Genomic DNA, 110,607 nt, shown 5'->3' with positions numbered 1-110,607 from the left:
CGACACAGGATCCCTATCACAGGCAAAAAAGACATCCATACCCTCAACCAAATTCACCAATGACCCCGCTCCGTCCTACTGTGCAAAACCTGGGGCGGTTCAAGCAGGCTGGTTGTTTTTGAGCCGCTTTTAGCCAAAAGCAAAGCTATCTTCAGAAATGTTCTTTGCCCCCGCGGCCTTTTCAGGCGCTAATGACCGAGAGGCTACGGAACGCGCAGCCGGGGACCCCGGCCGCCGCCGGGAATAAACTGGCACCCCTAGAAATAAAGCCCCGCAGCCAGTGCGTCGCCGCGGCACGTGGGATTGGCGGCCGCGGCCGTGACGTGACCTGGGCGGGCCGAGTCGGTTTGCGACAGCGGCCGCGGTCCCGGCGGAGGATCCCAGGGAGCCCCTAGCGCAGCGCCTGGGCCGGCGCCCGCCCTCCGCCAGCCCCGAGGGTCTCTCTCTGGCCCCCGCCCCCGAGCCTCGACTCCCAGCGCCGTGCGGACCCGAGACCCGCGGGCCGCCGCGCCGCCAGGACCCCTCAGCGTGCGGCCGGCCGGGGCGCCGAGGTTTGGCCTGCGGGCGGCGCGGGACCGGGCGCGGGACCGGGCGCGGGACCGGGCGCGGGACCGGGCGCGGGACCGGGGTTTCCCGGAAGGGCCGCCAATCTGTGCAGGGCCGAGGCGGGATTCTCCGGTCCGCCCGCTCCGCTCCGGCCGCCGCGCCCGCAGGGCGCTGGAGGAGAGCAGGGGAAGGCCGGCCGGGCGCCGGTAATGCAACAAATGCGGGGGTCCAAGTTGCTGGGCCCGCCCCCGCAGCCCTGCGGGAGGGGTCCGCGGAGCTCTGGGCTCTGCTCGGGCAACTAACTTCACTTCTCCCGCCGCTGGGGAGCTGCGGGAGGCGGTGGCGGTGAGGAGGTGCCGAGGGCTTGGCGAGGGGCTTGTACTGAATTCTCCCGTGAAAACTTTCCCCCTGAGCCCGAAGGTCGGCGCGCCCGCCGGGCGGGGGCCGGGCGGGGGGTCACGTGCGGCCGGGCGGCGGGGCAGCCGATGGGCTCCGCGAGCCGCGGCGCGGGCGGCCGCGCGCTGAGATTTGGGGAAGTGGGGCTGCCCGGGCGGGGGCGTCCCGCGCGGAGTCGGCCAAAGGTGTTTCCTTTCACTTCCTTCGGCAGCTGCTCGAGATGAGGAGGAGAGCGGGGCTGGGGCGGAGCGGCCTGGCCCCCCGCGTCTGAGGCCCACCCCCGGGACTTCCCGGACGCCCGCGCTCGGCGATGTGTGCCCGGTGACCAGGCGGCGCGGGGAGCCCGGACCTGAGCCTTCGGGAGGGAATGCTGGCTTGGTTTTGAGTGACTTTGGGGAGCGTGAAGAGACCCCAACATGGAGGACTTTTCTGCCAGGACCTACGGCACCAGTGGTCTGGACAACAGACCTCTGTTCGGGGAGACGTCGGCCAAGGTGAGCGCCGACCGGGACTCCGGGCCTTGGGGGTGGGGGTGGGGGGTGTCTGTGTGTCTGCCTGCCTGCCTGTTTGTCTGCCCTCCCGCCCACAGTCCTGGCGGGTACCTTGCGCTGCCCCTGAAGGTACTTGTAGGAAGAAAGAGCTGGTTCTTCCACCCCGCTTCCCTCTCAAGATGTTTGCCGACCACTCGGCGGCTCCTTTGGGACGGGGCTGGCCCGGAGCCTTGAGGGCCGGCAGGGGGAGGAAAGTTCAGAAAGTTCTGGGCTGTTGGGCGCCCTTCGGCGGAGGGCGGACGCCCCTCACCCGGGCCGGGGGCGGGTGTTTGCCGCCCGCTCGAGGGCTCGCCTTCGAGAGGCTTCTGAGGCTTCCGTCGGAACGAGCCGCGAGGTGCTTCTGATTACTGTTGATGGAGACACGAGAGGCTGGAGCCATTAACGGTTTACTGCCGGGGCAGCCAAGCAAAGAAAAGCAGAGGCGAGAAGTGAGAGTTTCTTGTTGGCGGCCGTTCCAGGAAATGAGCAAGGGTCTAGACCCAAACAAGCTACGGTACGTTATTTTAGGCTTTTAAAAAGTATGTTTTCTTAAAAGCCTAGTCATGTGATGTCCTGGGCCAGTAATTGAAGAGAGCTCCTTTTCCTGCCAGCAGCGTTATTCTTCTGAGCCATTTGGGCAAGATTAGCCTGTTTTTGTTGTTTTTTCACCCAGAAAGTGGCATGGGTGGTCTTTGACCCCTGACAAATTGTTTTTAGTCTCTCCGAAAGTAGGGCGCATGTAAGTCCAGAGCTGCTCGGCTTTCCCAGCTTTGGCAGGGACCTGTAGAAAGGATAGGGAACTTGTACACCCCACAGTCTGGGGCAGAGCCCTGAACTTGGAAGCTACCGGCCTGCTACAAGACTACTACTTTATTTTTTAAAAACTTCATGTGGATTTTGCTTTCTCTTAAAGTGTCTTGATAAGAAAATGTTTTAAGCTTGAACTCTAGGAAGATGAATCCTGTTTACCTTGTGGCTTTGCATTATCCCAGCCTACAGTGCACCAGGTTTGAGAAGTATGGCCCTAGTCCAGTAGATGTTTCTATTTCTGCTCACATTATTGAACATTATGTGATAGACCCTGGGGGTCCAAGGAACCCAGCTAGGTGGAGGAAATATGTAAACAAATGTGGTACCGTTCAATCTGTGCTATGAAGGGGCATTGGCTGGGCATGTTGGAGTCAGGAGAAACTGGTCACTTTTATTTGGGAAGCTTGGGGAAGACCCTAGGATAGCTTCTCCATTCAGTCTCTGGTTGTCTTAGGCGTTTGGATATGAATGCCTCTAAACTGGGGTTTGACTAGAAGAGGGTTGGGGCCTGGAGAGTGGAGGCAGCTTGTTGCTTGAAGGGATCCGACCCAGGGCATCTGGCTGCCCAGCTGTTTTGAGAACTAGGAGGTTCAATTGGCACACAGATTGGGGTTTTGAGGGGTGCAGATACTGACCTCACTTAGCTCCATAGCCCCTGAGTACTGAGGTAGAGGACCTTGTAATGGACTTGATTTATATAGACACTTAGAAATATTGATGTTTTCTGACTTGCTTGGGCCTAGATAGTCAATGACTATAAGTTTCCTATTGCCTTTGATCCATTTGAAACCCATCCAGAAACTTTGCTATTCCAAATATGTCTCTGTTTATTGCATACTTTTTTAGTCCAAGAGTATATAGCCCTGACACTACTTAGGCAGCTTTAGGCATTTTAACAGTAGATTCAGCTACTCAGAGCTCCCTTGATCTCCCTCTGTGGGGCTGACAGAATGATTGGATATAAGAGAAATTGTACAGAACAGAGAAAGGAGAGAGACCTCTAGTCTGAGGGTGGAGAAGACATCATGTTTCTTATAAGCTGAGGTGACAGACCTGAAGAAGGATAGGAATCCATCTTTAAAGACAGCAAATGATTTTATTTGAGGACCTGAAGTGAGTGAGGCACAGGAATGGGGCCTCAATAATGAAAGGACAGGACACATTACAGTGGCCATTCCCATGGAGGACATTCAGTGCTAGAACAGGGTGAATTCCTGGGGACCCTGAGAATCCCTTCACTGGCATTTGCATTCAGATGTTCCCAGCTTGCTCTCTCTTAGATGCCAGGAAACCAAGACACGACAACCACTTTACAGTGGACACCTTATATTAGTGAACTTTTACTGAGGAGAAAAATCCAGAAAGGGGAAAATCCACTTCTTGTCATAGTGTGACCAATCTTCTGAGCTCTTACATTTACCTTATAACAACTGACCATAAGTATAGCTTCTCAATTATTTAAAAATTTATTTTCAATTACAGTTTACAGTCGATATTATTGTGTATTAGTTCCAGATGTACCGCAAAAGTGGTTAAAAAATAACATACTTTTCAGAGTTGGTCCCCTGCTGCTTCAAGTACCCACCTGGTCCCCCACCTGTTTTTCTTGATATTATTGACTGTATAATCCCTATGTTGTAATCTACATCTCTGTGGCTATTCTGCAACTACCAGTTTGTACTGCTTAATTCCTCAATTCTATACTTTTTAAAAAATTTCTCTTTATTGTTGAAAGTATTACAACATGTAATACTTTTTAAAAAATTTCTCTTTATTGTTGAAAGTATTACAAGATGTCCCCCTTTTTCCCCCCATTGATCCCCTCTACCCTGCATCCATACTCGCCCCCCCCCCCCCCGACCTTCTCCACACTGTTGTCTGGGTTTATACTTTAAAAAAAAGTTTTTATTGATTTTAGAAAGAGGGAGGGATAAAGAGAGAGAAACATTGTGAGAGAGAAACATCTTTGGGGTGCTTCCTACACGCACCCTACGGGGGACCCAGCCTGCAACCCTGGCATGTGGCCTGACCAGGAATCCACGTGGTGACCTCTTGGTTCATGGGCTGACACTCAACTGCTTGAGCCACACTGGCTGACTGATTCCTCAGTTTTAAATCTAGAAAAGACTAGACCTTTAGGTCCAGTCCCTAACTTTAAGGCAAAGATGATTGAAGCCCACAGAGTCAAGTCTGGAGGGAAACTGTTTGCCTAGTGCCAGCAACATGGTACACATTCAGCTTTCATTTGATCTCTATTTCCTTTGTAAAACGGGCACTGTTATTCCTTTTAGAACTAAGGAAGCTGAACCACAAAACAGGTTGTTTGTTCAGCCCCATACCAAGTTTTCTAGTAAGGCTTACTAACTCCCTTTCATGAGTTGACTAGGATAGTAAATTATGTAACTTTTGCTACATACCTCTGAAAGCACTGTAGATATGCACATACCTATTGCCCTTTCACAGAAAGTAGGTGAAGTGGTAACCCAAAGTCATGGAGTGAGTGAAAGAGAGTAGAATCTACTATAAAATTATAAATATATGACCCAGTGGGCCTTGAGCAGCACCCTCCTGGCCAGTCCCTGCGGGAACTTCTGTCTTCCTCTGTACTCACTGTGCAGAATGATTCTAGTCACTGAACTCTAACCTGATTCACTCTTTAGCATGATATTTAGGAATAACTTTACAGATAGAGCCATGGAACCAGTGGCAAAAGGAGACTGTTCTCGCCCGACCGGGTGTGGCTCAGCGGTTGAGTGTCAACCTGGGATCCAGGTGATCGGGGTTCGATCCCCAGTCAGGGCACATGCCCAGGTTGCGGGCTCGATCAGTGACTCTCTCATCATTGATGTTTCTCCCTCTCTCTCTCTCTCCCCCTCTTTTCCTCTCTCTGAAATCAATAAAGATATATTTAAAAAAAAAAAAAAAAAGACAGTTCTCTATCATTACATAAATATCTAAGGCATAATAGGCAAAAAAGGAAAGATGTTCAGTTTTTCAAAGAAATATCTCCCTCATTCCTGGATACCTTTAGGATTACATGCTAGATGGACTATCTTATACATCCTGGTCAGAATGTCCAGATGCTTTTTTCATCTGTTTTTATCCCAAGTTCTGGGATATACTGCCTCTCTTTCAGTAGACAAAGAAATGTGGCACAAATGCCACGATAATACAGGATACCTGAGGTTTTTAAGCCTGTGCTGTAGCCTAGCATTTTCTAAAGAAGCACTATCCAGTAGAAATATGTGAGCCACATACCTGATTTTAAATGTCCTAGTAGCCATATTAAAATGTATAAACAGACAAAATTAATTTTGACTCCATACATCCAAAATATCGTCATTTTAATATATAATCAAGATACAGTCTTTTCATTATATAAATCTAAAAAGTGGAGATATTTTTACAGTTTTTTCATCATAAACCTTTGAACTCCACTGTGTATTTTTCACTTACAGCCTGTCTCAGTTTAGACTGGCCACATTTCAGGTGCTCAGTAACCACATGTAGCTACAGTATATTACATTGGTCGGTGCAGTTGTAAAGCAAGTGAATTATTAGTTACGGTGGTTCCATAGTCATGTTCTTTTTCTTTACTGTGGGACTTCTCAGAGCCTTTAACATGCTACTTTTCATTGGGACTCTAATTGGAGAGGGTAGGAAAATAGTGCTTTTTGTACTGTTTTGTTGGCAAAGTTTTTTAGCACTGGCACGATACCCAGCCCAGTTCTTACCTCCCCCCTCTCCCCCAGGAGCATTCATGAGACAAGTTTCTACAGAACATTCTTTGGGAAATGTTACTCAAGGAATCTCCATCCCCTGCTCCTCTCTTCCCTCCCCTAGTGTGAACTAAAACTTGGAGATAGTTCCCCATCTTGCCCAGGGCTACCTTTACAAGTTGGCTTTAGGATAACACACAAAGATGGAGTCATCTTTCTGTCTATGTAATGGATGGATATTAAGTTATCCTGGGGGCTTGTGAGGCTGGCTTGATTTCTTGAATTGCTAGGTGACTACCCAGTCATCAGAAATCAGTTTCAGCCAGTCTAGACTGGTGAACCTAGGAGTGGAGGGAGAGGATGGTTCTCTCTGGGGGAGAAAGCAAACCTGTATCTCATAGCTAGTGCAGTTGGGAGAAGGAGGAATGCCAGCCACACTTGGTGGGAGGTAGTGTAAACCTATTTCCAGACCAGCCTATTGATTTTCACTCATCACCAAGTAAGTGATTCATCCTTTAAGAAGGGTGGTGACAGTTTTCATCCCTTTATTCCTACTTGGATGTGAAATAAGAATAGTGAGTGACTTTGGAGGAAGACACATCACTGAACTCAGGTAATATTGGTGGAGGGACCTCTGTGTAGGAGACAAGGCAGTGGGCCCCAAGTCTCAGATCTTTGGTCTCAAGGCAAAAGTTCCATGTACTAAAGTATTTTTCCTGCACCCTCCCCTCCTCTTCCTGTTAAAAAGAAAAGGTATAAAACAAGGTCTCTTCCTGACCTGTAGTCCAATTCAAGCAATTCAAAGTTGGGGCATTTGGCTCCTGAAAATAATGGTGTAAGATTAGAGTGCTGCTTCTTGCTTTTTGGGTGGGGTGGGGGTTATGGAGGTTGCTGCTTTATTAAGAACAAAGCTGTGGTTCAGATTGTTGTCTGCCTGCTGCCTATCCCTTTCCTTGCCCAGGGCCCCAAAGGCCATCCTCCCACGTGTGTGAGTTTCTAGCTTCTTTCCATTGACAGGGTTTCTGGGTAATCCTCAAAGGAGAGCTAGTCACCCAAGGGACCAGATCAGCTGTCTCTCTGCCTCTCACCCAGCCTGCCAAACCACTTTAGCTGCGGTTTCTTGTGCTGGGGAAGCAGTTCAGGCAGATATGTGCCATGACTTTTTTCTTTTCTGCTCTAATAAATGTTCTCTCCCCACTCCCAGACCAGAGGAGTGGGAATCTCTGGGGATTGGGCTCAGGCATCTTATTTTTAGAAAGCTCCTGACAGGATGCTGGTGCACAAGGAGGGCTGACATCCTCTGATCTCACCCAGGCTCCCTGGAAGCCTAATCCAGGTGGGCACCTTTTCACAGACCATTTCCTTAGCTGCCTCCCTGCTCTCAGTAAATGTTCTCCTTTCTGTAGCACCCTGCCTTCTCCAAACATCTGGATTCTGCTTAGTCTACTTTCCCACCTTAGAACATTCCTTACAACCCAGCCTGTAGCCATATTTCCTCCTACGAGCCTGGTGGCCAAAGGCCCAGCACTTGCTCCTTGTGCTGTGAGGGGTTTATATAGGTTGTCTCTGGACCAGAGTATAAGCTCCTTGAGGGCAGGAGGCTGTTGCCTCATTTCTCTATAGTACTAGGCACAATATCTTGCCTAGTTCTTGATTTTATGTACACTTAAGTTTACCAGAAAGTTATCTGCATTCTTGGGAGATCCTGAACCAACAGTAATAGGTGGGGGCTGGTGTTCAGAAACCTGGTATGCTGATAACAAAACCAGAAGTGATGCTTCAGGCTCTCCTGCAATTAAAGTCCTCACTCTCCCCTCTCCCTGCTGAGCTTCAGCAAAAAAGCCAGTAGTAAACGCAATAAAGTATTGTATAAAAACACTTAAACTGAGGCCTGGCCTTTCATAAGTGGATCGTCAGCTGAGTTTTCTTTTCCGTAGATGGGGTTTTTCAGGTCTGTGGTAATAGGCTGGGTCTACTGAATTGAGTCATTTTTTCCCTAGGGTCACTCCATGGGCCATGCATAGGTATAGTGACCATCTTTTCTGAACTGGCATAGGGACATGTTCCTGTGGGAATGATCGAATGTATTTGAAATTGGTGCTGCCTTAGAAATTGGGGCCAGGGTATAGGGCCCACTCAGTTTCCATTCATCTCTGAGGAGCCTCATCTCTCATTGGTAACATGCCCATTAAACATGGTAGAAATAACAGTACCATATTAGCAACTATTTACCAGTCCTATTACCATCAGTTACTCTATTCTAGGCACTTTATATGTAGTATCTCCGAATCCTTACAGCAACCCTGCATATTCAACCATTGTACAAATATGGGAATTTAGGCCTAATTCTGCAAGTCTACAGGCAGGCATATGGTAGGAGAGTAACTCTAAGTCAGGTCTGCCATGCTCCTAACCTCACAGTCCTTTAAAATATACCTCTCACCTGGCCAGGGTGGCTCAGCGGTTGAGCAACCTATGATACAGGAGATCACAGTTCAGTTCCCCATCAGGGCGCATGCCTGGGTTGTGGACTCGATCCCCAGTGGGGGGCATGCAGCAGGCAGCCGATCAATGACTCTTTCATCATTGATGTTTCTGTCTCTCTCCCTCTCCCTTCCTCTCTCTGAAATCAATAAAGACATATTTAAAAAATATATATATATATGTGTGTGTGTATATCTATATATCTCTAATTCTGAAGGTTGGCACATAAAAATTATGCACTTCCTATGGGTAGCAACTCTAGGGATCATTTGCCTCTTAAACATGTAGAATAGTTTTGTTTTCTATTTTTACTGTGATCTGATTTCCGTAAGTGGTGCTTCAGTGAAAAGAATATTATTTCAAGTGCATGTATCTGAGAAAGAGAATCTGGCAGAATGAGTATACAAAAGCATTCACAATGGAAAGATACTTCGCATTATGAATCTGTGATATAAGGGAAACATTTAAAAATGTCTGTGCCGCCCTGGCTGATGTGTTCAGTGATTAGAGCATTGGCCTGCACACCGAGGGGTCATGGGTTCGATTCCCAATCAGGTGCATGTACCTGGGTTGCAGATTTGATCCCTGGTCCCTGGTCAGGGCATGTGCGGGAGGCAAACAATGTGTCTCAATTACCCATGTTTCTCTTTCCCCTCCTCCCCCTTCCACTCTCTGAAAATCAATGGAAAAAAATATCCTCAGGTGAGGATTAAAAAAAATCAATTAATAAATTGATATTTTAAAAAAAATGTCTATGCACTGATTTTGTCCAGAGAGAAATGCGGGAAAAGTTGGTGTTCAGGGCTACCCGTAGCAGTGGAGGACGTCGTGAATTGAGAGAGTTTAGAGCAGGAGATTGTCAGGTGTGGGTGTGCCTGCATTCTCATAAATCCTTTCTCACGCATCCTCTGGCACCGCTCAGTCTGGTATTTCCCTGGCAAGTCTCAGAACAGTAAAACCTTTGACCAGAGAAAAGATGTCTCCTCACTCCCCACTCAGTAGATAATGTCCCCAGGGTTGTCCCTGGTGCCAGCGTGAGGGGAATCTCCTGCTGAGTCAGAGCCAGGTACCTCTGGGGCACCCAGGTTAAACCCACTGACAAGGCCTGAGGTTTCTTGCTTCAGCTGGGCCCAAACCTTCTCCCGAAGTTCACATCCTCTCAGTAGGCTTGTTCCCAGAGGGCTGCTCCTTAGGCGTTTGACCCAGCCATTTCCAGTGCTTCCCTGACAAGTTTTCCACTGTGATTTGGATGAAGAAAAGGAAAATCATTTCTGAGAATTGGCCTTTTATTTATGGTGTCAGAACCCTTAAGTTTGATCGGGAAATGCAGAAGTTTGGATGCAGAATTGTTGGATGTGGCTCAAGGGTCTGAATCACTCCCTCCAGGTTAACAATGGTAGGAAGGTCGTGCCCTTTATGCTGAATAGGTTGCTTTTCTTCTCTCACCCTCATAGGAGAAGACAGCCACTGTCTTCAATGACCGGAAGAATGTGTGGGCTAGGGATAATAGGTACAGAATTTAAAAGGGATGAGACTGCTGGGCGTGGCTCAGCGGTTGAGCGTCAACCTAGGATCCAGACGATCGGGGTTTGATTCCCGGTCAGGGCACATGCCCGGGTTGCGGGCTCGATTAATGACTCATCATTGATGTTTCTATCTCTCTCTCTCTCCTTCTCCTTTCCTCTCTCTGAAATCAATAAAGATATATTAAAAAAAAAAAGTTTTATAAAAAAATAAATAAAAGGGATGAGCCCTTTAATAAAAGGATGACCAAAGTGCCAGGGAGCATGAGGAAGGGAATAATTTTCCTGGGGACATCAGATTAGAGGGCTTTTGAATCTTAGACCTAGAAGTAGGGAGGTGAGACTTTTAACAAAAGGAGGTGACGGGGAATCCCAAGCAGGAGGTCCAGCTTGTGTCAAGGGGTAGGAGCAGGAAAGCACAGGAAGTGTCAAGGGAATGTAATTGTTCCACCGTGACTGGACTCTTGAACTTGGGAGGCACTGTCAGAGGAAAGGTGGGGCTGGGTGGAGAGCCTTGAATGCTGTGCTAAGGAGTATGATTTTCTTCTGGAGGCTGTAGGTTGTTGATAGTGCATGTATATATTTTTTATTCAATTATTAATCATGTGCATACTGCATCCCAGGAAATGTACTATGTGCTGGATAGTATATCTTCCCTCATGGAGCATATATGTACTGCAGGGAAGATAGGAAGTCATTAAACAAATCTTTGTTCTCTTTCCCCTTATTAAGCTGCAGTCATCCTGACCTTCTTTTCCTCCTAATTCCCAAGCTCACTTCTCCCTCAGGGCCTTTGCACTTGCTGTACTGGCTTGTTTGCAATACCCTTCTCCCAGATCCTTGCATGTCTCATTTCTTTTTCTTATAAAGTCCCCTGCTCAAATGTCACATCCTCGAAGGGATTCCTTTGACTAAAACTAAGCCCCCCCCCCCCCCCCGGTCTCCATCCTGGTTACTCTTCTTTTACACTGTTTTATTTTCTTCCTAACTTCCTAACACTTAGCGTTTGAAAAAGAGTAGAGAATGAATGCTTAACATCAAAGTTGGAAGCAGATGGATGGAAGGCACTTCAAATGTTGGAGGGAGATGAGATTTTTGGGGGGCCATAAAAACTCTACGAGGGAGAAATTCGACATAGAGATGAGGATGGATATGATTAACTGAGCCAGGGAAGGGGAGCAGGATTGGCAGAGAAGCTGTCGCCTCTGGGCCTCTTCAAGCCAGGAGGAGTGAGAATGGGAGAGAAGTTTTCCCCTTTTTGGTGGCATTTTTGTGTGTGTAGGAATTTCTGCTGGCGTACAGTCTTCAAGAGTGGGATCAGGAACCTGAGTTGAGGTGGAGCTTTTAACCTTTTTCTGGAGACAGAAACAGTCAATCCAAAATAAAAGGCCATGGAAATACAGTGAAAGCCTAGCTGAAAACATGAATTTAAGGTAACCCAGTTAGTTTGTTCTTTCAGCTAATTAATATTTGAGCATCTAATCTATGCTGGGCACTATGAGGGAGATGACCAGTGCCTCTCCCCACCAATACGGTGACACCTTCGTACAATCAAAAGGACCTTATCTCCACTCTGGGTGGTGGCAGCTCTCAGTCACATGGCCTGGCTTTGGATTAGAAAAAGGTGCTTCTGCCTCTGGGTGGATGCAGGCCCATGCCAGGGTGCAGAGTGTGGGGAGTGCAGCATTGGGCTGGACTTTAGCCATACAACCATGTGCAGTGGCCCAGACCCAACAGTGAACAAGGCAGATATGGCCCTTAGCCTCAAAGACCTTATAGTGCAGAAGAGGAGAACGATGAGTAAACTGGCAGTTAAGTTTGGACAGTTTAAAGGCTCATAGCAAGGCTTAGCGCCTGAGCACAGAAGCAGTTGGGAATTGAGCGTGAGTCAGCTGGGTTTTCAAAGTATCACGAGCAGATGAACATATATCCACCAGGAAGTGTTCCGTGTGCTGCTGAAACTACTGATTTCATGGTCAGAAATTGTAGGGATTCCCTCAGGTCAGAGTTCGGGGGTGGATGTGAAGACCGGATTCACGGCAGTAGAGGAGAGGGTTGGAGGAAGAGGGATTTGGCAAAGCAGGTGCTGAAATAATGGTGATAACTGAGAAGAAGGGAAGAAGTTGGCATGATAGTGCCTGGGGACATACTTTTCCGAAACAGGATGTCTTATTCCATTCCAGCTGCTCCAACAAAATACCACAGACTGGCTGATTTATAAACAACAAATATTTCTCTCTCATGGTTCTGGATGCTGGAAGTGTGAGAGTTGGTGCCAGCATGGTTGGGTGAGGGCCCTCTCCCTGGTTGGAGACTTCTGTTTGTATCCTCATATGGCAGAAGGGGTAGGAAGCTCTCTGGAGCCTTTTTTAAAAAAAAAAAACAATAAGGGCACTAGTCCCACTTATGAGGCCTCCACCCTCATGACCTAAGCATCTCCCTCCTAATACTGTCACATTGAGCTTTAGGATTTTAACATATGAATTGGGAGTGTCAGGGGACATAAACATTAAGACCATAGCAGAGTCTGTTAATGAAATTGCCCTGTCAATCTGGCCTGGGGTGCAGGGAATGCCTTGCCCCCCACTCCTGGCCCAGTGAGTGTGGGATGAGACGTGGGTTGCGGGGGAGAATGTTCACAGACAGCAGCAAGGGACATTCAGGGTGTGGGAGAACTCTGTGTAGTCCAAGCAGTGTCCTCACATGGGACAGGCTTCCAGGCTGGGGGTGGGGGTGGCTGACAAGACTTGCAGGTGTGAGGTGTAAAGATTGACCCTGTAGAACTGAGAACACCTAGGGAGGAATGTGGGTCTAGGGCTACCTGTGATGTTGTCTGAATAGATTTTTATGGAGTCACAGAGAAAGTTAGAAGTAACACCAGAAATGGAATTCTCATTGTTTTGTGTTTTTTTCCCCTAATCCTCACCCGAGGACATGCTTAGAGAGAGGGAGGGAGAGAGAGAAACATTGATCTGTTGGTTGACTTCCAAAAGCAACCCAGGTATGTGCTCTGACCAGGAATCAAACCAGCAACCTTTTAGTGCACGTATAACACTCAACCAACTGAACCACTCCGGCTGGGCGAGGAATTCTCATTGTTAACCCCTGCCCCCACCTTCTCTCCAGAGTGTTGAAGGGAATGTCTTCATGGTAGTGTCCAGACAAGGTTTTTCTTTTCTCCAAAGAGCTTTCTCTGTTTTGCTCTGCTTCTCCCTGGGAGTGAAGGACAGCTCCTCGGCAGGAGTTGCTGCATGCCTCTGAAACCCATGCTTGGTCCTGCTCTCGCAGAACATGTATAACTGGGCTTGGACTCAGGCTGCTTTACTGTGGATATTTCCATGAAGTCAGTGCTGGAGCCTCTGTTAGGGTGTTGCGCCTTCATGGCTGGCAACGACATGACCCTTTGGGTGGTAGGCCAGGCTCTAGTCTCTGTGCTGTTGGGTGTCCCTCATGGAGCAGCAAGGCCACACGCTATTCTGACCTGCCCGGAAGGTGATAATTCTTACAAGCCAGATCCCAGGTGAGTGATGAGAGTAGTCTGTATTGGTGAGAGGCGCTGTAAGGGAAATGCTGTTGGCCACTTCTGTTTATGATTCTCTCATTTCAGCAGCCTTCACAGAGCGAGCGCCAATAGTGTGCCAGTCTCTAGGAAGGAAACAGCTGGCTGTCTTCTCCACCTTTAATGAGCTGCCAGTCCTTAATGAAGAGACAGGGAATACATTTTATTTTGGCGCAACAAGTGTAAAGTGTGTGATGTGATTCTGGAGCCCTGAGACAGGAACATCTCTCATCCTGAAGGGAGGGGTCCAAGGATGGTGTTCAGAAAGGATTTATCATAGAGGTGATGTTTGAATTGAACTCTGAAGGATGAGCAGTCAAACTGGGAGTGTGGCACAGCAGCCACCCCACCTCCCACCCCACATCTCACTCTTTTGGGAACATGCTTTCAGCTTTTCTGTGGGTCAGTATAAGAAATGATTGTGTATGAAGGAGCTGCATATTCTGTCCCTGTACTTGCATAGACCCAGGCAACAAACTGCTTAGATCCAGGGGAAGTTTGCCTCTTGTGACCCAGCCCACTTACTTTTGTTAGTGAGAACTTGTAAACTCCCTCTACTTCCCACTTAACTGCCAGGAGTCTTGGTACTAACATTTGAACTTAAAGCAGAAAAGTTTTCTTTAGTGAAAATTTTCCCTGTAAACCCTTCTTTCCATTCCAAAATCCCCTTTAGAAATTATTTCTTGTTCTTTTTATTATTGCTTAAATGGGTTAGGGTTTTACTGTAGTAGCACAAGTCCTTAAATCCATTTGGAAGTAGGCAAAACATAAATTGCTGTGGAAATAGGTCAAACATATTCTTCGTAGCATTTCAAACAGTCTAGAACCAGGATGTTTCCAGGTTGCTGAGCACAAGTGCCAGCTTTTGGTTATTTGGGATGTTATTGCCAATTTCCTCCCAGAGCCATTGCTAAACACCTGAGCATTTGAAATCAGTTCGGGGTTGTCTTGTGGCAAGATGATGGCTAATGGCTGATCAAGCAAGATTGGGGGCTCCTCTGCTTTTTGATTGCTGGGGGGAGTTGGCCTTCTATTCTGACCCAAGTGGTGGTGATCCAGAGCCATAAATCAGAGCAGGAAGGGACCAATTATCATTTGATTTGACAGACCCAAATGGGTTAAGGGATCCTTTTAAAGTTACAAAGCTAGCCAGTGGCAGAACTCAGATGAAAACCTTGGTCTCTGAACTCTAATTTCAGGGACTGTTTGAATTGGTGTAAGGATTCTTAGACCTTTGAACTGCTCATTAGGCTTGCATTTTGCATAAAGCATTGGATGGGGGACTACCATCACCCATCTCATTGAACCTGGTTACCCATTAGTAAATGGGGATAGGGTGTTCTTACTTCACAGGGTTACCATTGGATGGCAGACTTTACCATCACCCATCTCATTGAACCTGGTTACCCACTGGTAAATGGGGATAGGATGTTCTTACTTTACAGGGTTACCTTCTCCCATCCCAGGAACAAGCCATTTGCATGTATGTCCATTTTTCCCTCCATTTCAAAGGAAGATAAAGATGTGACTCCTGCTCCTCCTTCAGGTTTGACTTTCTCTTCTATTTTCTCCCTGACAGCACAAGGAACCTCGCTTCCTTTCTCCTAAGTGCCTTCTTGCGCTCTGGATAGTGTAAACTTCTGGAAGGTAGAGATGGTTTTATTCCTTGTACTTATTTGCATCTGGAATATATAGTAGGTGATGTTTTCTTTTATTGAGATATAATTGAGATGTTTAAATGAATAACTTATGAGGTAATATATCAGAATCCTTCTCAAAACTCTACATGTATATTTTTATGTTCATGCGCTCATATATGCATGTATATGGGTTAAGACTGTCTCCCAACCTGTTGTCAAGTATTTGTCTTTGGGAGGGACATCCTGATTCCTTGTCCCGTCCTCTGTGCAAGTAAGGATCAAGGCTGATTTTGATCCTGTCAAGCAGGCTCCCTTGGGAAGTGAAAATAAGCAGCAGTGTAAAGTTTAAGGCCCTGGAAGGGGGAAATAGTTTTGGTAGATGGAAATGGGTAATAATAAGACTGGGGAGGAGACAGCGCTAGTTTCTGTGAGAATTTAAGATAAGTGAGTTAACAGGGACTAACTATGCAAGTGGAAATAACCTGAATTTCAGTTCACTCCATAAACACTAAAGATTAAATTCGGTAGCCTGTCTCCCAAGTACCCTATTTCTGATTTGGAGCCTATTAGTTCTAAAACTCTCCTGAAATGCTAATTAACTGGCTATTTAATTGTTCTCTATTCTTTTATCTTTGGAGACTGGCAGCTGGGGGCTTCTAAAGCCCTGAAAAAAAATCTCTGGGTCAGGGAAGGTTCTCTAACCTATGATTTGAATTTAATCAGTATTCATGATGATTTAGTTTAGAATCCAAACTTTAGAGCAGGTGTTTCTCCCTCTCCCTCCTTTCTCTCTAAAAAAAAAAAAAAATCAATAAAAACATTTAAAAAACATTTAAAATGTGCATACAAGTCACCTGAGGATCTTGTTAAAATGTAGATTCTGATTCAGTAGATCTGGAATGAGGCCCAGTATTCGGCATTTCTCATAGGCTCTCAGCTGAGGCCAGTGTCGCCGGCTCACAGATTGCACTTTGCTTAGCAAGCATTTAGAAGGAAGAGCCAAAGAGTGGGAGGTCTTCCAAAGTTAACTGCTGTTCCTTTGGCCTGGATTCATAGTTACTTTGATAGCAGAAGGTCTAAGTCCATGCCTTGGCTTGGAGAAAGAAAACCCTGTGAGAAACCCTCTTGCCATTTCCCAAATAGTTCATCCCATCTTGGGAGTCCCAGAGAAAGCGCATTATAAAATAGTAACCGGTATTCATGCAGATGTCTTGGAGTTCCATTTGGTGGACTGTCTAGAAGGCAAGCAGGGTAGTAGTCATTAAAGTTTCATGAGTGATTAAAACCAGTTAGGCTTACATGGATTAAGTCCAACAGTCTGAAAAAAAGTCACTTATGAGGAAGTCTTCGTTCCTGGAAGCTAGCACTTCACTGTAGTACATTGCTAATAGGCTTTTTGAAGTGTCACCTGCTGCTTGGTATCTTGGTCCAGACCAGCAATAGTATTCTACGGTGCTCTCCATTGAGTATAAATTTCGGAATCGGCATTGAATCCTGTCTCCATTGCTTATTGGTATTGAGAACTTGGGCAAGTTTTCAATATCCCCGAGCCTATTTTACCATCATAATACCGTTTCATCCCAGGATTTTTAGAAGACATGCCAAAACTTTTGGCATAGTTACTATCCCTTCACCATTATTATCCACCCCACCTCTGGTTTGATCCTGGTTGGCAGCTTGCAGTTTGGAGAGCAGTGATTCTTCTTGGCTACCTCTTACTCGAACATCTTCAATGGCTTCTTTTTATCGGTAAGAGGGCTGTTGGGAAGTATGCAGACTTTTGTAAACTTGAAAATTCCTGGAACTTATAAAGAGATGGGAGCAGATATTGACTTCCCAGAATAGACCATAAGAGTTTAGTTGAACCTTTTTCACAGGGCAAAATCAGTGGTAATATATTGTCTATATACACATTTATGTTAAACACACACACATTTAAAATTTGTGTTGTGTGGGAATAGTGATCAGCGATTTGCCCCTGGGTCTCTTCTTCTCTAAAAATGGTCATAATTTCAGACTACTGTGTGCTCTGTAGGCTCCTCTAGCTGAGGCAGTGATAAGATTTGGTCTGATTCCTCCTAGTTTAGTAAGGGTGTGGCTGGTGTTCGGTTTCCTTTGCCCCTGTAACATTTTAATTGCAGTAGCCTTGGTCTGGAGAGAGTGGCTTGTCCTTGGTTAGATCAGGCACACCCTATATAATACTTGGCAGGCAGAAATTTCCCAGCTCTGCCTGCCTCTTAACTTTGGATTCTTATCTTTAAAAAATGCAGTTTGGAAATGAGTGTTGTTGCTGCTCTATGCTTGTTCCTGTACCCTTCCCATCTCTGAGCTTTTGTTTATTCCATAGCCTGCCGTTCTCTGCTAAAACTTTACCAAAACAATCTGTAAGACTACTGATGCAGCCCATGTGGCTCTAGTGGTTGAGCATTGACCCCATGAACCAGGAGATCAGGGTTGGATTCCTGGTCAGGGCACATGCCTGGGTTGCGGGCTCATCCCCAGATCCTCAGTAGGGGGCGTGCAGGATGCAGCGGATCAATTACTGTCTCATCATTGATGTTTTTATCTCTCTCTCTTTCCTTTCCTCTCTGAAATCAATAAAAAAAATATATAAAGTAAAAAGGATCATAAAGCAATTGTCTATGAAAAATTAAAAAAAAATACTGATTCATTCCTCAGCTCTGACTTTTCAGAAATAAGACTGTGTGGTATTTATTGGCCTTACAGTAGTGTTTGCAAATCAGGTCTGAAACTCTTATGACCTTATTCTGTAAGCTCTGCAGATAATTTCTATCAACCTAATACATACATGATATATACAATGAATATTAGTAACATATGTATATAAAGTTTTACTTTAACTTTTTAGTCCCCATAACTGAAGCTAAATCTAACCATTGACCCTGACTTAGGAATCCCGTTTCGAAATTGCTTCTAATTTGCTGTGTGACTTTAGGCAATATTTAACCACACTCACGGGGCCTAGTTTTCCTTAACCTGTAAAATTAGGATTGGATTAGGTCAGTCTTTTCAAACCATTGTGGTTTGTTGCGGGGGCACAGGAATGACAAAGAAGCTCCTCAATCAATCAAATGATTCTACTTTTATTTATGTATTGAACATTTTTCACTATTTAGTAAATTGGAAAATCACAACAAGATGGTCTGAGATTCGTCCCAGCCTTGGCATTCTGTGATCTCTGTAGCAATAGCATCTACTTTTCAATTACATTAGATAAGGACACCTACGCTGTATCACAAATAGGTCCAAACTCAGTGCTCCTGTCTCTTTGCTTCTGCTCCTAGTGTTCATGGATTTTTTTGTATGTCTCCCTTCCCCACTCAATCCCTCTTAATCTTCAAAAGACTCGTGTAAAAAATGCCCTGTCCAGTCAAGAAACCTCATTAATTGTCCCTTTGGATGAAAAGGGGTCACGTATTAAACCTGACAAGCTCAGGGGAGGTCTGGGTGGTGGCCTTTCAAACTCAAGTCCTAAAATAACCGCAAAGGATGGTCTAAAATTAAAACTTTTAAACTAAGAGCAGTTGATGGTGGGTAGTCATGTCCTAGGCTAAAAAAATCTTCCCTGACAAAGGTCAATTTTCACCTTAACTAAAGCCTGTCTGTTGTCTCTTTGCATCTATGATAACGGTAACATAGCTTTGGAATGTCAAAGTAATTTCCTTTTTCTGGACAGGCACCACTGAAAGCACAGGCACTGCTTTGTGGAGACCACAAATCCCCTTTGTTGTGAACTGTTAACTATCCTGTTCCCACCTATGTAAAAGAAGTGTCTATCATTTTACTTTTTATCCAATCCCTGAGGTTTCCCTGCTTCGCTTTCTCCCGCCTCCCTAATGTGTCACCAATGGATTTCATGTAACCCATGTCTCCTCTTTTGATTGTACTGTATAAAATAAGGTGCAAAACTGCCATTTCCTGGAGCATTTTCTCAGTCTGTTGAGATTTTGCTTCCCGGCCATTATCATCAATTTGGCTCAAACAAACAACAGTTCTCTACTGGATTGAATATTTCTTACATTGACATCCCTGTCTTCCCAAAGTACCCTTCCTTTTCCACTTTGGTGGCTGAGTACGTTTTGCCTTTCTGGCAATTGTGTGTGTAAAGGGAGGGGCAGGATCTTTGTTTCTTCATTCTAATCATGCAGTGCCTACTAGCATTATACTTTTCTGAAACCCTATGGATCTACCATATGGCTCAAAAACTCTCTTCTCTTTCAGGATCGAATCATCAATTTAGTTGTTGGCATCTTAACATCCTTATTGATTCTAGTAAGTATCTTTATTTTGTGTCTCACCCAGGCTCCTAGCCAAAGTTTTGAAAATTTTGTGGTTCAATTAACTCTTCAAAAAAAATACTTACAAGGGGCCAGTATATCAGTATGTGAAGTATTCCGGTCATAGTTACATTAAGCCTTTCAATTTTATTACCACTTAGAATTGCGATTGATAACTGGAGTAGCTAAATTGATTTCTACCTTCATCCCCAGTTGAATATATGAAATAGTACAAGTCACATAAGTTTTCTGAGTTTGCCACGTTTGTTTGCCTAGTAACATGTCAGTGGCTATCAGCAACTCCTTTCTGTACATAACCTACAACTCCCCATTTTTTCTGCTAATACTGTAAGTTTATTTTGTTCCTTAAAGCATATTTATCATAGTGGAACCTCAGTTCTCAAACTTAGTTTGTTCCGAAAGGCTGTTAGAAAACCGAATTTTCCCCCCCATTAGAAATAATGTAAATTGAATTAATCCATTCCAGATCCCCAAATGATTCCATTTTAACCTTCCTTATATATAGGACATGTCTAATGTTCTGTTTAATCTGTAAACACTTTAAAAACAAAATGGATATGAAATGTGTATGAAAATTTAACAAAAAGAAAATGTATAGTAAAAAATGAAAACTTAGTAAGCAGCAACAAAAGTAAAAAACCACAACAATATTTGCAGCACAATTTCCTGAGATGTTAACAGTGTGAGTTTTAGCAGTAAACTGACTCATACTTACCCATTCTCTCCTTTGTCGCCTGAGAGACTCGTGACTGATCATACAGGTATCAGCATGAAAGGGTTGTTGTGTTGAGGAGCAAATTGTTTAAGATGGAAGATTTTTAAGAACCAAGGTTTGACTGTACTTTGGTTTAAAAAGATTTGGTCAGCATATAGTAATTTTTCATCCTGTGTAATATAGGTTGGTGCTATCACAATAAAAAACAAAGCTCTATTTCTCATAGTCTGAGAATGACATTTCTGTGGCACATTTTCATTAAATATAAGAAAATTTTATGGAAGTTTGTTTCCATGACTTAGTAAAAAAGAATGGGTATATTGCTGTATCTGTGGTAGAAACAGAACTCCGTAGGACCTTAGAAATTTTTTTCAGTATTTTTCATGATGTTAAAAACAGTTCTGGTTATATTTTTTTGTTGGAGTACTCAAAATAACGAAAAGGTTAGAACTTTTCCCAGTGTGATTATTAATCCTGGGAATGAGGCTGAAATGCTTTTTAATCTTTATTAATGAAGATTATTTTGAAGTTAGCTAGTTTTATTGCTCTATATTTTGTCTCTTTTCATAAAGGACGGAAGGGTTAGAAAGAGGAAGTACTAAAGGAAGTAACAAGCATTTTTACAAATATTTTATTAAATATTACATTAACATTCCATAAGGCAAATCTGGTAGTAAATATTTTACAGTGTGAAGCATTTTGTAGTATTACTTTGCCTTAGCAGTAATTCCAGTGTAACCAAGTCTTGGAATTACTCCTAAGGCCTGACATAATTTCTCTTCATGCAGGTAACGCTGATCAGTGCTTTTGTTTTCCCTCAACCACCTCCAAAACCATTGAATATATTTTTTGCTGTCTGCATCTCTATGAGTAGTATTACTGCCTGCATACTTGTGAGTACTGTTTAGAACTGAAACTGAATATCCTCGAGGGTTGAAGGTTGCGGTGCCTACCTAGGACAGATATCCGGCCCTGGGTCTATATGAAAGGGTATCTCTAATTACAAGCCCCCTACCCCAACCCCCTGAGGCTGTCAGAATTCTCAATATTAATTACAGGGTTTTCTTTTTAATCTGAGTTTTTTTTCCTCTTAAATCCCAAAGTTGTGGCTAAAAAATGGAAGGAAAGGAATAGTTTAAAAGACTTAGGAAGCCAAAGATTTGTTGTAATTTACTTTAATTCATCTTCTTTCAAGAACTACATAGAGGGCCCAACACGCTTTGGGAAATGTCATTACTGCTCCTACAGAAAGAGATACAGCACCACTAGCACTCTGGATTTCTAATAATTACAAAATTAGTCTGTTTTAATTTCTGCGCTTATCTTCCCAAATGAAAGTAATTCTCCAGGGTAACCTAAAGCTGCAGTTGTATCCTTATCACAACAATGTTCAGTTTCACTACAAAGCAGCTTTTCTTTTAGGTGAAGAAACAAAGATGGTGGTAGATCTTAGTTGGGTATTTGCCAAGTGTTCAGTCATTCATTAGTTGGCTCTTGTTTAATTTCCTTTGATGAGAGACAGAATCAAAACAGTAAACCCCTTAAAAGCAGTTGTTTTGATTTACATAGGGCTTGAATCGTAATAGCAGTGTACTTATTTAAGATTAAACAGGATGGGATTCTAACTGATTTTGCTATACTCCATGACATGAGGGAAGAACTGAGCATCCCACTTTAGGAATTTTTAGACAAAGCTACCAGAGATGCTCTCCTCCTACCCCCAGCCTAGAGCCAGAAGTGACTGACAGTGATTTAGTTTAAACCAAATGCATGCATATGTAAACCCACACCGTTTTATTGGCAATCTGAATGTTAGATGAATTAAAAAGTCATCCCTTCCAGTAACTAAAGGAATTTTATCATTTACTCAAATATACAGGGGTGAGCAAAAGTAGGTTTAGAGTAGTTTGTATGGAAAATATATATACAAGAATAAATATAATAAACTGTGTTTCACATGCTCACAACTGTAAGCTTACTTTTGCCCACCCTGTACTTAAAATATGTCCAGAAGGTACATATTTTTGGATGGCTTGCCAAATGATTGGTGGATGTTACTGGTTTGAACATAGAACAAAGTTAACTGAGCAAGCAGGAATAGTATGATCTTGGATGTGGAAACTCAGTGGTACTACTTGAATTATAAATAAGAATTAAATTCAGGCTGCATTAATTCTCAGGAATGCAGATTAATATAAAGACTGTCTCATACAGGGGGAAAGAATTGTATTTTAAATACTTGAACCAATGGCTATTAATTAAATTTTTATTTAATTCTTCTTTTAGATCTACTGGTATCGACAAGGAGACTTAGAACCGAAATTTAGAAATCTAATTTACTATATCTTATTTTCTATCATCATGTTATGTATATGTGCGAACCTGTACTTCCATGATGTGGGAAAGTGAGGCTGCCAAGCAGAAAATACCAGGTCTCTTCAAAGCTATACTTAGGACTGTGAATAAAAGCTGGATAAGGTATGCTGAAGAATCTCCTGCACAAGTCCAATACATGATTTTCATGTTAATTGTAAAGCTAAATTCCCTCTTGCAGGGGAGACATATCATCAATCACTTTGCTTTTTTCTTTAAGGAGCTGATGTTGCACTTAAACATTCCAACCCTTGAAGCTCAAACAGCACAAGTAATTTTCACTTTTGAAATTAAAAATTTTTATAATGTAATTGCATGGTGAAAGGCTATGTAACAAACAATCTTGCATTTTAAGACAAATATTCTTTTATTTCTGTTAAACTGAATATACAATTATTGTTCCCTAAGCAACCAACTCTTGCTTATAACTACAATTAAATTTCACATTAACAAAACAGACGGTGAAAAGACAATTTGATTGTGAAGATCTAATTACAATAATAAATAAAATAATTTATACAAGGTTTTTTTTTTTCTTTTTTTGACTTTTCTATAGGAGTCATATGCATTAAAGCTTTAAGAGGCTAATTTTGGTTTAACCTTTTCTAGTACAGGAATGACTCTTGATTTGTTTCCTTTCATTGCAGAAGCAAATTTTGTTTTTTAAAATTGCCCGAGAGGGAGAAATTTTATTACACCCTCACCAGCTAATGCACTAAGTGAACAGCAAACTGATACCCTCAATTTCTGGGTAATTTATATCACAAAACATGTAAGAAACGGTCATGGTATAGGACAGGGAACTTTACTTCCTTCCCATTTAATTTTACTTCAAAGTGCTAATTTTGTAAACTGACGACAGTGGGTTCTGAAGGAGTGAAAACTTTTGAGTTTTGATACTACTTTCACCCAAAGTCCCTTTAAAAGTAATAAAAAAAAACTGTAGTGAATTTTTTTTTTAAACTCTTAATGCTTTCCTCTCTACCCAGTTGAATCAGCTCCCACTGCCAGCAGTCCGTAAACCAAAGATAACTGCCACACCTCCTAAGTCTGTGTCCTTGTATGCTGGTCAAGTCTCAATCTAATGATAATCTTTTTGAAGAAAGTCACTGGTAAACTCCAGACCATGTTGATGTGATTTCTCTGAAATATAAACAGGCCTACTTGAGACTGAATAGAGACTCATATCTGATCTTCAGAGATGAGTATTACCTCTTCTAAAACAGAGTAGTTAAGCTTTGGTGACTTTAAACTTTTCTCAGAGGCTGAAGTGAATGAAATTCCCGGCTAACAGATGGCACTTATCACAGGGATCTATGTAGTTAAGATCCCCCCATAATCCACTCAACTACACTTCCCTAAGACTAGACGTCAGGTGATATATTTAAAGGAGGTAAAAAGTCATAGCAGCAACACTGTAGTGGCTTAAGCACTGTAGCTATTTAAAAGCTGTAGGAATGGTAAGTTAAGCCTCTTGGGAGTTCTTCCTATTTCTTTGGGGATGTTGTAATTAACAGTGTGGCTTCTTTGCCTGAATTACCTAATGACAGTTTACCAAATCTTCAACATCCTTTGAATCTTCTGAAACAGGACTGCCCAAAGATGATCCAATGATGTTTGATTCTTCTTGATGATGTTGGAGTATGGGATCTGTAATAAGTTTCAAGTTAGTCTTAAATGTACGTAATGTATATATTCTCTAATCCATGTCAAGAATTTAAAGTATTCTACCAAAGTGAAAAATTTAACAAGAACACTTATCTTTATTGTTGGATCAAGAAAGACTAAAACAACCGAATTAAATATCTGACTGCCTGATTTTTCTCCTTCGGACTTGTCAGGCACATGATGGAGTTGTATTACAGTACCTGTTAGTGTTGTCAAAGGCAAGACAGATTCCGTATCTATAACATCAGATGCCTGGATAAAGCCATGTGGTGAAGGAACAATAAGTATCGTTTCATCATCAATTGTTGTTTGATCAACTTGTTCTTCTATAGTAGGAGACTCTAAATCCTAAATAATAATTTAAAAAAATAAGATTCTGACTCTTCTCTTATTAGTTTTCCTTAAGATCCCAAACATTTTTAGGTTTGAAAAGATTTAACTTTCAGATATCCCATTTTAAAATTAAAATATAAAGAAATGAAAGTTAAGGTCTTAAAGTGGACAAAAGCAGTTAACTTCATACTCTTAATGAACCAAATATTGAGAGCAAAGAATTAAAAAAAACAACGCAATTTAGTAACAGGTTCCTGAAAGTAGAATAATCCTGTTCTGTGGCCTGATGTTCCTAAGCTAAAACCAGAGATCTATTATTAACCGCCTTCAGGAAAATGCTTCCATGGTTTCCAACAAACCTTTCCAAGGTAAAGCTTTTAGTGAGGAACAGTGGTAAGACAGAGCAACACTGCTGGTTGACTGATACTTGTGAGGTTGGAGGTGGGGGTCTGCACTTTGTGTCTAAAGAAAAAAGGTATCACAGGATATCATCCCATAAATTATTTCTAGGCTCTTTCCAAACTATAGGTTTGAAGCTCAAAGCAAGAACCCACAGGCTGTTCACTGAAGTGCAACTTACCTCAGTAACATAAGCACAGGCTAAATGAGAGGGTGCTTCCTCCTCTTGTTTAAGGTCGTCTTCTGTTCTGACCATAACACTATTCATCAGTTCTGTGCTATTTTGGTCACTGAATTTGGATACACGAGCATCATTAAATGATGGCTCTACAGTCACCTTAGGTTGATGAATTTCATCTGGGAAAGTGTCTGCTTCCAGGGCATCTGGAGGCTCAGGAAAATCAGATGAATGAATATCACTATCTACTGTCAGTTCTGCTTGGGATACGGAAGAAGTGATGTCCTCTGTGGCAACTGTCTGAATGATGACTCTTGGTGTGTGACACTGGACTGTAACATTGTCACTTGTGTTCAACAAATGCTCTGGCTATAAAATGTTAAAGAAAATAATCAATGGCAAAATGAAACAGTACCCATCACATTCAAGTTATAGGCAGCAAGCGACATTTATAGGTGCTAATATGGGCTACTGTTCCCCCCACCTCTCACCTCTGAAACTGCAGTGTTATGATTTTTCTAGAAACCCTGTTTGCCTACGTGGGCCTTTTTTCTCCTAATGTCCCTATTTCTCTAAGTTCATCACATGTAAGGGTACACAAGGAATGAGGGATTTACTCCAGTGAAGGCAGAAGGAAGATGTAAAATGTTGCTCCTGGGACAATAGTGGTAGGAAGAATTGTTTAAATAAATGGACTGTATTAGTTTGGGACCTTATATTTTATATCAACTAATTTTGGTTCCTAACAGGTATTCAAATACTTGAACTGAGCTCAAAATAGACCCCCTCCCCCCAGAGATTTTGTTATTGAAGGCACATGAGTTCTATCATAGTATTAAAAACTGGAAAAACATGGTGACACTTGTTAGCCAATCTTCTCTGCAAAAACTAGAAAAATCAAAGATTTATGTAAGATAACATACGGATAAAGCATGAACAATGATCTGTTCAGGAGAAGCAGGAGCAGCAGCCGTGAGGGTTACTGTGGGACTAGCAGTCAGAGTGAGGGGAAGGCCTTGGCTTGAGCTTGTCTGAAGCAGGTAGGTACCTGGCGTCCCAGTCGGCTGTAAATGGAAAGACTAAAAGAAAAAGAAAAACAAGATCAATACAGGTGCAACAGACTATTGAGTTAAGTAAGTAAACTCACTAGTACTCATTAAGTCCAATTTTATATCCAAAATGGGGGCTAATTTACTAGCCGCAAATGCACTTACCAATTGTGTAGGTGGGAACAAGTAATGACGGATAGCCTTTACTATTTATCTGTCTTAAGTCATTACTTGGCCTAGAGTTAAAAATAAGAGAGGCAAGGCCTTCTATGGTCTGGTTTTATATGTTTCATAGCATGAAGACACGGTCATATGAGCCAGTGTTTCCTATGCAGTAACCAGCATGCCCAATCTTCCATAGTTATCCTTCTCTGTAGCATATAAAAACTGGCATTCTCCCAGTTTAAAAAGCTTCACATTTTTTAAAAGGCACTGCAGCAGTGTTACTTGAAAAGATTTTTTTCATAGTATGATTTCAACAAATATTTTTTATATTAAGAGGAAATGTACAGAAATAGCAATTAGCAGTGTTCTGCTAAAGGAAAAAAAATTCCTGTTTGAAAAGCTGGTAAACAGATAATAGATTGTTTTGTGTTTTTTTGAGATTACAGAAGTATTAACAAGACTATTCAACACCCATACACCTTTCACAGCCATAAGCTTCTATATAATAATTTGAGTTTGGTTTTTCCGAACACTCTAAAGCGAATGTATTTGCACTTAAAATAGAGCTGGAGTCATAGAGCCTGTTCTTTAGTCTGATGTGATCCTGTGCACCTAAGCTGCAACTGCTCTCCTGGGCACAGACTCACTGAATCTAGGTGTCCTTAGTGCTAACCTGAGGATATTAACTACTGCTCATGGGAGGGTTGTGAGGCTTAGAAATGATTACAATGGTGCCTGACTCACAGTGGGAACTCAATTTCTTTCTTCTGTCTCCATAAAAGTGACACCTGTTTTCCTAATGGTTGTATTTATTAATCACATGATCAGGCACTAAATATATGTACATTTTAATATACGCACTTTATTTAATATACTTACACATTCAATGCTCACAATTTTTTGAAGCCAAGGCACTATTATTACTCTCTATTAATAAATCTGAACAGACATCTCTAAATATTTGATTCCAACCCAATAAGTGAAAACCTGAATACATACCCCAAATATAAGTGTATACATTGTTTATTTAGTCAGGAGGAGAGGAAGGTAGCAAAAAAGAAAAAAGGTTATCTTATATGGCCCTATTTTGTAGACCACTGGATTAGGAAACAGAGGCTTAAGTAAAGTAGAAGTTCCAAGGTTGTTCTCAAAGAGAACTTTTGGCCGTGTTGGCTATCCTTATGAGATTTGGCTACGGAGAGGGTAAACTCTTACTCTAATACCCCTTACGTTCTTCACAGCAAATAATTGACATAATTTAAATTTATATTTTCTTCATGAAAATCGAGCTAATTCTGGCTTTACCCTGTTTTAAGAAAGCAGGGCAAGAAGTGCAACTTTAGAAAAATTTTCCAACACCCCCAAAAGAAACTATCAAGTTAGCAGTCATGCCCTATTTCTCCCCAAAACCTCTTAGTATTGACAGCTACTAATCTACATTCTGTCTAAATAGGTTTGTCTATTTTGGATGGTTCAGAGAAATACACTATATGGTTTTTTGTGTCTAGTTTCTTTCATTTCAGTATAATGTTTTCGAGGTTCATCCTGACTGTAGCATGTATATAAATACTTTGTTCTCTTTTACTACCAAATAGCCTTTTGTTATGGCTATAGGACATCTTATTTACCCATTTATTGGTGGATGCACGTTTGGGTTGTTTCCGCTTTTTTATTATGAATGTGAACATTCATGTACAGTTTTTTTATGTGGACATATTTCTCTTAGGCATTACCTGGGATTAGAATTGGGTCATATGGTAACTGTAGTTTTAACCTTTTCAGAGACTGCAAGATTCTTTTCCAAAGTGGCTATGCCATTGAGGACCGGGACTCGTAAATTCTGTATCCCCAGTGGCTAGTACAATAGTTACTGAATGAATGTTATTAAATAGTTTATTCCACAAGCTTTTTCTCAAATGACTAATACTTGGTTATATATCTCTTATGACTCAATACAAAACTAATAGCATGCGTGTGCCCTACTCATTAGCACTGTCATTTTCGTGTATAAAAACATTATTTTATATACAGATGAAGATGACGACTGAATTAAATTGAGACTTCCACTTTTATATGTTGTCTTCTAACTATCTGGCCTCAAGACCATGGATATAGTTGCACTTAATGCCAGTCATGTTTTTACGTTTCATTTGCTTATATGTAGCATTTCTAAAACTGATACCAGCTGATCTTTCTTATGTGTAAAAATGGCTAATATCTACGTTGTGAAGTATTACTCACTGGAAGAATCTCAAACGTTTGTAGTGTTCCACTGTTTAGTGTTATTGTTTCCGAGTCAACAGTAGCAGCAGGGGAGTCTGTTGAAGCTGTGGTAAGAACAAGGACAGCAATAAAATACTTTGTAAATTTACATTTTCCTAGTGTACTTAATTATTAGGAAGGCAATCTCATACTGAATAATTTGCCTAGAAACCTGAATTCATTTACATTTCTTATGAGATACTAAGAAATCTAATGGATTTGTCTGGGATGGCATAGGTTAGGGATTGGCAAACTATGGTCCACAGCCAGATCCAGCCCACTACCAGTTTTTGTAAATCAAGTATTATAAGAAAACAGCTATGTACTTTCGTTTATATGTCCATTGTTAGGAAGTAAGAGGAATACACTAAGGCTAAACATGTAAAGAGAGATAGGAACTTGGTGAAAAAGAACATTTCCTGGACATTCTGGTAAGCGGTACAGATGTCTCGAATGGTAGTCCCAAACACTAGGTTTTAGTTCTAGTGGCATCACTTCCTAGCAATGTAAACCTGGGCAAATAACTTTAATTCAAATGAAAGTCCAGAGACTTTATCTGTCCTGCCTACCTCACATAGTTGTGAGGACAAAACATGAAATAAATATATTTCAGAACAACCACATTTGGGAAACTGAAAAGCACTTTAGAGATCAGATAGTATAATCTCTTTATAGATGTGTCGATTGAGACTCAGACTTAGCGTTCTGCTGAAGGTTACATAGAACTAAGACTTACTAGAAAAAATGTGATCTCTTCTGGTACTTTTAGTTGCACCTATAGGTAAATCCATCTGGAAAATGATTTGGAATCGACTCCTCACATGTAGCGCCTACTGTTTATTATATTCTGAATAACACTTCTCAGTTTGAAAGAAATGTGACACCTTTACCAAAAGAAATGTACTTCATTTGGGTTATTTCTCTTACTGTTAGAATGGATTCTTAAGATCATACCTGGAATAATTTGAAGTGATTCCAGATAAATAACCTTAATCAAAGGTAAACAAACTATGGCCATAGACATGTGGTTCGAGCTAAAAAGCTATGCTGTGAATGAATATTACGGTATCATTTATAAAATGCTTGCTGTTTTCCTCCAAATTATTGCCAACCTAATAGTCAACAAAAATGAACAATCTCCAATGCAAAATCAATTTAGAACCAACAGTAGCTCTTATGTTAATGGTGGACTAGTAATATCAGCTGCTTTGCAATTTTCAAGTTTATAAAAACAAGCAGTGCGAAAGAAAAATTCTTCATGCTTTATTTCACTGGTAAAGCTAAAGCAAATAACCAAATTTAAGTTAGAACTTTAAGAATAAGACAGGCATGATTAACTTACATGTTTGTAAGGTAACTTTGACAGTCACTGCATATGCAGATTTGTAGTGTTAATTACATAAGTGGCCCAGTGATTTTCAAACGGGATCATAGGGTACATTTGAAAATCCGTAGGGTGGTGTTTTTCCCCCCATAATGATTGGAAAGCATGACTTGCATTTTGTAGGAGAGTTCTGCCAACAAAGGAACTGTCCCACTCAAAATCCCAATTATCCCCTGGTTGAAAACAACACACAGTGATTTGTGTACTCTTGGCAGTGACCTCTCCACAGGCAGGTAGCATTATGTAGAAGGAAAAAAAGTGACATAAAAGTAAGTGAAGAATAATATGGTTCTGAGATTATTATGTTTCATTGCTTTTCTGTCACTAATGGGAAGAAAGTAGAAAGATCAACTTGGCTTAGAGCTCAGGAAATACATTTCCCCTTCCTACAATTGCTAGGGATTCTCATCTCCTTAAACACACAAAAAAAGGGGCTAAGGAAAAGGAGTAAAGAAACAGTTTCCATAGGAAACTGGCTTTTATTCCCTGAAGAAAATCTTTTTCGATCTCATCAAAACCCCCTTTTCAAACTACCTCAAATCCTTTTCTAATTTGTGACTTCTGGAGAATTACTACAAAAGATGAGCCACCTTATGAACTCTTATTTTCTTGCTCAATTGACTGTATGAGGTAGTTTTCTATTAATCATTAATTTCTTTATAGCATCTAGAAAGAAAGATGATTTAATACTGTCTATACACATCTTTTTAGCAAATATTGAGCTAATAAACAAAATGCCTTCGATCTCCTTTAATTCATCAACTTGGATAAATTTCAACATTCTAGAAGACTGAAATGTGTCAGAGCCATTAACCAAATTATATAAGTCACATAGCAAGGAATCTTGAGGTCCAAACACTTACAGACATGGGTGATCTGGACTGGAATCTGCAAGGCTGCCATGGGGCTTGGAGAGATGGCTGTATTGTCTTCCAAGCGGGCGACTCTGATCTGAACGTGCTGTACACTGGAATTGGAATTACTGTTTGGAACTCCAGATCCTGATTTATTCTCCAAAAGCGTTGGGTTGTTTTTTTGATTCTCATGTAACTGTTTAAGACCTTTTATTAAGACTGAAGGGAGATGGGTAGACAAAAAGAACATTGACTCTCCGACAGACCACCATCTAAGCAGCAAGGGAGGTGGGGGGTAAGGAGGGAAAGTATTTGGAATAAATAATTGTATGCTGGATGTGAAATCTTACCAAAATAAAAATATTTTAAAACTACAACCTGTCTGGAAATTTTTGGAAATGTTCTCCATCACAACAGATTAAAAAAAAATCCTAACATAGTATTATTCTTGCCATTTAAGGTGCATTTAAAAATAGCCATTGTGAGGATGATGGAAATAGGACATTTTCTGTGTCCTAGGGCTTCATAAAATTATTTAGGAAAAACATTGGTAATGCTAAATAGCTTATTTTCATTTTTAAATGAAAATGTACTTTCCCCTCAAGGACACCTGTTTTAGCAATTGCAAGAACATAATTAGTTAGCTCTGAGTCTGATTCACAACTCTAGAACAGCAGCTCATCTTTTCCATACAGTAATATGCAACAATGTTGAGTTCTTGTACAGGAAAGCCAACTGTAGACTAGCCGCTAGGCATGATAAACTACATCAGTTCTCCCAGGTGATCCTGCAATCTGGTTGGGTTCATGTTACATTAGTATTCATTCACTGCTCTGGTTTTATCAGATTTATAAATTTATAACAGAGTATTTAATTTAAAAAAAAAACAAAAAAACATTTTATCAAGCCAGTCTCTCAGCATTTAATTTTCCTCTGGAAAAATGGACATTGGAGAACTATATTAAGGGGAATAAATTTGATTACCTAAATTAAGCAGGCTGTACAACTTAGGTTAGTGCCTAAGTGCACAGCAGGCAAAAAAATGAAAAGTATGCTATGCTTCACTTTTAAGCAATCCCAACTTAACATTTCTAGATTTACATAACAAATGATATTAGAAATGTACAGAGCCCTTGTACAAAATAAATTACCACAGAGTTTCTCTACTTAACAAGATATTTGAAATTATTCAACTCATAAAAGTTGATTAAACTTCAATTTTCAGAAATTCATCTTTGTACACAATGAAAATATGTACGTAAAATTTAGTTCCTCTTCATAGTTTATGTGAGAACAAGTATGTGTGTGAATGTGTGTATTTTTATCTTAGATCCTTGCAAAGTACAAATCACATCAACTCTTGTTTTCCAAAGAAATAAGGGAGAGGTTTAAGTGAAAGTCTACGATTCCTATCTCTAGCTGAGGCAAAGAACTTCTAACCTCTAATTCCTGAGGGGTAAATATGGTTAAAACAAGGTGCTTAAGCAAATAATACATTACCAGGGAATGAAACATCTTTATGGTTTGCAATTTGCCTTTTGATGGTCCACCATTTACTTCGAAGCCATTGTGGTGAACGGACACTGGTCCATCCCTCTGCTAAGAGATCCCAGTTTATGTCATTTTCATCAGCTACATCAAGCTCTGCTATCCTATAGGTTACAAAATAAGCATTTGTCAGATGTTAGTTTACTTCTCCATAAGATCCCTCCTCTGACTGCACATGATGGCAATGGTGATAACAGGAGTGGTAGGTTATGTCACTGAGATGCTATTGTTGCATGGGAAAGGATTCCAGGAGTGCAGACCTGCTTCCAGAGCTAAAAGCTATGAAATATCACCAGCAACAGCCTTTTGTAAATGGTACAACCAATGGGCTGAACTGTTAATGAACCAGATGAAGCACTGTGAAGGAAAGAGTGAAGGTGAGAATAGGCTAAGAACAGGTTTAGTTGTATAGTGCTCTGCAATGTTTTATAGTGTGTTATAGTAAGTTATTTCTGGGATCTGAGCTTTCCATTTGTAAAATTTTAAAAAAATGTTTAGAATTAAGCTATTTATAAAAACTGGTTTTAAAAAAACTATTAAGAATAAAAACCAAAGCAAAATGACAAGACGAAAACAATACTACAGCAGCAACCCAAAACCAAAAAAAACCCAATTAAATTTGGGGTTTTAATGGTTTGTTTTCTAGCTTAACTGTCATGTTGGTTTTGATTTTCAGTAGGAAGCAGCCACAATGATAGTTCCTATTAACTCAGTGTCTCAAATATTTTCTTGCTGGTCTTTTTGCCCACATGAGTCACTGAATCTTAATGGTTAAACCAACTAATTTAAAAAATGAGCTTGGGATTATCCTAAAGTTAGTTTTTTGTATGTATGAAATGGAAGTGCCTGATCTGGTCCAGTTTGAAGGTGTGGGGTAACTGTAGACTGGGCCCCCTTCTTGGTACTCCTAGCATAGTAGCCACAGACTGAGGGCATGGAGACTGAATATCCCTCTCATCTGCAATACGGCCCTTGGGCTAGGAACGAGACACACTAGTGGGACAGTGGGAAAGCTGCATTCACGGCCGCTGCCTGCGCCATACCTGTTCTGTGGACACAGAGAACTTCAGTCTCCACACCTTCAATCTGGCACTTTGAACAAGCACTGAAACCACTAAAAAGGGACAAACATATGCACACAAAAAGAGCTCAATATGAAATAAGATCTTAAACAGTGGCTCTCTATGGAAAAGATGCTTTTCGGACATTAGGCATCTAGGGAAACCAAGAGAGAACAAGACATCCACAACTATTAAGCAGCTTCTGTCATTAAAAGATTTAGGACACAAACCTGAGGATGAGATTAATTTCATCTTCCTTGGTCCACTCAGTACCCCCACTTTGTTTCCAGTTCAGGTAGTTGAGCCATTTAGAACGACACTGCTTTTCTGAGCGGGTACCCACTCGTTCTGCCACAGCTGCCCAAGACACACCCTGTGTGACGATGTCCCCTGGCTCAGTGCTTGTCAATTCATGAACCACTTCTGCAAGTCTCTTTTCTTCTTCTTCTGTCCATTTCCCTGAAAGAAGAAAATCAGGTGGGAAACATATAATACCTAAGACAGTTGCATTTTACTAACCCAGTCAGGTTGTTAGTACAAAAGAAAGTACTATAGAATACTAATAGAAAGCATAAAGTGACTCTTCAAGAAAAACTATCCAAAACATAACTAGAAAAAATTGCCCAGCAGTGTGGTTCAGTGGTTGAGAGTGAACCTATGAACCAGAAGGTCACGGTTCGATTCCCCGTCAGAGCACATGCCCAGGTTGCAGGCTCGATCCCTGGTAGGCGGCGTGCAGGAGGCAGTTGATCAATGACACTCTCATCATTGATGTTGCCATCTATCCTTTTCCCTTCCTCTCTGAAATCAATAAAAACATTAAAAAAAACGAAAAAAGAATTATGTACTCTCAAGTTACACTAAGTCCTAAAGTGGCAAGAGCTTCACCGATGGCTTGATGAACACAGAAACTCATAGTCTATCTTAGGCTTAGGCTCACCTAAGCTTCCCTGCTCTGCAGAAGTGGCATAGGCTCAACAGAGACCTTTACTTATAGGAATGAATGGTGAGGGCAAGTGAAATAACATGTATGGCTTCCCACCCATTTTAGTAAAAATAAAAATAGGTTTATACCATCTCCTTTTCCCACTATCCTAACTCCAAGCTACTGTGATGAAATTTAAGTCTGAGACTGGTATTCATGCATATTTTATTCCAAGTCTTTCTGAACTCAGAAACCTACTAACAACATGTAATGTTCCTCTTAGTCTCTTCTTAAGGAGCTTGAGTTGAAAAACAGAAAGGAAAAAACTTACTTCCTTTTTGTTACTAGTAGCTAAAACCTTAAGGAAAAATTCAAAAATGCTATGTGCTTGCTTCCAGGATTAGTTTAATTAACAAATATTTACTGCTTATTAGGTGCTAGGCACAGTCTGGATACCACGGATTCAAGACAACGTCCTGCTCTCCTATTTTAGCATGGTAGGAAAGTAAGGGAAAGCCTAGACTGTTGTCTCATGGTGTACAAAGGAGAGAACTCCTGATCAGAAACAGTACATAGCAACATGGAAAGATAACAGGCAGATCAATCCCTCAGGCTGGCAATCAAGGAATGGCACAGTGTTTGTCCCAGTTATGCTAACAAAGGGGGTTCTGTACTCAGCATCTTTGGGGTCCATCCTAATCTAAAGCTCCCATTCTCGCTTCATTAAGTTGTCATTCACCAGAGAATGAGCTGGTGGCATTATGTCTTCATTGCCTGCTGGTAATAGTGCTGGTGGAGTGGTTAAGCAGGAAACATTACTGAATCCACTTTAGCTGGGTACGGGGGTAAGGAAAGAAAATATATTTCCTGGAAGCTCAAGCTTAACTTGAGAACCATTTTTCTTATAAAGACTGATCAGCCTCGCCAGAGTGGCTCAGTTGGTTGGGCACTGTCCCATGCACTGAAAGGTTGCCAGTGCAATCCCTGGCCAGGGTACATACAGAAGGCAACCAACCGACCAATGTTTCTCTCTCACACTGATGTGTCCCTCTCCCTTCCTCTCTCTAAGCAAGTCCTCGGGTGAGGATTAAATAAATAAATAAATAAATACCTATCGGAGACTGGATCCTTCAGAACATTAGGGCTAAAAGGAAACTAGGACACCTCCTAGTCTAACCTCTTCATTTTACAGAGGAACCTGAAGCTCAAACAGGTTAAATGAGAGCTTAGTGGCAGAGCCTAAATACTGTTGTTGGGCACAAAATTTAGGTTTAACAGTACCATCTCTACATGTGTATACTTTAAGAATTAAATAGGCATTTGTGATCTGGCCTAGGGAGTGAAACACTAATCACAAGTCTTTTCTATGGAAAAATTTACTTTGAGTTTAAAACAAGCGAAATACATACAAACTGTTGGAATATAGCTTCATCCTAAGTTGGGACCTGCCTGGAACTGAAGTTTTTCACAAACATGAGTTGAGATAAGCTGCTGTTAACAAAAGTTGAACAGTTAGATGAACTTAAAATGCCTTCCTGTATATAAGCCTTAAACCTGTATATAATCCTTAAAAATAAATACTTCCCCAACTGGAACAGTTTTGAATTGCTACAAAATGGAAACATGCTAGACCTAAAATCTATGAAACAGATGTTGTATCTCTGTGAACAATGTCACTTTTACACAAAAGCACAAAAATAGTTGGCTCTGTTAAGCTTGAAGAAAAAGGAAGACTAGAAAATAAAATTTGAACTAAAGTGAATAACAAATTTCTTTCCAGAACAGAAGGGAAAGTGGTATCTGAAGGGGCAGGAAGTTCAAATGTCACCAAAACCCACCCACCAGTAGCACTCACAGTACCTGTGTTGCAAGTATCCTTCATCAGTCGGCACCGATCTTTGACGGAAGATGCACTTCTTCCTAGCGCCGCCCCTATTGTTGCCCAGTCATTGCCATGCTTTATCCGGAGCCTAAAACAAGAGTCTGCCAATCAGCATTTGGTTCAACTGTTTTCTCCCTTTTAATTTCATCATTTATTCTTCATTCTTCTTCTTCCCATTTGACTGGTTTGGAAGTTGTGGGCAGCAATACTTTGAGAGCCAAAGTTTGAAAGTGTGGCCTTTTTTTGGGGTCCACAGTTGTCTGTGGGTGAAAAAAAAACAGGCAGCAATTGCCTTTTTCCTGGGTCAGAGAAGAAATAAATAACTTGGATATGTGTTCAAAAAAGACCAAATTTCCCCTCAGGTTATTGACATAATCTCCCAGGCAATCCCCAGATTTTTCCCTTCTGAATACTCCTAACAAGCTCTTCTCAGATATCTGAAAGTTTCTTAAGTTCTTATCATCATAAACAAGACCACCCTTCAATTTTTTTTCATGATTCATCGTATTCATTAACCCATACTTTATGGCCCTAACTCAATGAAGCAAAATTATGTTTCCTGTGAAATAGCCTTTATAAGATAGAGACTAAGTGAAACAACCCAGACATTAAGTGAAACACTGCCAAGTCACATTCTAAATGAAGCCATGTAGCACAATCTTGGTTTTGATCCTGGTACATAAGTTCCCCAGATTTAGATTTCAGGCCACCAAGAATGGCCATCTGATCTCTTCTGTAACCCCTAACAGTGGTCTAAGGATGCATTTCATTTGTTAACTGACAACAGGAGGAGACTAAATTTATGGGCATGGCTACTCTGTGCAGGTATGAAATCTGTTAAGTTTTTATGGTTGATCACACTTCACAGTAGGATTAATTAGACCAGTCTACCAAAAACCTCTTGACATTTGAAAGTAAAACTTTTAAAACACAAGACACAAAATAATAAAACCCAACTACAAGAATTAATGAATAAAATTTTTAAAACTTACTCCTTGAGCTTTTCAATTTCTTCAGGCGTATATCTAAAAATTTAAAGAAATTTTAAAAAAAGATCAATTAAAACAAAGAATGCTAAAAACCTTAATAAATATCAGAATTTCATGTAAGGAGCCAAATGTTAAGTCACTTAATATATTGATAATATTTTCAAAGTAACCAGTTTCAAAGTAGATTAATAAAAATTAATGCTTCTACTTTCTTTAAAAAAAAACACACCACCAACAAATACTGTTAGCCATAATTAAAGGGAGCAATTTACAATTTTCTCTAGAGAATTCAACATTTAAAACATACTTGCTCCTATGCTGCCTAACTCTTTCTTTAAAAGTTCAGTTCAGGCACTGTAGTGTCATAGCTATTCTGAAAAAATTATGGGTGACATTGTAAACCAGAGCTAGAAAGGAAATCTATCGTAAATTCTCACAAGGCACTAAAAAATTTAAAATTCTCATTTCCTCTACTCATGCATGGACATCTGACATACTGTAGCTCCAATGAAAAGGTTCTTTTTTTTAAAGTGGGCAAACACGCAATACAGTCAATGCAATGCTCTTTTAAAAAACAGTATCTAGCCCCGGCTGGGTGGCTCAGTTGGATGGAACATGGTCCCATATGCCAGAAAGGTTGTGGGTTTGATTCCTGGTCATGGCACATGCCTAGGTTGCAGGTTCAATTCCTGGTCAGGGTGTATACGGGTGGCAACCAATGGTTGTTTCTCTCTCACATTGATGTTTCTCTCTCTCACTCTCCCTTTCTCTCTCTCTAAAATCAATAAACGTCTCCTTGGGTGAGAATTAAAACACACACACACACAAAACCCAGTATCTAGTAAGCCATATTACTACCACCTAAAATTCCCAAAGAGAAATAAAAAATGTTAAAACACCATATAATCATTGCATTGAAAATACGATGCCTTCCCATGTTACCTATAACAGATATCCATGCATTGTATCTAAAAATTCAATTATTTAAAAACACGAGTCACTGAACTAGGAAATGCTATACTATAAAAGTGAATATGAAAAAATGTTACCAATGAATTTATAGAGTTTCTTCACACTTCCTAAATCTTTAATCACTATTATAGTTTTTATAATATTATTACAAAGCAGACTTTGATGTATTAAGTCAGCTAAGTCTTAAACTGAACCTACATAAAGTGATTTAGATTCTAATTTCTACAAGAGGCCTTACTTATGAGGTTTCACCATATTCACGACATGGACCTGGAGAAACATAACCCCATGGTAATTCATAGTACAGCTGCCACCAATTAAGGCTATGATCAAAATTCTATTTAAAAAAAAGAAAAAAAAGGCAGTTCCTTAAATATTTTCACTAATTACATGAAATCATGCAGCATTACAAGTTTTCATACTTTCCCACATGGTTTCTGTCATCATACATGCGAAGTACTCTTCTATAAACTGCAAACAAAGGCCGGTTCAGACCCCACGCTATAGTCCTGTAGAAATCTTTTCTTTCGTCTTTTGACATCTCAAAGATGATTTCTGTAGCATCTTTTATTCCGCGTGCCTAAATGGGTTACATTTCTTTGATTTAGGGATTTCTGATGAAATGCATATGGATATACTTTTTAATAGTTTTAAAAAAGATCAATGGCATTTTGAAAAATAATGTATTGCTAATTCATTAATAAGTATAAACTTCAAAATGTTGCAAGATAATAGTAATATTTAAATGTTCCAAAAATAAATTGTATAAAATCCAGTAAAGTCAAATTCTGTCAACCTCTTTTAAAATTATAAAAAATTAAGATCTAAAGAAGTCCAAGGAAGAAAATCATAAGAACAAAATTCATAGAATCAAATAAAAATACAAAGGGTAAATGATGCTAAAAATTGGTTCTTTGAAAAAGATCCACTGAGACTAATAACATACAGAAAGATAAACTTATGGCAAAAGTAGGAAAAAAAGACAAAACAATATTAGAAAAAAAAAAAAAAAATGGAGCCTATAGAGATCAGACAATTGAACATTATGAAAATTTTATGGCAATGAATTTGAAAACTTAGATAAAATGTATTCCTAAAAAACTTACCAAAACTGACTCAGGAAGAGATAAAATATGTAATAAGCACAGACCATCAAGAAAATTTAATCAGTTATTAATAATGAAAACCATAATGAAATAATGAAAATCCGAGGCCCAGATGAGTTTATAGGTAAATCCTATCAAACAATCAAGAGAAACTAATTCGGGGAACACCTCCCCCTTCATTTTATTAGGCCAGCATAGCCTTAATAGCAAAAACAGAAAAGGACAGTTTCAGAAAATAAATTTCAGGCCAAGCTCATTCGTTAACACAGATCCTGTAAATCCTTAAAATAGTTTATTTTAGCATGCTGAATCCAGCAATGTACAAAAAGGTTAAAAATCAATGCAAAAAGTGAGCTCATTCCAGGAATACAAGTTTGTGTTAATTTCAGAAAAATTATTAGTGTAATTAAGCACAAGTAGATTTATAGAAAAGAATGTAAAGTCTCAGTAAGTGTGGACAGAGTATTCATGGAATTCAATATTCATATATGATAACACTCCTAGTAAATTAGAATGTGCTGATAGTCTGGTAAAAGAAAAAATACATAAAAAGAATGAAGATTGGAAGAGTCATTTGCAAATATTTTATATATAAACCCAAAAATCTATGAAAAAATTACTTCATTTAAAACAGTATTTAGTTCAACACATCAACAAATGATATGTCCTGGTGAGGGTGTGGAGAAAGGGGAGCCCTGGTGCACTGCTGGTGGGAATGCAGACTGGTGCAGCCACTATGGGAAACATATGGAGGTTCCTCAAAAAATTAAAAATGGAGCTGCCTTTTGACCCAGTGATCCCACTTCTAGGAATGTATCCTAAGAATCCTGAAACACTTATCAGAAGAATATATGCACCCTAATGTTCCCAGTAGTGCAATTTACAATAGCTAAGATCTGGAAACAGCCCAAGTGCCCATCAGTAGTAGATGAGTGGACAGAAAAGCTGTGGGACATTTACACCATGGAATACTATGCAGCTGTAAAGAAGGAGGATCGGGGACAGTATGGATGGACATGGAGAAAACTGAAATGGTCATCTAAAAATAGTCTCAAATTTTAGTCATGTTCCTTCCCTTTAATCATAAAGTTGGAAGGGTCCTTGGAGATCATCTTTTCCAGTCCCCTAGAAAAGAAGCCAGCTGCTTAAATTCCCAAAGTTCAGTGTTCTTACCACTTATTACTGTCTTTTTTTTTGAACTTCAAGACAATTTTAACTGACACAGTTCAAAATTATAACCATTTTATTTGTAAGTTGAGAGTCATAGTTGCTCCTGGACCACTCATTACTGCCTTATCTGAACCCATGTATTTTTTCCCAGTCTTAACTAAAGTGTATGTGACCAGTAGTCAACTTAATACACTTCTGGAATACATTTTTAACGGTCACTGCATTTCTGTTTCTCTTGAAAAAATTACCTCGATAGAAAAGATCTTTATTCATTAATAAAGAATTAAAGTTTTTAACTCTTTATAGTTTAGAAAGCTTAGCTTGGGAAAGGTGCAGCTTAAAATTAAGCTAAGAATGTGGACATTCCAGGCAGCAACCTATTTATAACCAACTAAGTATCAAACAGAGGGGGAATGATTAAATAAGCACTGTACACCTCCCATTCCCAAACAATGCTAATGGTATACATTTCAAACACGCACTACTTGAATATAACTTAATTTTGGGGATAGTCAGTGAGAAAAGCACAGATTTACCCTGATCATCTCTAACTTAACTAAGGTACCTGTTTTTCTCATTTCCTATATGGCAGAGTTCTAATTCTTCAGTCTGGACTTTAAAGCCCCGTTTCCAGAAGCTAATTATTTTGGTTCAAGTTAAAGGAGTTACAGTAATTTAATGTGGTCTGGGTTTAATCTCTGATTTCTTGGTGTTCGGCATTTACTCATGCTGTTCCCTCCAGCCCTACTTTAGCCTAAGCACTACCCCCTACCCCCCCTTTTAAGGACTCAGCTTAAATCCTTGCTCTTCTATATTTTTTTCATAGCTGTCCTAACCCTCAAAATATTCTTCCTCCTCTGATCTCATGCAGAATTTACAACATATGTCACTCACATACAAAGCCTTGTATCATTCTTTACCTATTTGCAACATTCCTAAATGGACTGCTTTTCAAAATCAAACTCTATGTGTTAAGGCAATTGCTATCTCCAGTGCCTCAAAATTCTGTGTTCAATAGACACGTAACAAATAGGATGACTAAACAAACAGAAGTCTAAATAGGAAAATGAATTAAATTTTTGATTTTTTTAAAAAGGGAAGGACTAGTATGATGTAATAAATTCATTCAAAGAAGGTGTATATCTTAGGTTTTAGATAATATAAACTTAAACTTTAATTTATAAGCTGCTTTAAAACACAGGGCTTTAAGATTCCAAGAGGCTATTAAGATTTTGTCTAAACTTCAGGGTGTTAACTGAAGCAATAAAGCTATTTTAAACTGAGAATTCAAAATTTGTTAAAAAATATATTATAATCATATACCTTAGAATTAAGTTACAACATTAGCCAGTCACCTATTACACAAATTACTGAAAAGCTCTTAAGTTTACATAATATGCTACTTTGATATTTTTGCAACTGGCAGTGAACAAATTAGTGAAACAAAAAAAAGCCATAAGATACCTTCAGATAGCGTTCAATATTGTTCATCAAAATATCAATTTCTTCCTTGGACCACATCCCTTGCTTCCATTTATGTCCTTTAAAATAAATAGGTAATATTATAGAAAATGTTATTCTTTCAGAAGAATAAAATACCAACGATTTGCCTTCTCATTAAATATATTACCTATGAGAATAACATGCAGCTAATTTAATTTCTCATTCATCTGAAACCTGAAAGATCCCTAGGTAAAGCTGCTTTTGAAACCTCTGCTTTTTAACAAAGAATATCTTTGACCCTACTAAATAAAGACAAACGTAAGTAAAAGATTAAAAAAATGTTACTTCCTCTCAGTTACTCTTCTTACCCTTTCAAGTAGTACAGAACAGCTAAAAAGACTTGTAAGTATTAGAGAAGCCCAACTAGCTAAAAACTTTCTCCAATGAAAAATAAAATTTTATGGGCAAACTAACATATATGAAAGATTCTAGGGCAAGATAAACATAATACACTGGACACCAAGTGAATAATATATTCTAAATGAGTATTTACAGTGGTTAAAAACAATTTACTTACTTTTGTTTCCTTTCCTTACTTCGGAGCGGCATGCTCAACCCCCCCCTTGTAGCAGCTTCCTAGCAATCGTTATGAGCACAGCAGCAATATAAACACCATGTAACAGTAAGCCTCTAAGCTACTTAGATTTTTGAAAATGCTTGATTCCCTATTCCCATAAGCAGTAACTATATTGTCTTCTTTTTAAAAAAAATATGTCTTTACTGATTTCAGAAAGAGGGAGGGAGAGGGAGAGAGATAGAAACAAGATGAGAGAGTCATTGATTGGCTGCCTCCTTCATGTTCCCTACTGGAGATCAAGCCCACAACCCAGGCATGTGCCCTGATCGGGAACTGAACTGTGGTCACCTGGATCATAGGTCGATGCTCAACCACTGAGCCACACTGGAAAGGCTGTACTGTCTTTTAAATGCCACCGCTATCCATTTGTTCAAAAATTAACAAGACAAAATCTACTTCATATCAGAAAAATGATCAATTATTGAAAAACAAACGTTGGTTTCATTGTCTTAGTCATTTAGAGCCAAATTTAATTCAATTAGAAATAAGTCAGTTAGAAAAGGCTAAGGCCCTTATGATTTCACTCATATGTGGGATGGAAAACTGAAACTCACAGACACAGACAACAGTATGGCAGTTACCAGAGGGGTGGGGTGGGGCAGTAAAGAGAAAAGGGGGCCAAATATACGGTGATAGAAGACAATCTGACTGTGGGTGACGGGCACAAAATGCAATATACAGAACACGTTATCATAGAAATGCATATTTGAAAGCTCGATGATATTATTAACCAATGTCACCCCAATAAATGTAATATAAATAAATAAAAAGAAAAGCTCAATTACTGTAACTACTGAATCACAATTATGAAGGTTCAACTCAGAATCCTAATGACTATAAGCTCTTTTTATCTCCATTTTTTTCCAGCAGATACTAAAATTCACAGTATATCTTACCTTTGTTAGTCAGAGAATCCTTATCTTCTTTAGTTGTAAACCATGCTTGGCTAACTGCTGAAACTTCCTCATTACCCAAGGGAGATATTTCATCTAGTTGCTCATTCTGTAAAATCTTGAAAAGGTAAAAGCATACATATATTATTTAAATATATGATGTTTATATATTTAAATTAGCTCATACATACAATAAAATGGAAATGCTGGGGTTGAGTTATGACAATGTTCTCACAGGTAGTTTGCTGTCTAAATACATAGCCATCTGTAATGTAATCTCTTGTTAAATTTAAAGGATTAACAGGCTAACTCAAAAGACATTATTGCAAAATTATGGTCTGTTTACTGTTCACTGACAACTTTATTTTAGCCAGCCTCTAGTGTCATGGCTCCTACCCTCATTAATGTACCTTCTTCTCAAAGAATTATATGGTACTACTTTTTATTATTAATGTAGCTAAAGCAGTCTTTATCTTACCCTCAATTCTGTGGTTGCTATGTTGTCAGACAAAATATGTTCTCACCATTTTATCACCTAAGGTCTGTGTAAAAGATGATCCTCTTGCAGCCAGTTAAAAGACTTGGCCCTGGCCGGGTAGCTCAGTTGGTTAGAGTGTCATCCCGATATAGCAAGGTTGTGGGTATTTCAATCCCCAGTCAGGACATACAAGTATCAACCAATAAATGCATAAATAAGTGGAACAACAAATCAATGTTTCTTTTCTCTCTCTCTGTCTTCTCTCTCTAAAATCAATTTTAAAGAAAGACTTAACTATACCTGGATCTGTGTCACAGTTCCCTCAGTAATCTCATCATCTGCCACCTCTGTGGTTGCAGTCATGGTCACCTCAAAGCTCTGATCATTTTCTGAAACTTCAAGAAAAAGAACAGTTCAACTCTAGAATAATAATGGCAGGTTCTAATTATTTTTAAAAATCCATGGGGAAAAAAGTGACCATCTAACTTCCTAACACATTCCTTGCTCATATACGTATGTCTATACGTATGTGTACACACACACACACACACACACACACACACACACATATTTATGCACTTAACCAATATTTATTGTGCATCTAATACACACTAGGTATTGCTGAGTTATGTGGAGACAGTAGTGAGCAAAAGAAACAAAAATCCTGCCTTTATGGCACTTATATTCTAGTAGGTTAAACACAAAATGAACATGACATTATCTTAGATGGTGATTAGTAAGAAAAAAATAAATCAGGAAAGGGTATGTATTGGAAGTGATGAAGGGTATTTGAAATTTTAGAGAGGAGGCCAGGAAAAGTAACCAAGACTTGAAACAAAGTGAGGAAAGGAGCTAGTCATGCAGATGTCTTGAAAAAAAGCACTTCGGGCAAAAGGAAAGCAGAATATAAAGGCTCTGAGATGGTGGTATGCCTGAATTTTCCCAGGAAGAGCAAGGAGGACAGTATGGCCAAAGCAAACTGAACAAGAAACAGTAAGATATTGTGTGAAGCCACTATAAAGACTTTGGCTTTAACTCTCAGACAGGAAACCAATGGAAGATTTAGAGAAGTGATATAATCTTTTATTTTAACAGGATCACTCTAGCTGCTATAGGGAAAATAGCCTAAAATGCAGCAAGGGTTGTAGTGAAATCAGCTAGGAAGCTAATTCAATAATCATAAGAGGCTAGTGGCTTGGACTAAAGTGAAAGCAAGTGAAGGTGATGTGAAGTAGTTCAAATTGTAGATATTTTGATGGTAGAGCCAACAGAATTTGCAAATAAATCAAATATGAGAAACCAAAAAGTCAAAGATGATATTACAGGTTTTTAAAATCTCAGAAAATAAAAAAAATGTACCTGCCATGAACGAGATGGGCAAAATTGCAGAAGCAACAAATTTAGAATATAGGACATTTCAGGAATTCAGTATAAACATATTAGTTTGAGATACCTACTAAACATCTAGAGTTAAAAGGAGAAGTCTGGACTGGAATAAATATGGAAGACATCACCAGAGACAAAATTTAAAATCAGGAATTCTAGGGAGTAAAAACAGAAAACAGAGCAGTCTAAGAACTGAGTCCAGGGACATGCCACATTTAGAGGTTGGGGAGATGTGGACAAGTCAGCATAAGAGATTGAGAAGGAAATGGACAGAAAGGTAGAAAACTAGAGAAATGGGTTCCCTGAAACCTATGTGACAAAATGTTAAGGGTTTGGAAAGGAGGGAGTGATATTGTCAAAAACTGGATAGATCAAGTAAGACAAAGACTGAAAAAAAAAAAAAAAAAATCGCCATTGGATTTAGTAAAAGAAGGTGTGTGGAGACCAGGGAAGAATAGTTTGGTGAAGTGATAAAGGTGAAAGCCTGACTGGAGTGGGTTTAAGGAAGAGCAGAGGAAGAAATGGAGGCAAGTCTTTCAAGGTACTTTGCTCTTAAGGGAAGGAGAGAAACTGGATGGGACCCAAAAGTGGGCAAATGGGACTTTTTATTTTAAAGAAGAAATCACAGTGTGTTTATAATGCTAATGGGAACAATCCAGAAGAGAAGGAAAAACTGATGATTCAGAAGAGAAAAGAAAGGATTGCTGCAACAATGTCTATGAGTAGGCAAAGGGATAGGATCTAATAAATCGAAGAGCTGGTTGGCCTTAGCCAGGAGAAAAGACAGAATATATGGACATAGATGTCGGTGTGTATTTGTGGTAGTGAAAACTTGTAGAAATTACTGTATGGCTACTTCAATGTTCTCAGTAAAGTAGGAAGCAAGACAATCAGTTGAGAGTAAAAAGGATGGAGGCAGTATTAAGAGGTTCCAGGATGTACAGAACAGTATCTCAGAGTGGGAGGAAGAAAAGCAAGGTGAAGTATGTATGGTGTAACTGTCAGGCAACATCAGAGCCACTTCAAGCTGATGACCATCAATTTAACATGAGACCAGTCAGTTTGCTTGTGCTGTTTTTCTCCCATAAACAGGCAGGTAGATTTAACAAAGGTTGTGGTTTCGCCAAAGACCAAAGTGAGGGAAGGAAAAAAGAACTTGATGATAATTCAAGACAGTGATTACAATGATTAACCATGAAACTGAAACTGGGTAAGGAGGAGACAGGATACAAAGTGGATAACAGGATACAAGAGCAAAGAAAAAGTGGTAAGATCAATGGGTGCCAGTGGCGCAAAAGATCACAGGAGTTTAAGAGTCTTAGTGGAAGTAAGCTGAAAATATAGGAAGCAGTGGTAGGAAAACAAAATCTGAAATAGAAAACAAATGGATCCCAGTTAATAGGTAATTACAAAAGTGGTAATGGCAGTGAAGCAGTGTGAAAACCAAAAGGAATAGGAGGTTAAAGTACTGCAACAATCAGAGTTCTAACTATGAATAGGGAACGGAGTGAATGTGGTGGTAGATGACTGCAAAAACAAGTGGTCAGTAAGTGACCTAGATGGATTACCACAAAGTAAGGAGGACTCAGACAGATACATTTTATCAGTTTTATAAAGCATGTAAAGCTTAAATTAATATTCGCCTCTACTAAATCCAACAAATGACTTGCCCATTCAATCAGTCCTAGATGACAATGATGAATATAGGACTGCATGCTTTAAAGTGACTTTTTTTTAATGTAGAAACTTTCCCAAGTTAATTTTATCACCATACTTTTTACAAATACAGGGAATATGTAAATACTTCAGGTTTGCTTTTCATGAATTCAGTCTTATTGTAAATATTAGCCTCTAAAATGCCTTCCATATATGATATGCGATGATCCAATATCAAACAGCTCACGTATTTTTGTAACACATCCATATTATCTTAGCCAGTTATGTGAATAAGGGTGTGATGAATTCAGACTAACATCATGAAATAGAACAAAATATCAAGTATAGTTTGAACCTACAATCATGATCAAGCCACTCTACTTTAACCAAATGAATTGACCAGTCAAAATAATCACTCAAAAATTCTGGCTTAATAAAACAAATAAGTCCTGGGGATGTAATGTACAGTATGGTGACTATAGTTAATAATATTGTACTGCATATTTAAAAATTGTTAACAGTGCTCATAATAAAAAAATTTCATAACTACGTGTGGTGGTGGATGTTAACTAGACTTATTGTGGTGATCTTTTCACAATATATAAATTTATTGAATCATTATGTTGTACACTTGTAACTAATATAAATTTACATAGCAATTATAGCTGAATAAAAATAATTTTAGCTTACAAAATGCCTATATAGGATTGCATCTGTACAGACAGGCCAATCAAATTTTAAAACTGAATCACACATAATGATAGTCAAATTAGAAAGAGTTTAAAAAATCATATGAATCATCATTAGGGGGAAAGATAAAATTTAATTAGATCACATAATTTAATTATAAATAGATTGTATAGTCACAACTGGAAGCAATATTAGCAATATAGACATTAACACTGCCTTTCAATAAAGTCTTATAGTAAATTGATATTAAAGGGTTTTTTTTCCTGTTAATAAGCAATTAAACTCTAAATACAGAGACATATCTATTTGTGAAAACATGATTTTCCAAAATGAAAACCTAGTCTCAGTTTTTTCCACTGGATGATGTGATTTTGCTTGACACTGAGGGCAAAATGAAAGTTCTCAGATATGGCAAGACTCTCCTTTATGCAGAGTGTGCCATCTAGAGCCTTGTATCCCAACACCATTGCCCTGGATAAAACAGGGGTGGGGACGTGCGGCCCGTGACTTTTGAAATCATTTGGTCTGACCCTGCCAAGGCCTTACCAAAGAGAAGTAGTTTCAGCCATCACATTAGGGATGAGTTAATGAAGTGTTTGACCAAATATAGCAGGCTAATTTTTAAGTTGATAATTTTCTACGGCCCTCGAATGATGTTATATTCAAATGCTCCGTGGCAGAAAAAAGGTTCCCTACCCCTGGACTAACACATCTACTCCAGCTTTGTGGGGACACCACAGTTCAAGATTTCATATCTGTTGCTAAACAAATCAGAAATATAATCTAATGTTACAGTTGTTGCGTTGTAGTCTTTTGCCAACAGTACCTGAAATACTACACCTTCTTAGAATCCAGTCTACTCTAAATGATCTTGAAATATAAACATGTTAAAAACTTTCTTAGTGAGAAAAACTAATTAAGACTCTTACATAACTTCCATTTAGCTATTTACCATATGAAGTACAGTACTGAGATTAAGAGAATGAATTACAAGAACCAGCATGGCTGGGTATGACCTTTGACAAGTTGTTATACCTCTCTGTGCCTCAGTTTTATCATTTATAGAGAAAATAATAATCTTTACTCTAGAGCATGCTTTCTCAATGAGGGTGAATGTGCTTCTTATGGGGTGTGTGTGAAAAAATCTTATTCTCTTTATTAACAAAGCAAGAACATACAGATGGTACATTAGAAAAAGCATACCCATGGTATTGGGTATACTTGGGGGAGAGCTTGATCAGGAAAAAAAAAAAGTTTGAAAAGGCTCCCGGGTAGGGGTGGGGGTAAAGGGACAATAAAAAAAGGTTGCGAAGATTAAATTAGACAATATATGTAAAAGCATTTAATACCACTCCTGGCACATATATAAGTCACTTACTATGTGTTAATTAAAAAGAGGTTTTTTGATGAAATGAAGAGAAAAATAATGGGTTTAAGTCTACCTTCAAATGTCAACTAAATCTCTTGCAAGCTAAAATTTGATTTTAAAAGGAAACTGTTCTTAATACACAGTGACTTACGTGGAAGTGCAACAACTGATATGCAAGGAGTAGAATCATCAATACTCTGATCATCCTCAGAAGACAGACAAAGCCTTTTATGTGGAGGTTCAGTACTATCTTCTGAGTCTATTTCATCAGCTTCTGATGAAAAAAACAAAAACAAAAAAATCTCAAAATGTTCAAAACAATGAGGAAAACATAAAATCTTCAAGTAATGACTATAAAACAATTGTCTTAGTGATTTGCTCAGTTAACTAAACCCAGCTTTACATGTGGGATTCCAAACAATATTGTCTCCTCTATGTCTAGTGCAGTACCTCAGCTCCTATTCTTATGACAAGAAACAATGATAAAGATTTTTTGAACATCACACTTTTATGCTGTCAACTATCTGGCTTTCCATGTAAAGACAAGGGCTTGTTATTTAATTCACTCACAAATATTTACTGAGTGCCTACTATGTGCTAAGTGCTGGCAAAAGAACAATAAGACACTCTGTCAAGGAGTTCACAGTGTCGTGGAGGAGGAGATTAAACTAACAGTTTCAAAATAGTGTAATAAGAACTATGAAGGTGGAATGAAGAGGCTGTTATATGAACAGGGAGGAGAGGCATTTAATTTAGAATGGAGGCAAAGGGAGCTTTCCTGGAGATGTGTTTGACTTGAACATAGCCAGGGAAAAAGGATTTTACTGGCAGCAGGAGTAATACGTGCACTGACACTGATGTATGAAAAGTTTAAGTTATGTTAGGAATATAAAAACAGTCATGAACTGCTGGAACATCGATATGTGAAATGTGGCATAAGTGAGGCTGGAAGGAAAGCTGTGATGATGGGAGGCTATGTGCCAAATTAAACAACCTGATTTATGTTCTAAAAACTATGGAAAGCTTTAAAAACCTTCTTACACTGTTGAGTATAATGACCAACATCTTCACAGTTTGAAAGATGAATGAGAGGTGGGAGACTGATTAAAAGGCTATTAGAGCTACCCAGGTGAGAAACTGAACTAAGAAAGGGGAACCTGAGGAAGAGAGGAAGAAACTGATTCAAGAAACATAATTCTATCAACAAATCTTCATGATGGAATGAATGTGGGAAATGAGAGAAGGATTATGCCTACCTGTATTTATGATCTAAGATACTAAAAGTAATGAAATTGAGTGAGAAAGGAAAGGAGAACTAGGTTTGGGAATTTTGTGAAATAATTCAATTTGGAACATGTGACATTAAAGGTGCTCTGAGAAACAGAGAATTCAGAATAAAGACAGAAGTATGAATCATTTTAATATGTAGGTGGTAGTTAAAACCACAAATTTGAATGAAATAACCTAGGGATTAAGTATGGATGACAAGAAGACAAAACCTAGATTGAGCAAAGACAGACTTCAAGCAAAATAAATAAATTATAAATAACTAATAGGTAGAGAAATAAAATCACAAGCCCCAAGCCTGCTGAATCTCAATTCATTACGTATGATCATATTGAATCTTATTCAGATAGTCACATAAAATTCTCTAACACAGGTTCCAGCAAAAATGTTCATATATTCATATTGGCACGGCTACATCTACATTTTCTAATATGTAGTAGAAATACTCTGGAGAGGAAGTGTACTATGTATAGTTAATCCATTATCATTTTAGGAGGCTCAACAGATTTTACTAATAAAACAGCTACTCATAAAAGTTAAAATTTATGGTAAGTTAAAAAATATACCAAAGTATAGTTTAAAAATATACATACAAATTAAGATTAATTCATGATCCAAAGGAATAACCTCCTTTTCTACTGTCATAGCCTAAACTGTCCAGATGGATAAGAGATCAAAGGTGACATAAAATTGAAAAATCAAAAAAGATTCACAATTATGCCTGCAAGTTCTCCTACCATTCTGAGGGCAATGAAGAATAAGGTTCCCGTCTGTGTCCCGAGTCAGAGTTACAGAGTTCACAGTTTCTACTGTTACTGTGTCAGAATCCTCTTCAACTGTGCTCATACTCAAATCTATACAAGGATAGATTTCAGATTAGGATTTAAAAAATTATTTCCAAATACGGACGTAAAGTAGCCCTCTAATTTCCCCCACCTCCCCCGGCAAAACCTCACAATTTCTAAGTGTTCTTTATGTGAAATTGCAATGACAGTTCAGATTTCAAAGACTGTTTTTCAAAAGTTTATATCCATTATTTAGAATCAGATATAGCCCTGGCCAGTGTGGCTCAGTTGGTTGGGCGTTGTCCCCGTGCACTGAAAGGTTGCTGGTTCAATTCCCAATCAGGACACATGCCCAGGATGCAGGCTCGATTCCCAGTAGGGGGCATGCAGGAAGTAGCCAATGTTTCACTTTCATACAGATTTTTTTTTTCTCTCTCCCTTCCCCCCTCTTTAAAAAAAATTAATTAAAATAAATAAAAGTAGATATAATCTATTAAGAATTGACTGCTATGAGTAACTAAAAACCTACAGCATTTACTTTTTAAAGAGATGTTACCACATGCAATGAAAGTTGTCATGTCAGCAAAAGTCTCACCACTTTTTAGTTATTTTTATTTTATTTATTTATTTTTTAAATCCTCATCAGAAGGTATTTTTTTCATTGCTTTTCAGAAAGAGTGTAAGGGAGACAGAGAGAAATACCTATGTGAGAGAGACACATTGATTGATTGTCTCCCACATGGGCCCTGATCAGGGCCAGGAAATCAAGCCTGCAACCGAGATACGTCACGTGACCTTGGTCACAATTGAACTCAGGACCTTTCGGTCTGAGGGCTGATGCTCTACACTGAGCAAAACTGGCTAGGGATTTAGTTACTTTTTAATGGCAGCTTAGCCTGAGCCTTTCCTGGAGAGCTGAGCAAGGCCTGGCAGCCTACTTAAATGTGTCTAACTTCTGATTTAGTAGAAGAGTCATCAAAGCTTTATCTTAATCGAAGCATTATTTCTTTAAAACAACTTTTACAAGTATTTAAGCTCTGTTATTATCCGACAAGTACTTCAGCTCTGTTATTATCTGACACTAAATAGCTCTTATAGTTTTTTAATATTAAACAAGTGCACACATCCATCATTAATCAAATTGCTTTTCTAATAGAAATGGAGCTAGGCCTTCTTCTGAAATAGAGAACTGTTATTGTTTAAACTGCTATTTTACACATATAATATTTTCCTTTTGTTCAGACAGATTGCATGATGAATCTTATAACATACTATTTATTCATGGTTGATGGGGGAAATTTATTGAATTATAATCAATGGCCTGGTTGATATTTTCAGGCTTATCTTACAATGTTCAATGAAATTCTTCCCTCAATACTCAATTTTGGTCTCGTTCACATACCTTTTATCAGTTACCATGACAAAGAGGACATAAGCCTTGATGTGTATTAAATTATTCATTCATTATTTATTTAGCTCTTATACACAAGTATTAGTGTGTTCACATACAGTATTTACCATTTACACAAATGCATTCTCCCCAAGCAGAAAAACTTAGAATCTACTAACATTTACCTGGTGAAGATCCAGTGATTAACTAAAATTTTATTATACAAATTACTGTTTTAAAAGGACATCATTCATTTACAATGGTAAAGATGCCATTCCCAAATTAAAGATAAGTGGGAATCATGATCTAGTTATGGATTAAAATCTGCAAATCATGAGATGAGGTCCTTGGAACAAAGGTAGACTTACCTAGAAAACAGATGGATCAGCTATATCCCTTCCCACAGAATCAAGTCGCCTTCCCTTAGCCACCAGCATCACTTTCATGTTATCCAGATTGTTTCTCTTCCATGTTCCTACTGCTGCAACACTGAAAAAGTAACAGCATTACACAATAAGGCTTGTAAAAACACTTGTGTGCTAGCAGTATGCTGATGACACTCTAGTCTCTGTGCTGTGTCAACTAGAAAAATGACAAAACCAGAATTCTTAGGTAGACCTTCAGGCAATCAGCCTCTAAAAGTATTCCCAGTGAAGGGCAGAAATGGTAAGATCCTAATGCCATGGAGTTAATTCAAAGGCAGTTTCTCAAAGTTGTCCCTCATCAGGCAGGCAAACATTCTTGGAAAAAGGTTGAACTATGCTAGTGGTTCTATGAACTATAGACCTAGGTACATATAACATGACCAAGGGTGTACCTCAACCAATACAGTGCCATAAATATTACCAGTATCTTTTCTTTATAATAATTAATACCAGGGAGCATTTGAGATCTTGTTCCCAGTGTATGTCATAAGTTTGCTCAAATAAACTTATAAAAAATAATAATTATCACCATTCTTTACATAATACCACATTTCAACTTAAAGCATTAAAAACATGTATCTGGGAACAACCTGGCCTAGAAATATGTGGGGTGGAAAAATCCTAAATAATCAGGCTAGAAAAGGTAAATTACAAGCAAGCTTTTGAATGTGATATGAAACTTAAAAACATGAAATGATTGTTTTGTGGTTTTTTTCAGAGTCTACAAAGAAATTTGTTTATGAAAGCTATGATTTGGAACATTAAAGTTCTTCTGGGAATGATTTGGAAAAAATGTGGTAAGAGGGTGAGACTCAGCAATCTCTGGGTATGTAAAAAGATGTGCACAGATTCTCTGGGGTGAACTCTGCTCTGACATCAGGCCAAAGTGTTAGGCAGCACCCTAACACCTGAGTGGTTGGAAGGCCCTGGCTCGAGAGTATTTGGAACCTTTCCTCTTTTTCACTGGTGTTTTATCTAGTGTGGCATCCACTGCTGCCTCAACCTGCTTTTTGTAGATTTTTCTTCTTTGGGCTTTGTTGGTAAGTACAGGTCATCAAGTAGCAACACTCAATACTCTCGATCCTCAGCAGAAGCATCAGAATTCTCATCCCAATGAGGGTCTCTGAGCTGCTGCTCAACTTAGTCTCTCATTTTCTTGGGTCTTGTGTTCGGTATAATTCTCTACATTTTTATCTTTTGCCCCTTTCCTTTCCGTTCGGGTCTCTGGAAGATCAGGCCCTGCCTGTTCTTTAGTTCTGCCATCTGCTTGGCAGAGTACTCATGGATTGTGGAGGCACTTGTCATAGTGGAGGTTTCATTCCCATCTGGAGTAGCGGGACTGGAATCATCCTCAGGAATCTCATTACTGTGTCTTTTCCCAAAAATGCAGTCAAGATCTGTTTTGCTCCAAGATGATAGATCTTTCCCTTTTGTGAATTTCTTATAATAAACAGTTTTTGGATATATTTTTTTTAATATATCTTTATTGATTTCATAGAGAGGCAAGGAGAGGGAGAGATAGAAACATCAATGATGAGAGAGTCATGGATCGGCTGCCTCCCGCACACCCCTGACTGGGGATCGAGCCCGCAACCCAGGCATGTGCCCTGCCCAGGAATCGAACCCCGACCACCTGGATCCTGGATCAACGCTCAACCACTGAGCCACGCCCGGCCGGTTTTTGGATATTTTTTACTTTTCTTCAAGGCTGAAAGATTTTTCTTCCTTGTTGTCTGAGAAATTGTCTGCTGTTTCCAGTACATGGCAAGTGTTCACTTCAGACAGAAGCTGGTTAAAACCATCCTGATGAGCAATCTAGTTGTCTTCATTATTGATCGTAGCTCCAAGTCCCAGGTGGTTATTTTTAACTTGAACTTTAATATGATCTGTGGCTCCTTGCTTGAGCCCCTAAACCTTTTCTTCAGACCACACCATCTTCTCCGCATTCTCTGGCCAAACAGAATCATTACTCCACATGGTCTTTCCTGGATCCACAGCCCACTTCTGCTTCTGCTGACACTCAGCCAGCATCGCCATGTCACAGAGCCTGTAATATACAGTTCTTTGGACCTGAGCAACAGGAGCTACGGGGCAGATGGCTAGCAGAGAAGTTAGTGAAGTAGCTGGTCTCTAAAGATTTCTTTCAATAGGTTTCTCATCTTCATCCCAAAGGGCCAACCAAAAGTTAAAAAACAGTAGGATTTGAGGTTCAAGGGGGATATTTCAGCAAAAACTAAGGATTAAAATTCCAATTTTTGCAGTATTCTAATAAGAACTCCTCTCAAGGATGGTTGTATTTGAGAACTGCTATACATAAGTCAGTCAGCAGTGAAAAAGGTACAGATCCTGCCAGAGAAACCTTCAGACAACTATTATATTTCACACTGTTCTTACTTCTGAATCCATTCAATTTTTTAAAAAGTTGGTTTCTAATACTTACTGCAGATGATGGAAAAATAAAATGTTAAAAAAGCTAAAATCATCTATAAACTTATCAATAATGTACAAATGTTGGTGAGGATATTGAGAAAAGGGAACCCTCATGCACTGTTGGTGGGAATGCAGATTGTTTGTGGAAAACAGTATGGAGGTTCCTCAAAAAATGGAACTTCCTTATGACCTAGGGATTCCATTTCTGGGTATATATCTGAAGAAACCCAAAACAGTAGTTTGAAAGAATATATGTACCAGAACACTAATTCGAAAGAATATATGTATCCCTATGTTAATTGTAGGATTATTTACAATAGCCAAGCTATGGAAGCAACCCGAGTTGCTTTCAATAGACAAGTGGATAAAGAAGATGCGGTACACACACACACACACACACAGACACACACACACACACACAGACACACAGACACACAGACACACACACACACTGGAATATTACTCAGCAATTAAAAAGAATGAAATATTACTTATGCGAAAGCATGGACAGACCTAGAGGGTATTATGCTAAATTAAGCCAAACACAAAGACAAATAGAGTATGATTTTACTTATATGTGGAATCTGAAGAACAATAATATAAATCAACAAACAAAAAGAAACAGAGAACAGAGGGGAGGGGGGTTGGGTGAAAAAGGTGAAGGGATTTAGTACAGATTAGTTGTTACAAAATAGTCAGGAGGACATAAAATACAGCATAGAGAGAATATGGTAACAATATTGTAATAATTATATATGGTGCCAGGTGGGTACTTGAAATATCGGGGGGATCACTTTGTAAAGTATATGGTTGTCTAACCACTATGCTGTACACCACAAATTAATACAAAATAATATTGAATGTAAACTAGAACTTCTTCAGTGGAGGAAATAACAGTCAATGTGGGAGAAATGGCACTAGATCTAGGATTAGAAGTAGAGCCTAAAGATGTGAATGAATTGCTGCAATCTCATGATAAAACTTGAATGGATGAGAAGTTGCTTCTTATGTATGAACTAAGTAAGTGGTTTTCTGAGATGGAATCTACCGGTGAAGATGCTGTAAAGAGTATTGAAATGACAACAAAGGATTCAGAATATCACATAAACTTAGTTAATAAAGCAGTAGTGGCAGAGTAGGAGAGGACTGACTCCAATTATGAAAGTTCTACTGAGGGTAAACTGTTATCAAATAGCATCACATGTTACAGAGAAATTGTTCAAGAAAGGAAGTTAATCGATGTGGCAAATTCCACTGCTGTCTTAAGAAATTGCCACAGCCAGCCCAACCTTCAGCAACCACCATCCTGATCAGTTAGCAGCCATCAACATAAGACCCTTCACCAGCCAAAAGATTATGACTTGAAGGCTCAGATGATAGTTAGCACCTTTTAGGAATAAAGTATTTTATGGTGTGCACATTTTCTTAGACATAATGCTATTGCACACTTTATGTAAACATAACTTTTATATGCACTGGGAAAATAAAATGTGTGACTTGTTTTACTGCAGTGCCCTGGAACTGAACCTGTAATACTTGCAAGGTATGCTTGTATGCTTAATTACGTCCAGTTTTACGCTAAGCATTAACAGCCTAACCAGCTATTGGGCTTTTCTAACACCTTAGGACACATCTTGCTAACGGATGCACAAAATAAATTGAGATAATGCACAGATGCTACATTGCCTCAACAGCAAGATGAAGAGACAACACTGCAAGTATGTGACACTGATAATAGCAAAGTCCCTAAGGTGGGACATGATTTGGCAGAAATAAGAAAGAAGGCTGGATAGAAGATATAATTTGGAGGCGGTGTTGACAGAATTAGCTGAATGAAGATAAAGGGAAGAGAAGCTATCTCATGGTGATTCTTAGGCTTTTGGCTTAAACAGCTGAGTGAGTTTTGGGGCACTGAGAATATATTTCATTAAATATTTTTATTACTAACTAGTATTAATTAAAGATACAAGGCATCCAAATGAAGATGTCAAGTTGATAGCTGGGAGCTGGAATTCAACAGGCATGAATTAGATCTATAAATGTTAGTGACATCCAAATTGTTTTTAAAGATAAGATGACCTAGAGAGGTTAGGGAGGACAGCCTAGATTCCAGTTCTGGAGCGCTTTCTAACAGTTGTAAGTCAAATGATAAACAAGCAAAGGAGACTGAAAAGGACCAATGAGTAGTACAGGCTGAAAACTAATAGGTGTGATGCCCTGGCTGATGTGGCTCAGGTGGACATCTTCCCATGCATCAAAAGGCTGCCGGTTCCATTCCCAGTCAGGGCACATGCCCGAGTCGCAGCTCAATCTCTGCTGGGGGGTGTGCAGGAGGCAGCCGCTCTCACACATTGTTTCTTTCTCTCCCTCTCCTCTCCTCTCTCTAAAAATCAATACAATTCTTTAAAAACAAAACAAAACAAAACAAAACAAACCTAGCAGGTGATGCGCAAGAGTGTTTTTCAAGGAGCATCAAGTAGTGAACTATGCTAAATAGGACTGCTGAGAGGATGAGAGAGGTGACTATCTGATCTGGCAATATGGAAAACATTGTTGACCTTAGCGTAGGTAGTTTCAGGGTAGTGGGGGCAGCCCTATTGTAATACAAAGAAATTGGAAATAGGGAAGACAATACAAACAGGTCTTCTATAAGGTTTAGCTTTCAAGTACAAAGAGAGAATACTAGCTACTGGAGGGTCTAGACAGATGTTATTTCTAAGAGCATATCTGTATTCTGATATGACTGGAGTGACTGAGATGTTGGTGAATAAACTGACTTAGACAATAAGGTACAAAGTTGAGTACTTTAATAGCTTGTATACATAAAACTATGCTTAACTTCTGGACCGGTTCCCCATTTGATTTATCAGGGAAGTATGTCAGGAAGATCTCCGATTCTATGATCGATTTTTTGGTCCTCTTTGGGGCAAATAAGTACATAGCATCAACTCATTTATATCTTCCTTTCTCTGTAATGAGTTACAATTATACCAGATGTACTATTTTTACACTAACTAGAAATAAAAGAGAAAAAAATTTAACAGCCATTTTAACCAGTGAAATGGTACTTTGGCCATGTTTCCATCAGTTGGTGGCTATATTAAACAAACCAAAAAAATACCCTAATACGGTACAAAACATTTACAGTGGAGTACATATTGAGAAATATAATTTTTATTTATAGTGCCCAATGAGCAAGACATTATTTAATGTAGAACAAAAAGAACTCTTGGATATGTTATTTAACACAGAATTTAGGTAAAGAAATGAATACTTCATCCTATTCCATTCCAGTATTCATGTAAAGCTTTTATTCAATGTATTATTTTAGACTGTATCTCCACCTACATTAATTGTTTTGATTTTCTAGGCAGTTGACAAATACGTATCTTCTAAAAACTAAAACCAAAAGTGACATTTCTTCCTAGTTTTGGAACTAATTCTGCAGATAAATTTGTATCAGTTCCCAAGAAAAGTACTAGAGTAAGGGTAAATTCTATTAGAGAAGATCATGAAGCACAGGAACTTCTGCTAACACTAGGTGCTTGGAATTGATTCAACACTGAAAGATGGGATGAGACTACATGGTGTGAAAAACATTCCTTATTATAAGGTAGTTTTATAAGCAGAAATCAAGCAAGCTACAGAACATATAGCACCAGAATTTTATTGGATGATTTAAGAATTGAGAACCACTAAGAGGCAAAGTTTCTGTCATAGTTCAACTAATAAGACAGTAAGGACACATTTAGTTTTCAGATGTCATTTTTCCTGACCCAATATATTATCAGAAAATTACTTATTCCTCTCCTCTGTTAACTTTTTTGTGATTGCCCAAGTCTCTTACTCATGTATTAACATGTCTACTTAAAAATGTTTTTTACAATAATGATTTCCAATATTACTTACTCTTCCACAGCATTTTTAATGGATACATAGTATCTAAATTTACTTAACCATTAACCTATTACTTAACATTTTTGTTTTATACAGACTCCGTATTGACCATCACCATACCTATCAATGCATATAACTAATTCCTTAGGAAATGTTTATATGAGGATTTCCTTAGTAATGTATAATAAATAAAAGATGTGTTTTAAGACATTTTTATTCTGAAAGAATACAACTCTTCACTAAACAGAAAGTCTTAGTGAAAGAGAACAGACGACAAATTCCTACATCCTGAACATGGGTTACAGAGAAGGATGTCAAAAAAACAGACAAAGGCACAAAATAAATCTTGACTACTAATTTTATTCAAGATAGGAATGGAGAAATGTCATACTTGAAGTTGGATGCTTTGGACTATGGTCCCAGGCCCCAGGGGTTTTGCTCTTCTGTATACTTTGTGGAAGTTTGAGAAGCAGAGCTATAAATGAACATAAAGCATATTCAATTAAGGTACCTAATTAATGCTCATTATGGATTGGTTTTAAGATGGTAAAATATGACTCTACACCACAGAAAGTCAATAAAGATGTTAATGGAGTTTAATATAATAAACTTTAATTGCTTAAGATGTCAATTTCAATTATTGAAAACAACATTTTAAGGAGAATTACCTGGTAGTATTACAAGGTGCAGCATTTTGCATCTGGTTTGGCAATAAAATCATACTGCTCATTAAAAACCAAAAATATTGTCCTGGCAGATGATGCTCAGTGGTTAGAGCATTGCCTTGCGCAGGGAAGGGTCATAGGTTTGATTCCTGGCCCCAGCTGGGGTGGGTGCAGGAGGTAACCAATCCACCTCATGTCGATGTTTCTCCTTCTTTCTCTCTCTCCCCGCCCCCATTTCCCTCCCTTCCACTATCTCTAAAAGTCAATGTAAAAAATATCCTCAGGTGAGGATTAACAACAACCCCCCCCCCAAATATTATTTTTTACCCGTGCATAATTTAAGAGCTTATAATGTGTACTTGGCTACATTTTAAGCTTTCATCCATTTAAACTGAGCACTTTATGCAAAGCATCATCAGAAGATCTTTAAAGGAAATACATCAAATTATCACTATAGTCCTGATTTACATGCAATGTGCATTTCGTCAACAGACATTTCAAATACTCATATAGGCAGTACATAAGTAACGAGCATTTTGTTGTTGTTATATAACACCTGATGATAAATAAAGATTACCACTGACAACCTGGTGCTTGGAAGAATGGCCAGACAACACAATGTACATAACCAAAATAACAGGAAAAAAAAGGGGGGGGATAACATTTTAAACAAACAAACAACAAAACCTTCATAAAGGGCACTTCAGTGTATTTTTTCCTGACAACTTATTCTTTCATGTATCCAGTCACAGAATGGGATATCTACCCACAAACTTTAAAAAAAGCAGACTTGATAAACAAGTTCTTTTTAATTTAAGCTTATTTTTTACCTTTATGGAATCAAAGCAAAAACAAAACCTATTTGTGATTTCTATTACAAGAATTCTCTTCACAAAAGGAAAAAACATGAAAAAAGGGTTCTATGCCACAAACAAATGCCACATACATTTAATAACTATCTGTATTTTATATTTAACATACTTAGCAATAGATTCATCACTTTCTCAGGTCATTTCATATCATTTGGGGATAGAAAAAGTTTTGGAGCTAAAATTGAAAAGCATTCAGAATAACTAGGGAATCTTTTATGGGAAAATAAAGTGCCAAAAGTGATAATGATGAGAAAACTGAATATTAAAAGAAAACTCAATTTTGAGAAGGCAGGCTAACATCCCTCAATGTTAAATAGGCAGCCTCTCTATACAGTATTTTAAAAGTAGAACTCTTCCTAAGCTTTATTGCTGTTCTAAAGGTCTGATGTCTTTGCAACATATACTTTCAAAACACTTCCCCAATCCCTCAATATTTTAACATTTATGTGCCAGGCTGTGAATCACTAAGGACACTTGTTTCACACTGTCTTATTCATCCTCACAAGTGTTAACTTAAGCCAATGTTAAAGGAGGATGACAAAAGCCACTGTTCAAAATAACAAGATGTTACTTTCAGGACAAATTTATTACAACATTAATAAAAATTAGGGTCTGTAGACCTTGAAGAGATAATTGAAGTGAGCAGAAAGATAGGCATTATGTGGGGAAGGTAAGGACTAGTTTTGCTGTTCCTATTTCAATACTAACTAGTAACATTTAACTAACCTTACAAATATAAGTTCTCTTGCCTGCTGCCTTGAAGCGAAATGAGGTAACCTTTCTCCATCTCAAAAAAAACCCACACAACTTAAAAAAACCCCAACTAAAGTGGACACCTATCTTATTTTGATAATTCTCTACCAGTAACCATTTCCTAGCCATGCTCTCCTTCCAAAGCTTAAATCCTAACTTTGATTGCTTCCCCTCAAAATACTTCTGAAACCTGAACACCTAGAGAAAAAAGGTTTATATAGAATATATTTATTCATATAATTGCTCAAAGTATGGACTTTAAAGTTCTAAATATGCAATGCCCAGTACTTACTGATTAACTGTTGATGAAGACAGGGCAATAGCATTTTGGCTCCACCATCTAGCTCAACTGCAATCAATTTAAAGAGATTCATACTGAATATGCAGGTCTAGATCGGTCCCCAAAAAATCACATTTTGGGGTGAGCCTATCAACTAAAATAGTAAAAAAATAATTAGTTTTGTTTGGTGGTAAATAAAAGAATTTAGTATATGGGAATTAAAATGAGATAAAATCATCACAAAACATGAAATGTACTTTCCTCCAAAACTGTAACAATGTCTTTTTCACAAAGATCAAGCTGTTTTTTTGTCCCTTGTGAATAAACGAAAATGTTTAATCCCACATCAGACAGCCTAACTTTTAAAAAAATTCAATCTGACCATTTTTGTAATGTTAAGAAATGTAACTTTAATTTTTTCCTAAATCTTAACTAAATTTCCAAATCTTAACCTAATATAATAAAATCTCATCACTACTACACCATCACAGTAAAAAGCTAAGATTTTGGGGTATTATCACCAGAGTCTTTAACTATTACAGTGGTGGTAAATTACTCAAATTACTAAAAAATAACAGTATACAAAGTTGTTTGAAACACATACTTAAAACCAGCTCAAAGAAAGAATCTCAAGTAATGAAAAAATATGAAAATCCTTAACTGAAAAATTAACTGAAAATCCTTAACTGAAAAATAGATTTTGTTTGTAAAACTTTCAAAGCAATAGAAGAATATTTTCTTACTTGGACTGGAGCTTAAAAGCTGTAAGAGGTTAACTGTCTCTCAAGAATTAAAGGTATAATTATTAGCAAAATATTTTTAAAAATTACAAATAGTATTATTTTACGCTTAAAACACTGATTAGAAAGTAATCCTACAGAACTGACACTCGGTCGGACGGCCCGACGTGAAGCCTCGCCCACTGTCAGAAAGGAGGAAAACAAACACACATTGAATTTGCATGTCCAAATTCAATCACGGAAAGGGAAAGCGAGTCCTGACTTAAGTGTCATAGAATTACCACCCTCTCCTTATCTACCGAATATGTTTATCATAAAAACACAAGGCGTATCATCATTCAACAGCACAGAAAGGCACTTGGACGCCTCTCTCAAACCTACCGGAGACCGGGCTAAAAACATTCTACGTCCCTGAAGAGATACTCAAAGTCTATTTTAAAGGACACATGAGATTAAAAAATGTAAAAACTTCCTCAGAACTTGGCAAAAATTGACAATTACTATTTGCCGACGCATTTTGCTGTTCTCTGGTCGGTTAGGACTGTCTTCCCGTCACCCAGCCCATGTCCCTCCTCTTAAAAAAGACACTCAGTTCGGCCAGCAATCCCGATTCCCTCTGCCTGGGCCATGAACAGCTGAGTGAGAGTGAATCCAAAAAGATGGGAGAAGAATTTAAGACGCAAACAAGGTTAAAAAAATAAAATAAAAATCAAGGGGTTTGGGGTCAGCGACACCCACCTCTTTTTCATTGAACACCACAATTAAAAACGAAAAGGTAACATAAAATAAAAAGGACAACGCCACAGAAACAAGCAAGGCTTCCTTACTCTCCGCATTCCCGGGCCCAATTCTCTATCGAAGCTCCCTCCCCACCCCCAGGGGTCCCGGCGCCATTTAGCTCCTCCGAAGCCGCCGCCATTTTCCGCCCCCGCCGGATCGCTGCTCTGCCTCGGCGGCCGCTCGTTACCCTACTCTGCAGCCCGAGCCACCGCCACAGGCCCGGCCCCGAGAGGGAGGCCCTGGCCTGAGCGTGCGGGGACGGCAGCTTCAGCGTCACGAAGGCCCAGCTCCTACCCCGCCCGCGGTGCCCGGGGGCCGGCAGCTTGCGCCGGCCGGCGGGAGCAGGCGGGCAGCTAGGGGGCCGGACAGGCTCCACTGGGCGGAGCGGCCCTGGCGGCTGTTGGGACCTGAAGGTTCCATCGCACTTACTTCCTGTTTTGGGTCCGGGCACTTTGGAAGAACCAGGATGAAGGCTCCAAAAAATACCAGGATGGAGGAAGCAGCCACGGGCAAGAGTGGCTGCAGCTGGAGTAAGCGAGCGCGACGAGCCACCGGAAACGGAGCTACGGCCGCCCCCCGCCCCCAAGCCCCTGCACGCTCCCCCTCCCGCTCTCCTCTCCCTCGGGGTGGCCCTGCGCGCCAGGTGCTACGTCACTTCCGGCCAAGTTGGAGCGCGAAAAAAGATCTCGGGTTTGCTGGAGCTTTAGACCATTCGTATGTGGCGGCGTTTGTGGTAGGCTGTTCTCTTGCTCTCCTTACTCTAGGAAGTCTCCGTAGGGATTATCCCGCTGCTGAAGATATAATGGAAGCTTTTGGGTTTTTGTTTTTGCGCAACTGTGGTCCTTCTGGCTTAGGAGAAAGTTGGGCTCGGCGCGCGGGCGGAGTTTCATAGTTATGCGGGACTCGGAGCGGAACCGCTTGAAAGCGGGTCTGGTTGCAGGAGAAAGCGGGAATTGTGTGTCTGGCATTATTAAGCGTAAGAAGTGAATCTGAAAAAGTTACATACTATATAATCCCAACTATATGACATCCTGGGAAGGGCAAGACGACGGAGATGTAAAACGATAATAGCTGCCAGGGTTGGGGCTGAATGGAAAACAGGGAGAGAGCACAGGATTTTTAAGGCAGTGAAGTGATTCTGTATGATCTTAATGGTAGATACGTGTTGTTATACATTTATCAAAGCCCGTAGAATGTACCACACCAATAATGAACTCGAATGCAAACTGTGGACTTGGGTGTTCATGATGTGTCATGTTGGTTCATTTGTAACAAATGTGCCTCTCTGGTGGGGAATGTCGGTAATGGGGGAGGCTATGCATATGTCCTGTGGCAGGGGTGAGGGGTAAGTATATAGAAAATATCTGTACCTTCCCCTCAATTTTGTAGTGAATCTTACACTACTCTAATATATATATAATTTTTTTAAAAAAAGAATGTATGAAAGGGCTTAAAAAAGACTTTGAATTTGGACAATGTGGGCCAACATTTTTTGAGAGCTTATGTGCCAGCTAAACGCTTTTCATGTATTAAACTCATTTAGTGTTTGCAAGTGCCAAATGCATAAGTATAGTATTACTAAAGAATCCTATTTTAGACAGGAACCAAAAAGAAGTGAAGGAGTATGTCCCAGGGCACACAGCAAATAAGTGGTAGAGTCAGAATGGAAGCCTCAGCTCTAGTGCCTATGATCTGAACTACCCTTCTGAAGCTCACTTTGGCAACAGTCTTTTTATAATGAAAATAAAGTACTGCAACCAGTTCCCAGAGTCTAAACTGAAATGGAAGATGGACATGTCAGACCAATTTTCAAAAATAAATGTCAGAAACAGCATTTTATTGCATCCAACTTTATTACCAGTTTGTGGTATTTTCTGCATCCTATTGTAGTTATGACATATATCATTCAATTTTTAAATGAGTATGTAAGTAATATGTAAGCAAAACTGTGAGGCAGGATAGTGTTGTGGTATAGATGTTGGAGTCAGACCTGAGTGTGAATCTTGGCTTCATTGCTTAGTGGTGGGTATGGTACTTCACTTCTCTAAAGCTTTATTTGCTTTTGAAAAATGGGATAATAAAATTTATCTCTAGAATAATGAATTCAACATGCTTTGCACAGAGCCTGACATGTTTTAAGCACTTAAAAATGGTAACTAATAAATTTCTGACCCAGAAAAGCAACTAAGCTACTCAAAGAGCAGTTGTAATGAAATAATCACATATATAAAATTATTAACATTTATGAGGAAGTGGTTCCTAATTAGCCATATTTTTCGTAATGCATAACCATATAGGATTTTCACTACGGCATAAGAGAATGATACTTAAGTTATAGTCTGGCCTCCCATTCTCTTCTGCAAAATCTTAGGTCAGCCTGTACTCTGCTGTTAATTCCCTAAAAATGTCAAGTGCATCCTCATAATTCTCCCTTTCTGGTGACTTTCATAACTGCCATTTCCCAAGGTAAGTTGATATTTCCTTGGGGAGAACAAGTGTATTTATTATCTTAATATTGGTTTAATACATAATTTAAAAAGTAAATTGGACATCCCTTTATGATAAAAATAAGTGGGTATAGAGGAAATGTACCTCAACTTAATAAAGGCCATATATGACAAGCCCATAGCTAACATTATACTCAGTGATGAAACGCTAAAAGCTTTTCCTCTGAGATCGAGACAAGGATGACCACTTTCACCACTTTTATTCACCATAGTACTGAAAGTCCTAGCCAGAGAGCAAACGCAAGAAAAAGAAATAAAAGGCATCCAAATAGAAAGGAAGAAGTAAAACTGTCACTATTTGCAGGTGACATGAATATATATGTATATGTATATGTATATGTATATGTATATGTATATGTATATGTATATACTCACCCTAAAGACTCCATCAAAAAACTTAAAACGAACAAAGTCAGTAATGTTGCAGACTACAAAATCAATACACAAAAATTGGTTGCATTTCTATACACTAATAAAAACTATGAGGAAAAAAATGCCATTTACAATTGCATTAAAAGGCATAAAAATACCTAGGAATAAATTTAACTGAGGTGAAAGACCTGTATAGTGAAAACTGTAAGACAGTAATGGAAGAAATTGAAGAAAATACAAGAAATGGGAAGATATTCTGTGCTCATGAATTGGAAGAATAGTGTTTAAATATCCTTATTACCCAAACAATATACAGATTTAATGTAATCCCTATAAAAGTTCTAATGGCACTTTTCACAGAAATAGAAAAAAAATCTAAAATTTGTATGGAACCACAAAGATCCCAAATAACCAAAGCAATCTTTAGAAAAATGAACAAAGCTTAGGCATCATGCTCCCTGATTTAAAGCTATATTACAAAGCTATAGCAATTCAAGCAGTATGGTATTTGCATAAAAACACACATAGATCTATGGAACCCAACAGAGAGCACAGAAATAAACCTATGCATATATAGTCAACTAATTTATTACAAAGAAGCCAAGAATATACAATCAGGAAAGGACAGTCTCTTCAATAAGTGGTGTTGGGCAAATTGGATAGTCACATGCAAAAGAATGAAACTGGGCCACTGCCTTAAACCATACACAAAAATTAATTCAAAATCGATTAAAAACTTGAACATAAGACTTGAAACCATGGAACTCGGGGAAGAAAACATAGGCAGTAAGCTCCTTGACATAGGTCTTGGTGATAATTTTTTGACACCTAAACCCAAAGTAACAAAAGCAAAATTAACAAGTGGGACTACCTCAAACTAAAAAAACTTCTGCACAGCAAAGGAAAACCATTAACAAAATGAAAAGGCAGTCTACTGAATGGAAGAAAATATTTGCAAATCATATCTGATAAGGGGCTAATACCCAAAATATACAAAGAACTCATTCAACTCAATAGCATGAAACCCCCAAACAATCTGATTTAAATATGGGAGGAAGGTCTGAATAGACATTTTCCATATAAGATATACAGGTGGCCAACAGGTTCAGGAAAAAATGTTGACATCATTAATCATCAGGGAAATGCAAATCAAAGCCACAATGAGATATCAGCTCACACCTATTAGAATGGCTGTAATAAAAAAGATAGGAATTAACAAGTGTTGGGAAAGATGTGGAGAAAGGGGAACATTTGTGCTCTGTTGGTGGGAATGTAAATTGGTGCAACCACTATGAAAAACAGTATGGCCCTGGCTGGTGTGGCCCAGTTTGTTAGGCATCATCCCATTGTACCAAAGGGTAACTGATTCGATTCCCAGTCAGGGCACATGCCCAGGTTGTGGGCTCTGTCCCCAGTGAGGGGCATGCAGGAGGCAGCAGATTGATGGTTTACTCTCACATCGATGTTTCTCTCTTTCCCTCTCCCTCTCAAAATCAATAAAAATATTTTGTTTAAACTGGTATGGAAGTTCCTCAGAAAATTCAAAGTAGAAGTACCGTAGGATGCAGCAATTCCATTTCTGAGTATTCATGCGAGGAATACAAAATCACTGATTCCAAAAGATATGTGCACTACATGTTCATTGCAACGTTAATTGCAATAGCCAAGATACCGAAATAACCTGAGTATTTATCAATGGATGAAAATAAAGAGGATGTGTATATAGATTGAAATATTAATTAGCCATAAAAAAGAATGACATTTTGCTATTTGCTGCAACATGGGTAGACTTAGAGGGTACTATGAAGTAAGTCAGACAGAGAAAGTTCTATACAGTATATGTATGATCTCTCTTACCTGTGAAATCAAGAACAAAAAAACAATCTCGTAGATAGGACAGATTGGTGTTTGCCAGGGTGAACTGTTTTTGTTGTTTCCCCCGTTTAATAAGAAAAAAGGAAAGTATATCTATTTTAATAACACCTGCGTATCTTTAACTTGCACATCAATGTAAGATTATCCTCAACATAATTTGAATCCTAGAGCAACTTTCTGCAGTTAGACTTCTAGGTTATTCCTACCTCACTACTTAGTCAATGTGTACCTAAGGAATGCATGAGATTGTTTATATTATCCTAGGATTTACTTAATTGGGAATAAAATATTTTGTAGAAATATCATAAGAACTTGTTCTATCCCAAATAGAATTTAATATATTATCAAAGTATTTACAGCACAATCATGGTATTTTCTGCATTTGCTAGGTATAATTAACTGTTGGATTCCAGATTTTTATAACACTTAATGAACTTCATCAGTGATAGAATATTGATGCAATTACTCATCTTTTATGAAAGGATGCTATATTAACATAAAAATCTTTCAGATACTGAGAGGTAGGTTCTGTTGTTTCATGATTGTCTCATGTCCTAGAGAGTGTGATTCAGAAAAAAAGAAATGCTTGTAAGGGCTTTTGTTCAAAATAAATGAAAAATACAATTGCTGAGTAGTCTGTTTTCTTTCTACACAGTCTCTGTGTCCTGTGAATACAGCTGATAGGCATACACTGGGAGGCCTTCCAGAACTTCCAGAGAGCTCATGAGGATTCCCATGCTAATAGAGGAATGAACAAACTGTCTCTAGTTAGGGCCACACATCAGGCTGTTCCAGGTCTTCTCTCAGATTCCCCCTTAGGCTTTTCTCTGGGGCTGTGGCACTCAGTCTTATAATCGTTTTCCTGCCCTCTGCTTTGTGTCCTGTCTCATCTCCACACTTTCTTAAATTTATCAACCTGGTTACTACCTCTCCATACCCTCTTCACTTTTTTTTTTTTTTTCCAAATGATCTTTACTGAGACCTACTGATGGAACATTATCAAAAATTGGTTCCACTTCCAGTTAGAGGAGTGGCGAGCTAAGACCAGATAATCCCAGCAAAGGAGGGTAAAACTTTTCATTCTGTCCTTGAAATTTTTCTGTTGCAAAACAAAACAGTAAGGTTAATTTATTAAAATTTGGAGAATGTCTGAACCTAAATTCAAAGGCCTATTCCTTTAAGTCTGGCATAGAAGGAAGAGAGACAGTATATTCATGAATCAATAAATAATTGTCAATTTTTATAAATTCCAAGAAGGATACAAATTGGGTGCTATGGAAGTGAGCTTTACATAGGGAATTCAGAACAGGGCTTTCTGAGAAGACATTTGAGCACAGAGTGAAAAAGTGAGAAGAAATCTGAAATCTCAGTAATGGGGTGAGGAATGGTAGGGCATTTGTTCAGCTAATGTGGGAGTGTATTTGTAGAAAACAACTGGCCTCTATAATATTTGTAAAATGGTAAGGGCACAGTGTTGTAAGTGGTAGGCTCAGTCTCTCACAGACATTGAGTTTAAGCCTACACCTCTAAGGCTGGAGATTAGCCCATGCCAGAGATGGCTGGACCATCTGCCACCCCTGCCTTGTCTTATAGCTTCAGTTTGCCAGCATATGGCACAGTACCTTAACTTAGACACTTAAATGTCTATTGAGATCAAAGATAATTAAGTGTCTCAAATCAGAAGATTAGGAAGCTAGCCATTTCTATTCTTTGGCAATAGTTATACTAACTCTAGGGGAGCTTAATTATTTTTTCAGATAGTGTCACTACTTGGGCAGCTCTGGAATAAAACAAACAAATGTTACCCTAGTGGAAAGAGGTTATTTTAACACAGTCACATGCTCCCAGTGTTACTGTATATTTATTACCCAAATCTCTTTGTTCATCTAGATGTAGTAATTTAAGGATAGAAACATTACATTTTAACCAGCAGATGTCCCTATTCAGCAAGGTTTTTTGGTTTGTTTGTTTGTTGTTGTTGGTTTGTTTTCTTTCCAGAGTAGTAGCTTCAACGGCACAGGGGAATTCTGTGGCTTGAATTTGTTAGTGATACATGGTGGTAAACCAATGACAAGTTTCAACAGTAATAAAACCAAAGAGATTATGCTTTGAAATCTGAATTTGAAAGGTCTGCTGGCATTTAGAGAGTTGTCATTGATTAATCTTCTCTTTTTGTGCAATGTACATCTAATTCCCTAGAGAAGGATATGCAGTGATGAAGAAGCAGGGAACCTGTGTAACATTTATTGCTTTCAGAAGTTTGCACATATGACATTCATCCCTTTCACTCGGCAGACCTTCCTGAGCACATAACTGTGTGCTGAGCACTGTTCTAGACATAGGGCATACGGTAGAGATCAAGAGAAACTAGGTCACTGCCCTAAAGGCACATGTATTCTTGTGGAGGCGCTAGAGGAGCTTACATTAGTGTTTTTCAATGTGTCTTTGTACAACACTCTGGGTTAAAGTACCAATTTACTAAATTATTGCAATTGTCCATAAAAATTGCTCATGATTAACAATTTAATGAAGTATTAAGACAAAATATGAATCAGATTAGTATCAGATTAATCAAAATTGCAAATATTAGGAATGATGGACCAATGTTCATTAGTTTTGCTTAATCAAAGCACTTTGAACAATATCTGACAGATAGTAAGTGCCCAAAATGTCAGATATTATTATTTGCCTCGATTTCGATTCCAGTCAAAGGCATGTACCTCAGTTGTAGGCTCGATCCTGGCCCCGATGTGTGCATGAGGGAGGCAACCAACTGATGTCTCTCACATCAATGTTTCTCTCTCTCTCCCTCTCTCTCCCTCTCTCCCCCCCTCCCCCACTCTCCCTGAAAAGCAATGGAAAAAGTATTCTCAGGTGAGGATTAAAATATATATATATATATCCAAACTGAACAGAAAGCACTGTTGATCAAGCAAGCTATTCCTCCCCAAAAATTACCTGAAATAGCAACCTAGTCTTTCAACAACAATCTAATTTAAATATTTCTATGAGATATTAAATATAACCATATTAAATTTTAGAGCTTAATAACTTTGTTATAATGACTGTATCTTAAGTAGGCAGACTGAGTGAAGACATGTAGTATATGATTAACTTAATGAAATTGAGAAAAACAGCATTAGGAAAGCACAGTTCCTATGGGCCATCTGTTCAGACTTGAGAATAATATTATATATAACCACATTTTATAAATGTTGCTATTGAAGCAGTATTATATTGATATTAGCAAACTTGGGGTTAGGAAAATATGTAGCTCCAGTGGTCACAGTATCACTAAGTCTTTTTTCTGTGTTTATGTTTCCTACTAGGAGTAGGAACTGAACTTTGGTCTGTGCTGGTTCAACCTGATGTATTAAGACATAAGGCTTATTACAGCCATTGTCTGAAGGTGAAACTCCTTTCTCCGTTTCCATTATAACTGGATAAGCTCTATTTCTGTTGAACAGAAGCCCATTTTCACATGATGCTGCAGTCTTTTCTTTCTTTTCCTTTGCCAAAGAGCCATCTGCTATGGCATCATACTATACTGAGAACACTCTTGATCTTGAGTCTGTAATAAATTTTCACAGTAATCTCCTCTGAGAAGGAACCCATGCTGTTTTACCATTGTTGACCAATTGCAGGAAAAATATATGATACAATGTCTCATGCATGATGTTGTAAATAACGATGTTATTTGAAAAGTTCATAGTAAATATAATACTCTAAGCAATCTGTCTCTTGCAATGGGTAAAAACAAAAAGAAATCTGAAGGTTTTTACTTTTAAGCCTTTCCTCCCTTTCTCTTCACTGAAACTGCATTCTGATAAAGTAATAAATTGAATGAAGGATTTGAAAATTATATTTCCCTACTACAGATGGCTTATAACCGAAAGTAGGATGCAATAAGTGACCAGGGTATTCTTACCATCTCCACATTGACCCGGCAGTGCAATTCAATATCATTAGATGTTTTATTTTTATAAAATTTTAAATAGAGAAATGGTAGGAATGATAGACCAATGGTCATTAGTCTTGCTTAATCAAAGCACTTCGAACAACATCTGATAAGTATAAAGTGCTCAGAATGTCAGCTATGATTGTCTTTACCTACAAAGAATGAAAAGCAGGAAAAGAGAATTTTTATTTTCACTTGTTTTTAATGTTTATATATGTAAAAGGTAAAATTCAATCCCAATGACATTTTTTAAAGTCATAGGTCATACACATCCAAGTTTGCAAAGAATAAATCTGTCATTTCTTTGGTAACAAGCCTTCAGAGTGCTCCTTAGTCCCTGATAGGTATTTATTCTACCTCTCTCCCAACAAATGACCTTTAGGGAGACTTTTAAGCATTACCTCCCTCAATAGGCTCCCCACCCCACCCCCACTCCCACTTATACATTCATCAGGGCTCATCCTAAACTCCTTCCCTCCAATCCTAGAGATGTTTCTTCTCTTATTCAAGGCTAATTCATCTTCCTTCAAGGACTATTCTTATTACTTCTTCTACGGTTTCTCCAACATGCCACTGAAGATCATTAACAACCTCCACATTGCTAAATCCTGTGAATAATAGCCTATTATCACTAGCTTAATCTTTCCACAGCATTTGTTCCTGCAATGACCATACCTTCTTTCTTTGAATACTCTTTTTTTCTCTGTCTCTCTCTTGATTTTGAGATTGAATACTCTGGAATTTCTCCTACTTATCTAAACACTTCTTCTTAGCTGACCCGCCTTTTAAATTTCAGAGTTCTTCACAGTGATCTCCTAGGCCTACATCTCATTCTCATTCTATCTTCTCTTCCTAAGTGATATCACCCACTGTAATGGATTCAGCTGCTCTCGATACACTGATGACCCCTAAGTTTATAACTCTGCTAATCTGCTGCTCAAATCCCCTGTTGGTTGTGGCACGTGGTTTAAATGTGGAACCCTTGCAACGTAGAAGATTGTATTTCCCAAAGATGGTTGCACCAGTATTTCCCATCCAATACACTCTTCATACAATACAACTTTGACATTCCTCCCATCAGGACGTAGAGGTATATGACTCCTTCTCTTGAAACTGGGCAACTTTGGTGACTATGTTAACCAATAGAGCATGCAGGTAGTGGTGTTATATGACTTTGGAAAATAGGTCATAAAAGCCCTATCAGCCACCAAGTAAGCAACCATTGTATAAACAGTCCAGCCTTGTTACTGTGAGGAAGCCCGAACTAGGCCATTCAGAAAACCACGTGGAAAGGCCCCGGGACCGTATGAAAAGAGAAGGGTGGCTGGAGAGTCCCTAGCTGCTTCAGCTTCCCCTCCAGACTAGTTATCTATTGCTATATAACAAATTACTCCAAAATTCAGTGACTTAAAACAGCAAGTATTTATTACCTCCCAGTTTCTGTGGCTTAGGAATTCAAGAGCGGCTTAGCTGAGTGACTGGCTTAGGGACTCTCATGAAGTTACAGTCAAAGTTACAATCAAGATGTCAGCTGCGCTTCATCATCTGAAGGCTTGACTGAGGGTGGAAGATCTAGTTCCAAGATGTAGAACTCACTCACATGGCTGTTGGCAAGAGACTGTATCCCTCTACTCTTTAAGTGTGGGCTGAGCATTGTGACTTCCTCCCAGAGAGTATGTTGGGGGGGATGTGGGGTGGTGGTGGCAGGAGGGTAACTTTAGAGTTGTGCGGGGGAGGCTAATAAAATGGAATGTTATCTTGGCACTCAAATATTGTACTATTGCTGCAGAAGAAGGGAAGAACACAAAAAGAAAAAAGAGACTACAGTAATAGCCTCTACCACAAGTAACACTAAGTATATTAGCAAAATCACGATTTATAAGGCAAGAAGAGGAGCTGGCTTTGTTTCTGAGAGGTGGACATGACTCTTTTTGGGGGAGTAGGAGAGGAGAGAAGTCAGGAAAATGGTGGAAGGCTAGGACTCCTCTCTGATGCCTTTAATGCTCTTATAAAGCCCCTAAATTCTTGGAATGTGAAGCTCTGTGGTAACTAGTGAAAAAACTTGATTCTTTAAGACAAAATAGAGTATATGCCTGGATTCCAGAATGAGAGGAAGAGCCCAGCTGGCGTGGCTCAGTGGTTGAGTGTTGACCTATGAGCCAGGAGCTCCCGTTTGATTCCCAGTCAGGGCACATGCCAGGGTTGTGGGCTTGATCCCCAGTAGGGGGCGTGCAGGAGTCAGCAGATCAATGACTCTCATCATTGATGTTTCTATTTCTTCCTCTCCCTTCCTATCTCTGAAATCAATAATAAAAAAAAGGACTTAGAGGAAGAGTCATGACAGTGTAAAACCCCAAGAACCTGAGGAAGACTATGAAAGCTTTGAATGTAACTGGACTTTGGAATTGGGCCTTTGAGGCAATCTTACATTGATTTCATGAGACAGGAGATAGGAGGCCCTAGGTGATATGTGAGTACCACCACAGTTCCTTTTGAAATCCACAATTTTTACAAAAAATAAGGGTGCTAGAAGCAGTATTATGCATAGTTATAAAAAAAGGTTTCTTTTTAAAAATTCAGTGTAGAGTTCCTAATTATGCTACTTATAGCAACTATAAAATTAGCAATTTGAGAGAGCTTTTACTTAGGCTTAACATAGCGTTAGTTTTAGCAACTGAAAATAGATATGAAGCATGAATCACTTTCTTAACTGAAATGTAGGCTAAATGTAACCATCACAGATTTTAAGAATTTCACCTAAATTTCTTCTCAATCACATTTTGTGTGCTGACACTGAGACATCAGTAAAGGAAACAGGATGAATTGGCCAATTTATGTCTTTTCAAGACTCCAAATGGACTATAGTTTATAATGTTAGTGGAAATGGCAGAGCAGATGGACAACTGTGCACTTTTGATAGATTGCCACGTGCCTGATTACAAAATAATTCATTGCTGAATAGGCCTCATCACTAGTAGAAGCTCTCCTAGAGGAATTTTATTTAGAACCAAATATACCTAAACCAAGAATCATTGAGAGAACCCTGTGTAAGCTTCCAGATGTCACTTTTCACAGAAAGTGATTTTTCAGATGTTAACCAGGTATAACACTGGAAGACCCCCTTAGAAGAAATTCCTTGTTGAACAAGTTAGGTCTGCCTGCCTGTGTAAGCTATGGGAGCACAAAAGTTGAAAATGTCTGGTCAACTAAAAAATGCAGAACATGACTCTGTCCTTTTTGGTGGGTACTTCAATTTTCTGCCCAGATGTTCAGGTAATCTCTATGTTACTAATCATGGACATGTAGAATTCAGGTAATTTCTATGAATATTTCACATTATTAGTAATACAATAAATATGGAAATATCTATTATGCTCAGACAACATTCCTTTTCTATACACACCATGACTTGAAAGTGCTTGTGACAATTATATTTTAAATATGTTCAAAAGAATCATGGACATGTAGAATTCAGGTAATTTCTATGAATGTTTCACAGTATTAGTAATACAATAAATATGGAAATATCTATTATGCTCAGACAACATTCCTTTTCTATACACACCATGACTTGAAAGTGCTTGTGACAATTATATTTTAAATATGTTCAAAAGTAATATGTAACAATTTTTTTTCAGCTTCTGACAAAAAATTTTCCCAAATCATAAACTTTTTACTCCCTTGATCTCCTGTGAGAGGACTCAACATCTCTGGATTGTGCCAATTATCACTTCAGTGCCCTCACACTCTAATCTCTCCATTGCTGGAAAGGGCTCAGATGGATACTCCCCTTCCAGCCTTTGGAGACCCAGAGGCATCTCTGTAGTCTTGGAAGGCATTCTGCTGAGTGCTTGTTTTCTAGAAATACTGGTAATTTCCAGATACATGTTTCCTCCAATTTCCATTACCTATGGTACAATGTTGTAAATTGGAATTCCAGTTCTGGGTATCCATTCCATACCTCCAAAATTCCAAAATCTATGCTAAAAAAAAAAAAAAAAGACAGAGAAAGATAATGAACCATAACACGTGTACATACTTTGTGCAAACTTTTACTAATTACAGAAAGTCAAATACCACCTAATATAAATGTGATATGTTGATGATTCCTTTAACATAGTAATATTTTTGAGCTATCAGTGGGTTGCTGTTCCTTTCAGCACTTTCTCAATGATTTATTTGTGTTAGTATGGACTCATGGGCATTTATCATATACATAGGGTTATAATCTAATACTACTTTTTATTTTGTTGCTCAAATTGTCCCAGCTTTTGTGACTAGTAGTTATTTCAGTTGGCTCTTGGACCACTTTGATATACCCCCATAAATCATAGGCCGATGCAGCCTAGAAAGCCAGGCTACACAAGTAAGCCGCAGATGGCATAAGGCACAGAATGCAAAAAAGGGGAAGCTGCATGAAGACAACTAAAAGGCAGTGGGAAATAAAAAAAGGCTTAACCCCCTTTTCTTATATGAATTGTAGAAAATAAGAATTATCTCTTTATAGCAGATTTCAGGGTTGAAGATATCATCAGGGGAAAGCCAGATTTTAACTACATTATTATAACCAAAAGAATACTTTTAGGAAAGTTCGAGGGTTCAGAGAGTTTTTACAATTGAACAGAGATGCAATAGAATGCAGTGGAAGGAGCTAGTGAAATGTTCAGCAGGGATTGAGCACCGCGGAAGAGGCGGGGAAAAAGGTGGAGCCTTGTGAATCACAAGTGTACTTATGTTACAATATCTCAGTATGAGCCCCAGGCTAGAGATTTGATAGTTAAATAAATAAATAAAAATATCTTCTGACAAATAGCAAATTAGTAATTAATAATTGCTTGCTCAAATAATTATTTGGCACAAGAATGAAAGAAGAGCATATGCTGCTTGTTTGAGCTGTCAGTACTTAGATGAGCTGTTGACAAAAATGGAAGAATTTTAAATTAGAACCACAATCTTGCAGAATGTATTCAGGGAATACTGGAAACACGAGCACTTTAAATATCCACATGGAAAGGTCATAATGCAAATGACTTTTTACAATATGTGAAAAAATTATATAATGATATATGGGTTATGCTGTTATACTCTCTTAGGTTGGGGAGAAGGAAATACAATGATCTCTCTTTCTCCCAAAATACTCTTTACATTCCCAAAACATTCTGGTACCCATTCCTCACTTGGAGTTTTCATTTGGGGATAAATGGAAGGTGGGAAAAATGTTCTGAAAAACAGACATTTAAATTGAGGGAAAAGAATACCCTCCCACCCTGCCGGGCATGCCTCAGCGGTTGAGCATTGACCGGGGATCCAGGAGATTGTAGTTTGATCCCCGGTCAGGGCACATGCCTGGATTATGGGCTCGATCCCCAGTGGGAGGCGTGCAAAGAGGCAGCCGATCAATGACTCTCTCATCATTGATGTTTCTCTCTCTCCCTCTCCTCCCTCTCTCTGAAATCTAAAGATATATTTAAAAACAACAACAACAACAAAAGAATATCCTCCCTTCTCTCACCTCCCCACCCCGCCACCTCCAGCCTCTCTCCTACCATCACTGAGAACTGGATTTGGACAACCTAAACCCAAAGAGATCAAAGATCTCCATGAGCCTGCTCTGAGTAACACAATGAGAATAGAATCAGAAACTAGATTTAAACTCAACTTTGAAGACAGAAACATCTGAAATTTTTGAGATGAAGAACTGGACAATTTAAAATGACCCAAAATAATGTAACAGAATTATCTCCTGCAGGGAAAAATCTTTATAAATCTGGGCCAGAAGTTTGCATCTGTTATTTAATGTTACCTTCTGTTACTTACTAGTTACCTGTCCTTGGGCAGATATAATTCACGCTATAAAATTTCTTTAATCATAGGATTCTGGAGACTTAAATATACTATGTATATAGGTTTTTTCTTTCTAGTTTTTTTGTTTTTTTAAATCTTCATCTGAAGATATATTTTTATTGATTTTAGAGAGGGAGGGAGGGAGAGAGAGAGAGAGGGAGAGAGACATCAGTGTGAAAGAGAAACATCTATCTGTTGCCTCCCCTACATGCTCAGACCAGGGTTGGGAACTGAACCTGCAACCCTTTTGGTGCACAGGACAACACTCAACCAACCAATCCACCCAGCCAGGGCTAGTTTTGTTTTATTTTTATTCAAAATAGAATCAACTTTAAATTTAGAGAAATATTGCAAGTACAGCATAATTAACTTTTCTCGTAAACCATTTGAGAATAAGTTGCTGGCATGGTATTCCTTTACCTATGAATACTTTAATGTGTATTTCCTATAATGACATTTCCTACATAATCATAATCAATATATTACCACTACCTAATCTTCAGATCTCATTTAAATTTCACCAGTTGTCTCAGTATGTCCTTGACAGAAAAAGAATCCAGCCCAGAATCAAATGTTGCATTTGATTTTCATCTCTCTTTAGTCTTCTTCAATATGGAAGGGTTCCTTGGTCTTTACTTGACTTTCATGACCTTGACATAAATGAAGATTACAGATTATTTTAAAAACTCTCACCATTTGTGTGTATTTTTTTAAAAATACATCTTTATTGACTTCAGGGAGAGGAAGGGAGAGGGAGAGAGAGAGAGAGAAACATCAGTGATGAGAGAGTCATTGACCGACTGACTCCTACAGGCCCCACACGGGATCGAGCCCACAACCCATGCATGTGCCCTGACCCGGAATCAAACCGCGATCTCCTGGATCTTAGGTGGATGCCCAACCGCTGAGCCACGCCTCGCCAGACCCACCATTTGTGTTTGTCTAATGTGCCGTTGAGACTCAATTTAGGTTCTGTGCTTTGTCAGCAATACCACAGAAATAATGCCAGTTTCCCCTCATTGCATCCTATCAGGTAGCACAATTTTGATTAATTTCATTGTATTACCACAAATTTAGTGTGTTATAACCACACAGATTTATCCTACACTTCTGGAGATCGAAAGCCTGAAATGGGTTCACTAGGTTAAAATGAAGGCAGAGCTGCATTCCTTCTGCAGGCTGTAGGGGAGAACCTGTCAGCTTCTCTTTTCAGGCAGCCTCCTTTCATCTTCAGAACCAGTAACCACATTGCTCTGAACTCTGCTTTCATCGTATCTCCTTCCCTGACTCCTCCTCCTGCCTCCCTTTTCCACTTGTAAAGATCCTGTAATTACATTAGGTCCACCTGGATAATCCAGACTACTCTCCTCCTCTCAAGATCCTTAACCACATCGGCAAAGTCCCTTTTCCTATCTAAGGTAACATATTCATAGGTTTTGGGAATTAGGATGTGGGCATTTTGTGTGAGGGGCATTATCTACCTACCATATGAATTTTTGGTAATGTTCACTTTAGTCACTTGATGAAGGTGGTTCCTTCCAGTTTCTCTGTTGTAAAGTTTCTTTTTCTCTCCCTATAACTAATAATTTTTATAGGGAAAATTCTTTGGGACTATGTAAATACCCAATTTTCATCAATTTCTTTCTCTCTCTCTTTCCCTCCCTTCTTTCCTCCCTTCCTTCATTCCCTCCCTCCCTCTCTTCTCCCCTTTTCTTTTTTCCTTCCTTTCTTGGCTTATAGGTATTTATGGATTACAAAATAAATTTTAAAATTGTTATTTATAAAGTAAGTAAACAAGCAAGCAAACAAACCTCTTATTCTAGGCTAAAACCTTATACTTTCTCTGACCTCATCCCTTGAATCAGTCATTTCCCCAAGAAGCTCTGGCTCCCTTTCAGTAGAGAGCAGTATTTAGAAATCAAGAATTGAGTACTAGGTGTGGTCATTACTATTGGAATGTTGCTGTTCCCAGGCCTCTCAGTGGACAGAAGTTTATACATGTCTTCACAAAGAATAGTTAGTTGTGCAACTTTATTCACAAAAACTTAAAGCTGGAGTCCTGGTTGGTGTGGCTCCAGTAGTTAGAAAGTCAGGCTGCACATCAAAGGATCATGGGTTTGATTCCTGGTCAAGGTCCTGCACCTGGGTTGCAGGTTCCATCCCAGCAGGAGGCAACCAGTCGATGCGTCTCTCTCACGTCAATGTTTCTCTCTCTCTCCCCTCCCCCTTCCACTCTCTAAAATCCAATGGAAAAATATCCTCTCGTGAGGATTAGCAAAAACTAAAAACCAAACAAACAAAAAGCTCAAAGCTGGAAATAGCACAGGAGAGTGCATGAACATTGTGGTATATTCATATGTTGAAATACTGCTTAGCAAAAATTTTAAAAATAGAAGAAAGAACAAATAATATGTGCTGTCATGTGGGTAAATCTTAAAATCACTGAGATAAAAGGATCCAGACACAAATAAACACTCTGCACGAATCCATTTATATGAATTTTAAGAACAGGTAAAACTAAACTATGGCAATTGATCAGAGCAGTGGTGGCCTGTGAGGACTGAAACTGTGTGGAAGGAGACAAAGTAATTTGCTACCATTACGGAAATATTTTATCTCTTAATTAAGGTTCGTTTGGCAGTACACCCATTGAATTGTACACGGAGGACTTGTACATTTCACTGTATGTTCGTTTCTACTCAATTAAAAAAATAAGATTGGCAGAGAGGTTTTTAAACCTCAATTGCCCTTTCTTCTTCATCTTTTTGTTTAACTCTCACCCAAGGATATATTTTTCATTGCTTTTCAGAGAGAGTGGAAAGGAGAGAGAGAAAAAAAAACATCGATTGGCTGCCTCCAGCACACACCTGGACTGGGGCAGAGCCTGCAACCGAGGTAGGCGCCCTTGGCTGGAATCGAACCCATGACCCTTCAGTCAGAGGGCAAACGCTCTAACCCCTGAGCCAAACTGGCCAGGGAACGCCCTTTCTTCTTTGAGTATGGATGACATGAGATAAGGGTGGCAGAGTAAAGAGATAGGGTGTAAGTTCTTCATGACACTGCAGGACCCCATATCACTCCTGAAACTGCATACCGCTGGAATTGTGTGTGTGTGTGTGTGTGTGTGTGTGTGTGTGTGAGAGAGAGAGAGAGAGAGAGAGAGAGAGAGAGGGAGAGAGAGAGAGAGGGAGAGAGAGAGATTGGAGATACAGGAGAAAGTTTGAAATGCAAATGGATTTAAGCCATTATAGTTGAGCCTCATTTCCAGCAGCCCAAACCATTCCCCAACTGACAGACTTACCCTGATCTCTTTTTCTTTCATCTTGTCTGGTTAGGAGTACAGTATTTCTAAACTTAAATATTTAGAAAAATTCTCAGTCCTGAAGGAGAATTAAGCAGTTATTTCACATGACAGTAATTGCCTGTTCCTAAAGCATATTCCACAGAATATTAATGTTATAAAATAATTTTATCCTTAAATAAACTAGATTAGCCTTTTATGTATGATGAATTATAAATTATTGAGAATGATAAATTCCCACTAGGGGAATACATTCTATTAATTTCTCAACTATTTCTTGGTGCATCAGGCTGAATCTGAATATAATTTTGGAGACACCACCCGAGGTTAAGTGTGAAACTTGGAATGAAATCTTAACTGTAAAGAACACTTCCTACTGGGATTTCCTATCTTCCCCACCCACCTCTCCTCCCCTCAGCAAGGTATGTAACTTGCTTCAATTCGCTGTCATAAACCAGTCATGTGTTTCCTTTTTTGGCAGAACTGCAGAGAAGCTCCCTAAGACAGAGTATTTGGATTTTTAGAGTCCTTTTAGTGCAGTGGACTCACCTTCTGTCCTGCCAGCTTTGCCCTTCCCTTTTCAGACACCTATTCTTGACAATCTGGGCCTCTGAGATTCCTCTCACGACCAGGACCTCTGTAAATACTGTGCATGTGCATGTCAGACCCCAGCAGGCATCATTCATTTATACAGTGATATGAAAAGTGCCTCCTGGAATGTCCAGTGGGTCAGCCCTAGTCCCACTCTGACTCTTTTGGTTCCTGCCTACACCCACTTTATGACAGACTCTGTGTTCCAGGTTTCACTGTTCATGAATTGTGACTTCTTTCAAGTTTCTGGTTTCTGACTCCTTGATTTTTGTATCCTTACTTTCATCTTATGTATAATTTTGAGCTCCTGATATATTGTTCTGGGAACTGACTTTGACTAAAATAAACTGGTATCCATATCCAAGTAGTAACATTTCTCAGTGATCTCCCTTGCCTTACAAATGCTCTTCTGCTTAACAGTCTTTTGCCCAGATAATACTTTGGAGACAGATGAGGCGGGAAGGCTAAAGAAGGAGGAATGTTTGAAATTCAAGATAACTGTGTGTTGCGAATATTTGGGGGTGAAGGTGAGCTCCCTTCTCAGTATTTTAGATTGCATGTTGAGGATTAACATTTTAAAAGGATTATGGGACAAAATAGAAAAATCTTCTCTGAAGAGAAAGAATGGTTGCTCAGCAGGTAATACTGAACTATAACCTGACTGACTATATTTGGTAGCTGAAGAAAGAACACGTCAGTCAGATGGTGTGGAAGCTTGGCTGGTCCTGAAATTTCTGAAAAAGAAAGACCACAAAGATACACTGTGTCTAGGAACAGGAGACATTGGGCCAGAGAGAGCATATAACTGACATCTATCATTCTAAGGTTATAATCCCCAATAAATCTTTTGATTTTAAGTTAACTTCCCACGCAGTGTTCTTATGGGTAAAGAATGTGCGGGCCATAGCAACAAGTGGCAGTAAACAGTTTCTTTTGCAAATGAATATACTTGAATTTGACTTTATCTATCAATCTGTGTGAGCTGGATTAGTGGGATGCTACCTAGTGAACTGGCAAATCGGGTTTGTGAACTTTCATAGCTGACAGCCAACCCTGTGAGGATCTACCCTGGTAATGCCACTCTGCTGGCAGCCAGATGAGTAAGCCAGTCACTCCCTAGTCCTTTTTCTTCCAACCACTGCCATGCACTGAGAGCACATTTTCTTCAGATTTCTAGTCTATGTAACTCAGATTAATCAAATGTGTCAGTATTAATGGCCTACCAGTGTCCCTGTACTTTCACAGTCTCCTTCCTGCTTCCATTTTGGGTTGAATGTATCAGCAGGAAACAGGGATATTACGACCACACATGGGAAATTAGATAAAAGAAAGGATTTCCTCACAGGTGTGTTTTGAAAGTTATGTTTCTTTTTAATTTTTTATTTTAATGTAATGTGATTAATTTTAAGAAAAGAGTTTAGACATCAGTTTGCCTGAAATGGCTTTTTTTTCCTCCTGGAAAAAGGGAGCAGGGTCTGATGACCTCACTCTATTTCATCTAGCCACAGATCCTAAATTCTTGATGTTATTCTGAGCAAGGATCTCTGCCAGTTGCTATGTAGGTTTGAGGCTTAGGTTTCCCTCACAAAGTTGAGAAAGCAGGAAATTGATGTGTTTATTTATTTGATTTAGGTAACCCCCCCATGAGCTTTGCTGAATTCCTGATTCCATATTGATAGGAAAAACCTAGATAATTTCCTTTTATTCCAGCTTTTTTTCATGGAAACATCTGAATCAACATGTACAACTATTTGAATCACTGTGATGTAGATTACCACCCAATCTCTTCAGCGCCATAATCTGTACTGTTTGTAGATGGGCAAAATAATTAGCTTGGCTGTGTTGCCATGCTATTCAGTGACATTTTATGATCATAATTAAATTGTTTAGGCTTCAGTTTTCCATAATATAAGTGCAAAATAGAGTATTTGATGGCTTAACATGTTGATGATTACAGCATTATTTGAATTTTTGAAAGGCTCACATTCTCCACCCCCTGGGAGAATACACTGAGGTTTACTGACAAAATTGAGTTAAATGAAACTCTTAAACATTAACATGAGAAATTGAAGTGCATGTGGATGGCTGCAAGAACAGATCTACTTCTAGTTTTGTTTATGTCGAGAAAATTAAACTTTCCATGCTGAGTAACAATCATTCAGTGGTAAAAATTCTCACAAATTATATTTTTTTAATACCAGGATTGAGAAAGTTTACTAGGGCAGAAATTGGACTAGGGCCTGCCCACTACACCTTTTTGCCTGCCCCCAGAGGCATGTAATTTTTCCTGGAAAATTGTGTTAGCTCAGGTTCCAAGTTGACTGTATCCTGATTCTGAGAAAATTTAAGGAGAACAGATTATCACTCAAGTATTAATGTTATGTAGTGTTTCTCAAACCCTAGTAATTTACAAATAAATCTCTTTCAAACAAACAAATTCCCATGGACCCCCTAATGATGAAAAATGTTACTGTATAAATACAACCATAAAACTAGATTTAACATCCTTATGCACATAGATCTTGTACATTTATAATCCCCGGTAAATTTACAAATTAAATAAAAAAATAAAAAAAATAAGTTCACATTAACAAGAAAATGAGAATGGTGCCGTTCCTTAACTGAAAGTAAATTATTTGCAACATAAATACGGTACTGACCCATATAGTAGGTGTCCTTTTGAATTTAGTATGCCTATCATTTGATCACTCAGTTTTTCTACTTTTCTCAATTAGAATCACCTTGAAGCCTCAGATAACATTTCCGCTCGTCTTGGTGATCTACCTGGTGGTATGACACCCCGCCCCTCCACTCTCATTCCTGAGGAGTCAGAGTTCCTGGTAATGGTACCCTTCCCAGGTTAGGGTTGCTACACTTTCCCATTCATTACAACTGGGAAAGAGAGAAACCAAGAGGCACCCCACTGGATACCCTGAAATATCCTCAAAGATCCCAAGTGTATCTTTGGGAGTGATGGAAAGTAAGGCCATTCCTGCTTCCACAGTTGGTTCCTGAACCCATGTATTCTTCTTACTGAGGACACAGAACCGTGTATCAAAACTATATATTGCCTCCTAGAAAAGTGGTGCCTCTTTTTTATACAATACTGCCTCTAACTTGGTGCTTCAGCTGCGTCTTTAGAAGACCATTCTATTACTCTATCAGATGACAACTTCTGAGTGGTGGTGAAGCTGGTGTTATGACCAGTGTATCCCATGCTCATGGGCCCTCTCTGCTTATGGACCAGGCATAATGGTGCTGGCTGAGTCCTCAAGGGCAGAAAAAATCCATATTCATAATAAGTGTCTATTCCCATGAGAAAGAATTGTTAGCCCTTTCAGGATGCAAGAGGTCCAATATAGACAATTTGCTACCAAGTGGAAAGTTGGCCTCCTCAAAGACTAGTGCTATACTATGGGTACAACTTTGGTCCCTGTGCTGGTTGGTAAGGCATTCAGAGGCAGCAGTGGGAGTAGATACTCATGCATGGCCTCCATATCTGTGGCCTTGACCACTTCATTATTATATCTATTGGCTGGAGTGGCTGCTGACATAGACTGGCTAACATCACCAATCAATTAATTTTATCTAAGTTGCTTAGTCCCTCTTTCATAGTGGGTGCTTTCTGGTGGGTGTTAATATGTGCTACAAATATATTCACTCTTTGTATTCATTCGCATTTATCTACTTATGTATGCTTTCTTGCACAACTTCTGGTACAAAATATTGGCTTCTCCAGGAAGCAGATATTGAGATGGAGTTAGGAGTTTAAAAGGTTTCTTGAAGAGTAACATCTATGAATGAAAACTGAAAGAAGCAAGATTGGGCAGGGAGAGCCGTTAGACCATGATGCAGAGTTGGCAAAGTCTCTGTCAGCCCAGTAGGTAGTTATGGAGCAAAGATTGTCTGTTAGAGACTTCCATTGTGTAGACATGGTTAAGCCTTTGTGCCACCACCTTTCTCCATCTTCATTGCCTTGGGGCCATCCTAAGAAGAGTATGACTTTATCTTAAAACCCAAGATGGACCTTTATGGAACCAACAGTCAAAGGCTGTCAGCTCACCACATCTTTGCAGCTGGATGGCTAATTATTTTTGAAGGAGGTGGAGTGTAAGCTTTGTTTCTCAGTATCTGCCACAAGTAGGCAGTTGGATAACTGGGTCTGGGGCTTAGATTATTTTCTGGGCCAAAGATATAAATTTGTGATCTATCTGCATAGTCAAGGCTTATATAATAGGGTGTAATCTAACCACTGTGTGTATGTGAAATTTTCTAGGAAGGAAGTGAGTGTCTAGGATTAATATTGAGGGGACTCCAACATTTAATGGCCAGGTAGAAGAGGAAAAGCCTGCAATGATGACACAAGGTGGAGTAGTTAGAGTGCAGAGTCAAAAAATCCAAGGGGAAAAGAGTATAATTGGTCCAACTGTTGAAGGCCTTGAGAGATCAAGCAATGTAATCTAAGCACTGAAAGATATCAGCTGATGATAATGATAGAGCAGAAGCTAAATTCTAAGGGGTTGAGAAATGTGTGAGGGGATGAAGAAGTAGAGATAGAAAGTATAGATAAATATTTTGAGAAGTATAGGTTTTAAAGATATGTTTTAGTAATGTATTAAGAAAATAATGTCCAAATATATTTGTAACTAGATAACCAGCCAAAAGTGTGAACAGGAATAGCAATTACTCCTGTTAGAACTATTACTCCTAAGAGAACTGTATTTCTTTCACATTCTATTCTATCTTATCTTAGTTATTTTGAAAATTACCTATCCCAGAACCTTAAATTTTAACTCAAATATTTAACTAATGGATATGAATCAATGGAAAGATAAACACATAAAATAGATGATAAAAACAAAGAAAAGGTATTATACTCGGATCCTTTAGAGTATAACATAAGGGATGATTCATCATTACCATGATTTAGCAATGTCCAGCTGCTGAAATAGCAGTCCTCAATCAAAATAGCATACTTCCAGGAAAAACATTTAACAAGAATTTTTTGATCACCTGTTATGAAAGAGACATTATTCCAATTCTTAAACATATAAAATAAAGACAGTATGACTCTATAAGCCATCATCATTTCCAGTATAAGCTTGGATTTATTTATGATAATCCACTCTTTCTTGCCACATCTCATTCTGAGCCCACAGTACTTATTGGGGTCACAGCTACCCTGTGCAGCTTTACTTGTTTTTGAACAATTCTTGCCTGACACAACTGGGACTGGTAGTTGGTTAGCTAATCAGCAATGTGGCAAAAACTGAGAATCTTTTCTTAAAATTTTTTTCTTTTTCTTCAGAGACTCTTTAAAAATTAATATTTTAAATATGTAATTCAAATTTAAAACATAACAATGTATGTTTATTCATCAAACTTTTGGAATAGAGTCATGGACTTTATTTATTATTTATTTATTTTGCATATGGGTCTCACAGTTGGAATTTTGTAACCTCTTTCAGGTGTACACACAATAGTCATCACTTATGTCGTTCAGTTTTGTTTTCTTAAAATAAGATGGAAAGTTTAAAACACTTGTGAAGTGAATTTAGAGAAAGCTGTTATGTTACTGAAATTTTTTCACCTATTTTTTGGAGTGCCTGGCTAACACCTAATTCGATGAAAATAGTTCTTAGAGATTCACCTTTATTGAGTCACTGAAGTGAATAGACAGTATGATTTGATTCTATTACCTAGCATTTCTAAGACATTTAACTTAGTTTTTATTGAAATGACTTTGCTTTTCACTTGTATTTCACTGATTTTTGTCATATTTATTTGGATTACATATTTACAATGATAATCCCAACTGGGGCAAATAGGTTTGAGCAAACCCAACTGACATGATGACAATATACTTCAACTAATGGGAATAGAAGTGTGTGGGCACAAAGGAGAAGAGTATTAGCCATGACTGTGAAGTGTGACGAGAACTTTAGTATGTTTTACAGAAGAAATAGAGAGCATTCGTTTTCTAGCAGGGCAGTTAAGTGGATGATGGTTGAAAGATATTACTGCAAGTGTCTGTTGGGTAGGTTCATTACATAGCTATGCTATTGTGATCTTGAGACTTTGTTATGGAGTGTTTTCAGTGGAAAAGCTGAAAAGGTATTCCAGGCATAGGACTCCAAGGCTCTTTACTCATCAGTGATTCTCTTGGTTTTTCCTTCCTCCATACCTTGGCTTAATCCTCAGGCTGACTTCCTTTATGGTAGCCGTTCTAGGCCTAACATCCACGTACCCCACCGATTGGAATAATCAAGAGTATCTTTTCAAGCAGCTTCAGCAGGAGAGCAAGAATGTTCTCTTCCCCAAAGCCTCCAACAAACATCTCTTTTTAAAAAAAAATAAAAATCTTCATTGATTTCAGAGAGAGAAGGGAGAGGGAGAGAGAGAGATAGAAACATCAATGATGAGAGAGTCATTGATTGTCTGTCTCCTGCACTCCCCTGACTGGGGATTGAGCCCGCAACCCAGGCATGTGTCCTGACCAGGAATCGAACCTCGATCTCCCAGATCCTAAGTTGATGCTCAACCACTGAGCCACACCCGGCCGGGCAGCAAACATCTCTTGTTTCATTAACCTGAATTGGATCATGTGCCCTTCCTGAATTAATTACTGTGACCAGGTGATGGGGTGTGCTGCTTGGCTTAAACCCATCCATGTGTATCCATAAAACACATGGAATGAATGGAAGAGGAAGAATGTTGGAGTGAACATTGTGGTCCTATAAGAGGACAGAAGAGGAAATGTCCACTATAGGATGCAAACCAAGTCTACAAGTCCTTTAACGTGTTGATGAATTTAATCAAATGTTATCCTTGAAACTACAGGCATTATTTTTAAAGTAGTGGAAATTCATCTAAGATATTTTTCATCTAAGATATATTCATCTAAGATACATAATGTTAAAATAATTCTTGTAAAACACTTAGTACAGTTTCTAAATGCACTTAATAAGTGTTAGCTATTACTATCAGGATCTGATCAGAGTGAGTTGCACTTACTACCATCTCACAACCTGGAAGGCTCCTGGAGCTCTGGAATCAAACTTTGTACTACAGCTTTGAAAGAACCTTATATAACTTGAAAGCCCATCCTGTATATTTCTCTAAGTGAAGTGATAAATTCATCAGTTATTTTTCTTTCTCACAATGTAAACGTAAGAATGAAAGGAACTATAACTACATAAAATAACATAATGTTAAACTAAATAAAACTGGGCAGAGGAGAGTAGATACTATGTGGTTCCATTTAGATGAAGCCAGTACAGGCAAAAACAATGTATGGTGCTAGAAGACAAGATACTAATTAGTGTCAGTGGGTAAGGGTGAAGTGACTGAAGGGACATGAGAAGAGACTTCAGGGCTAGTGGCCATGTTCTGTACCTTGATTTGGATGCTGGTTGCAATGTTTACCTAATGAAATTTATTTAGCTGTACCCTTATGATTTGTCCATTTTTCTTTCTTTCTTTGTTATACTTATTAGAAAGTTGAAAGTGAACATGCCTGACTTTCTTTGGATCAAGAGATACAGATCCTCAGCTTGTTCAGAGTACAAATTATACAAAGATAAACCAGTAGAAACCTATTTCTTTGGAGGAAATACGGCCTTACAAGGACAGTCTTTCCCATGATTCTTTGGTATGAAGAGCTGACTGCTGAACTGGGTAATTCACATAGGAGAACAGATGTATCTGGACAGAGTAGCAATTGAAATAGCAAACCCTTCTCTTTTGACGTCCAAAGTTATTAGAACTTCTTTAGTGAGTTGGTTGGTCCTAATGGAAGACAGTTGTCAGGATGTCTTCAAAGTCCCCCAAAGGGTTACTAAACATCACAGAAGGAGGAAGTGGTCTGATAATCGAGGCCTGGAGGTTTATGAATGTAGAGCTGGGTACATCACACATCTGTTGCAGAACATGTGGGCCATGCTGACTTAAGCCAATCTGTGTATCCCATCTATCTGACCACAGTGATTGTTTCAGACATTGGTGCATCACTGGATCAGAACAATAATATTTAAAGTGACACTTGCTGAGTTATCTTGTTAAAAGAAAGGTAAAGAAAAAAAAGCAATTGTGGAAAATGGTAAAGAAGATATCTCTTTGGTCCTAGATTTTGAGCCATAAGGCGTAAAATGAGTTTTATTATAGCCATATTACTCCCACCAGCAGAGAAACCCTGAAGCTTCCCAGAAAGCGCAGTGCATAGATCCTGAGGATAAAACCTATGTTATGCAAGGCAGAGTGGAGAGATAGAGAGAAACCAAGTCTTTGATGACAGATTTTTTTGTTGTTAAAGCCAGTTTGAATCAGGTTTTCTCTCACATATAATGATTGATAATGGATTCAACAATTTGTGTTTTACAATGTATATAATGTAATTTTAACTGATTTTATTTGTACATAAATGTTGGCATGGGAAGGAGCCACACAAAATGATTATTCTGAGTTCCTTGACCCTCATGAATAGTTCTGCTCTCATCGCTCCATAACTTCTACCTCTTTGTCCCACTTACAAATTTTGAAGGACTTTCCGAGGTTATTGAATCCTTACATCTAATTTATTCTTGTATGAGTTCTACTATACTTCCTTCATAGGGAACCAATGCAAAAATTTGGTCAATAAAATGTTTGTTGAATAATAATTATTTATTTTAAAGTAGACCTTAGATTTTCTTTTTAGTTATAGGAAGAGATGACTTCTTGTGATCATGTCTTAAGTATCCATGGTTGGAAATCTGTCATCCCCAGATTCTAACTATATCAACAGAGACCATGAGAAATGATTTCTGCTGAGAAGCATGGAAGTCATTAACAGTTTGGCTCGTCTCCATTTTTTGGTCCACACTCTCATACCCTCCCGCATTCTATTTCCAGTATGTTCATGTTTTCCCAGAATAGCTATGAAATCATGTAATTAGCCTCGAATCAGCAATGCTGACACAGCCATTGGCATTAAGTACAGAAAAATTGATCAACTTATTTTAAAGAAAACATTCCAAAGGATTCAGTTCTGCTTCCTAATGCCAGGAAGAGCCTGAGATATCTATTAATACTATGCTTCTGTCATTACAATATGAAATGGCTACTGAAAACTGTCCCCACACTGCCTCCAAGAATGCATACCCCCAGATGAAGTAAATACCCAGTTGGACCAGATTTCCGCACATGAAGCATGGTTTGCCTATCAGGACACTAAAGGAGCTGGATCCAGAGGGGTCAAAAAGCCTATAAAATAACATAAAGGGGAAAGGGAATCAATGGTCAGGTAGGTGGTATATGGGGTAACAAGTGGGTTGCCACTCAAGAAATTTTAAAATAAGCAAACTTAGGGTTTCCTTTGAGATTTAATCTATAAAATCAACATAGAATGGATGGGTTAGACATATAAAATACTACCCAGGAAGACAGGAAGACTCACAACTAAAGGCAAAACATGTTGGTGGCCTAATTGGTGATGTGTGTGTATACATTTGTGAATATGTGCATATGAAAAGTAAGTCAATCCAATTTTCTCATTATTTGAACAATGCAAATAATAATAGTACCTATTATTTAATCCTCACAGATGTGAGGATTAAAATGGAATGAAGTATAAACATTTAGTACATAATAAGAGCTTAGGAGAGGCTGAGAAGGAAGGAGCAAGCCCAAGAGCACACAGACAATCCAATGGACTCCTTTTCTGCACTGAGGTCTTTCCAAGAACCACTCTAAGTGCTCTATATGTTTTAACTTCCTTAATCTTCACAACAGGTTCTTTTAAGTACCTTCATGTAAGGTACTGTTATCTCCATTTCACACATTAAGAAACTGGCACCAAGAAGTTACTTAAGCACAGCTTCACCATGGTTACAGAGCTGGCAAGTGGACAAACTCTGGAGCTAGGCTGGACCTCAGCGTGTGCTGTTGGCTCTGTGGGGTGTGAGTGTACCTGAGCCCACTTCACAGTTATGGTGATTTATAGGGCTTCTTATTTTTTGCCCAGAGGCTTATCCATTATTAGTCAACTCAGGGTTCTTAGTTTGTGAAACTGCTGATGTAATAAAATACATCTGCATAATTATAGATTTACAGGAGACCTCTATATTCTTTAATCTTTCCACTTGCTTCCAGGCATCTGTTGATTGCAGTTTTCTCTTAAGAGCTATTTAGATTTTCTTGTTTTTTTGTATGCCTAGAATTTTAGATTTTATCATGAACCTTTTGAATGTTTCATTGAGCCTCTGGGTCCTATAAAAATCCTCTAGAAATAGTTGATTTTGTTGCTGTTTTAACAGGCAGTCAGCCTGGTTAGGTTCAGACTGTGAATCCTGACTGTCTTCTGTGGGCAGTGGTTCCATTTGTAAGTCTTTATGGATATTTTTATCCCACTGGGTGCCAGTCTGGGACCTGGGTGGGGGTCTATACTGTAGTTCAGTTCTAAAGCCTTCACTGTGCTGTTTTAGGTCTCTTTTTCTGCATGTGTATCTCCGGGGTGCCTAAGATTGTGTGGGTTCCTACAGGACATACGGATTGAAAGATTCTCCTTTAGCTTTCTCCCCTGTGATTTCCCCAGTTCCAAGAACTCCTTATTCCAGTCCCCGACTAGAAAGCTGTAGTTTCTCTTAGAGTTTTAGCCTCCCACACCGTTGTGCACTTCCCATAACTGGGGCACGGGGGCAAGAGAAAACAGAGAGAGAGAAATATCCTGGATTTCCCCCATGGTTTTTGGGGTGGAAAGCAGACCCTTTCTTGCATCTTCTGGCTGGAGATAAGGGCTTTTTCTCTCAGGGTTTTAGGAGCCTGTTCAACCATAATTGTCACTGCCCTCACACTGGTGTTTGCTCTGGGGAAGGCTGGGATAGAGAAAATGGAAAAAACACAATACAAAGAGATTTCTCCCATTCCATCAAGCATGCTGCTACTTCGTCCTCTGATCAGAGAGTTTTCTCTTGGAGATTTTCATGTCCACACCTGCTGCACGGTTACAGGATTTGGCCTACCTTCAAGTCTAAGCTGGGAAGCTCTGCTGTACAGATTGTTCTTTGAGTTTTGAGTTTTCCCCCTAATATGCCAGCTCTTATTTATTTTCAGAGTCCTCAGATACTGCTTTTTGTATTTGTTTCAGGAGTTTAGTTGTAATCACCATGAGATATTAGGGTGTAGTGAGCTTATACCACCTTAAATTGAACCAGAAACTCCTTAGTTATCTCTGAAACTGAGATATCCCATCCCTGTGTAGTCTGATAAGTTCAATATGCATTGTCATATAAGGAACTTTATTCCACTAGAGTTATTTATTCATTGATTTATTTATTCACTAAATACTTGAATGCCTACTACGTTCTATACCTTGAAAAATGTGTTAGAATACATATATAAATTGTCCCAATTTCTACCTAAATTTCTCATAGTCTGGTACAGAAGGCAGATAAACTAGAAATTGTGGTACAGAATAGGTGCTATAGTGGATCTTGGGTTTTATTTTATTTTTTACAAGCCCCAAGTAGGGAACTTTCTCAAAAGCTAAGCTCTTTGAAACAGATCTCTTTCTGGTTTATTTTTTTCTCTGATAGCTCTCCATTTTCTTCTCTGATTTTTTTTTTTAAACACAGTCTAGAATAGTTGGTTCCAGGTACAACTAAATGCTTCTATTTACAAAGAAATTTCAATGCATGTATTGAGCAAAACTAAAACTTTACTGGGTTACTTGAAAGGGATTTAGAACCTGGATCCATCTGTTCCAGCCTTCTCTGCCATCATTACCCCTTGATCTTTAGATCTTATCTCTTGTCTAAGAATCAATTCTCTGAGTTGCACACTTCACAAATATGTTTCTCCAACCTTTGAACCAGTGCAAAGTTATAACTCTGAGTCCTATTTTGGCTTCTTGGCAGGACTGCGAAACACTCCTTGTTTTAGTTATCTATCACTGCTTAACAAATTATCCCTAAAATTTAGTGGCTTAAAAAACATTTATTATCTCGCACTTTCTGTGAGTCAGAGATGCTAGATGCCTCTGGTTTTGAGTCTCCTGTGATGTTGCAATTAAGCTGTCAGATGGGGCTGCAGTCTCATCTGAGACTTGACCGGGGAAGGATACACTTCTGAGTTCATTCACATGGTTCTTGGCAAGATTCAGTTTCTTTTGGGATGTTGGACTGAGGGCTTCCATTCTTTGCTGGCTGTTGGTCAGTTCCTTTCTCCATATCTCAAGTTTCTTGCTATGTATGTCCAAAGGGCTTCTCTTAACATGACAGCTGACTTCCCTCAGAGTGAATATCTGTGAGAGTGAGAGAGAACATCCAAGACAGAAACTACCATCTTCAAGTAACCTATTCTCAGATGATAAGCTACCACTTTTGTCATAATCTATTTGTTAGAAGCAAATGTCTGATCCAGTCCACACTCAAGGGGAGGGATTACAAACCTTGACTAGCTACATTTCTTACTTACTGTAAACAGGACTTCTCTGTCCTAAGTCATGGGCTATTATAGCCTCTGCATGCTGGCTCAAAGCATCTAAAATTCCACAGATATTTATCCCTATCTTTTTTATTTTGTTTTTTTCATCTTGGCTTTGAACTACTTCTTTTCCAATAGGTTGGATTCAATAAAATTAGACCTCACTTTTAAAATATCCTGCAGAAAGTCATAATATATATTTACATATTAATAAAATAACCATCTTCTTTAAAAAGTCTGTGGTGTCTTTCAAAAAGTATGTGAGCCCAGCCAGGTGTGGCTCAGCAGTTGAACATCGACCTTTGATCCAGGAGATCACGGTTTGATTCCCCGTCAGAGCACATGCCCGGGTTGGGGGCTCGATCCCCAGTGTGGGGCGTGCAGGAGGCAACCCACCAATGACGATTCTCTCATCATTGATGTTTCTCTCTCTCTCTCCCTCTCCCTTCCTCTCTCTGAAATCAATAAAGATATCTTTAAAACAAAACAAAACAAAATGTGAAATATTTGACTCCATATTTACATCTGACTAAAATATGCCTTGATTAAGTTATGTTTGGGTTTTGTTTCTCATTTTCCAGTTACTTTTGGGAGAGAGAGGACATTTTGTCACAGTGGAAAATCTTTTATCACTCAAGGTCACTTGGGTAAAAATGTTCAGGTCATGTGATTCTTTCTGGGAGAAATATAAATTAAACGTATATTATTTATGTATTGATATATACCTAAAGATATGCTTATCAAAATTATAGCAAAGGCATCGCTGCCATGAAAAATATACATATTTCATTTCTACTATGTGATCTGCATCAATAGGACTATCTCTAATAGAAGATAATTAACAATTTTAACATTTTAGCATTGTATAAATTAGAATAGGAGTTCCACTTATAATCTTCACTTATTAAATTTGTGTTCACATCAGATTTTAATAAGTTAAGTATATCACATATCCTACAAAATATATTATTTTCTTTTTCATATGATATAATTTTCATTTCATCTGTTCAGGCAATTATCTACTTGTTACTAAAGCTAATTGAGCACTATTGGCCATATTATTATCACAGTGCTACAGAAGCACATGGCACTTATGTTGAGAGCCATGTGAAATAATAGTGTGAATGTTTTGTGCTGAGGGGTTTAAAAGTCCAGGGATAGAATCTAAAGACAAGAAATTCAAATGTAATTACTGTACATAGATAATGCAGAAGTGAAAAAATCAATGTCACTTAAATCCAAGAACAAGATGTATATTTCGTTATCCAACAAAATGTATATTTCATTATCCTTTGTCAAAATTTTTAGTCATTGAACAAAGTATATTGAGTACCTATGTGTGCCAGTTCTGAGCTGAGAATTGTCACTTTCTTCAGAGATCACAGTACGATAAAGAAAACAGGAGTAAATGCTAGAAACAGTGCCATCCTGTTTTTAAAAAAATAAACTTTTTAAGAAAAAGATTTTGTTATCAAGTATATCACACATATATAAACTTTGACAAAGAAAATATTGAGCATAAATGGTTTAACTATATGACAACCCTTTAAAATTCTCTCACCAAAGATATTAACCAGTCATTTTAATCCCAGTCACTTTAATCCTCTCCAAACAACATTATTCACAATCTTAGTGCTCTGAACCTGTTGTTCCCAGATCAAAGGCTTTCAGTACTTCCTCTTTGTTCACAGAATATACCCCAAAGTTTAAAACCAAAAGTATAAACCTTGTGGTCAGAGAGGCCTTTTCTAATGCCACCATTCCTATTCATTACTTTATTACTCTCCAGCTTTGACGTTCATAATGAATAGTTGTTACATTACCATTTCAAACAAATGATTCCCATGCCCTGTGCTATTTGTCTGCATGCTGTTCCACATGCTATTCCCTTCACCTGGTTCTTTGAGTGGTTCTTAAGCAGGGTTGATTTTGCCCTTTCCCTCCTCCCCTTACCAAGAACATTTGGCAATGTCTGAAGACTTTTTGGATGTCACAACTGGAGAGTGCTACCAGCATCTAGTGGGTGAAGTCCAGGGATGCTGCTCAATATCCTACATTGTAGGACAGCCTTCACCCATGACAATGAATGATCTCTTCCAAAACATCCCTAGGCCAAGCTTGAGAAACCTACCTAGACGATCCTTTCCTTTGCTCTTTGTTCAAATTTTAACCATTCTTTATGGCCTCTTTTAATGGCTTCCTCATCCATGAAAGCTGGTCTTGATCTTTCCACCCAAATAATCACTTTTGATTTTGAACTTTCCTAGGCAAAGTACTTTTGGCATTTAGTACTTCCATTTATTTATTCAGTTAAGATGATTTTTAGCTTGGCTGGGCGTGGCTCAGCGGTTGAGCGTCAACCTAGGACCCAGGCAATCGGGGTTCAAGTCCCGGTCAGGGCACATGCCCAGGTTATGGGCTCAATCCCCAGTCGGGGGCATGCAGGAGGCAACCGATCAGTGACTCTCTCATCATTGATGTTTCTATCTCTCTCTCCCTCTCCTTTTCTCTCTCTGAAATCAATAAAGATATATTTAAAAAAAGATGAGTTTTAGGTTCACAGAAAAATTAAGAGGAAGGTATAGAGATTTCCCATATATGCGCTGCCCTGTACATGCATAATTTCTCCCATTATCAATATTCCCCACCAGAGCAGTATATTTGTTACAATTAATGAACCTCCACTGACACATCATAACCATCCAAAGTTCATTGTTTACATTATGGTTCACTCTTGATGTTGTACATTCTATGGGTTTGGACAAAAATATAATGGCATGTATCCATCATTATAGTATTATACAGAGTATTTTCACTGCCCTAAAAATCTCTTTGCCCATCACGACTGTTTTACTGTTTCCAGTTTTGTCTTTTCCAAAATATCATATGGTTGGAGTCATACGACTGTAAGTTAATTAACCTTTTCAAATTGGCTTATTTATTTATTTATTTATTAATTAATATGTATTTAAAGTTCCTCTATGTCTTTTCATGGCTTGATAGCTCACTTATTTTTAGTACTGAATAATATTCAATTGCCTGGATATACCACAGTTTATTTATCTACTCACCTACTTGAAGGACATCTTGGTTGCTTGCAAATTTTGGTAATTATGAATAAGCTGCTATAACTACCTGTGTGCAGGATTATGTGTGAACATAAGTTGTCAGCTCACTTGGGTAAACATCAAGGAGTTCAGTTGCTGGATCTTGCGGGACAAGTATTTAGTTTTTGCCATCTCCTTTTTACACCCACATAGATCCTTTCCATCATTGAAAGTGCAGCTTATAGTACATCTTCTTCAGGAAGTCTTCAGATCATTTCTGTTCACAGAATTCTGTCATTCTTTTAAAATTATTTTGTAGAGATGGTATGGTATAGTGCAGTGGTTCTCAAACTAAAGCAGGCATGAGAATCCCGGTGAGGAGAGCTTATTAAAACACAGATTCCTGAACCCCATTCTCAGAGTTTCTGATTCTGTAGGTTTGGATGGGACTCAAGAATTTGTATTTCTCACAAATTCCCAGGTGATGCTGATTCTGCTGTCTGGGGACCACACTTTGAGAACCACTGTTGTAGCGGCATAGAAGACCATCTTTGGGGACAGGCAGGTCTGGATTTATATCTCATTTTCTCCACTTCCAAGCTATATGACACTGAACTAGTTATTTTACCTTTCTAAACCTCAGTTTCTTCACTTGTAAAGGGAAACAATAATAACTAAATCATAAATTCGTTTATTAGTATTTAATAAAATAAGACACATAAGTAATATAAAATACTGTATTTCTTTGGTATTATTTTTGTTTTGTTTTGTTTTAATGGTAAACACTAAAACACACCAGTTATTATTTTTGTTGCTGGAAAATAAAAGTTCAGAGATATTTATATATTAGTTGACATTCATAGGTTAAACCCAGAGAATAGTCAGCACTTAAAATTGGCATGCAAGCAAGCTAAATGGAGAAATTGAGCAATTGTTTATCATACAATGGCTGTGATGACCCACTCTGTGTGCATATTACTTCATCATTAACAAGAGGAAGAGAGGGTGTTGCTACATTACCATCTGATACAGTACATCCCTATTGGACAGAGTTTTGCTCCAAGCTTCTCAAAGGACTAACTCTTTCTAATGTTCAGCTATCATGCCTGCCTTTAGCATAGATAGAGAAGAATATCTGGTCTAATTTGGTCAAAACAGCTTGGTTGCACTTGATGTGCATGGTATAAGTCACAGCAGAGATAGCAGGGAACTGCTTTCCTCACAAGAGTACAATGGGAATGGCAAATAGGACTGTGCTGCATGGGCTGTGCTGACAGATATTTTCACCCACAATTCTTGGCTGGACTAGCTGAGTGGCTCTGCTCTAGGGCTTGTCTCTAGGTTGAAGGGGCTTTAGAGGAAGCTCTTTTCATGGCTGTGGCAAAAGGTACACTAGAACAAGCAGAAACATGCAAGATATACTGAGGCCTAGGCTTGGAACTAACATTTTGTCACTTCTGTCTCCTCCTTTTGGCCAAAACGAGTCACATGAGGTAGAGAAAGGTAGTCAGCCTCTATGATACCACTAACACAATCAATTTACCAAAAAATTAACAAAACAAATGAAGGCTCTGCATGAATAAAACTATATCATTTCAACACAAAATCAAGGTCAGAACAAATTGAAAGGCATACCATGTTCTTGGATGAGAAGATTTAATTATAAAAAAGCTAATTATTTCCAAATCAATCTATACATTGCATACAATTCCAATTAAAATACCATCTTAGATTTGTTTGGGAAACTGGACACAATGACCTTAGAGTTCAGTTGGAAGAGAAAAAGAATCTTAAACAAGAAATGTATCCAAAAGAATAGTGAGGGGACTTCCTAGGTACAAGAACATTGTATAAAGCCACTAAGACCAAAGAATATGGAACTGGCATAGAAGTAGACAAATTATTCATGGAGACTTATAGCAGGAAACATGAAAATTTAATATATGACAAGAGTATTTCATTTCTGAGAGAAAAGATTTACTTAACAGTTGGTGCTGGCTTGATCCTTGGCCCAGGTGGGGCACCTGTGGAACAACCAATCTGTGTCTCTCTCACATCATTATTTCTCTCTCTCTCCCCCACTCTCTGAAAAGCAATGGAAAAAAATATCCTTAGGTGAGGATTAAAAAAGAAAAAAGAAAAGTAAATTACAGTTGAAAGACTTAAATATAAAAATTATAATGTTAAGAATTTTAGGAAAAAGCTAGGAAACAACATATACACTCTAGGGAGAGAGAAAGACCCTAATAATAATTTTAAAAAGAATCCTAGGAGCTATTTTGAAAAACTGACATATCCGAGAATATAAATACTAAAATTTTTGTATGCAAAATAAACTCTAAGCAATGTCTGCAGACAATCAGTAGATTTGGAACAAATATTTGCAAAGCAGATGATAAACTTAGCAAGGGTTAATAACTATAATATGAGGAGAGTGATTCAATATGGGGATTGTGGTTGTGGTTGTGGTTGGGGAAAGGGATGTGGATAGGGAAGTAGGGAGCAGACCAAAGGGCAATTTGATAAAAAAGACAAACAACTCAATAGAAAATAAACAAAGGATATGAATATGCATTTTAACAAGAGCAAATCCAAACAACATATAAATATATTAAAATATGCTTTAATGCACTGGTAGTCATAAAAATGCAAACTAAGTTAACATTTACATATTGCTTTATACCTTTCATGCTGTCAAATATCAAAATAAATAAAACAAAAAAAATTAAAACAGCTATTGCAAGCAAAGGTACAGGAACCAAAAGTGCAGCTATCATGCTAATAGAAGTGAATTTTCATAGTCCACCTTTTTGGTACCCAATGTTACATTTTTTCTTTCCATTTATATAACCCTTTTATTCTTTTCTCAAAGTCTAAGATATCTGGGTAATATTCATTCCTCTCAGGTCTTCTTGTGTTTTGCCAAGGCCAAGTGATATAACTAAAATAAAAGTTGTTGGTTCTTAACACAACCATATGCAATGATTAGGAAGTAGCAGGAAAAACTACAATATAAGCTACCATTTGGAAAGAGACAGAGTAAAAAAACACCTAGCTGTCACTGGTCTACAGCAAGTAATCAAACCCTGTTTATCAAGAGTAGCAAAGGCTGTCTGTGGTGTCAGGAAATTGCTGCCAATAGCAGACCCTGTTTCTGTTTTCTGGGAAATCTCTCTGTAGATCCATTCCATAGCCTCTAGTAATTCCAGGGCTGGGAGTATGGAATCCTCCTTGTCCATTGCATTTCATGACCAAGGGTGAGTTCACCTGCCCAGTTGTAATAACTCGCTTCTAGTTGGTGAGTTTGGAGGACCTGAGGATAGCTCTAGAGGCTGATTGATGGAACCATTGATTCTATATTGGGATTGTGGTTGGGTTGGGGTAGGAAAATGGGTAAGAGAGTAGGGGGCAGACCCAGAGTGCAAGGGATTTATCTGCTGGCTCCTTTTTGTGTCTCATCTCTCAGAAGATGTAACCTCCTCCAAACTGTGAGCTCTGTTTATCTGGCCCCTCTTCTGGGGAACCCAGATCCCTTAGCTCTTCTTCTGAGCTGAGGTGGTGAGAAGAGCCAGAGCCTCAGTCCCTTCAGGTCTGAGCGGGACACAGGAACTGCAGGGGCTCCATTACGGTGAGCACAGCGGGAGGCTGAGTGAGCCAGAGGTGTGGGGAGACACTGCTAACCGCTTGGATAAGTCTGGACACAAGTCATCACTGTCCCATGTCAGTGGGACAGAGGGAAGCTGGAGCAGACCCAGTACAATCACTGCTGCTGACTGAAAGGATCGGGTCTCACACAATTCCCACTCATCTCATGCATGTGCAAATTCTAAAAAGGGATGAAATCATGCACTTAATATTCAATATTTATACAACTGACTAGTTAATTATTTATGCAAGATCTTACATTTACCTCTGTTAATTTTCATTTTGTTAATTTAATTTCAGAATTGGTGAGATGGAAGGAAGCCAGCTAGTCTGTAGTTCAGGCAGAAGAGGGAAAGGTGAAGAGCAAATCCTTTTTTATTAGGGCCTGCATAGCCAGGAATTGCATAGCCAGGAATTGTGCTGGATTGGGCAAATATATTAACTTGGTGGTTTTCAACCTTGGGTATGTATCAGAATCACCTGGCAGTTTTGTATAAAATGAAGATGTTCAGGTCTTATCCCACTTCAGTGAGCCTCTCTGTTCTTCATTAACTTCCAGGTAGTTTCAATATGTTTCAGTTCTCTCTGCATTAACTCATTACGTCCAAGAAGGTATCATTTCTGTCTTTACAGAAACCCAAGTTAGAATTCAGAGAGATTAAGTAGTTAATTCAAATAGGGCTAGAAGAGAGGGAGGAACTTAAAGTAATTTCCACCTGAATTGGTGGGGAGTTTAGAAGCTTGGAGATCTTAGTTAATATTAATGTGACATTGTTCTTGCTCAAAGTCTGGTGAGGAGTGATGACATTACAGTTATGTTTTATAAAAGTATCACACATTAAACAAAGATGCAAACAAATATTCTCAGTGTTAGCTAGCTACCTTATAGTCTTAGCCCATTTTTTACGTTAAAACTTTCAAATATATTGCACATAGTTAAAAAAATACATGCCTTGGCAGCCGTGAATAATGCTGCAATGAACATAGGGGTGCATATATCTTTGAAAATACATGTTTTCGAGCTTTTCGGGTATATGCCCAGGAGAGGGATTACTGAGTCATACAGTAGCTCTATTCTTAATTTTTTGAGGAATCACCAGACTGCTTTCCATAGTGACTGTACCAGTTGACATTCCCACCAGCAGTGAATGAGGGTTTCCCTTTCTCCACACCCTCTCCCACACTTGTTATTGCTTGTCTTGTTGATAACAGCCACTATAACAGGTGTGAGGTGGTATCTCCTTGTGGTTTGGATTTGCATTTCCCTAATTCTAGTGAGGTTGAAAATGTCTTATGATAGAGGACTGGATAAAGAAGATATGGGACATGTACACAATAGAACACTACTCAGCCATGAGAAAAGATGAAGCACTGCCATTTGCAACAACATGGATGGACCTTGAGAATATCATGCTAAGTGAAATGAGTCAGTCAGAAAAATCTAAGAACCGTATGATTTCACTCATATGAGGGATATAAAACTGAAACTCGTGGAAACAAACAGCAGTGTGGTGGTTGCCAGAGGGAAGGGGGTGGGGGAGAAGGGGGTCTTAATATATGGTGATGGGAGAAGATATGACTTTGGGTAGTGGGCACACAGATCTTGTAACATAGAAACCCACACCTGAAATTTATATGTTCATATTAACCAGTAAATTTAATAGCGATAAAAAAAATAATAAAACAATGAAGAAAAAGTTTCTTCCTCAATATTAGGTGTTTCTAATATATCCTGGGTGGAGTGTGGGGAATGTTCATGCACTTTTTGAAGATATGTAAGTCATTTTGGGTCACCTCCCTTCCCCACCCCCAATCCCAGCTTCATCAGTTTCCTGCTGCATATACAATAAAATGTAAACTTCTTTACACAATCTAAAGACTTTTCATGATTTAGCCCTGCCTGCTTCAACTTTTTCTACCATCTCTTGTAGACATATCTCACCACACTGGCTTTGCGCTGTCCGAGGGTCTTGCATTGGATGGCTTTTCGGTCTTACCTCAGCCTATCTTATGCAGTTTGTCCATTAGTCTGTTTTACTTTCTTTTCTTTTTAAATATATCTTTATTGATTTCAGGGAGTGGAAAGGAGAGGGAGAGAGGGACCGAAACATCAATGACGAGAGAGTCATTGATCAGCCGCCTCCTGCATGCCCCCGACTGGGGATCGAGCCCGCAACCCAGGCATGTGCCATGACTCAGAATTGAGCCATGATCTCCTGGATCCTAGGTGGACGCTCAACCGCTTAGCCACGCCCGGCCAGGCTGTTTTACTTTCTTTATAGCACTGATCACTAGCTTTAAGTATTTATCTGTTTACTATCTTTCTCTTCCACTTACAAGTAAGTGCCATGAGAATAAGAACTTTGTCTTTTCCATACTATCTAGAAAAGAACAGTGGCCGGCACATAAGAAGGCATAATATATATTTGTTGAATGAATAAATAAACCTTTCCAAGGACACTCATACAAACACACATATACATGTGCCCACACTTTAAGAAACTTATACCAATGGGATCATGCTATCCTCTTTTTAAAAATTATATGTCTTGGAGATTTTCCCAAATGGCTTGAAGTTCTTCAGGATATAAAATTTAGGTAAAAATAAAAAAGCAGAGGGCAGAATTAATACTATTTTGTGGATGTACTGGATATTTTGGTTGATTCCAGGAGTGTTCCATTTCAAAAATGCAGCAGCAATGAATATAATCATACTAGTATCTTAGAATACACTTGTTTCACTCTCACTTTAAAAATTTTAATATTCAGATGCATTCATATTTGAACAACATTTTCTCAGAATCACAATATTATGTGACTTATTGCTGGTGGGAGGGAGGTATTATTCATTAAAATTAGCTGCAGCAATCTTGAGAAAGTAGAATAAAGTAGGAGGGATCACAATACCAGACATCAAGTTATACTACAAAGCCCCTGTGATCCAAACAGCCTGGTACTGGCATAAGAACAAGCATATCGATCAATGGAACAGAACAGAGAACCCAGAAATCTGCCCAAGCCATTATGCTCAATTAATATTTGACAAAGGAGGCAGGAGCATACAATGGAGTAAAGACAGTCTCTTCAATAAGTGGTGATGGGAAAATTGGACAGGTACGTGCAAAAAAAAAAAAAAAATTAGACCACCAACTTACACCATACACAAGAATAAACTCAAAATGGATAAAAGACTTAAATGTAAGTCGTGAAACCATAAAAATTCTAGAAAAAAACTATAGGCAGCAGAATCTCAGACATCTCTCATATCAATATGTTTGCTGATACATCTCTTAGGGCAAGGGAAATAAAGGAAAAAACAAATAAATAGGGCTACATCGAAATAAAAAGCTTCTGCACAGCAAAAGAAACCATCAACAAAATGAAAAGGGAGCCCACTGTATGGGAGAGCATATTTGCCAATGATACATCTGATAAGGGGTTAATTTCCAAAATACATAAAGAACTCATACAAGTTAATAAAAGGAAGACAAACAATCCAATTTAAAAATGGGCAAAGGACCTAAATAGACACTTCTCCAAAGAGGACACACAGATCGCCAAGAGACATAAGAAAAAATGCTCAAAGTCACTAATCATCAAGGGATGCAAATTAAAACCACAATGAGATATCACTTCACACCTGTCAGAATGGCTCCATCAACAAATCAATGAATGTCAAGTGCTGGCGAGGATGTGGAGAAAGGGGAACCCTACTACACTGCTGGTGGGGATGCAGACTGGTGCAGCCACTATGGAAAACAACATAGAGTTTCCTCAAAAAATTAGAAATGGAGCTGCCTTTTGACCCAGTGATTCCACTTCTAGGAATATATCTTAAGAATCCTGAAACACTAATCAGAAAGAATATATGCCCCCTTATGTTCATAGCAGTGCTATTTACAATAGCTAAGACCTGGAAACAGCCCACGTGCCCATCAGTGGATGAGTGGATAAAAAAGCAGTGGTACATTTACACAATGGAATACTATGCAGCTGTAAAAAAGAAGGATCTCTTACCCTTTGGGACAGCATGGAGGGAACTGGAAAGTATTATGTTAAGCAAAATACCCCAATCAGAGAAAGACAAGTATGACATGATCTTACTTGTATGTGGAATCTAATAAACAAAATAAACTATGGAACAAAATACTGTAGATCTAGACACATGGAAGCATGGAACAGACTGACTAATCTCAGAGGGAAGGAGGGGCATGGAGAGATTAACCAAAGAATTTATATGCATATATGCATAACCCATGGACAGAGAGGTGAAGGCCTAGGGTTAAGGGAGGGTTCTGAGAGCTGGGTGGAGGGGGTCAATGTGGGGGAAAAGGGGATATCTGTAATACTTTCAGCAATAAAGATAAATTTTTAAAAATACTCCAAAAAAATTAGTACCTAAGGATTTTCAAAGATCAGTAGGATGATTATTAGGGAGAAAACATTGTTCTTTTTACTTTAGCTTTGGACTTCCTATAAGTGATATTATTATATGTGAGATGCCAATTTTAAAGTGAATTTCTTGGAAAAGAAAGAAGTGCTTTCCTTATTACTCTAACTTTTTAAAAAATTCAAAAATTGGTTAACTTCTGAAGTGTAAAATTCTGCAAAGCCCATGCCTCCTGACCCATGAGGAATTTCAAAAGGCTGGCTAATGCATTATTGATTGTGCTTTTTCTAACCCGTTCCAGGAAGTGGGCAGTCCTTGCAACAGGGTGGAGAGTACAGGCCTCAGTCCGGTCACATTATGTCTCCCATTTTCTGCTCTACTGGTCTTGTTTATCTAGTGTTATCAGGGCATGAGGAACACACACAGCCTTGATGGGGAAAAAGTTTCTAAAAGGGCTATGGCCTGAGGATAATGCAAAGAAGTGAGAGGTAATCTCTCCAGCTGAGCTTTGTGGATAGAAATAAGGTGCACTTAAAAAAAATTGTTTTAAATTTATTGATTTGAGAGAGAGACTAAGAGAGAGAGAGAGAGAGAAACACCAATTTTGTTGTTCCACTTATTTATGCATTTATTGGTTGCTTCTTGTATGTGCCCTGACAGGAGATCTAACCAGCAACCTTGGCGTATCAGGACAATGCTCTAAACCAACTGAGCTACCTGGCCAAGGCTTAAGGTGCACTTTTAAAGCATATTCTTATGTAAAGATGTAAGCCTCAGGTCTAATTAGCCAGCAGAAACAACTCCTGTGGCTTCCTTGAGTTACAATTCATCTTTCAACACTAGGAGAGGAGAAGGTGAAGGACAGGTGACCCAGGTCAGTTTATCTCATTTGCACATCCTATATCGGCGATTCTCAAAGTCATCTTTGTACCCTAATTTATCAGTGTTTATTTCAAAAACATTCATGTAAGCCTAAGGAGGAACTCCCATCTACTGCTACCAACACCAATCTGATCTTGCTATGTCACCACCCTCTGGGCAGCCACAAGTTATAGTGGTGAGAATCAATGACCAGCTCCCTGAGATCCGGCATGACCTGCCTTTCCTTGGTGGCAATGCCATGTCTATTTACACACCCAACCCCAAGAAGAGAGAAGGCCAAGAGAGAATGTGTATGCTCCTTGTGCACTTCAAATGCACAGTGAACGCATGTACTTTCAAGTGTGGCCAAACAAGTATTTTGAGCCTTATCAATCTGCTAGCAATTCCTCTCTTCTTGGGGGGAAGAGAAAGGTTGGCCTAAAGTAGGGAGAGTACCAGATGTATTTTCTCTCCTATATCTGGATTAAGTTTAAAAAGAGATGCTTTCAAGTAGAAATGCTAAAACTCAGTTTAAGCAACAAAAGTCTGAAGATAGGGAATATATATGTGTATATATATATATATATATATATATATATTTTTTTTTTTTTTTTTTAATTTTTTTTTTTTACTAGATCTTGGGAAGTCCCCATGTAGATCTAAGTAGCCTCTCTGGTGATATGATGTCAGTGTTATTATCTATCTTGGGCCTCTTTACAGTTTAATGGCTAAGATCCAGAAGATGCCAGAATACCTCAGAAACAAGACAAGGCCACTGGCTGAGACCCTCCACTCCCCAAACAGGACAGTACCACAGAAATATAGATGAAAAGCACATTGTGAGATTTTTCTCTCCCATCTTCTTATATCCAAGGCTTACTATGGAAGGTTTTAACAGTAATTAGTATAGTATTGAACTTTGAGGATATAAGGAAATATGGAAAGTTTTTAACCTATATATGAATCTTTGCTGGAATGTTTGCCTTTGAGCCAGGCCTGACCATCTCATTACTTATTCACATGATTCCAGGACTGAATTGCATAATAGTTTCAAAGATTCTACCTGCCAGACTCTTGTCTTTTATCATGTTATATTCCAGAAGACTCTGCAAGGACCTGATACTTCGGGAGAAAGGGCTGGTTCTGCTCATAGAGACTATAAGCTTTGGCTCATTTTCTGTTTGGGAAAATTGCCATTTTACCAAGATGTAATTAAACAAAAAGGTACTTATTCATTAAATGATAATGTAGGATTTTCTCTTCAAAATAGGGAGAATGAATATAATTTTTTTCTAAAGAACCTATTATTAATGTTAATGATTTGTAGATTACATTACTTTGCTTGCTGCTGATGGGGCAGTGGTAGGGTCTGAAGGTCCAGAACCTTATTCCCATAAACATAGATATAGCCCTTCCAATAATAACTAAAAAAATCTTTGTAAATGTAATTTGATAAGTAGTTGTATCATAATGAATGCTCTATGGTGAATTATTTTAGTTTGTATAAGTTTCCATTTTATTTTATCAAAGTTTTTTTTTATTAAATTAAGTACACTTATACTTTCTTATCGATTATATTCCACCTTGGAAATGGATAGTCATGTCTCTTTTATCCTAGAAGAAAGGGAGTAAAGAAGTAAAAATTACAGGAAACAGGAGTAGGTTGAGTTAAGTAACAAGGAGAACAGTCCCAGGATGGATCTACTGTTCTCAGAAAGAGGCTATTTCTTGAGTCTGGTGCAGATATCCCATCAGAAATAATATAATGAGCAGATGTGAGCACAGTACATAGTGAACAGATGTCTTCTCTATAGGAATAACATTTTACATCAAAGATATATTTTCATGCTTAAATTTTGGTTCTATGCCCTATTTCAAAGCTTTGAAGTGACTCTACAATTATATTTGACTAAGAGATTTGAAAGACAAATTGTGCATCTTTGGAAGGTTGGAGTCTGACAGGCACCGGGAAATCACTGCAGTTAGTGGTAAATGATCCAAATCTATGTCACAGCATTCTTATGATTTGACCAAACTAGATTCAGAAATGATGGCATAGTGGTGGGAGGAACAGGTAACACTCTGTAAGGAGGCGATGATGATGGGAAAGAAGATTACTTTAAAAGGAAACATTTATTCTCCTATCCTGAAAATATCAGAAGATTGTTTTCTAGAGAATTTGAAAACAATGATTTGAATGACGACAACATTCAGACTTCAGTGGTAACAAAGCTTAATACAATTCAGTGTGGGACACGTAATTGAGTAAGTATGAAATACCCTTTAACACACAGATCAAATTTTTGTCTGATTAATGTTAATGATTTATAGATTACATTACTTTGCTTGCTGCTGATGGGGCAGTAGTAGGTCTGAAGGTCCCGAACCTTAGTCCCATAAGCATAGATATAGCCATAAGCATTTTTTCATGACATCCTGTTGTGGTGAAAAAATGGCGATAAACAAGCATAACAAGAAGAAAGGCTTGTTTATTATTCCATCTTAAATTTGTTGCTCTTTTCCCCCCAAAATCCCCTAAAAAATGAATAATACCACAGTTTAGCTAGAGATCTCTCAAGCTTTGCATTTCTTTCTTCCATTCCTTTTCCCCCTTTTGCTCAGCCTTGAGCCAACATTATTTAATACTCTAGTTGTTTACCCCTTGAATTAATTATCATGAGTTACAGAGTCACACATTCTGCTATCTGTTGTACATCATTAAGTGGCTTTCATTAAAAGATTAAAATATATCAGGGTGAAAAACATTTGTGAGCTCTGCTCATTTCTAGAGCATCCTTGAAAGCCCTCTTTGTGAAAAACCATCTGTGCAAAGATTTTGATGAGGGAAGAGAAGAAAAGCCTATAGGTTATAGACAGTGTAAAAACACAGTTGAGGAACTCCACCACAATGGTTGGCTCACAATGAATCCCCCTGGTACTCAAGTATAGTTTGGGTGAGATTATGGCCAGAGCTCCACTGTCTTGACCTTTAAGAAAACTGTTTGCACTGATCAGGGAACATATACTAGTTTCCTAATAAGAACATGTACGTTACTGCATCTTTGTTAGGAAGTTACTGACTCAGCAAGAGTGTTGTTACAAAGGGCTCCAAGTTTATATTCCAGGTACTTGGAAGGAAGGTGGGAGGTCAGCATGTGGGCAGCCTCTGCGACTGGCCGAAAAGGCTGGAAGTGAGGTTTGTTTGGAGGGTCTTCTGTGTAGTGGTCTGACCCTGGTCAGACTGACTTTACTCTGGTCTAATAGAGCCCTGAATTAGGTGGAAGACCTATATCCATCATGGAATAGAGCTTCTGATGTCAGAATTCTGATGTTGGAGAGATCTGGGTGTAAATCCTGGGCCCACCACTGACTGGCAGTGTGAGCTCTAAGCCTCAGCTTCCTAATTTGTATTACTAACTAGGGTTGTCATGAGGGTTAAGTGAAATCATGTCTGTAACGGCACTAAGCTAAGTCTGGTCATTGTTACTCCAGTGATGTCAGATGAAACTGAAAATGCAAATCATGATGCTTCCCTTCTTTCCTAAAGACTGGAAGTGATAGAGAGTGGAGGATGAGTGTGACTGGAGATAGCATGGGGTTACCTTCTAGGATTTCCCACAGCTCTCAGGGTTCATGCTACTTACTGACTTTTCAACTTTGCTTCCTTCTGTTCCAGAGCCTGAGTTGTAAGAGTCAGAAATAATGGACTGGTGAGTAGACAATATTGAGGTGAGTACATATTACTCAGCCTATATCAAAGTACTTGTTTCTAGATAGATACAGAATTGATTGTGGTCAAAAGGAAGCCAGAGGCAACCCTGTTCATTACTGAGTGAAGAGGAGAGATTCTGAGATTAACTATGTTGAAACTTCTAAAGATTACTAGACTAAAACAAACAGAACATTTATTAAACACTGTGTTATAGGCTGAATTATGTCCCTCCCCTCAGATTTATACACTGAAGTTCTAACCCTCAATACCTCAGAGTGTGACTTTATTTGGAAATAGGGTGATTGCACATGTATTTATTTAAGGTAAGATGAGGCCATACTGGAACAGGATGGGTCCCTTATCCTATATGACCGGTGTCCTTATGGAAAAGGGAAAATTTGGAGACAGACACACAGACAGGGAGAATGCCATGTGAACATGAAAGCAGGGATTGGGGTCATGCTTCTACTAACCAAGGAACACCAAAGATTTCCCCGAAACCACCAGAGGCTAGAAGAGAGGCATAGCCCTCAGAAAGAACCAAGGCTGTCAGCACCTTGATCTTGGACTTCTAGCCTCCAGAACTGTGATACAATATAGTTATTTTGAGTCACTCAGTTTCTGGTACTT

General features: G+C 38.7%; 2 protein-coding genes, 1 long non-coding RNA gene and 1 pseudogene across 11 annotated transcripts; 2 read left to right on the top strand and 2 right to left on the bottom strand.

Moving 5' to 3' along the window:
• The first annotated feature begins 1,285 nt into the window (after positions 1-1,285).
• On the top strand, positions 1,286-24,662 carry TMEM243 (transmembrane protein 243). Of its 2 annotated transcripts, XR_001603631.2 has the most exons (5): positions 1,286-1,436; positions 19,450-19,500; positions 21,030-21,134; positions 22,528-22,719; positions 22,835-24,662. XR_001603631.2 is itself a non-coding variant. In XM_016218811.2 (4 exons), the coding sequence occupies exons 1-4, from the start codon at positions 1,359-1,361 to the stop codon at positions 22,648-22,650; spliced, it is 357 nt and encodes a 118-aa protein (XP_016074297.1). In that variant the 5' UTR covers positions 1,286-1,358; the 3' UTR covers positions 22,651-24,662. The 2 variants fall into 2 exon arrangements, 1 of the variants encoding a protein (XP_016074297.1); XM_016218811.2 differs by having other exon boundaries at positions 22,528-24,662.
• On the bottom strand, positions 22,989-63,963 carry DMTF1 (cyclin D binding myb like transcription factor 1). Of its 7 annotated transcripts, none has more exons than XM_016218803.2 (18): positions 63,845-63,963; positions 59,717-59,800; positions 52,942-53,062; positions 51,136-51,252; positions 49,263-49,385; positions 44,311-44,405; positions 43,536-43,650; positions 42,024-42,100; positions 38,706-38,863; positions 37,315-37,347; positions 36,301-36,410; positions 33,746-33,974; positions 32,407-32,558; positions 30,916-31,125; positions 28,648-28,733; positions 26,116-26,271; positions 25,196-25,561; positions 24,173-24,630 (listed from the first exon to the last, which is right to left on the bottom strand). In XM_016218803.2, the coding sequence occupies exons 4-18, from the start codon at positions 51,242-51,244 to the stop codon at positions 24,277-24,279; spliced, it is 2,373 nt and encodes a 790-aa protein (XP_016074289.2). In that variant the 5' UTR covers positions 51,245-51,252; positions 52,942-53,062; positions 59,717-59,800; positions 63,845-63,963; the 3' UTR covers positions 24,173-24,276. The 7 variants fall into 7 exon arrangements, with proteins under 7 accessions (XP_087677252.1, XP_016074289.2, XP_016074292.2 ...); XM_016218806.2 differs by lacking the exon at positions 63,845-63,963 and adding an exon at positions 59,994-63,472; XM_087821126.1 differs by lacking the exons at positions 59,717-59,800; positions 63,845-63,963 and having other exon boundaries at positions 22,989-24,264; positions 24,483-24,630; positions 52,942-53,046.
• On the bottom strand, positions 53,062-55,821 carry LOC107541658 (PIN2/TERF1-interacting telomerase inhibitor 1-like; annotated as a pseudogene).
• A 102-nt stretch (positions 63,964-64,065) lies between the features above and the next one.
• Positions 64,066-110,364, top strand: LOC107541688 (uncharacterized). Of its 2 annotated transcripts, none has more exons than XR_015715206.1 (3): positions 64,066-64,148; positions 81,562-81,694; positions 109,942-110,364. It is a non-coding gene; the product is annotated as an uncharacterized LOC107541688 (long non-coding RNA). The 2 variants fall into 2 exon arrangements; XR_015715205.1 differs by having other exon boundaries at positions 81,562-82,390.
• The last annotated feature ends 243 nt before the right edge of the window (positions 110,365-110,607 follow it).

Source organism: Miniopterus natalensis, chromosome 10, assembly GCF_054644295.1.
Source record: "Miniopterus natalensis isolate mMinNat1 chromosome 10, mMinNat1.hap1, whole genome shotgun sequence".
NCBI classification, from domain to species: Eukaryota; Metazoa; Chordata; class Mammalia; order Chiroptera; family Miniopteridae; genus Miniopterus; species Miniopterus natalensis.
This window is presented reverse-complemented; position numbering and strand designations above follow the sequence as displayed.

What these genes read in the sequence shown, in the direction of transcription:
- TMEM243 (XM_016218811.2), top strand. Translation starts at nt 1,359, where the DNA reads ATGGAGGACTTTTCTGCCAGGACCTACGGCACCAGTGGTCTGGACAAC. An exon ending in TAACATCCTTATTGATTCTA is followed by an intron (nt 19,501 to 21,029) that starts GTAAGTATCTTT and finishes CTCTTCATGCAG; the next exon opens with GTAACGCTGATCAGTGCTTT. An exon ending in GTATTACTGCCTGCATACTT is followed by an intron (nt 21,135 to 22,527) that starts GTGAGTACTGTT and finishes TTCTTCTTTTAG; the next exon opens with ATCTACTGGTATCGACAAGG.
- DMTF1 (XM_016218803.2), bottom strand. Translation starts at nt 51,244, where the DNA reads ATGAGCACAGTTGAAGAGGATTCTGACACAGTAACAGTAGAAACTGTG. An exon ending in GGATTCTCTGACTAACAAAG is followed by an intron (nt 42,101 to 43,535) that starts GTAAGATATACT and finishes TTTATTTTAAAG; the next exon opens with GACATAAATGGAAGCAAGGG. An exon ending in GAAATTGAAAAGCTCAAGGA is followed by an intron (nt 36,411 to 37,314) that starts GTAAGTTTTAAA and finishes CTCTTGTTTTAG; the next exon opens with GCTCCGGATAAAGCATGGCA.